Genomic DNA, 102373 nt, shown 5'->3' on the forward strand with positions numbered 1-102373 from the left:
GGGAGACCCAAAAGGACCCATGTCTGACACCTCTGACACCTCTATATTCTATCCTGACAGTGGCTTCCTGTCAACAATACAAGCTACACCTCAGAAAAATCAAGTGCATGATCTATGTAAAAGTTCATGGGGGAAAAAATATCTGCGGTTTCTGCATTTTTTATAAAAAGCATGTATTAATATTGATTACATAAATAAATGTTTAATTTTGCACAAAAAAAGAAAAAAGTTCTAGCCTTGAATCTGGCTTTAGCTAGCCTCAGTATCCTCACCTGGAAAATCTTATCATTCCATAATAAAGTGAGGGGAAGAGGCAAGATAGGAGGAAAGGACACTTCCGAAGGAAAAGGAGGGAAGATCTGATTGGAAATGGGCCCACAGCCTCCTCCTCTCACTCTGAATATGCAACCAAAGAACTTAAACAATGTTTGCAAAGGTTTTGTTTGATCAGTTAACCTAGGGCAGCCTTTCTGTAAAAAAAAGCAATACATCTTGTCCGCCAGATTAACTAAAAATATCTTCCCGAAAAAGCCACTAATTAGGTCAACAAACTTTGCCTCGTCCCTTTCCGTTTATGGGCATGGTTTCACAACAGCGCCTAGTTGAGCAACTTGCAATGGTGAGCTTCTTGGCCCTACGTGCCACGGTCCTGTACAGAGGGTGACTATTGAGCTGTTTCAGCCTTCCTGGAAGGGCGCCTGGTGCTGACCGAAGGAAGCAAATAAAAAGGATAGGCGTGTCGAGAGAGAGCGAGGGAACCGGAGAGCAAGAGGGGGTGTGGGGGCAAAGGGGGCGTGGAGTGACAAAGAAGGTCTCAGAATTGACTACGGGTGGCGGCCGCCAGGAATTTCTGTGAATGATCTCAGAATCTAGACGCGCTGAGCAACCCCTGGGCTGGGTGGGGACAGGGTGGGGGGCGGGAGGAAATGTGCTTACTTTTCGGAAAACATCGAACCGTACCGGGAAGAGAGGAAATGAGGCCAGCCCATGGCGCGAGCAGTTTGAGATGCTCTCCAACTCGCACTGCAACTTCTCAACAAAGGACTTACAAAGGACAGATGTTGCTTCACAAAGAACACGATTTTGTTATCTTAGAAACCGCACACTCCCACCTTTCCATCTTTCCTCTGCAGTCTCCAGGCGTACCCCCAAAACGAGAGGCGGGGACAACTTCTAAATCTGATTTAAGTCTTAAGAGCCAGCGCGAGAAACTACAAATCCCAGGATGCACTGCGGCCGCACCCAAACACCGACGGACTCGCCGGAGAAACTACGAATCCCAGGGTGCAGCGCGCGGGCTCGGACCACGTGCAGGCCTCTGAGAAGGCTTAATCCTGCGGAAAATGGATTAGGGTCGCCCGCTGCATGCTGGGAATCCGAAGCCCTGGTATTAAATGGGTTGAGATCTGCCGGCGCTTACTGTTTCCCCCCGTACACCAGCCTGGAGTACTGCGGTCCAGGGAGAAGGGAAGGGGCGCCGTGCATTTCCTGTTGACGGAACTAGGCCGCACACTCCCCGCCTCGCCGGATACCAATCTCCCGCGCGTCGTCCGGAGCGTCGGTGAGTCGACGGAAGTGATTCCCCGAACTGCCCCGGAACCCACGGCGGCGGGCTTGTGGGGGTGGGGGGGCGGCCCTGGAGTGGGGGCTGTGGCGGTCGGTGCGCGGGGACCTGGCGCGGCGGCTGCGGGGCTGACGAGTGAGTCGCGGGGCTGGGGCGGGAAGGGAGGTCCCGGTCCGCGTGGGGAACGGAGGAGGCTCGCACGGGGCGCGCTCGCTGCCCCGCTGCCCGCCTCTCCCCCTTTGGGCGGGGAAGGAACGGAAGCTGCCGACCTCCCGGGGCCTCCGCTGCCCCCGGTTTGGGGGAGGGGAGAGGAGGGCGGCGGGACCCCTGGCGGCGCCGCTCGGTGGGCTCGGGGAGGCGGCGGCGGCGGCCGGGGAGCCGGGGCCTTCGCGGGGCTGCGCGCGCGGAGGGTGGAACCCGGAGCACGGAGCTCCGCCGCTTTGTGTGTGTGCGCTCCCCGTGTGCACGGAGGCTCGTCCTGTGCTCGGAGGCAGGCGGTCCCTCCGCCCCGGGAAAGGGCTCCCTCGCTCTTCCCAGCTTCTGGGTGACTGGCTGCGGGATCGGGGCCGGACCCGGGGGGCGGGGGAGGGGGGGGGGGGTGAGACCGTGGAGCATCCACCGCCCAGGCTTGTCGGAAAGGAGGTGTCCAGTGTCAAGTACAGGGGCCATGAGTTTCTCCCACGAAACTAAAACCTCGTTAGTAACCCATAGCTGTGGAGTTGGTGTCACTCGTGCCGGTATTTCTATTCTGTATCGCCTTCAGAGTAGAAAACTACCGAAATAACTAGTTATTTTCAAACTGCCAAATTTGCTTTTTAATCCCCCAGTGTTTCCTATTCTGTTTAGTGGACTAAAACGATAAATCTCTAACCTCCTTTACATTTGTCTGATTCATGATCCTGAAACATCACAGTTTACACGTGAATTCATTCATTCTGGAGATAACAATGGCAAGGCATCAACTATGATCCAGCCATCGGGGATATTATCGTTTATTGCCAGTGATTTGGGGTTCATACCTAATTTTTAAGTGTATGCATGAGACTTAAATACCACTCCAAAAATGTGTATTGTGTATACATTTATCTCAGATTGAGTATGCCAGTTTCCTTACTTTATGGTAGTTCTGTAATATAATTAGGCAATAACTTGTGGCCACAAGTTAGAATCAGCCTTATATATCACGTTCTAAGGTAGTATTAGTTTTTCTTATAAAATGGTGTTTGGGGGTTTTTTGGTAGATTTTTCATTACTAAAAAGTAAACTGAAAGTCTTTGCAGTTACACTGATATGTTCTAATGAATTTTAGCTAACCTGTGCTAAATGTTTACTGTTCCTAAGATCAGAAAAAGCCCAGCCCAGTCCGCTGGACTTGCTCAGTGGTTGGATTTCCAGTCAGGGCACATGCCTTGCTTGTGGGCTTGGGGCCTGCAGGAAGCAGCTGATCCATGATCCTCTATCATCATTGTTTCTCTCTTGTCCTCTCCCTTCCTTTCTGAAGTCAAGAAAAAACAATTTTTTTTTTTAAGAAAGAGGATATACAATAAGTAAGCAAATACAGTTTCAGGTGGTGATAAATAAATGTGAAGAAAATATAGGAGGATCAGAGTTAGAACAAGATAACGAGTGTCTAGGGTAAGGGTGTCTGATTTTGACAGGCAAGTGAACAAAGATCTACCCCTGGGAGGAGTTGATGCTTTGCTTGAAGGACCTCAGTGATGAGGAGGATGTGAGAAAAGAAATTTAAGATAGCAGTAACTGCAAAAGCAAAGACCTTAAAGTAATGAACTTGACCTGTTATAATTCTAAGGATGCCAGTGTGGCTGGTATATAATGAAGGAAGAGTGATGGGAGATGAGATCAGAGTGACTAAAGATGAAACTTGATACACATTTTTTGTTTGTAATGAGAAGCAGTGAGAGGATTTTGTACAGGGAAGGAACATCTAAGGAGGCTTGTGGCAGTGTAATCGGACAGAGTGGGTCTGTGCTGCCTGTCACACTTGCGTCAATTAAGCAGAGGCAGAGTTGAATCACATATGAGTGTTGATTCCAGTACTGCCTGCAGTATGGGAGAGCAGCAGGCATTCACAAAAATCTGCTCTGCAGCCCGCCATAAGCCAGCTACTTATATAGGGTGGAACAAGGATTATGTGGGGAAGTAGACTATGCGGGCTGGGGTGGGACTCCTTGTTTGGGCAACAAGGTTAATTTTTCCTTGATAATAGGAAGTTCTTGAATGTGAATGGTTCCAAGGTTGGCTCCCAGGTCAGAATGTCCTTTCTCTAACCAACACAAGGCAGTCCTGGTTAACATGAGCATGATTAATAATTCCCATAACCTTAGCTAGTCCCCAATCTTCTATTTTTGCCCCTACAGTAGTTCAGTTGAGAAGTGATGGCTTGAACTAGAGATTGTAAGTTAATGAGAAGTAGTTTGATTTGAAATATAATTTTAAGATGGAGCCAAATGGGTCTTGCCTTTGTGTCTAGGAACTCCTATCTATTTATTTATTTATTTAGAAATCTGTTTTGCCCAAGGATCTGGCTGAACAGTAGTGCTATCAATATTTACTGAAATGAGGGTTGGGGTGTTTGCATGGTTTCTGAGGAATAAAGAGATCTGTAAAGGATGTACTGAGTTTGATAACCAGTAGACAGCTCAGAAAATGTGCCCTAGCCAAGTTGGATTTCCATAATTGTTTCTCTGGAAGGATGTCTGGCTAGGGAGATAATCTGGGAGTCAAATTTTATAGTCGATATTTAAATCTTTGGACTGACTAGAGGACAATGAGTAGAGAGTGAGTGGTGAAGAGGGCAGATGTGTGCGAGCACTCTAGTCAGAAGAGCCAACAGTGATGGAAACAGAAAAGAATGTGGCTTCTGTTATACTAAGGGAAGGAAATGTTTCAGGAAGGAGGGAGACTGTAAAATCCTGCTCCAGTAGGATAGGATTAGATATTGATCATGTGACCAAATAAAATACCGAAAGTCCTCAGGATACATTGGCGATCCGAGATCCGTTTGTTCCTATATTCCTAAGGCTCGATGGAATACCCACCCACATAAGCACCTACATCACTCACATGGAGCACACAGAGCAGTAATGCAGTGAAACAGTAAAAAAAAATTAAAGATAACAATTCCTGACTTTTTCTTATGGTAAATAAATAAAAAACATAAAGCACATATGAACATACGTCAAAATGACAGAACTTTTCTTTTTTTAAATAAATACTGTAAGTGGGAGATGACAACGTACTCATGAAACAACGTCAAGTGGGCCAAAGTGGTTAGGGTAGGTTAAGGAGAAGTGGATGGGAGTGATGATGTACAGCATTTTCATGTGTTGGTGGAAATAATGATAACCACAAGCCCTGGATAGATGTGCTCAAGTGGAAAGATTAATCTTGGATAGAAGGATGGTTTCTATTTAATTTTTTTAAACAGAAGAGTAGACAGACTATATAGTGTATACATACAGGTAGGATGAAGGGGGAAAGACCAGGCAATTGAAGTGATTGTTTCCGGTTTTTTTGTTTTGTTTTGTTTTTCCACAGAGGGAGAGAGAAGCATCAATGTTAGAGAGAAACATCGGTTGCCTCCTACACTCACCCCATTTGGGATTGAACATGCAACCTGGGTATGTGCCCTGACCAGGAATTGAACCCACCACCTTTCGGTGCACTGAATGACACTCCAACCTACTTAGCCACACAGACCAGGGCTAAAAGTTAAGACCAACCAAAATGGTTAAACCTTACAATCAAAGGAGGAGATGATAGGTTACATGACATCCATTGGTGATAGATTAGCGATGGGGAGAGAAGGGGAGGGAGGTCCTGTGGAACTGGATAAAGAAACCTACATAATAAAAGGCTAATATGCAGAGACCTGATGGTGGAATGACATCACTATGATGCACACTGACCAGCAGGGGACAGACACTCAACGGAGGAGCTGCCCCTGGTGATCAGTGCACTCCCACAGGGGGAGCACCTCTCAGCCAGAAGCAGGGCTCACAGTTGGTGAGCACAGCCGCAGTGGTGAGAGCCTCTCCCGCCTCCGTGGCGATGCTAAGGATGTCCTATCGACAGCTTAGGCCCAGGAAGCCCCAGGTAGGACATCCCCCCAGTTCCCGGACTGTGAGAGGGCACAGGCCAGGCTGAGGGCAGCCTCCCCAAGTGCACGAATTTTGTGCACCAGGCCTCTAGTAAAATGATAAACACTTTTACTTAGGTGGGTACAGGATAGTTAACAGACGACAATTAACATGATGACAATAACAGTGAAGGGACTTGTGGTATCCTCATGGGCCCAGGGCATTTGGTTGTGCCCTGAGGGGCTCAGGAAAAAAAGGAAGTTATCCTGACATTACCTTACCTTAGATGCTAAAAAACGGTAAGGTCTGTTAAGGCTAAGATTGACCTTGTCCAACCCTAGCGGGTTTGGCTCAATGGATGGAGTGTCCGCCTGCGAAATGAAGGGTCCCAGGTTCAATTCCAGTCAAGGGCACATGCCCAGTTGCAGGCTTGAGCCCCAGTAGGAGCCCTGTAGGAGGCAGCTGATCAATGATTCTCATTGATGCTTCTATCTCTCACCCTCCCTCCCTTGCTGAAATCAATAAAACATTTTAAAAATCATTTTATAATGCAAGATTCTATACTTAACCCTTTGCACTCCGCTGTCCCCTCTCAGTGGACATCGGAATTCTAGCATATCGCTCGGATGTCTCCTCTCAGGGGACATTGCAGTTTATTAGCGATTACGGGGAATTGAATTAATTCAACGCACATTTCCGCCGTTAGCTTCGAGTAGCTGGTAGCCAATGTCCAGAATGGTTCGGAGTGCAAAGGGTTAAGTATATACTATACAGTGTGAATACGTGCTCATACTTTTCAAATCAAAACAAAGGAATTTGGAGCTCATTCTGTCAGGAAGATCAGGTAGTTTCCAGGAGTGAAATAGGTCAATGGAAACACAAGGCTGGAGCCGGAGAGTTCTGTGCTGTGTGGGAGCCTCTCTGCTTAAGAAAGATGGGAAATTGGGAGTTCGGGCATTTGTGGTAGAGAGGATGAATTTCCGATGGGTTCAGTCATGAAATGGGAGAGCTGAAGGGGACTTAAAGACGAAATTTAGCCCCCCCCCCTTTCTTTTTTTCAATTACAAAGTGAAGAAACAGAAGTCTTATCACTTAACCTACTTACATCTCAAGATAGAAATGCGAAGATATTGAATTAGTTCTAGGAAACATGAAATTCCAGAAATCATATACTTATAGGAGGAATACATGTTTCATACACTTGCATTATAATTAACAATTTATGGTAGTGTGCAAAATGTGAGATTGATGTTTTGGTTATTGTAATTTAATGAAATGTGTCTGTACCCTAAAGACTTTAAAGTTAAATTGTTTTAAAAATTAGAATTCATGCGTGGCTCAGTGGTTGAGTGTTGATCTATGAACCAGGAGGTTGTGATTTGATTCCCTGTCTGGGCACCTGCCTGAAATCAATACAAATATATTTTTTAAAAGAATTAGAATTCATATTGACTTAATTCTATTGTGAAAGATAGAATACTGTCTCCTTCCTTAGTCACTTGCTTCCCTCAGCAAAAATCAAAATATTTCAGTAAACTTAAATAAATGTCCCCAGAAAGAACTATTTTTTTTGTGGTTGTCTGAAAGTTCCAAGTTTTTTAAGGCCAACTTCAAGGAAAAACATAAAAAGAATTTGGTCAAAAGCATAGTGCCATTGAATAACTATCTTGTTGGAACGCTCAGGATAATACTATCTATGTCTGGCAGGTACATTGTTGTATACGGCTTTACTCTCTTAACATGACCACATAATTACCATTGTGTGCTGGACATGTGGGTCAAATATATCTAAAAAGATACCAATAAAGGCAGCAGCCACGAAACATTCGTGTCTAATAGTGAAGAAAACTATTCATTCCCCCGTGTAGGAGAAGATGGGAAAGGGTACTGTTGGCTAAAGTATTAAGACTGTTTGCCCAAGATTTAAATATAGAAGCAGTGTCATAAGTTGAATGGCCAGAATGAAAATTTTAACTCGTCCTCAGAGACATGAATTCATTAACACCATAAGCTCATTCTAGGCAGGATATTCTGATGCCTTTTCAAGCCTCTTCAAATAGGCCTGAACATTAGGTAATTTTTGGTTAGTGTTATTTTGTTTTCCAAATTAATCATATTACACATAGTTAATAATCATCAAGTTGACTGACCATTGTTCCCTTCCTGCACTGCTTGGTTCTACACTATAATATTTAAATTACTACTTAAATAATCCAGGCAAATTAACTGAAAAACTATTAGAACTATTAGGACAGTTCTGCAAAGATGGATACAAGATCAACTGAATGAAATTAGAAACTTTTCTTTAAAACAGCAGCAATAGCCTTTCCTAAAGTATAATAGGGAAACAGACCCCATTCATAATAGAAACTGTACCAAAAAATAGACCTAACAATAAATGTGTAATAGCAAAAAGGGGTTTGCCCAACCATTGAGCAAAACATGTTTATCAGGCTATTATAATTTTAAACGGGGGTTATGGGTCAGGTACAAACAGGGTTGATGGAACAGATTATAACCCAGATGTCCAATCAGAAATAGGATGGGCTTTTCAGTGTTCAAGAGTACTAGATTTAAAACTAATTTTATTGTAGGCCCTAGGCTCACCTAGAATTTCTATTTGTTACCAAAATATTACAAAATTATAAAAGTAATGTTAAATGTAATACTCAGAGCACAATGATATCTCAGTCAGGCCTTTGTTCTCAAGCTGTCCGCTGCCTAGACACTCAGCCCACTGCTTCTTGACCACTTGCTTTTTGCCTTTTTCATATTTGCTGAACTAAGCTCAGTTATGGAATAGATGCTCAAATGTTCAAACAGATTTTTGCCACCCCAAACTTAGATCTCTATAGGTAATTTGTGGGCTAAGTCCAAATTTCCTCACACTTCAAATATTTTTAGCTCCTAGCTAAGAATTAAGATTTGCTCTTAATTCTTGTTGATATACTCCTTTATTTGATAGGAGCCTTCCTCCCTCTTTAACCCTTGTATAAATGCTGGAATTTATTTACTATATTAAGAAGTCTGGAGGAACTGTTGCTACCCAAAGGGCTTCTATGATGTCACTTTACATGGTTACCTAGCTACTGCTAGTTAAGTAAACATTCTAGATATTTTGCTCTGAAAATTTTCCAGATAGCAAAGTTAGCACTTGAAATTCTTGTTTTAGCTTCCCTAGCATTTTGTCTTTTTTAAAAATATATATTTTTTATTGATTTTTTTACAGAGAGGAAGGGAGAGAGAGAGAGAGCTAGAAACGTCGGTGAGAGAGAAACACCGATCAGCTGCCTCTTGCACACCCCCCACTGGGGATGTGCCCGCAACCAACGTACATGCCCCTGATCGGAATCGAACCTGGAACCTTTCAGTCCGCAGACTGACGCTCCACCACTGAGCCAAACCGGTTTCGGCGCATTTTGTCCTTTTTAAATATTTTTTGTTTGTTTGTTTGTTAAGAGAATGATTACAAAGCAGTATGAACAGAAGAAAATAATGACTGATTAATTTTTAATTGTCTACTATTATTATCATAAAATGACATAGTAATGTATTTTACTTTTAGAGAATGCAGCACAGCTCTCAGCAGTAGTGGCTGTTTTAACTGGAGCCAGCATGGCAGTATGGAGTAGTGGGAGTGTGAACTATTGAGCCTGCTTACCTAGGTTTAAATCCTGAGGCTGCAACTTAAGCTGTAGAATCCTTGAGTGTTTCCTCATTTTTAAAATTCTTCTGTGGAAATGTTGGTTTAAAATAAGACGATGTATATATGATGTTTAATGCAGTATTTACCACTTACCAGGCCCTCAAATTCTTAGTAGTATTGCTACCCTGCCTCCATTAGAAACGGTACTTTAAATATCTCTCTCCGTGCTTAGCCAGTGTTCTAACAGGTGATTTCTGCTTTATTCCATCATTACCCGGAACAAGCATTTATCTTCTCTATACAGCAGGGATGTTACCGTTTTTTTTAAGGTGCGGATGACATAAGTTATCTCCAAGTTTCTTTCTTGCCCTAAAATGTGACTTATTTTCTTCACCCTCCCCTAAAGTATTAGCCAGAAATTTCTTAGAGAAAAGGATAATCACTAAAAATAATAGTGATATTAATAAAATCCTTCTTTGAAGCAATGCTATTAAAATACAAATTACTAAAAACATGAGCCTTTTTTATTTAATAATCACCATTTGTAAAATTTAAGATTTCTCAAAAAAGTATAAATTTTTACCACTCTTCTGTTAAATTACAGATTTTTGGCAGCCTATATGCAGAAGGGATAAAACAGATATTGATGTGAACATTTACATAAGCGAGCAAGCTTTATCTTTTTCCATCTCATGAAAGCTACTTCATGTCCTTGGATTTATCGTGTTGTCATTCATTCAGCAAATATTTTAGTGTCTACCAGAATCAAGCAGATGTAGTATAAATATGAAGATGATTAAGGCCAAGGATCTCTTTCAAGATTAGTTTAGGTCCTAATGAACAGCATGTGTTTTTAAGACTTTCAGAATAGGTGCCTAAAAGGAAAAAAACAAGCCAAGACCGGTTTGGCTCAATGGATAGAGCATCGGCGTGGGGACTGAAGGGTCCCGGGTTCGATTCCGGTCAAGGGCATGTACCTTGGTTGCAGGCATATCCCCAGTAGGGGGTGTGCAAGAGGCAGCTGATTGATGACTCTCTCTCATCGATGTTTCTAACTCTATCACTCTCCCTTCCTCTCTGTACAAAATCAATAAAATATTTTTTTTTTAAAAAAAAAAAAGAAAGAAAAGAAACAAGTTCGTATTTTGACTTTATTGTCCCGGAGGTGATCATCTTTTGTCAGATGTTCAGAAACTTGATACTGTTCTACCGTGTGGGGACTAGGAAATTCCTGCTTAGCAGAGAGGCCTTAAACTTGTAACACCAAGGACATATTAAATAATGGTGGAAAACATGTCTTAATATGGCTTTGTTATATTTTCAGGAAACTACTAAACTTCCTGTGGAAGCGAAGTAGAATTTCATAAGAACAAAATGGGTAAGTTTCATAAGAAAATAACGAGTATTTCAACTGGTAGAAGCCGGTTTTCCCACTCCACTTCACTGTCAGTGAATGCAAATGCAAATTAGAAAGTGGTCAAAGTAGTTTAATTCAGCAACCTATGTTTACAGTATAATCTTGAAAGACAGATCAGTACCTTTATAAAATTTGTGATTCCTAGTGAGTAGTTTACCTTAAAATATTAGAAACTTTTCCAACAGACATATAAAATGGTTTAGCTTGCAAAAAAATACTAGAAGTATAAATTTAAATAATTGATAATTATTTTGTTTTTGTTCTCAGAAATTGGCAAAACTGCTGAGAACCTGTATGCTTGGATAGTCAATAACTTAGGAGTTATTGCATCTTTATGAGTCCCCCAGCCATATATATGTATATATAATCAAATATATATATATATATATATATATATTTTTTTTTTTTTTAAAGATAAGTATTTCAGGTGATGGAATTAAAGTCTTGCCCTTATTTATTTATTTATTTTATATTTCAATGGTTTTTTTTGTTTTGTTTTGTTTTGTTTTTTTACAGAGAGGAAGGAAGAGGGATAGAGTTAGAAACATTGATGAGAGAGAATCATGGATTAGCTGCCTCTTCCACACCCCCAACTGGGGATGTGCCCACAACAACGTTACATGCCCTTGACCAGAATCGAACCTGGGACCTTTCAGTCCGCAGGCCGATGCTCTATCCATTGAGCTAAACCGGTTTCGGCTAAAGTTTTGCCTTTTTTAAAATTGATTTTTAGGAATAGAGGAGGGGAGGTGGGAGAAAGAGAAACATCAATGTGAGAGCACATCTGTCGGCTGCCTCCTACTGGGGATATCCCCAGTGCATGGGACGACACACAACCAACTGAGCCACACCGGCCAGGACTAAATTTTACTATATGAATATTTTGTTTTAGTCTTCAAATTTGAATTTGCTGCTGTGTTCACAAAAATATTATTAATGCTTCCTTGTAAAATAGTGGTAAATTTTCACCCAAAGTAACATCCTAGAATGTATAGAGTTATTGTGACATTGGAAAATGTGTAGAGAATAATAAACAAGAAGCTTAAAATCTTTAAAATCTTGGTAGCTATTACCCACGAGAAATCTTTCTGGTCTGAGTTCCCCAAATATTAACTTGGTAAACCTTTTATTGTTCATAAATTTTGTGATTCAAAAGTCATTTTACTATTTCATTTAGATGGAGAAGAGAAAACCTATGGTGGCTGTGAAGGCCCTGATGCCATGTATGTCAAATTGATATCTTCAGATGGTCATGAATTTATTGTAAAAAGAGAACATGCATTAACATCAGGAACAATCAAAGCCATGTTGAGTGGCCCAGGTAGGAACATTTCCTTTATTTTCTCTTCACATATCTTCACTTCTAATGTTTGATGAATGTTTTAAGTTGAGTGAAATGACTCATAACACTTAAAAGAGACAGTAACTATTTGAACATCGAATAAGTATGTTGCATTGGGGAAAAGTTGGTTTCTGCCAGACCCTGTTTTTAATTAGTTACCCTAGTTTCAATAAGAGCCCGATGGTTACTTGGAAACAGGAAGGTTTGTTTTCCTATGTTAGTTTCCATGGTCAGCTTCTCTACACAGGCCTGGTGATTTGTGCTCCTGCTTCTATAGAAGTTATCTATAGAAGTTACCACCTCCAAATATCTATTCTTAACATTTTCTCTGCGGTAATTTTTCTTGGGGATTGTAATTTCTGGAACATATGGTGACTTCTATGTTTAACTTTTTGGAGGAAATGCCAAACTTTGCACAGTGGCTGAACCATTTTTACATTCCTACCAACATCTATGAGGGTTCCTTATGTGGTTTTATCCACATCCTCACTGACACTTCATTTGCAGTTTTTTATTCTAGCCATCCTAATGGGTACCAGTAGTGTGTCATTGTGGTTTTGATTAGCATTTCCCTAGTGACTAATGATGTTGACTATCTCTTCATGTGCTTGCTGGCTATTTGTGTATCCTCTGGAGAAATGTCTCTTCAAGTCTCTTGACGACTTTTTAATTGGGTTGTTTATCTTTTCTGTTGTTAAGTTGTAAGAGTTCTTTATAAATTTTGGACACTAGATTCTTATCAGATACATGATTTAATATTTTCTTCCATTCTTTTTCTTAGTAGTATCTTTTATTCTTTTCTTTAAAAAAAACAAAACATTTTCTTTGAAATACTTTTTTTTTTAATGTATTTTTTATTGATTTCAGAGGGAGGGAGGGAGGGAGGGGGAGAGAGAGAGAGAGAGAGAGAGAGAGAGAGAGAGAGAGAGAGAGACATTAATGATGAAAATCATTGATTGGCTGCCTCCTGCATGTGCACCACTACCAGGGAACAAGCCTGCAACCCGTACCCCCGACTGGAATCAAATCTAGCCCTGAAATCAGTCCACATGAAGCCAAACCAGCTAGGGCTTTAAGCATATTTTTGTTGATTTCATAGAGGGAGAGAGATAAAGGATCATCAATGATGATAGAGAATCATTGATTGGCTGCCTCCTGCACGCCCCACACTGGGGATCTAGCCTGCAACCCAGGCATGTGCCCTGACTGGGAATCAACTGTGACCTCCTGGTTCATAGATTGACACTCAGCCACTAAACCACGCTAGCCAGTCCTTAGTTGTATCTTTTGATCTATCTAGTTGTATCTATCTCTTATCCCGTTGCTGTTTTTGTTTCTTTTAATATATTTTATTACTTTTTACAAAGAGGAAGAGTGAGGGATAGAGAGTTAGAAACAGCCTCCTGCACACCCCCTTACTGGGGATCGAGCCTGCAACCCGGGCATATGTCCTAACCAAGAATCCATTGTGATCTCCTGGTTCATAGGTCAACGATCAACCTCTGAGCCACTCTGGCCGGGCCCTAATCCCCTCCTCTAAGGCTGCCAGTCACATGATTAGAGCCCATCCTAATAAATCCTACTTTCCTTTAATTACCTCTTTAAAGACCCTATCTCCATGCTCACTTTGGCAGTACGTGCACTAAAATTGGAATGATAGCATGGCTCCTGTGCAAGGATGACATGCTAATTTGTGAAGCATTCCATATTTAAAATGCTTTCTGAACAGGGCCGGGGGTGGAAGGGGGGAGAGAAAGACACCCGTCTCCAAATACATTTGAAGTGCTGGGCGTAAGGACTTCCACATAAGAATTTTGCAGGAACACACGTCAGCCCATAACACGCCTTTTTTTCTTTTATAGGTCAGTTTGCTGAGAACGAAACGAATGAAGTCAATTTTAGAGAGATCCCTTCACATGTGCTATCAAAAGTGTGCATGTATTTTACTTACAAGGTTCGCTACACTAACAGCTCCACAGAGATTCCTGAATTCCCAATTGCACCTGAAATTGCACTGGAACTGCTGATGGCTGCAAACTTCCTAGATTGTTAAATAAAGTAAATTATAATAAACTGTTAACTTTTTTCAGTATTTAATACCTGTAGTTCAGTTAGTAATTTTTTCATATATAGCATGTTGCCTGTGTGCGATTGAACTCTACAGTTCATTGCAAAGCAGACTATCGTCTCTTCTTTTGCATAGCACAGTTCAAATTTGTTTGCTACATCAACAGATTAAGGACATTTTCACAAATTGAGAAGTAAACAAATAGGCCAGTTGCTAGCTAGTTTTGCCTTACCCTTTGGGTGTGATTTTTAAAATTAGAGTGGTGGCAATACAGTAAATGCTGAACTTTAGTCACATGTGAACATATTCTACAGGTAAATATTGGCCTATGTATTTTTATGTTTTTAGGTATGGTTTTTTTTAACCTATTCTGATCTTATAGCCATCATTACTATTAGAATTATGCAAATAATTGCATTATAAACATGTTTATAACTTAGCCAAATGTTGATTTTTATAACTGTCAAAGACATGAGTTGAAATTTCTTATGTGTCTTTTGATAAAATGCAGTATTGTTTAAGTGTATGTTGTCTTTTTGTTCATTGCTACAATTTAAGAACTTTATTTAAAAGCAATTTGGAAGATTACTTGGTACGGCTGTTGGAACTGTAGCCACATGGTCAATAAGTAAAGTACATGACCTTGATTTCATGTTTTCTGTGCATTTTGGCCAATCCAAAGTACTGTATTTTCATTGACTATAAAGCTTCCTTTGCAATATTCATTCTTCTTACATAGTCCCTTGTTGTGATTATACTTCTTAAAAGACTCACTATGAACTTTACCCACATCTTAAAAGCTAGAATTTTCTGAACAATTCCAGTCTTCCTGCATCCAACTGAAATGTTATAAAATATGACAAACATGTGGACAGATTCAGTGCAAATCTCATAATGCACTTTGATACAGTATATGAATTATCTTCTAGTAATTAAAATGTGTCCCAATAAATATGCCCATCATTTGTGGGTCTTCTACTGATATCTAATTTATGAAGAGGTCATTCAACTTTTATACTAAGCAGACAAAAAGGTGTGACAGAGCATCTCTGCTGAGGCCTGGGAAAAGAGAACTGTGGTTTGGTTTATTATTTCTATCTTAGTAAATCAAGACTGTCATTAGGGTTTTTAAGTTTTCATCTTAGTTCTTCAAGACTTGTTTAATATGGACCAGTTTTTTATGGAAACTGCAAAAACCATAAATAACCACGATCTGTAAACAATTTTCCTCTTAAAAAACTTAGCATTATACTTTCCAGCATATGGAAAACAGCTAAATACATATGTTAATTCCATATACTTAGTAACTTCTTAAGATATTCTGGTACATATTTTAGTATAGAAGACTATCAAGTACAAGAATTATATTCTGCTACTTGAGACAATGTCAATTATAAACCTAAATAATTAAAGGTTAAGGTAATAGCTAGAATCAAGTTTTACTTTGACCAGTTTTAGTAGGTTACTTTTTATGTTAGATCCACAAGTAACCTTAAATTAAAATACTGAAAAAACTGAAAGATTGGGACAACATGTATATCTTGTGAGAAATGGTGCTTGCATGTAATAAAGGCTCTGTTGACTGAAAGGTTTAATGAACACTTGGTGTTTGATCTTTTTAGCCTTAATTTTGTCTTCCTGAGGATTCATGTAACTATTTGCTTCAGGACATCTTATTGAACAGCAGGGTTTTTATTTGGTTAAATTTAAGAAATTAATTTGATATAGCATGGAAACTATCAGCTTCCTGACACTTTGTAATTAGTTTACTTTTTAAATTATGTGCAAGTTTCCTTTATATCTTTTTTCTGCACATACAGTCCCACAAAATCCTGTTTATTCAGTTAACATTTAATTTTTGTAGATCATGCTTTCTAGATTGCTTATCTTTTAAGTAATTATTATTCACAGATAACAGTTACCTTTTGAAGAATCTTGTTGATATTGAGAAATACAATTTACTATAAGCAGCAAATTCAGCTCATGTTACAAGAGAGAAACAGATATTTTGCTATTCATGGACCTGTCATTTTTAAAAAATATATATATATTTTATTGAATTTTAGAGAGAGGAAGGGAAAGAGATAGAGAGCTAGAAAAGTCGGTGAGAGAGAAACATCGACCAGCTGCCTCTTGCACACCCCCTACCGGGGCTGTGCCTGCAACCAATGTACATGCCCCTGACCGGAATCAAACCTGGGACCTTTCAGTCCGCAGACCGACGCTCTACCACTGAGCCGGTTTCGGCAAGGACCTGTCATCTTAGTGAGTTTTATATTCCTGTTAGGCTCAACACTTAAATATTGTACCTAATGGTTTGTTGTTTTAAACAAATACTTTTGCCCTGAAGTATTTTGGTATATTGGAGCAACAACTGAGAGTAAGAAAGTCTGAAAGTTCTTTGGTAGAGGTGGTCTCAGATTTATTTATTGTAGCATCTTTAGGCAATGGGCTACCATTCTGATAATGGCTATTAGTGATTGTTTCATACACCTGCTAAGACACTTGATTAATGTGGCAAACAGTATAATCAAACACCAATATAATGAAGGAGTTATAATAGAGAACTAAGCCAGCTCCCTATTCCTGCAGGCAGCCAGCTAAATAAGTCTGTCCAATCCCTATATAGGGGCTAATGTTCTGTTCAAGGATTGTAATAGGGTGGAATCCTAAGGTTTTGTAGAACTATCTTAGGCAGTCAGTCAAGAGCAGTGGGAGTGCCGAAACTGGTTTGGCTCAGCGGTAGAGCGTCGGTCTGGACTGAAGGGTCCCAGGTTTGATTCCGGTCAGGGCATGTACATTGGTTGCGGGCACATCCCCGGTAGGGGGTGTGCAACAGGCAGCTGGATGATGTTTCTCTCTCATCAACGTTTCTAGCTCTCTATCTCTCTCCCTTCCTCTCTGTAAAATATCAATAAAATATATTTAAAAAAAAAAAAAAAAAGAGCAGTGATTGTCCTCCAAGAATAGATTGCTGATCTACCTTTCTAATTCAACTATATCATACCAAAGGAAAAAACTCTAGGGAAGGCATGCCCAAAACCTTGCTTATCTATTATGCAGTTTGGGGTAGAAAGGACCAAAAAGACAATATTCAAAATTCCAATTTGGTTTATTTTGGTCAAAATTTATAGACAAAAGAGCCTAGGTTAGGGACAATGGCAGAGGAAGAAGAGTTCCTCTACCTCATCATCAAAGTAACACGTTTGGGTCCCAAATAGGAAGAAAAACAGCTGAAACCGGTGTGGCTCAGTGGATAGAGCATCGGCCTGCAGACTGAAAGGTCCCAGGTTGGATCCCGGTCAAGGGCATGTACCTTGGTTGCAGGCACATCCCCAGTAGGGGGTGTGCAAGAGGCAGCTGATCCATGACTCTTTCATCGATGTTTCTAACTCTGTATCTCTCTCCCTTCCTCTCTGTGAAAAATCAATAAAATATATTTTTTAAAAAGAAGAAGAAAAAAAAAACAGCCCTGACTGGTTTGGCTCAGTGGATAGAGCATCGGCCTGCAGACTGAAGGCTCCCATGTTCTATTCGGGTCGGGGGCATGTACCTTGGTTGTGGGCATATCCCCAGTAGGGGTTGTGCAAGAGGCAACTGATTGATGTTTCTCATCCATGTTTCTAACTATTACTCTCCCTCTGTAAAAATAAAATGTAATTTTTTAAAAAGAAGAAAAACTCAGTGCCCTCAAATGAGAGCCTGTGATTAGGCCCTCAACCCAGACCCTGAGTACAGTAGTAAATTCTAATTATGAAGCAGGGACTTTATGTTCTCCAATTGTTGGTTGATCATAATAGTCATCAACATGGAAGACAAAGTCATAATTTATCATGAGTGATTAAAGGAGCACCAGAAGTTTTGATATGTATGTGTTTGGTTGTTTCAAGTTTTGGGCTGAGATTCTTTGAAATATTTTGCTTTCCACCAAATACCAGATTTTTTATCTAGACCCCAAACAGTATTTGAGAGCAGAAGGACACCCGCTTTCAGGATTAAGTGGTGTTATCCCCTCAATTTCCCCATATTAAAGAGACACTGTAAGAAGTAACATTATAGTTGCTTAAGACCCATCCAAGTGTGAACTTGTAATCTGAATCATACAAAAAAGTATAGTTACATGCCAGGGCTGACCAGCAGACCCTGAGCAACGGATGAACAGGTTGCTCTTACACAGTTTCTGTGGAAGAGGCTAAGGGACTGTTTTACTTTAGAAGTAAAAACAACCCTGTTCACCTGCCTCTTTGGCTTTTTATTGTAACAACAGCTTGAACTCAAATTAGCCTTTAGATACAGTTAGCAGGGTAACTATCCTTGAGAAAGCACATGCTTCTACAAGGTCAGGTCTTTAAACAGATTCCAGTAAAACTCTCCGGGAGATCAAACTTGTTTGGAAAAGTCAAGGTAGGGACTGCCACCTTGGCAAGGTCCCCTCAGAGGCCCCGACCTTTCGGAGAATTCTTACAGACCTTCCAACCAAGTCCCATGCTTTCCCACAGATACACATTTTTTATTATCAGTAAATGAAACAGATGGTCAAAGGGAAGACCAAATGTAAGGGTTGCTGAGTGGATTCATGTATTACTGGTCTGATGTGAGTCTTGAGAGAGCCATGCACATCAGATGCCATCTAATTTGATCCCAGAATGAGAATCCTAGTGGTGGTCTTGGGTTGTTCAGGGATTTTTAGCTTAAGGTCTCCAATAGGTTGAGATGATCACTCAGGTGTGGGTGTCCTTTTTATATGAGGAACATGAGTCCATGAGTCAATGCCCTTGTTTAGTTGCACAAGGGGTAGTAAGGAAGACCTCACGTGGCCCTTTCCGCTGGGCAGAAGGGCATCTATGGAGATTGCATTTCCAACAGACAGTCTCCTGGATGAAGACCATGATTAGATTTTCATGGGAGGGAGTGCCTATGGAATGATTGCTCTGTGAACTGTAACTTAGTCTTAAGGGCCCTTTTAAGTTATTTACATGAAATGAGGAGGGCTGCATTCACACTGCAGCTGTAAATTCCTTGATCTAATCTCATGGGCCTGTCAGTAACACTCTCAAAAGGAGAAAATCTGTTTGTGGGAGATCTTGGGTTGAGCTATATCAAAGCAAGAGCCTTAGGCCAAAGCAGAGTAATATTTAATTGCCCCATTAGTTCTACAAGACTGGAGGTCTGGACATGGTAAACATAATGGAAATGTTTCAAAATCAATCAGATTGTATAATTTGTCATGTGAAGTGAATTCCCCAGTCACTATGGAACTCTGAGGGGATTCCGCAAGTTGGGAAGGTCTTCCTAGGATTATATTACTGACGGCAGAGGCTGTGGCTCTGGTGAAGGGGAATGCCTCCACTAAATGAGGAAACATACAAATCACCAGCGCACAGGTATTTGTGTCCTTGGGAAGCGGACAACTGAATCAAATCCATTGGCCAAAACTCAAAGGTCCTAAAGTCCAGGGACAATGCCCCATGGAGGTCTGACTGGGCTTTTCAGAGTAGTGCTTTGGGCAGATTTGGCATAGAGGGGAAGCTCTCTTTAAGAGCTTGTTTGGAGGTTCTAGCAGGGGAGCCAGCTACTCATATACCCTTGACCAAAGACCCGTCCTCTCTGAGGATAAGGTCATTCTTTGGCAGGAATGCACAAGAATCGGTGAGGGAAGAGGGGACACCCGCCTCACCAGCCAGATCAGCTGAATCAACCCTGGCGATCCATTGGGGTGACAGATGTTGTAGCCAGATTGCCCTCCCATCCTGGGAAGCTATCTTGGAGATGGCTTCCAGTTGTATTGTCTTACTGATAAAAACCATTTTGTCACAGTTCAGGAGAATTAAGTCAGGTAAATAATGTAGCCGAAACCGATTTGGCTCAGTAGATATAGAGTGTCAGCCTACGGACTGAAAGGTTTGATTCCGGTCAAGGGCATGTACCTTGGTTGCGGGCACATCCCCCGTGGGGGATGTGCAGGAGGCTGCTGATCAATGTTTCTCATCAATGTTTCTAACTCTGTCCCTGTCCCTTTCTCTCTGTGAAAAATCAATCAATAAAAAATATATATATTGCCGGGACCTGTTTGGCTCAATGGATAGAGCGTTGGCTTGGGGACTGAGGGGTCCCTGGTTCGGTTCCGGTCAAGGGCATGTACCTTGGTTGCAGGCATATCCCCAGTAGGGGGTGTGCAAGAGGCAGCTGATCGATGACTCTCTCATCGATGTTTCTGACTATCTCTCTCCCTTCCTCTCTATATAAAATTAATAATAGAAATATATTTTAAAAAAATATATATATATTAATAATAAGGTAATATGCAATTTATGCAATCAGGGAAGGATGGACAGTCATTGGGATCTACTCATATTATTACTGATGGCAGAGGTTGTGGCTCTGGGGCATGGGAAAGCCTCCACTAAATGAGGAAACATACAAGTCACCAGCACATATTTGTGTCCTTGGGAAGGCGACAACTGAATCAAATACCACTGATGTTGTGTCGAACAGCTCAATGCTGTGCCTCCATAATGTTATCTTTTACATCCCCAAAAGCTTCAGACAGTAGCACAGATGCTTCCTTTAAGGGCTGAGATTGTTTTAGTTCATAGCAGTGTCAGCCAAGTCATTACCTCAATTTTCCTCTGTGTTTGCCATGGCATGTCCAGAATTTTATGATGGCTAAAAATCTAGGTAACAAGATGGCCTCTAAGAGTTTGAAAATGTAAAAACTGTGTGGTTTTTTTTTTTTTTTTAATCTTTTGTCCAGAAGTCAAGACTCTTCTCTGTTTCCAAAGCATACCATGTCATGGGGAAACCCAAGGCTATCAGTATGAATGTTAGCTGTCTGACCTGGGGCCAGATTGCAAGCTCTGGTTAATGCATAGAGCTCTGCTTGTCAGGGAGAAGTTTCCTGAGGCATTGGACTGGCCTCAGTGGTTTCATTTTTATTTTTTATTTTTGCAAGTATATATTTTATTGATTTTTTAAAGAGAGGAAGAAAGAGGGATAGAGAGTTTCTATCGATGTTTCTAACTATCCCTCTTTTTTTCTCTCTGTAAAAAATCAATAAAATATATTTTTAGCCGAAACCGGTTTGGCTCAGTGGATAGAGCATTGGCCTGCGGACTGAAAGGTCCCAGGTTCGATTCCGGTCAAGAGCATGTACTTTGGTTGCAGGCACATCCCCAGTAGGGGGCGTGCAAGAGGCAGCTGATCGATGACTCTCATCGATGTTTCTAACTCTCTACTCTGTATCTATCTCCCTTCCTCTCTGTAAAAAATCAATAAAATATATTTTTAAAAAATATATATTTTTTTAAATAAAAGAAATTGTTCCATTTAATCTTGGTTATAAAATTTGTGAGTATAGTGTTGTTCATAATATTCCCTTATCCCTTTAATGTCCATGGGATTTCTCCCTTTCATTTCTGGCATTAGTAATTAATTAACAATTAATTACTAATTAATTACTAATTACTTAAAATATTCAGTTTTTTAATCTACTTTCTTTTTCTCCTCCCTCCCTCCCTCCCTCCCTCCCTCCCTTCCTCTAAAAAAAAAAAAGAAGAGGAAGAAGAGCCAAAACCAGTTTGGCTCAGTGGATAGAGCATCCGGTCTGCAGATTGGAGGGTCCCGGGCTCAATTCTAGTCGGGGGCATGTGCATTGGTTGCAGGCACATCCCCAGTAGGGGATGTGCAGGAGACAGCTGGTTGATGTTTCTCTCTTATCGATGTTTCTGCCTCTCTATCCTTCTCCCTCTCGGTAAAAAATCAAAATATATTTTTAAAAAAGAAAAATTCAGGCCATTTAATGTTAAAATCAATCCCATACTACACCCAAATGAAAGCTTCTCCCCACCCTCTTTCCTTTTTCTCCTTATGTAGCCATTTATTGAAGAATCTGCATCATTGGTCTTGTTGAATTTCCTATCTGGCTTCAGCTGTTTGTAGCCTCATGATTCAGCTTCAAAAGTTTTCTGTTTTGCACCTCTCTCGCTCTTATTTCCTATAAACTGATCATGATATATAGTCTTGATTAGGCTTTTTGGCAAGAGCATTTCATGTTACTTCCTACTATGCCATTTCCAGGTTGGTTCAGGTGTGTCATCATGATCCATTCATGATAAAGTCCCCCTCAGCTTTTCATCTGATCACTTTAGCACCCATCAATGGGGGATGTTGGGCTCCATTACTTCACTAAAGTTTGCAAAATTCTTCTTATTTCTTCATAGCTTCTATGTGCAATAGCTGAAATTCTCCTTTAAGGAAGGACTCCCCTTTATCAACCATTTGGTTATCTTGAAATACAGTGCATAGAGGAAAGGTAGGAGGAGTTGGTGACCTAGCAAATTCAAAAGGTGATCAGTACGGGTTTGTTTTTTTGTTTCTTATATCATTATGAATTTACGGCATAATATGATTGTGTATGTGTGTACATAGATATGCATATATAAATCCATGTATTTCCATGTGGATGTGTTTCAGTTTTTGCAGTCCTTATTTGTTTTGTTGCTCAAACCATCTTGTCTTTGGCCAGAAGAGTCCCTTCAAAGTTGGGCTGTATAATAATTTTAAACTCTTCACTGCTTCTGCCGAAACTGGTTTGGCTCAGTGGTAGAGCGTCGGTCTGCAGACTGTAAGGTCCCAGGTTCGATTCCAGTCAAGGGCATGTACATTGGTTGCAGGCACATCCCCGGTAGGGGGTGTGCAAGAGGCAGCTGGTTGATGTTTCTCTCATAGATGTTTCTAGCTTTCTATCTCTCTCCCTTCCTCTCTGTAAAATATCAATAAAATATTTTTTAAAAATAAATAAAATAAAATAAACTCTTTGCTGCTTTTCATTGCAGTTGACAAAGCCAATAAGCAAAGACACAAGCAACAGGTTGAAATTTAATACTTACTTCAGCGATTCTTTAAGTTTCCACTTAAGTAACCCTAAGTGTGCCCTTGAATATCAAAGATTCTGAAGAATATTCTATTTTAAATAAGTTTCTAAACAGTAAAACTCATGCTCTAGGACCATGTACGGTGTTTATCCTGTGGTTTCATCTACCCTGCCATATCCTTGGATTCTATTTCCCCCAGTTCTATGATAGTATGATTTAAGAAGCTATTAGGAGACTTCCTCAACATCAAACTAAATATATATGATCCTCTCTCTTCAAACTTCTCTCTCTCTGGCGACTCCTTTTTGCATATGAAAATAGCTGAATATCCTTTAGAAAACAAACAAAACAAACAAAATTTCCCCCACCCTCAATCTGGTATTTGTCTCTAGTATAGTCTGATCTCCCTGTTTCTCCTCTCAGCTAAGCCTCTTGATGTCTCTATGGCTTCACTCGGCAGTTGACACCACAATTCAAAAAGTAATCTGATGCAGATCACTGATATACTCCACATTACCAGTTGTTTTTTTTATTTTTATTTTATTTATTTATTTATTTATTTACCAGTTGTTTTTTTAAAAACAAATCCTCTTAGATGAATTTGCATCACTGACAACTTACTCCCTCCTCCACTCCCTTTTGGCTGCAAGGTTGCTCCATTTATAATACCTTATAAATGTTGGTATTCCCCTAGCTTCTGACCTCAGGATCATACTCTTCTTTCTCCCAAAGTCTCTGTTGAAATGATCTCTCTATTGTCATGCAATCATTTTACTAAGTGAACTGGGCTCCTCCTGGGGCTGGCTCCGTTGGTTGGAGCATCCTCCAAACACCAGAGGTGGAAGGTTCAATTCCCAGTCAGGGTTCTTACCCAGGTTTTGGGTTTAATCCCCGTCAGGGTGTATGTAGGAGGCAACTGATAAATGTTTCATTCTCACTTTATCTTTCTCTCCTCCCTCCTTCTTAGAGGAAGAAAAAGAGGAGGAGGAGGAGGAGGAATAATAATAATAATAATAATAATAATAATTCAGGCCATCTAATGTTAAAATCAATCCCAAATGAAAGCTTCTCCCCACCCTCTCCAGCTTCAGGCCTGTGATGCAGAATTACCTGCTGAATATACTCCCTTCAGATGTAGTAGTGGACTATGCTTTTTGTCTCTCTGGCATCTCTCCTCTTGTCTCCCCTGACTGTAGAATAAGCAGTTCTTTCTTTACATGTGATTGGATTGGGGCTGACCCCTGGCCCACCCCTGCTGCAAGCCAGACCCTACCAATCAGAGTATCTCACCTCTTTCATCACTGATTGGTGGAGAGATGGAGTTGATTAAAACTAAGCCAATTAGAGCCCCTCCCAGATCTTTGCAGCTGGAACTATCCTGGGGTTACTGAACTGGGTGTGAGTCGGATGGATGACAGTCTGGGACTAGAGGCCACCCTGGTCTCCACAGAGAGGGACAGAAAGGATCCTGCATATCAGTTGAACCTCTGTCCCCAGGATTTCCTAGCAAATTCATTTGAGATAGATTTTACAACTTCCACTTGAAAAAGGTAGGATGTCCTATATGAAGCTTAAAATCTTCATACATGTCCAAAATAGAATTATATTTTCCACTTTACTATCATTCCTTTTATTTCTATCAACTCTTGTATTTTTTTTTCTTTTTATTATTTTTTATATTTTTATTGATTTCAAAGATGGAGAGGGAGAGATAGAAACATCAATGACCGGCTGCCTCCTGCACACTCACCCTCCCACCCGCACTGGGGATGGAACCCAGGCTAATGCTCTATCCACTGAGCCAAACCACCTAGGGCTTCTTTTTAAAAAATCCTTTATTGTTTAAATTATTACATGTCTCTTTCCTCCATTAACTTCTCCCCATCTGCTCCCATCCCCCAGCACACGCCCTCACCCCCCTACTATCTGTGTCCATTGTATATGCTTGCATGCATGCATGCAAGTCCTTTGGTTGATGTCTTACTCTTCCCCTCCTCTGCCTTCCCTCTGATATTTGTCAGTCTGTTCAATGCTTTTATGACTCTATTTTTGTTCATCAGTTTATTATCATTATATTCCACAAATGAGTGCAATCATGTGATATTTATCTTCCTCCTACTGGCTTATTTTACTTTACATAATGCTCTCCAGATCCATCCATGCTGTTGCAAATGGTGAAAGTTTTTTTTTATAGCAGCATAGTATTTCATTGTGTAGTTGTACCACAGGTTTTTAAACCACTCATCTGCTGATGGGCACTTAGGCTGTTTCCAAATCTTAGCTATTGTAAATTGTGCTGCTATGAATATAGGGGTGCATATATTTTGATTGGTGTTTCTGATTTCTTGGGATATATTCCTAGAAGTGGGATTACTGGGTTCATTGGGAGTTCAATATAAATTATTTTTTACAGAGAGGAAGGGAGAGGGATAGAACGCTAGAAACATTGATGATGAGAGAAACATCGACCAGCTGCCTCCTGCACAACCCCCACTGGGGATGTGCCCACAACCAAGGTACATGCCCTTGACCGGAATTGAACCTGGGACCCCCCCTCCCCAGTCCGCAGACCGACGCTCTATCCACGAACTCCGATTTTAGCGGGAGTTCCATTTTTAAAAAATATATATTTTTATTGATTTCAAAGAGGAAGGAAGAGGGAGAGAGAGATAGAAACATCCATGTTGAGAGAGAATCATGGATCAGCTGCCTCCTGCAAGTTCCTTACCACAGGAATCAAACCTCCAACCCGGGCATGTGCCTTTGACTGGAATCAAACATGGGAGCTTTCAGTTGGAGGCCGATGTTCTATCCACTGAGCCAAACTGGCTAGGGCTATTTTTAATTTTTTGAAGAAACTCCATACTGTTCTCCACAGTGGCTGCACCAGTTTGCATTCCCACCAGCAATGTACAAGGGTTCCTTTTTCTCCACATCCTTGCTAGCACTTGTAGTTTGTTGATTTGCTGAAGATAGCCATTCTGACAACTCCAGTATTTTCAAATCAGAAACCTGGTGCTCAGTTCTTTCCTTGTCCCTACATACTAACAATCCCAATCCTGAATGTCCCCTCCCTAAATATCTCTAGAGTCCTTCATTTCCTTCCTCAATATGCCCTTGACCAAGCCCTCGTCATCTGTCTCTGATTTTTGTTTGACTCTTACAATAGATTCCTTCTCTGGTTTTTGTTTGATCTTCTGTGATAAATCTGTTCAGCCACCAGAGCAGTCATTCCAAAACACAAATCTGGCCTCATCACTTTCCATTTGATAATACCTCAAATTTGCCAAATGGTTTCTAAGATAAAGTCCAACTTCCACATCAGCCAGCAAAGCCTTCCGTGACCAAGTCTTTCCTTCCTCTTGTCTCCCAGCTCCTCCCATCAGTTTCCATTGGACATACCCCGCAGACACCAATTACATGCATCTCCCACTCAGGAACGCCTCTCTCCTACCCCTTTTAACCTCTGCTCAGGCCTTGGCTCTTCCAGGAAGCCGTCTTCAGCTCCTAGGCAAGACCACGTGAGCCTCACTTAGCATCCCATCATAGGCAGCAAGTAGCTTTCCCCTATTCCATCTAAACCTTTCTTTCACCTGTTTTCCTGACCGTAAGCATTGTGACTATGGGAATTGTGTCTTATTCACCTTTATATCTGCAGTGCTTTTTGGTCAAAATTGCCACTTTTTAATTTTATTTTTTTACTTTGTCAAACTGGGTGAAAATCCACCAGTTAGATGTATTTGGGGGCATCAGATATTCTTGGTGAAATGTAAAATCCACCTAGTCTATTAAGTTCAAGTTTAAAATGACTCCATTTGATTATTAGTTACTTGGCATTGGAAGGACAACACTGCATGCATACCAGTCTAGTAATTCAGTCTGCAAGTCACGGAGTTAGTGTTCCCAAAGTAGAAGCCCGGCTCTGCTGTTCATAAGCTGTCTCTCTAAGCCTCTTCCTAACCTGGAAAGGGGAATTGGCTTCCGTGTCTCATAATGCTGTTTCAAACCTTAAATAATACAGGAAATGCAAGCGCCTCTCACAGTGCCTGGGTGGCACATGGAAATATTCAACCCAAGGTAGGTGTTCTCACTGCTGTCATTAATGAGGACAGGCGTGGGAGCGTGCCACGTTCGGGCAAGGACATCGGGTGGGGTAGGGCGAGGCATCATCTCACCCTCGAAAGTTTTCTATGAAGAGTTCAGGTCAGAGAGAGTGCCTGCCCAGACGTGCCTGTGTTCACGGTGATATGAAACCTGGGGATCTTGGCATGGGTATTTCTCCATCATGGCTGTGTACCTCACTTCTTATCTCTAGCCAGCATCTCACCTGCCGACTGGAGAGAGAACAGAGTGCTGTAGGAGAAACACCAGGTCTCTCACCCATGTGCTGCTACATCATCTCATCATCTCATCCAGACTCTACCGCAAACTGCATGCGGGCATTTTTTTTAAAAATATATTTTATTGATTTTTTACAGAGAGGAAGGGAGAGAGATAGAGAGCTAGAAACATCGATGAGAGAGAAACATCGACCAGCTGCCTCTTGCACACCCCCTACTGGGGATGCGCCCACAACCAATGTACATGCCCTTGACCGGAATTGAACCTGGGACCTTTCAGTCCGCAGACCGACGCTCTACCACTGAGCCAAACCGGCTTCGGCTGCATGCGGGCATTTTTACCCCCACTTTACAGAGGACAAAACTAAGTCCAGAGACATCTAAGTGACCAACTCCAGGTCACCGAGCTAAGAAGAAGCTGAGTTAAGATTCAAATCTAGTGCCTTTTGACTTCAAATCTATTGCCTTTCCTAACACATGTTAAGCAAAAATGCTCACAAAAAAAATGGATGGGAAAGTTAGGCAGGATACATCATAGGCTGAGAAAGAAGTGTCTGGCAGGGACAGAAACACTAGGGCAGCTGTCCTAAGCAACATGGCAAAGATGACTATGAGCCTGACGAGCAGGTGAAAGAGCAACAGGAATTGTGATGACACCATCATGGAATTTTTTTTCACAATGGAAATAACTTATGGGGAAAGCTTTGGAGGAGTGCAGGCCGAGGGAGACAGCTGATTGTACCGTTGTCTCATACCATTACGGGGAGAGCCAGTCTGAAGGCCATCTAGGCCTTACTAGTGTTGGCTGTGTTAACACATTGAAATGGCTTTCTCTTTTTTTGAACAGCTTTATTATGGTGTAACTTACATACCATAAACTTCACCCATGACAATAACTCAGTCATTCTGAGTGAATTTGTACAGTTGGGCAATCATCACCACAATCTACTTTTAGAACATTGCTGTTATCCCCAGAAGAAACACTGAAATACTTCCGTAGAGGTTATTAGGAAAGAGCCAGTGCCCTCAACACCTGCCCCTCCACACACAAAGGACCTCCCTTCGGTGGCTTCTGAATTCCCACAGAGCTCCCCCTGATCCGGCCCAGCAGGCAGGGAGCATCCAGATCCCCGCCCCAGCGGGAGCAGCTTCTGTGCTGCACGGTTGGTCCCTGTGCCACATGTGTTAGCTATGCTTGCCATCCCCCCTGGGAAGGGTCAAGGCAAGCGCTCAGCTCTCCTGGCTCCCAATCCAGGGCTTTCCACACTGCACCCTGCTTTTCAGGAGGACTGGAACATAAACCAATGAAAAGAAGTGCTTGCAACTATGTCTCTGTAAAAGGCGGGTTTCGAAGGACAAGAGAGTGAGTGACCTCCACTGCCACCTCTTTAGTAAAGGTGTTCCCATCTTGAGGCTTACACACCTCTGCTAACGGATGGACTTGTGGGGTCAGGTAACTCCCCGAAATACAAAATTCCATAAGCATGCGCGGTACTGACTTTTCCCTCCTATGAAGATCCTTTTTAAAAAAATATATATTTTTATTGATTTTTTGCAGAGAGGAAGGGAGAGGGATAGAGAGAAACATCAATGAAGAGAGAGACACTGATACAGCTGCCTCTTCCCACTGGGGATGTGCCTGCAACCAAGGTACATGACCTTGACCGGAATCGAACCTGGGACCTTTCAGTCCGCAGGCCAATACTCTATCAACTGAGCCAAACCAGTTAGGGCTGAAGATCCTTTTTTAAAAAGAATATATTTTATTGATTTTTTTACAGAAAGGATGAGAGAGGGACAGAGAGCTAGAAATGTCGATGAGAGAGGAACATCGACCAGCTGCCTCCTGCACACCCCCTACTGGGGATGTGCCCGCAACCAATGTACATGCCCTTGACCGGAATCAAACCTGGGACCCTTCAATCCGCAGACCGACGCTCTACCACTGAGCCAAACCGGTTTCCGCTGAAGATCCTTTTTAACATATAAAACACAAGGGACCAGATGCTGACTTCACTGTGAGGCCATGTCAAGTTTCCCATAACCCATTTTCTCGAATTTTGTCACAGCAGGTGGTTGTCTCTGATGATGTCATAATGCTTTGTTTGTGGGGTCATCTGGTGTCACACTTTAGGGAGAATCAGCTTTTAAACAAGGGAACCTTAGATGATAAAATGTGGTCCTCTGGAGCAATTTTCTGAGATGATGGGTTAAAAAAACCCTCCAAAATGAATCTGGAAAAGCTTTTCTCTTTCATTACTCGCAGGTGAGATGTTGACAACACACTGGGCTAACACCTGATATGCTTCTGGATTATTCTTGGTTGCCAAGAGCTTCCAAACATTCCTTAAGGACAAAGTCATTTTGCACCAAAAAGGGAAAACCAGCCCATTTCTGGCAATTAGGGTGGGAGTCTGAGAGAGGAAAAAAAAAAGTATACCAATATAGTAACTTCCTCTCTATATCATAGAATAATTGGTGTATTTTAAAGATCTCTTTCATTTTGAACACATTCTACATTAGGGAATTTCTCAGAGAACATGACTTAAGTGTGGAAATAATCTCCTACATTGCTCTTGTACTTAAATCTTACAGAAATTTCTAAAAAGTCTCCAAGTGAATGAAATGAGAGGTTTTAACCTTTCATTCTGGTTAAGTAAAACCCTTCAACTCAGTATATCACACCCCTTCCGTTTTTAGAGATAGAACACGAGGTGGAGGGCTTTGGTTTCCATTTTCCTCTTATAACCCAATGACATCTTCAGTTTTGGAATCGTTTTTTAAACGTGACTTCTGATACATTTTGGCAGAACTGGTGCATTCCCAGAATACATTTTGTATGCTCAGCTTTCCCCATTCAGATACATGCCTATGTCGAATGACCACATAACTGTCTACCACGAAACAGGTTGAAAGTATGGATGTGACGGAAGATACGTGTATGTTACAACGTGACACTGATACAATGAAACAAAGAAATTCATGTCTAGGGCCAAGTGTCTATCCAAATGTCAGTGCTGTAACAACCGTAACTCTTACTGATACACGTAAAGTTTTAAACTGAGGGGCTGGGATGAAGGTGTTATAATCACACACACAGAGGGGAAAAAATTTAAAGATTTCCCTTCCCCTTCGGGCAAGTTTCGGCTCTCCAAAAACCAACGCTTGCCTCTAAAGCAAAGCGCTGTTCTGCTTTCCATTCTCACACGGCGTTGCACAAGGAAACTCGTGTCTCTCTTCCCAAATTAGGGCTACGAGAAGACTTCCCTGTTCGAAAAGACCAGCACGCAGCCCCGCGGAAAGTTTTTTCCATCCCCAAGGGTGTGACAGTGGGCACCGAGGTGGGGAAAGCCATCCGAAGGGGAAATCTGTACACTCTAGCCCTGTGGTTGGAAAAACAAAACAAACCAGAAAAAAAAACAACAAAAAACCCCACGAGTCCGGACATCATCAGAATCTCGGAGAACGGACAGGAAAAAAAAAAAAAAAAGCAACCGTGTCCAGCTCAGACCCGGAGAAGCTTGTCCCAAGCGATCGGGGCGGCCGGCGGGCTCGCCGCGGACCGGACAGCGGGCTGGGACCGAGGCCCCTGACAGCACCGCTCCCCTCCGCCCCGCCCGCCCCGCCCCGCCCCTCCGCGGGCGCCCGGCACGCCAGCCAATCCCGTCGTGCCGTTCCCTTCCCTCGGAGGCCCCGCCCCCCGCGCCCGGGATGCTGGGCCCCCGCGGCGTGACGCAAGCACGGCGGCCCCGCCCCCTGCGTCTCTGGCCTCGCCGGCCTCGGAGGGGGGGAGGGGGCATGGTTCCATCATGGCGTCAATGCAGGTGAGAGGGGTTTGCAGCATCTGGGCGGGCGAGGGAGCCTCCGGGAGGATGCGAGCGTCTCGCCGGGGGCGGTGTCTGGGACTCGGGGGCGCCGCGCGGGCTCGGGAGCGGGCCTGGCGGCCAGGGCTCCCCAGGCTCCAGGCACCGGGGAGGAGTGAGAGGCGGCGGAAAGAAGGGCGGGGGGGAGGGTGGCGGGGAGGCGGCGGCGGCGGCGGCGGCGGGCTCGGTCGGTCGAAGCGGACACCAGCCGGCCGGAAAGTTGGGGGAGAAAGAAGGCGAAGGGCAGGGGCGGGCGAAGTTTGGCGGGGGCTCGGCGGCTGTCGCCTCGGAGTCGCCTCCCGCTCGCTCGCTCGCACGGTTGGCCGCTGCCGGCCTGCCCCTCGCCCGCCCGCCGCAGGGATGCCTTCGCCCCCGGCCCCGGCCCCGGCCCCCGGCCCCGGGCCCGGCGGAAACAGCTGCTCCGGCCGCCGTCGTCGCCGGGCAGGAGCGGCCCCGAGAGGGGCTGCGTGTGGGGGAGCTGGGAAGGCGTTCCCGGGGAGGGCGGCTGGCGGCCTCTCCGCCCGGGCCTCCCACGCCGGCCTCCGCGGCGGCTCTCCTTTGGCCCCTTACATGTTTATTTGTTTATATATATTTTTTGCCTCTTGTGGACCTTTCTCTGGGAGCCTCCGCTCTCAGCGCACAGCAGCCCGCCTTCTCCCTGTCCCCGAAAGCTGCCCCTCGTCCATCGACATCACTTGGCCGCCGACTATGCCATGTCCCCCGAGAGCCCAGCCAGGACCCCGGAGCCCTCCCGGGACCGCGGGGCGTCGGTTCCCCTCCCCGGCGGCGCCCCGCCCCGGTGGTGGCAGCGGTCGGTCGGGCTGCAGCCCTTTGCCCTTTCTCTTCCCCCCCCCCCGATCGTCAGGGGGGGACCTGAGTTTGGAAGGAGCTGTTGGTTTAACCCGGTGCCCCAGCTACTACCCGGCCGGGCAATGCGTGCTTTGCTGGCTTTCCAACTTCATAGAACCCGAATCCAAGGGGTTTGCATGTGTTTTTCTGGCAAAGATGGCATCCACTGGTGGAGTTTTTGTAGAGATTGTGACTGCACATGTATCTATAGCCCGCACTTCATTTACCAGCGAGGACGACTTGCATCAAAACACGTAGGAAGAGAAGGGAGAACTCCCTCGTGGGAGTGGCCGCCGAGCGCTTTTTTAGATTTTTAACAAGGAAACTCCTGGAGTAGAGAAAGAGACCACTTTTTTTTTTTTTTTTTTTTTTTTTTTTTTTTTTTTTTCCTTAGAAGGATTTTTGTGCTTTTGTTTCTTGAATAATAAGCAAGTCTTCCCTCTCTGGATTTCTCTCCTTTGTAGGCCAGAACAGTGGTTTTCTTCTATCTCTTCTCCTTTTTTTTTTTTTTTTTTCCATCATCTTCCTCTTTTGTGCACATATTTGGGTTCGCGTTGACTTCTGTGCTTTGGTGGTATTCCCTTTGAACCTGTTTTTCTTACAGTTTTGGTTGTGTGTGTGTGTGTTTTACCGTTGCTTCTCCCTTTGGACTGTCCTGCAGAATAGGAAAAAAATAAAGTATAGAACACCCCTAGCTGAAGAGATGTCATGAAATGGTGCAGGGGGAAAGAAGAACAATTTCAGGAAACATTATACTTTACACTAATCTCCCCAGAGATGTGAGAGAAGTTCCGTCATTTGAGGCCCCAAAAGGAACTGGAACACTAGTTGAACCGTAGCGAGGCTATATGACCAATTTAAGATTATTAAGATTAAAAGGGTTTGTTTTAAATGAGAAGTAAGATTAAAATCCACAATATTTGTGATGATTTTTCACAAGGGAAGTATGGGGATGACTAATTTGCAGGTTAGATTTAGGCTTCAAGTGTCTGAAAAGGGCAGGTTTGTTTTTAAGACAAAAATGAGACAGTAAAGAACTTAATATTGATAATTATGAATTTTACATGGCGACTTAAGCAATGGGGGAAAAAGAAACTTGCCAGTGTAATGCTTTTTGTGTTCCAAGTACTACATTTAACTGTCTTATCACCCTTTATTCCTTTGTGTTTTCTGATGAGAGAAATGGGAAACTGATGTTCCCTCATTTAACTAAAATAAAACTAAGTCTTTCCTTTTATTTATATTTTTAAAACATCTCAGATTTTCTGGTAGTATCTTTTTTTAAAATATATTTTATTGATTTTTTACAGAGAGGAAGAGAGAGGGATAGAGAGCTAGAAACATCTATGAGAGAGAAACATTGATGAGAGAGAAACATCGACCAGCTGCCGCAACCAAGGTACATGCCTTTGACCAGAATCTAACCTGGGACCTTTCAGTCCACAGACCGAAGCTCTATCCACTGAGTCAAACCGGTTCTGGCTCTGGTAGTATCTTGATAAATACTTTCATATACATAAATCAAGATTTTTTCAAACACAACACAACTTTCTGTTATTATTTTGTCTTTGGTGAACAATTTTTTACTTGACCATCTTAATAGAAAAGGTTAACTTTTTTCAAAACAAATTACACATAAAACTACAACCAAATTTATTCATTTACTCATTAATAATTTTGTGAGGGCCTACTCATCTTAGGTGAACAAAAAATAGACAAGATTTCTGCCTTTTTGGATATAAAAAGTCTAATTGGGAGAGACAGGAACAAAATATTTAAGTTAATTGCATATAGAAGGTGATCATGTTGTGGAGAAAAAGCATGGAAGGAAGTTAGGAAATGTATATTTGGAGGATTTCCATTAGAATGCTTAGGAAGTATAGAATGCATGAATTCTGTGTCTGACCAAGTCCTTACTTAAAAAGTTTTCAGATTTTTTAAAATATTGATTTTAGAGAGGAAAGAAGAGGGAGAGAGAAGCATCAATGATAAGAGCGAATCACTGATTTACTACCTCCTGTAGGCCCTCCACTGGGGATCAAGCCTGCAACCGGGAATCAAACCATGACCTCCTGGTTCATAGGTCGACGCTTAACCACTAAGCCACGCTGGCCAGGCCAGATTTCTTTATCTTAACCACAGCAGGATATTACTGCTGCTGAAGAGGTTACTTAAACCTTAAGAGGAGCTGTATTTTAGATATTATACAAATTAACATAGAATTTGATTACTCAAATTGATAAAAATTAAATATTCTTTATGATCCATAACTAAGGGTAGACTTTGCATTTCTCCTTGGAGAATATCTATTTTAAAGTTGACGTTTTAACTGCTTTAGTATCACCTTAAATCGTGCCTCCCAACATTTTTTCATGTTGTGGCACATGCAAAAAATTAAAAAAAGATATATTGATTAAGGTATTACATATGTGTCCTCATCCCTCCATTAATCCCGCAAACAACCCCTCCCCCCATGCACTCACCCCCCCTGGTGTCTGTGTCCATTGGTCAGGCTTATATGCAAGCATACAAATCCTTTGGTTGATTTCTCCTCCTTTCCCCTCCCCTCCCCTACCTTCCCTCTGAAGTTTGGCAGTCTGAGCCATGCTTCTCTGTCTCTGGATCTGTCCCTGTCCATCAGTTTATGTTGTTAATTATATTCCACAAATGAGTGAGATCATGTGGTATTTATCTTTCTCTGACTGGCTTATTTCACTTAGCATAATGCTCTCCAGGTCCATCCATGCTGTTGCAAATAGTAAGAACTTTTTTTTTTTTTTTTTTTTTTTTTTTTTTTAACCACAGTGTAGTATTTCATTGTCTAGATGTACCACAGTTTATTATTTATTTAGTTAGTTATTTAACATATTTTATTGATTTCTTTTTTACAGAGAGGAGGAGAGAAGGATAGAGAGCTAGAAACGTCAATGAGAGAGAAACATCGACCAGCTGCCTCTCACACACCCACTACCGGGGATGTGCCCGCAACCAGTGTACATGCCCTTGACCAGAATGGAACCTGGGACCTTTCAGTCCGCAGACCGACGCTCTACCATTGAGCCAAACCAGTTTTGGCTGTACCACAGTTTTTTAATCCACTCATCTGCTGATGGGCACTTAAGCTGTTTACAAATCTTAGCTATTGTAAATTGTTCTGCTATGAACCTAGGGGGTGCATATATCCTTTCTGATTTGTGTTTCTAGTTTCTTCTAGAAACTAGATATATTCCTAGAAGTGGGGTCACTGGTTCAAATGGGAGTTCCATTTTTAGTTTTTTGAGGAAACGCCATACTGTTCTCCACAGCAGAAAGTAATTTTTGAATAGCGCATCAAGATGGGTGAGGTAGTTGGAGGTTGAAAGCTAGGTGTGTGAAACGTTGAGGATGGGGATCAGTATTCTGACATACCTGTAGTGCGGGGGAAGCTCTGCTCTATCATATTGCTAGAGTTGTTCTTTACTCCTCAAGGTTATGGTTTCCTAGTTTTTTCTTTTTGGAGCAGTCACAAATCACTAAGGAGATAATGGCTCAGTTATGTTTTGTTTGTTTTTCTTTCCTTTTTCTTTTAGGGAGCGGGTGTGGGGAAGGGAGAAAGAGAAACAACCATTTGTTCCTCTTATTTATGTATTCATTGGTTGATTCTTGTATGTGCCCTGTCTGCAGATTGAACCCACAACTTTGAAGTATCGGGATGACATTCTAACCAACTGAGCTATTGGGAAATAGCCAGTTTATGTTTTAAGAAACCATTCGTAGAGCCCTAACCTATTTGGCTCAGTGGATAGAGGGTCAGCCTGTGGACTCAAGGGTCCCAGGTTCAATTCCTGTCAAGAGCATGTACCTCGGTTGTGGGAACATTCCCAGTAGGGGGTGTGCAGGAGGCAGCTGATTGATGTTTCTCTCTCATTGATGTTTTTAACTCTCCCTCTCTCTTCCTCTCTGTAAAAAAGCAATAAAAATATTTTTTTTAAAAAAAGAAACTATTCTTAGAGAATGGTGGGCTTGTGATGGTACTTTGAATTGGTAGGAGTTAGATTAAAGATATAGATTTACATTTAATATTGGTAATTCCAGAAATCTTAAAATACTAGCTGAAAGTTATTTGTAGCACATTATTAGACATTACATTTTAGGGATCTTGATTTTTTGCTACAAACTTTCTGTCTCCAAACTACAAAAGCACTATTAAAGAGAATTTTTATGTGATTTTATGTGGGGAGGCTGTTTCTCTGTTTTCCGAGACCCACACGAAAAACGACAGGTTCTTGAGAGGAGGAGCTGGGGATTAAGAAATTAAAGAAAAAAAGAGAGAACAAGACACAGAAAGAGATTCAAGCTGGGACCCGGTGGGGGGCTGCCACTCTGATGGAGAGACAGTCATACCCACCACAGACAACACATCGCACTTATTTATTTCCCAAAGAATAAAGGGAGGTTTCCCTGAAAAGCTTAGAATCAAAGGAGTTATGGGTGTGCCCAGGTCCTATTCATTCCCTCATTCCTGGGTTTAGCATATGTAGACCTGGATAAGTCAAGATCCTATTCATTCCTCATTCCAAGCACAGTACTGATGGACCGTCTCTGACATTTTGGGGAAACTTGTTCCCAGGGCGTGGTACTGCCTACGCCTTGAGTTCAGCTGATGGTAATTGAAGGTCATCCGTGTGCATTCCCAAGGGGCCCTCTACAATTCTAAACGTTCATAAGAGTATAGCAGTATGGGGATATTCTGTATTCAGCTAAACCATAAGATTGTATTTTGTGTGTTGTTTTATTTTTTTTTTTTTGTATTTAATCTCCCCCCCCCATCAGCTCATTTCATTCATAAATATGTATTATAAAGTATTTAACTAACTTAGCCTACTGAATATACACAGAGTGGCCAGATTATTATGATCTCTGAACGCATAATAATCTGGCCACTGTGTGTGTGTGTGTGTGTGTGTGTGTGTGTGTGTGTGTGTATTAGAGGCCCGGTGCATGAATTCGTGCATGGTGCGGGGCTGGCCAGCCTGGCCAGGGGAGGGGACCTGGGCAGTTGGCCATCCTGCCTGCTGGTCGAACTCCTGCTTGACGGGACAATTTGCATATTAGCTTTTTATTATACAGGATATACACTGCATTCAGAGATCATAATAATCTGGCCACTCAGTGTATTTTCTGATCTTAGAATACAACCGTTTCATTCAGACTTCTCTTACATTGGAAGTTTTAAGTATACTTGGTATACTTTTCTAATTTGACCATCCAGATTTATATATTAACTTTAGGTGTGGACTCCCCTTATGTTATGTCTAAGGTCTTAAAAAGGTCATGCATAATAGTTGATTTTTGTCAAATCTAAAAACAATGATATAATTGAGAGACATGATCCATTGAATTACTCTTGTGGATTTTCTATATTTTCTTCCTATCTTACCTAATTGGATTTTAGACTACTTTTTATTTAATCTTAAGACTATTGACTGTTGATTTGTCTAGATGGGAGGAGTTTGCAATTTAGTAACAAAAGATGGACTATAAATGTGTGCTAATTTTCAGGGGTCTTAGAGGTAAATTATTTTGGGTTATTCATAATTTAATTGCTCTTTACTCAAGTAATTGTATGTAGTGATTGAGACAGGTGGAATATGGGCGCTTACCAACATTACTATTGTAGTCATGCTGCCTTGTCAACTAAATTCCATATGACTATTTGTTGATCTCATGAAGGATTACAGGATAATCAAAAGTTAGAAAATTGACTGTCATCTTGAATACGGAGGCTTACTGAGCACTGGAAACTTGGGGAATATAGCTAGAGTTATGGTATTTGAGAAGCTTGGCTGGATGTTCTGGCAGGGAATAGGGCTGTTCAGGAGCTGTTGGACCAAGTGCCCAGAGAAAGCGGGAACAGTAGAATTAAAGGTGTTCCCATTTGAATGATAAACATCAGTGGATAGTAGAGTCAGTTTAAGTGAACAAAAGCATTAAGCTAGGGTAATCATCTTCGCAGACCTTGTACTACTCTGTTTTGCAATTAATGAGATGCCTTCTATTTTTTCCCCAAAGTGTGTTTGTGTCTTTTAAAAACAAAACAAAACATATTGTTACATTGTCTTTAGAGAGAGAAAGGGAGAGGGGGAGAGGGGAAACATCAATGATAGAAACATGGGTGTAGTCCAATCAACATACCCCCCCCCCCCCCATTTCGTTTTGTTAATCCTTACCTGAAGATATTTTTCCATTGATTTTTAGAGAGTGGAAAGGAGGAGGAGAGACACAGAAACATTGATGTGAAATAGATACATCGATGGGGGCTGGGGTTAAGTCTGCAATCGAAGTACATGCCCTTGACCAGAATTGAACTTGGGACTCTTCAGCCTGAGGGTCAATGCTCTATCCACTGAGCCAAACTGGCTAGGGCCATATCTTTTCTTTAAAATTATTGCTGCATTTTGTAATTAGAGGTGGTTGAAATACTAATTAAAATATAATTTGTTTACTTTTTTACTACAATAGATGAAAGGAAGCTATTTTGAGCAAATTTGATATATAGATTTTTTTAGTATGAAAATTTTGATATGAGAAAAATTATTACATTCTTAAGAAACTTAGTTTAAGGATCCCAGTAGAAAAAACTACATAGTGCATTATTGGTGCCATCTTTGCTCTTGATGTTGCTTAGTAGAAACCTTATAGAATTCATGTCTTTATGACAGTTAGTTTGAACTACCTTGATTTGATACTGCTATAGTCCATCCTTATTCATGGATTCTGTATTTTTTTAATCCTTCCATTCAGTAAAATTCATTTGTAACACTAAAACTGGATAAATATGGTGCTTTGGTGGTGATTTACACAACGATTGGCAAAAAGACCAAAAAGTTCTGTCTCTGGAAACTTATGTTCCCAGATGAGGTCAAACAAGGTGATGCTCTGCCTTGTTTCAGCTGTTGTACTGTAAACAAATGTCCTTTTTTCAGCCTATTTAATGCCATTTCCCCCCACATTTCTGTCTTTAAAATGGCTCCCAAGGGAGGGCTGAAGTGCAGCCTAGTGCTCCTAATTGCAAGAAGACTGTGCATGTTCGGTAACCTTTGTTCAGGCATGTGCTGTTGGCCTTGGGTTCATTGTTAAAGAACCAATGGTCTATATTAAGGTGCCTTTAAACAGAAACCATTATTATTTTTGGTTGAATGTGACCAAAGGATCGCAGGAACCTAACCCTGTATTTCCCCTGGGAACCCTGGTTCAATATTTGCTGTGACTTTATAGAACATAACTACTGTGAATTTAATGAGAATTGACTATTTTGATTTAAATTACCAGTTCACCTTTAATTTTAAATGTTTGAAGCCTGGTTAAAACTGGTGAAAAGTAACACTGTGCCATGGCAAATGTGGTTCAGTTGGAGTGATGTCCCGCACACCAAAAGGTTGAAGGTTTTTATTCCCGGTGTCAGAGCTCATACCAGGTTGTGGGTCCCATTCCTGGTCATGTGCACAGAAAGCAACAGATCCATGTTTCTCTCTCTCTCTCTCTCTCTCTCTCTCTCTCTCTCTCTCTCTCTCTCTCATCTCTCTCTCTCTCTCTCTCTCTCTCTGCATATGGATGTTTCTCTCTGTCTCCCATCCTCTCTCTAAAATCAGTTAAAAAACACACCATGTCAAAACCGGTTTGACTCTTTGGATAGAGCGTCAGCCTGCGGACTGAGGGGTCCCAGGTTCGATTCCGGTCAAGGGCATGTATCTTGGTTGTGGGCACATCCCCAGTGGAGGGTGTGCAAGCGGCAGCTGATCGATGTTTCTCTCTCATCGATGTACCTAACTCTCTCTCCCTCTCCCTTCCTCTCTGTAAAAAATATATATCAATAAATATATCAATAAAATATATATATATATATATATATATTTTTTAAATATATATTTTATTGATTTTGTACAGAGTAAGGGAAAGAGATAGAGAGTTAGAAACATCGATGAGAGAGAGTCATTGATCAGCTGCCTCTTGCACACCCCCTACTGGGGATATGCCCGCAACCAAGGTACATGCCCTTGACCGGAATCGAACCCGGGACCTTTCAGTCCCCAAGCCGACGCTCTATCCATTGAGCCAAACCGGTTTCGGCTAATAAAATATATTTTTAAAAATCACCATATTTTAAAAAATTGTAATGTTGCTACATTTTTTTGCCTTTTTTCCATTTTCTACTATAGATCAGTACTCAATACTTCCCCCTAGTTTTTTTCCTAGAGTTGCCAGCACAATTTGAGTTACTGGTTTTCAGTTTTGGCATTATATTTTAAGTTACCTGGGAAGCTTTAAACAAAACAAAACTATCCCCAGAGAGCAATCTGGCATGCATCTTGGGCATTTGATTTTTTTCTCAGCTAATGCACACCCAAGTTTAGAGTTTATCTTCACTACAATGCGGGGGGGGGAGGGGGGGGAGTGGGGGGAGGAGCAGATTTAGAGTTGTTTTTGTTTTGTTTTGTTTTCTTTTTCCCCCTCAGATTTAGAGTTTAGCAGATGATAGACATATAAAACTTGATACATTTGGGGAGAGCTTTAAGAATCAAATGTGAGCCTTAGCTAGTTTGGCTCAGTAGATAGAATATTGGCCTATGGACTGAAGGGTCCCGGATTTGATTTCGGGCAAGGGCACATGCCTGGGTTGCGGGTTCGATCCCCAATAGGGGGCATGCAGGAGGCAGCCAGTGAGTGATTCTCTCTGATCATTGATGTTTCTATCTCTCTTCCTCTCCCTTCCTCTCTGAAATCAATCCTGCCTAATAATAGAGTAATATGCAAATTAACCATCACTCTGCTACAAGCCATGCCCATCAGCCACACCCATCAGCCAATCAGAGCAAGCATGCAAATTAACCCCAATCAAGATGGCTGCAGCTACAGAGAGCAGTTGAGAGGCTTTTCCCCAGCAATAGAGGAAGCCAAGCTTTCCACACACCCTGGCCAGCCTAGGCCTCCACTCTAGGATACAAAGTTTCAATTATAGAAGGTAAACAAATTCAAACAGAAATGGCCACCAAGTGAGCAGGGGGCTTGGCTTCGCTGCATGCTACAAAGTTTCAATTGTAGAAGGTAAATTCCAGAATCCAGGGCCTCTGCTTGGGTCACCAGGGGCCATGGCCGGCCTGTAAACCACCACAGGCCCCTTGCCCAGGCCGCCTCACATCCCAAGGGAATCCCCACCCTGATCTGGGAGACACTTCAGGGCAAACCAGCTGGCCCCCACCCATGCACCAGGCCTCTATCCTATCTAATAAAAGAGTAATATGCAGATTGACTATCATTCCAACACACAAGATGGCTGTCCCCATGTGGTGAAAAATCCTGCCCCTATGTGGACACAAGATGGCCATCAGGGGAGGGCAGTTGGGAGGCACCTGGCCTACAATGGAAGGCAGTTGAGAGGGTCCAGGTCTGCAAGGGAGGGCAAGTTGGAGGCGATCAACCCTGCAGGGGAGGGCAGTTAGGGGTGACCAGGCAGGCAAAGGAGAGAAGTTGGGGGGCAAACAGGCTGGCAGGGGAGCAGTTAGACATCAATCAGGCTGGCAGGGGAGTGGTTAGGGGGTGATCAGGCTGGCAGGCAGAAGCAGTTAGGGGCAATCAGAAAGGCAGGCAGGCGAGCAGTTGGGAGCCAGCAGTCCTGGATTGTGAGAGGGATGTCCGACTGCCCGTTTAGATCCAAACATCCCTAGAGGAGTTCAGGTTGGAGAGGGTGCAGGCTGAGCTGAGGACACCCTCCACCCCATGCACGAATTTCATGCCTCAGGCCTCTAGTAAAAATATATTAAAAAAAGAAAAAATAATTAAATGTAAGGCTGTGAAAATGTTTTTATATGTTCCTGGATGTCCACATTATCACATTTCTATTAAAGGACATTAATTTCTTGAACTAAATATCAGAGCCATTATTTACTGCCTTATAATTTTAGTGAAGTCTCATTTGGTAGCTATTTTATTCAAAGAAACAAAGTAACTGCCCTGAGAGTTTCTTGTGGAGGAGGATTAGTGTACCAACTACGTTAAGATATGGCTGCTGGGTGGTCCTCTAGATTCGGTTATGAGCTAAGTAATTCTCCTATACCAGTTGTGTACCTAGATAAACCTACAAATTTTATGTCATGAATCTTTGGAGTTGGATAATTACAACCTCAAGTTTTTTTTTGCTGTTAAAAAAAATTTTTTTTTTAATCCTCACCCAAGGATATTTTTAACATTGATTTTTAGAGTGTGAAAGGGAAAGGGAGTTTTATTTAGATGTAATTTATCTATCAGAAAAATCACCCATATAAAGTGTACAATCAGGTGTGCAGCCATCTCCATAATTTAATATAAGAATATTTTCATAATTCCAAAAAGAAACCTTGTGTCCATAAGCATGTATTCTCCAACATCCCACTTGCTATTCTCCCCGTCCCTTGACAAATTCCAGTGTGCTTTCTGTATGTATAGATTTGTCTGTTTTGGACATTTCATATAAATGGTATCATTATATATGTGTGTTTTTTTTGTCACTGACTTTTTAAAAATATATATATTTTATTGATTTTTTTTTTTACAGAGAGGAAGGGAGAGAGATAGACAGCTAGAAACGTCGATGAGGGAGAAACATCGACCAGCTGCCTCCTGCACACCCCCCACCGGGGATGTGCCCGCAACTAACATACATGCCCCTGACCGGAATCGAACCCGGGACCTTTCAGTCCACAGACTGACGCTCTATCCATTGAGCCAAACCAGTCTCGGTTGTTATAATTATTTTTAAAATACATTTTCATTGATTTCAGAGAGGAAGGGAGAGGGGGAGAGAGTTAGACACATCAGTGATGAGAGAAAATCATTGATTGGCTGCTTCCTCCATGCCCCCTACTAGGGATTGAGCCTGCAACCCAGGCATGTGCCCTTGACCGGAATTGAACCTGAGTCCCTTCAGTCTGCAGGTCGATGCTTTATCCACTGAGCCAAACCAGCCAGGGCTGTTATAATTATTTCTTAATATATTGGGGGAGGGGATGAATAGTGGTTGTTATTGTCATGATATTAATGCGTACCAATAATTTTTTTTTCCTATCTTGCTCTCCTATTATTATCCTTTCATCTTTAGTTTGTTGTTAAATGAAATTGGAAAGAAAACTTTTGGCCATTGTATGTACTGCTGTATTAGCAACCATTGTCCTATATATAGCTACATTTTTATTATTTTCCCTACTCATTTCTATTCCTATGCTAAACAGGGATTTCTATCTTTTAAAATAGTTTCATAAACCTGTCACTTTGAGATAAAACTCCACAAGATGTGAGGTCCAACTCCCCATTCCCTTAAACTTGCTCCATTTCTCATCACATTTTAATGTACCATATACTTATTGGTTTTGTTATTCCATCTGTTCCCCCACTATCATCTAAGCTTTACAGGTCCAGGAATCTTGTCAGTTTGTCCCTTTATGTATTGCCATTGTTAGTACCTAAGAGGAATGTATTTTGTTCTGTTTTTTTTTTTTTTTTTTTTTAATATATATTTTATTGATTTTTTACAGAGAGGAAGGAAGGGAGAAGAATAGAGAGCTAGAAACATCGATGAGAGAGGAACATCGACTAGCTGCCTCCTGCACATCCCCTATTGGGGATGTGCCTGCAACCAATGTACATGCCCTTGACCGGAATCGAACCTGGGACCTCTCAGTCCCCAGGCCGACACTCTATCCACTGAGCCAAACCGGTTTCGGCTGTTCTGTTTTTTTAAAATATATTTTTATTGATTTCAGAGAGGAAGGGAGAGAGGAGAGAGAGAAACGTCAATGCTGAGAGAGAATCACAATTGGGGATAATACCTACAGAAATGCATTTGTTTATAAGCTGAACTGCTTTAATATTAGTGGCCTTTTTAGGTTGCTACTTAAAAATATTTTTAAAATTTATTTTGGAGTTAAGGGAAGTATCAGTTGGTTGCCTCCAACCGGGGATCAAACCTGTAATCTTTCGGAGCATGGAATGACATTGCAACCAAGTGAGCAACACTGGCCAGGGCACTTTTTTTTTTTACTAGGAGCATTTCGTTTGATATGGTATTCTTCAACTTAAACAGTAATGTACACTATAAAACAAACATCTTAGTACATATATATACTGTCATACTCATTATCTTCAGTGGTCTGAAAAAGGAAATGATCAGGAGCTGAGAGGCAAAAATAGCATTGGGATGAAATGCCATCATTTAGCATTGTGCTACACAATGTGGACCTGTTGCTGGGTCATGCTTATTTTATGAGGACTTGGAAAAGTTATTCCTAATTTCTCTAGTTAGTTTCTATGAGGTGGTACGTAATATAGTTAAGAGCACATGAAGTAGGTCCTGGCCAAGTAGAGCATAATCCCAATATGCCAAGATTGTAGGTTTTTTTGTTTGTTTGTTTGTTTAATATATTTTATTGATTTTTCACAGGAAGAAAGAGGGATAGATAGCTAGAAACATCGATGAGAGAGAATCATCGACCAGCTGCCTTCTGCACACCCCCTATGGGGGATGTGCCTGCAACCAAGGTACATGTCCTTGACCGGAATCGAACCTGGGACCTTTCAGTCCTCAGACCGACGCTCTATCTACCGAGCCAAACCGGTTTTGGCAAGGTTGCAGGTTTGATCTCCAGACAGGGCACATATAAGAATCATTCAATGAATACATCAATAAGTGGAACAGGAAATTGATATTTCTCCCTCTCCTCCATCTCTCTTCTAAAATCAATCAGTTCTATAAAATAAAATACTAATATGCAAAATGACCAAATGGTAGAGCGACTGGTTGCTATGATGTGGACTGACCACCAGGGAGCAGATGCTAAGCACAGGAGCTTCCCCCTGGTGGTCAGTGTGCCAGTAGCCAGGCTCACCGCTGGCAAGCGCAGCAGTGGTGGTGGGAAGCCTCAACTGCCTCTGTGGCAGTGCATGTCCCTCTGATGGCTTAAGCCTGGGATCGGGCCTAAGCCATCAGTCAGGCATCCCCCAAGAGCTCTCGGATTGGGAGAGGGTGCAGGCCGGGCCTCTAGTAATAATTAATAAATAACTTAAAAAGAGCACATGAAGCAGTAAATGTTAGTCAATGTAATATCAGTACTGAAGTCAAGTTTGCTACACCAAAATAATATGATGTAGGTGCCAAGACAAACCCTTTTGCTGGATAATGTAGGGTGGGGTCAGAATGGGATTGGGGGAATTATATGTAGTTGATACCTGATTTTCATCATTACTTTCAATTACGATATTGCAAGGTCTGAGGAAAACTTTTAATTCTTAAGCAACTAAGGAGCCATTTATAAGTTCTATTACAGTGCTTCTCAACAAAGAAAGGGAGTTGTTTTCTAAACTGTATTGGTGCTGAGTGATGTTAAGCTTATTTAAAAGTGTCATATATTACCCTAGTTGGTTTGGTTCAGAGGATGGAGCGTTGGCCTGCGGACTCAGGGATCCCAGGTTCGATTCTGGTCAAGGGCATATACCTTGGTTGTGGGCACATCCCCAGTAAGGAGTGTGCAGGAGGCAGCTGATTGAAGTTTCTCTCTCATCGATGTTTCTAGGCCTCTATCTTTCTCCCTGCCTCTTTGTAAACAATAAAATATATTTAAAAAAAATAAAAATAAATGTCATATATTGAAAAGATATAGAAATATTACTATATTGATAGTAATATTAGTCCAGAAAAAGCAGATTATAGCTTTTTTTTATACTAGCTTTTAAGCAGCAAATTCTTGAGTTCTGACAGATATTTATGTTTGACTTCTTTAATCCAAGAAAAGACATTTATTCATATTCTTTATAATGTTGCATACAATTCTAATAATTTGGGTTTTAAACCCATAAAACTATGAGCTTCTGTGAGTTTTTTGTTGTTATGTACTATAAGTCAATGTACATTAGTGATAATAACTGAAGAGTTGGACAGTAAAAACTGTACAAACAAGAAGGCAAAATACGTAGCCATTTGGGGGCATCTGTTATGTTGGAAAATAAGTTTACATATCTTGGGCCCTGATATGTTATATTCTGGTGTTGAAAGATTAAATTATGTGCAAATGGTCATATTTAAGAAAACAAAAACCTGGGTTGTAAATTATAAATGAAAACTATTTAAAACATTAATTTCTAAAATGACATATTCTTTAAGGATTATATTTATAGTTGTAAACAGTAAAAGAAGCACTACTGCCGAAACCGGTTTGGCTCAGTGGATAGAGTGTCGGCCTATGGAGTGAAAGGTCCCAGGTTCGATTCTGGTCAAGGGCATGTACCTTGGTTGCAGGCACATCCCCAATAGGGGGTGTGCAAGAGGCAGCTGATCGATGATTCTCTCTCAACGATGTTTCTAACTCTATCCCTCTCTCTTCCTCTCTGTAAAAAAAAAAAAAATCAATAAAATATATATATTTTTTAAAAAAGCACTACTAACTCTCAGCACTTATAACCTAGGCTGAAACCTTAAAAACCTCTATGGAGTAGTTATGAAGTTTTGTAGATAGCTGGCCTCTCTTCATAACCCTTCACAACATCAATTTTTAGACATATAACAAAAAGGTACAAATTATTATTGGTATTTTTTTTTTCTAGAAACGACTGCAGAAAGAACTGTTGGCTTTGCAAAATGACCCACCTCCTGGGATGACTTTAAATGAAAAGAGTGTTCAAAATTCAATTACACAGTAAGTATTTAATTTTTAAAGTACTTAGTTTGTTTCTTTATTATCAGTGTAATATATGAATGTATACTTATCTTATTAAATATATATTTGTTTTCATATTTCATCACATTGTCTTTCAGCAAGTGGTAAATACAGTTTACAGACTTATTCTCTGCATGAAATAGTGAAGGGTGGAAGGGAATACAAGTATTCTCTCTAACTCAGCTCCTTCCTTGGGAGTGAAGCAGAAGTATCTTCCCAGATATGATACCAAAAAGAGTAGAGAAGATGCGTCCCTTCTCTTAAAGATGAATTTGAATTAGTTTAGAATATTTTCATGAGTATCTTTTTTTTTTTTTTTTTTAATTATTTTATTGATTTTTTACAGAGAGGAAAGGAGAGAGATAGAGAGCTAGAAACGCCGATGAGAGAGAAACATCGACCAGCTGCCTCCTGCACACCCCCTACCGGGGATGTGCCCGCAACCAATGTACATGCCCTTAACTGGAACCGAACCTGGGACCTTTCAGTCCGCAGACCAATGCTCTACCATTGAGCCAAACCAGCTTCGGCCATGAGTATCTTTTTAAGATCTCATAACCTAGTATGGTCTATTCTTACTGTTCTAAGGGGCTTAATAATTCTGTTAGATAAGGGTGAATTTTCTAAAAGAGAGGAGAAATAAAAAATAATTGCTCCTTTCCTTTAAAAAAAAAGTCTCCAGAAAAACATAATAAGGATAGGAGCCTACAAGATAAAAGTTTATTATAGACCATCTTGTAAGACAAATAAGGACAATTCAAATATTGAATTGTGACTAGAGGCCCAGTGCACGAATTCATGCACCACTGGGGTCCCTCGGCCTAACCTGCAGGATGAGGCTGAAACCAGCTCTCCAACTTCCCCTGATGGCCCTGGATTGTGAGAGAGTGCAGGCAGGGCCGAGGGACCCCACTGGTGCACAATTGGGGCCTGGGAGATATGTGGGAGGGCGCCAGGGTGTGTCTGGCCCATCTAACTCAGTCCAGATCGGTTGGAACCCATCAGCAAGCTAATCTATTGGTTGGTTGTCTGTCCCCTATTGGTCAGTGCACATCATAGTAACTGGTCGACCAGTCACCTGTCTGCCCCCTGGTGGTCAGTGCATGTCCTGGCAGCTGTTCAACCGATCAACTCTCTACCCACTGGTGGTCAGTGCATGTCATAGCAAGCGGTTGAGTGGCCTTAGCATATTATGCTTTGATTGGTTGAATGGATGACCAGTCAACAGGACACTTAGTATATTAAGCTTTTATTATATAGGCTATGTTAGGTTCAGAGAGCAAAAGTAATCAAAATTCACACAATGGAGGGTAGGGGGACATACTCATCCTTCTAGAGGAAAAATTTTTGGTTACCTTTCACTTTGACATTTGAGTTAAGACAGGAGTCAAACATTAAGAACAGGAATATAGGAAATTAATATGTTGATATTTAAGTGGATAAATTGATGTTTGGAAATGCACTGTACATCTCTAGTTCTATAACAATATCTTTAAAAAAAAAATTTTTTTTTTATTGATTTCAGAGAGGCAGGGAGAGGGAGAAAGAGAGAGAAACATCAATGATGAGGGAGAATCCTTGATTGGCTGCCTCCTGCATGCCCCATACTGGGACCAAGCCCACAACCCAGGCATATGCTCTGTCTGGGAATGGAACTGTGATCTCCTGGTTCACAGGTTGATGCTCAACCACTAAGCCACACCAGCTGAGCCAGCATTACTTTTTTTAAAAATTTAATTTTATTGGGGTAACATTGGTTAATAACACTATATATGTTTCAGGGATACAACTTTATAATATAGCATCTTAATATAACATCTCTAAATTTCTTTGTGTACTTACCACCCAAAATCTAGTATTCTTCCCCCTTTACCTTCTTCAACCTCTCCTCCCCTTCCCTGCTGGTAACTGCCATGCTGTTGTCTGTGAGTTTGTTTTGTTTGTTCTTTTGTTGCTTTTTGTTTTACATCTCACATATGAATAAAATCATATCATCATGGCCTTTTCTATGTGACTTATTTCACTTAGCATGATGCTTTCAAGATCCATCCATGTTGTCTCCAATGGCAATATTCCATCTTCTTTTATGGCTGAGTATAGTAGTTACTTGTATATTCATAACACATCTTTATCCAATCATCAGTCAAAGGACTTTAAATTGTTCCCAGATCTTGGCCACTGAATAATGTTGCAGTGAACATAGAGATGCCTATATCTTTACAAATATTTTGGGTAGATACTCAAAGAGGGATTGCTGGGTCATATGGTAGCTCTATTCTTAGTTTTTTGAGGAATCTCCATACTGTTTTCCATAGAGGCTGCTCCAATTTACATTTCCGTCAGCAGTGTATAATGGATCCTTTTTCTCTATATCTTCTCTAAAACTTGTTATTTCTTCTTTTATTGATAATAGCCATTCTAACGTGAGGTGGTATATAATTGTCGTTTTGATTTGCCTTTTCCTTATAGCTAGTGAAGTTGAGCATCTTTTCGTATATCTGTTGGCCATTTGATTGTGTTCTTGGGAAGTGTTCAGGTCCTCTGCCTATTTTTAAAAAAATATATTTTACTTATTTTTACAGAGAGGAAAGGAGAGGGATAAAGAGCTAGAAACATCGATGAGAGAGAAACACAGACCAGCTGCCTCCTGCGCACCCCCTACTGGGGATGTGCCCGTAACCAATGTACATGCCCCTGATAGGAATTGAACCTGGGACCCCTCAGTCCACAGACTGACGCTCTATCCTCTGAGCCAAACCTGTTTCGGTTCTGCCTACTTTTTAATTGGATTGTTCTTTTGTTGAGTTGTATGAGTTCATTATATATTTTGTATATTAACCCCTTGTCAGAAGTATTGTTTGCAAATATCTTCTCCCATTTGACTAGTTGCCATTTTGTTTTTGAAAGCAGCATGCATTATCTTTGAATAATGCATTTAGAGGTTTTTGTCTGGCAGTAATTTTTCTTTTAAAATAACATTGTAAAGGAATCGTAAAAGTTTATTTAATGGGATTATATGGGATATGGATATGGATAAGGAAGTTGATGAAAGAACATTAAGCTTTGTAGAAGACATGATAGCATATATTAAGAACTTTAAAAACATGAGTATCATATCCTTTAACCTAATAAACCCCTATGCTATCTTAAGGAAGGAATAGAGATATAGAAAGAGTGAGTATAAAGAACATACATTTACAATACTGTACATGTTAATTAAAAAAATATTCACGTAGAAGTGGACTGCACAGTTCAAACCTATATTTAAACATTAGAATCTCAGCTACTCACAAGTTAAGAACTGAGATTGCTCCTATCTCATCCTTACTCTGGGGGGTGTGCTTGTGATTGAAGTCAAACATAGATGATTTGAATTTATGTAATTAAGTGTGCAAATAATGCAATTTCTAGTCTTCGATACCATCGATAAAGAAACTGCAACACAAAGTGACTAGAATGAGATGTACCCAAAAAACTTTTTAAAAAAATTTATTTATTTTTCAAAAAAACTTTTAATAGTAACTGCATGATTTTTGTTTTATTGATACTTTTTTATTTTTATTTTTATTTTTATTGATTTTACACAGAGAGGAATTGAGAGGGACAGAGAGTTAGAAACGTCGATAAGAGAGAAACATTGACCAGCCGCCTCTTGCACACCCCCCACAGGGGATGTGCCCGCAACCAAGGTACATGCCCTTGACCGGAATCGAACCCGGGACCTTTCAGTCCGCAGGCCGACGCTCTATCCACTGAGCCAAACCGGTCCCGGCGATACTTTTTTTTTTTTTTTTTTTTAATATATTTTATTGATTTTTTACACAGAGGTAGGGAGAGAGATAGAGAGCTAGAAACATCGATGAGAGAGAGTCATCGATCAGCTGCCTCCTGCACACCCCCCACTGGGGATGTGCCCGCAACCAAAGTACATGCCCTTGACCGGAATCGAACCCGGGACCTTTCAGTCCGCAGACCGATGCTCTACCGCTGAGCCAAACCAGTTTCAGCTGTTTTATTGATACTTTTTCTAAATTTTCTGTGGTGATCGTATTTTACTTTTTAATTAATAAATGTTATTTAAAAATACAGTATACTGCCGAGACCGGTTTGGCTCAATGGATAGAACCTCGGCTTGGGGACTGGAGGGTCCCGGGTTCGATTCGGGTCAAGGGCATGTACCTTGGTTGCGGGCATATCCCCAGTGGGGCGTGTGCAAGAGGCAGCTGATCGATGACTCTCTCTCATCGATGTTTCTAACTCTCTATCTCTCTCCCTTCCTCTCTGTACAAAATCAATAAAATATATTTTTTTAAAAATACAGTATACTGTACAATAGAAAATTATGCCCTTTTTGACCTGTCATCCAGTTATTGAAGGAATTACTGAGGTATTTACTTAGCTGTTTAAAAGCTGTAGCCCTGGCTGGGTATCTCAGTTGGAGCATTTTCCTGTACACCAAAAGGATGCAGGTTTGATTGATTCCTGGTCAGGGCACATACCTAGGTTAGGGTTCAATCCCCAGGCTTGGAGGTGTACAGGAGACAACCCATTGATGTTTCTCTGTCTGTTTATATCTCTTTCCCCCTCCCCCTCCCTCTTCCTTTTAAAAAAAACAACAACAAACATTAAAAACATCATTGGGCAAGGATTTAAAAATAAGCACAAAAGGCTGTGCTTGAGTAGATCACATAAATTTATGGTACATTGTCCTAAAAATTACCTTATAAAACAGAATGAAAGGCCACCAGGAAGTCCTGAGTTATCGCTTTGCAATGGGTGTCTGGATTAGGGAAGTGGGTAAAAGGGGATTTTGATGGCTAGGAAGGACCTATCTAGTTTGTAAAGAGAATAGTTTTAGATTTTGTTTTTAGTGCAGCTTTTGCATTGTATTTAATTTACTGTGTTCTGACTCGGATGCCAGGAACATGCGAAGGGGTTTCTTGCATATGTAATGTTATATATCCAACAACACTTTGAAGTGAAACCTTTTTTTAAAAAAAATCTGTTTACAATTGAAATAGTTAAAATGGAAGAGGTAAAATAGCTTACTCATGGCCACACAGCTAGCTAAGGGGCAGATCTATCTGATTTCACTGTAAAATATTGTCTCTTGAATCTGTGGTATATCTTTTTTACCACATAATGATATTCAGTGTGCTTTCTGAAAATGAATAGCTGTGCTCTTATGAGTCAGTTCACATTCGCTGGATAATAGGCACATTTCTATTTCACATACTCTTAAATCTATCATATATGATGTGATGAATAGAACCTCAAAACTATTCTCATTTTTTTTTCTTTTATTTCCCTGTATTTAAGATAATAAATTTTTATACCTGAAAAGCGTAAGATTGAAGATATTGGCCAGGTGTACTATAATTACTATAAGTAGCAGAGATATAAGTATATTCTAGTAGAGGCCCGGTGCATAAAAATTCATGCACTGGGGTGGGGGCCCTCACCTTGGCCTGCCCCCTCTCACAGTCCGGAAGCCCTTAGGGGCGGGAGGCGACCAGGTGATCAGGGGAAGGCAACGCCCCCATCACACCTCTGCTGCTGCCTGGGCTGCTGGGTGCCTTCATCTTGTGGCTGTGGGCGCCACCATCTTTGAAGGTGTGGCATCAATTAGCATATTCCCTCCTTATTGGCTGTGGGTGCCGCCATCTTTGCGACAGCATGAGGTTCAATTAGTATATTTCCTTTTTATTAGATAGGATATATTACCTCTTATTCTTTTCTTTTAAAATCAAATGGAGGCCGAAACCGGTTTGGCTCAGTGGATAGAGCGTCGGCCTGCGGATTGAGGGGTCCCAGGTTCGATTCCGGTCAAGGGCATGTACCTTGGTTACGGCACATTCCCAGTAGGAGGTGTGCAGGAGGCAGCAGATCGATGTTTCTCTCTCATCGATGTTTCTAGCTCTCTGTCCCTCTCCCTTCTTCTCTGTGATAAATCAATAAAAAATACATTTAAAAAAAATAAAATAAAATGGAGGAGGGGAAGTTAGAGAAATAGAGGAAGGGAAGTTAGAGAAATAGGATACATTACCTCTTTTCTTTCTTTTTTAAAAAAATATATTTTTATTGATTTTTTACAGAGAGGAAGGGAGAGAGATAGAGAGCTAGAAACGTCGATGAGAGAGAAACACCAACCAGCTGCCTCCTGCACACCCCCTACCGGGAATGTGCCCGCAACCAATGTACATGCCCCTGACCGGAATCGAACCCAGGACCTTTCAGTCCGCAGACCGACGCTCTACTACTGAGCCAAACCGGCTTCGGCTTATTCTTTTCTTTTAAATCAAACAGAGGAGGGGAAGTTAGAGAAATAGAGATTTTGATGAGAAAGATGATGGGCAGTATTTTAGAAGCAAAGTGGACCAAAGTCATAAGAATGAGTTACTAATTATGTCTCTATTTTATATTCATGGTTTTTATATGTGGAAGCAAAATAAGCTTGCAGAGATACTATAGAAATCTGTTCTGTGTTTTATTAAACAGTTGAGACATAATGAGAGACAAAGGAAAGGCCATATAGAACTTTGCCCATCAGAGTAAGTGGACTAATGTCCTTCCCCCATTGCTTCTAAAATAATTGATACCAGAATGGAAGTTAATTAGTTTGAAATTATTTATAAAATCTTTTTACTCATTGTATAAATAATCTTGAGATAATAAGATAGGATAAATTGAGTAGGAATAGCATAGGCTTTGCTGTTATCACCCTGAGTTTAGGTTTTTATTTTGTTTTTGATTTATTCATTCATTATTTACCCTTTGCACTCCGCTGTCCCCTCTCAGGGGACATCGGAATTCTAGCATATCATTCGGATGTCCCCTCTCAGGGGACATTGCAGTTTATTAGTGATTACGGGGAATTGAGTTAATTCAACGCACGTTTCACAAAGTAGCGTCGAGTAGCTGGTAGCCAATGTCCAGAATGGTTCAGAGTAGCTGGTAGCCAATGTCCAGAATGGTTTGGAGTGCAAAGGGTTTATTATGTTTGTTTTTTGAGACCTTCAATAAAATTTGTATTTTTCTTTTCTAGCTATCTGAATTTGATCTAGTTATTTAACCCTTGAATAGGCATTCCAGGAATGTGAGTGGCTGATTCTGTAATTATTGGGAGGATGAAGTATGCTATTATACACAAATGACTCCTATCCCAATACCTGGCATAGAAGAAGTTGTTGGTGTTATCTTTTCTCCTTCTTGCCTCAATCCCTTTTATCTGAAGTTTTTAATTTCTTTTTTTCTATTCTAGGTGGATTGTAGACATGGAAGGTGCACCAGGTACCTTATATGAAGGGGAAAAATTTCAACTTCTATTTAAGTTTAGTAGTCGATATCCTTTTGACTCTCCTCAGGTAACTGTCTTGCTTTTTAAAAATTCATTGTATTTTTTTATAGCAAAATGCTAAATTGGTGATTTTTGACCAAGGAAAACTTTATAAAATTTATTTTATTTATATAGATAGATTTCTTCCTTTATCTTACCATAATGTAAATCAGGATCTTTTGAACATTCTATATTATTGAGATTAGGGCTTTGCTGCTTTTGTACTTCCAAGAACTTAAAACTTTCTTAACCATAGATGTTAATAAAAAGGGGTGGAAATCTGACCTAGATCTATGGATTATTGGAGAGAGAACTTAATATTCTGGAATAGCTAGGCTTTTGTTCCTAAATAAGATGATAGAATGCTATTGTAAAGAGGCAAGTGATTTGTTCAAAGGAGTACTTCTTTGATTTTGCATTGACATGCTATCTTTGCAACATGTTAGCACTGCAAGCGCAGAATATATTATGAGATGTTAAACATCTAGACATGAGTCCCAAATCTTATTATAATTCGAGGTACTGTCAGTTAATGGCTTAATACTTGGATAGGGGAAAATAGTGGTGGAGGAACATTTTTGAGAGCTGTTTAACGGGGTGAATAATTAATTGGTGGAGGTTAGAGAAGGGGAAAGACTATAAGATGACTTCATATTTCTGGCTTGGTAAGGGTAAATGAGTTACTCATAGTGGCAAAGTGAAAAAACTTAATGCCAACTCTGTCTAGTGTTGCTAGGTAATGAGGTGTTCTGGATGATGAAATTTCCCAAATACCTGAAATTCAACCTATTTGGTACTAAAATATGCTATTTTTAAGGAAAGTCATACTGCATTGCTACTTTATTTTATTTTAAAATATATTTTATTAAAAGACAAAATAAAATAAGCCCTCAAAAAAATAAAATAAAATATATTTTATTGATTTTTTTTTTTCCATTATTTTAATTTTATTTTATTGTTTAAAGTATTACACATAGGCCGAAACCGGTTTGGCTCAATGGATAGAGCGTCGGCTTGGGGACTGAAAGGTCCCGGGTTCGATTCCGGTCAAGGGCATGTACCTTGGTTGCGGGCATATCCCCAGTAGGGGGTTATTTTATTGATTTTTAACAGAGAGGAAGGGAGAGGGATAGAGTTAGAAACATTGATCAGCTGCCTCCTGCACACACCCCACCACAACCAAGGCACATGCCCTTGACTGGAATCGAACCCAGGACCCATCAGTTCACCGGCCGACACTCTAGCCACTGATCCAAACTGGTCAAGGCGCATTGCTACTTTAGAGAGGATATACCATACTCTAATAGAAATAGACTATAATAAAATAAATAAATAAATAAATGCCTTTCTTCTCTCCAGAAAATGAGCTTCACTTTTTATTGTTGCCTTTGGTTTATTAGCATCATTGCTGACTATTAATGCTTGAAGGCAGCAGGGTCTTGAATATATGGAAGGAGAATTCAACTAACCAACTACTGGAAGCTTACTGTGGGATCTCACACATTTTTCATCAGGAAAATACTATTTTTGTAAATGCGAAACTAAGTAAAAAGTTTCCTCTATTTCTAAATCAGATATCAAACTTGAGCATCATTTGAATTTCATTTTTAACATATGGTTATTTGTAATAAAATCCCTTTATCATCTTATCTCATATTTTTAAAATTCTTTTTCTTCAGTTGTACTCTGCCCACCCTTCTGATTTTGGAGTTCTTTATTCAGCTCTCCCTTACTCTTCTCACTCTTCTCTGAGTTCAACCATACTAAGCAGCTGGTCCCAGGTCTACAGCTCTGTGTATAAGCTTTTCCTTCTGAGGTTTAATTTCACTCCCTTCTTGGACATCTCTACTTAACTCCAAACAACTCAAATGTAACACATCTAAACTCAGTCTTTTCCAATTACAAAATAAGGGGATATTTTCCCCCCTTGGGTTGCTGTCCACTTATCTGCTCGTGTTAAAGTTCTTCTGTTTCCCACACTCTAAATGCAGTTTTTCAGATCCTTTTGCAGTCATTCTGCTCTTACTTTACTGTCAGTGCTGCAATCCTAGTTCTTTTCATCCCTAGCCATCCTTTTACAGTGCCATTAGATTTCTTTGAAGCTGCAGTTATCTCATTGGATTTTACATGTACAAGTACACACAGAACCACCTTCCTCACCTTCCTCAATAAAACCTCTAATGGTTCATTATTTCCTGTCAGGTCTAAAAACTCTTTAACTTATGTCCCTTCATGGTCAAGTCTGAATTGAATCATTTTAGCTACACATTACCTTCATGCATCCTAATATATAGTAATATTTATATTATACTTTGTAATGAACATCCATCCTCATTTTGTATTGTAATAGCTCTTAATGAAGAGTTTAGGGGGAGATGCGTTCATCCTCATTTTATTGAAGAAATTGAAACTTATAGAGTAAAATGTCTTGTTCCTGGTTCAAAAGCTAGCTAGCTAGTAGAATAGTCACAACTTAAACCCAAGTTACTTCTCCCTTATACTGCCAATCAGGAGTGAGTACCAGCATGGGGGGAAAAGGCCTATTTATCCATTCAGTAATGTTATATCTGGAAGAGAAAGATCATTTGTAGAATGATACCTTTGTAAGCTCCTGGGCACTTGTTCCCAATCTTTTGGAATAATATGAGGATTCTGTTTTTAACATCAGTTCATCCTGTGGTCTCTTCCATGTCATAGAAGTTGCATATTCTATTATAATATCCAGGATTGAGAACATGACAGAGCTACTCTGAGTCCAGTAATAGTTTAAAATTATTTTTAATCACATTATATGTATGGTTATAATGTAATTATAATGGATCTAAACAATAAACACTTGATATACATATAGATTTAAAGATGCTTGCAATTAAAGATTTTGTAGAAGACCATTGCTTTGACGCAGTAAATTTCTCCAAAGCAAAGATTATATTTGATGAGACCTGGCAGCACTGGCACTGGTTGGCTAATCATTCACTCATTCTCCTGTGCAATGAACAACACTAAATTTACCACTATTTACAAGAGTAGAATTTGGGGAAATATCACTAGAATAGACCAATCTCATTGAGAAATTATTACTTTCGTATCTGTGAGTAAGATCTGTAAGACCATACATAAACATGACAGTTTGCTTTTTCCCCTACTAGTTATAATTTATCTCACATTATTTCACTTTATAGTGAAAAGGCTACCTATCTAAAATAATGCTGTTTGGCCCAGCCATTTGCTTTAAAGAAAATAATAACAGTGACAAAAAACCTTTTCAGTTAATGTGAGAGCCAAGATGAGCCATCTTTTCATAACTGGTTTCTACGAATGTGCATTTACAACCAGGCATACAGAAAATACAATATTTTTTAAAATACTTTTCTATATTAGCATGCAGGTAAATGGCTAATTTACCTTGTATTGAGCATGAATTGTACGCCAAATACTCTCCTGTGTATTTTAGATATAGGAGTACAGAAATTAAAAAGCATTGGCATTGGTTCTGCCTTATAATCTGTTAAATATTTGGACAGGTAGACATTTATTCATTAATTTTGTAAGTATTTATATAGCACATAGCATAGGACAGATCCTGGACTAGGTATTGGTGATTCAGTGGTAAACAAAACTACAGAAGAAAAAAATATCCTGCTTACATGTAGTTTGTATTTTTGTGGAAAGAGACAGACAGTAAATAAAACACATATACCAGTAGTATGGAAAATGATGGGGGGGAAACAGAAAAGAGGAATGAGGGTGTTATGGTTTTGGAAGGAGTTATTAAGGAAGATTTCACTGAAAAGGTGGCCTTGGAGCAGAGATCTGAAAGAAATGAGTGAGCGAACCCTGTGACAGAGGTGAGGGGAAGAGCAGGTGACTCCAGTGCGCCTGGAGTAGTCTCTAGAGTGCTATATAAACAAGGTGGGAAGTGTAGGGCATAGGGCAGAGGTAATTTGGGCTGATAGGACATTTAAAGCCCATGATAAGAATTTTAACTTTAACTCTGAATGAAATGGAAAACCTTTGAAGATTTTGAGTAGAGAAATGACGTGATCCTACTTAAAATTAAAAGGTAAAAGCTGGCTATTACATAGCAAATTGACTGGGGACATGGGTGCAGGGATATCAGATAAGCTTAAAAAAATGTGTGTGTGTGTGTGTGTGTGTGTGTGTGTGTGTGTGTGTGTATTATTGATTTCAGAGAGGAAGGGAGAGGGAGAGAGAGAAACATCAATGATGAGAGAGAATCATTGATCAGCTGCCTCCTGCACACCCCCTACTGGGGATGGAGCCTGCAACCCAGGTACATGCCCTTGACCAGAATCGAACCTGGGACCTTTCAGTCCACAGACTGACACTCTATCCACTGAGCCAAATTAGCTAGGGTCAGATAAGCTGTTGAAATAATTCAGGAAGGGTAGCAATGGAGGTCATGGAAGGTGCCATATTTTGTACTTATTTATTTTATTTTTTAAATATATTTTTTATTGATTTCAGAAAGGGAGAGAGAGGGAGGAAGGGAGGGAAGGAAAGAAGAAAGGAAGGAAGGAAGCAAGTAAGGAAGGAAGGAAAAAGAAAGGGAGAGAGAAACATACATCAGTGATGAGGGCAGATCACTGGTCGGCTGCCTCCTGCCCAGCCCCCACTGGGGATCAAGCCGGTAACCTGGGTATGTGCCCTGACTGGGAATCAAACCCTGATCTCTTGGTTCATGAGTTGATACTCAACCACTATGCCACGCCGGCTGGGCTGTACCTATTTTAAAAGTTGAGCTAACAGAATTTGCTGATGGATCAGTGTGGAATGTGAATGAAGGGAGTAAAGGAGAACTCCACAAGTTTTGGGCTCACAACTGGAAGTGTGATTGTATGCTTGGGAGCAAAGAGAAAGCAGTGCCTGGTTTAGAGTAGAATGTCTTTAAGCTTTCAACTAATTTTTGTTGAAAAACCTGTTTGCACTGGGACTTAAGAACAAGAAGAGTTTACAAAATGGGCAAGGCATGAGAAAATGTGGCCTCTTCTGAGTTCTGTGAGCTTATGTTGTTGTGGTTTTGTGTGTAGATCATGGAGGGCTACAAGAAGAGATTAAAGTGAATGGATATTTGGGAATCTGTCAAAACAAGAAAGTGAAGGAGTTTGAAGTTTTATCTCAAAGGTCTCGGGAAGTATGGTCAGTCTCCATCAAAACTATGAAGTCTTCAAGCTTATGTCTTTATTGTTTTGCTTCTTTTCTTTTCTACCTCCTCCTTCACGTTCACAACTCTTCCTTCCTGAAAATATCCACTATCTTAGACCCCATTCCCCTGTCTGAGCATCCTAGTTGATTTATGTTTGTTTGTTTATTGATTTCAGAGAGGAAGGGAGAGGGAGACAGAGATTGAAACATCAATGATGAGAGAGAATCATTGATGGGCTGCCTCCTGCATGCCCCTTACTGGGGATCAAGACTGCAACCCGGGTATGTGCCTTTTACCAGAATCGAACCTGGGACCCTTCAGTCCTCAGGCTGACACTCTGTCCACTGAGCCAAACCAGCTAAGACAAAGCATCCTATTTGAATAAAACAAATGTGAAGCACACCTATATTAGGTTATAAATGTCCCAGTTATAGATGTTAAGCTTTCAACCAGTATTTGTTAGAGAAATTTTAGGCATATTAGAAATAGGGGAAATATTTTTTTAGGAGAAAGAGGACACTGTTTTGTTTTGAAACCATATTGATGCTAAGAGCAGTGCTAAAAATATACTTGCCTTGGCTACAAAGCTTTTGAAACATTGGGGCAAAAGAGTAGTCATTTTCCCCTCACCCTTATTCCCCTCCTTTGCATGCCCCAAACATAGACCTTTCATTTGGTTGCTGAGAACTCCCTAACTGTGGAGATCACAAGTCTGTCTTCATAGTGTCCTCGTCCTGTTATCTGTGCTCTGATTTCCCTTGCTCTGTCATGTGATGGCAGGAAAGCTTCCCAAAGTCTTACCAACATTATCTATTGCCTTTGCCAAAACCGGTTTGGCTCAGTGGATAGAGCATCAGCCTATGGACTGAAGGGTCCCGGTTTCGATTCCCGTCGGGGGCATGTATCTTGGTTGTGGGCACATCTCCAGTAGGGGGTGTGCAGGAGGCAGCTGATCGATATTTCTCTCTCATCAATGTTTCTAACTCTCTATCCCTCTCTCTTCCTCTCTGTAAAAAATCAATTTAAAAAAATCTATTGCCTTAAATTGTCTACTACCTAGGATATCTGACAATGAACCCTGTTCATTGAAGCTTTGGAAGTAAAGCGGAGGGAAGGCATAGGAAAAGACTGGTAGGCCAGAAGATCACAGGGCATAAAAGAGAGAATGGTTACCATCCAAGGGAACCCAATCTTAGTTTAATTGTAGCCAGCAATTTTCTCTTTGCAATACAAGTGATAGCTGTATGGTCATGGTAATTCTGAAACACCGGGAAAACGGTTAATGCTGATGCTGCCAATTCATAGTAGATGACCAAAGGGAGGAATTGAGTTGAAAACTATGTTAAAATCTAATCCCCAGTCACTTTTGTCAAAGATTCACCATTTACACTATAATCATGTATTACTCATAATTCAATACTCAATTTAGTTTATTTATTTTTATTTATTTTTTTAAAATATATTTTATTGATTTTGTACAGAGAGGAAGGGAGAGAGATAGAGAGTTAGAAACATCGATGAGAGAGAGTCATCAATCAGCTGCCTCCTGCACACCCCCCACTGGGGATATGCCCGCAACCAAGGCACATGCCCTTGACCGGAATCAAACCCAGGACCCTTCAGTCCCCAAGCCGACACTCTATCCATTGAGCCAAACCGGTCCCGGCTCAATTTAGTTTATTACAGTAAATTCTCTGCTTGTTTGTTCAGTTTTATGGTTACACATTATTTCATCTATTTACAATTTTCATCAGGAAAGAAAGTATTCTCTTGCATTGTCCCTGAAGAAATCTTGGTATCCATATTATCAATTGGCTTTTATAATTATAGCCTGTTTTCTACTACTCATTCTGTGTAAGCTGTGTTTTGACGTAACCTAATGCCAGATTAGGTATCTGACTTTATAATTACTTCTAGCGCACTAGTCTGAACACAGTAGTATGCCTTCCTTGTGGTAAGACCTCAGCTTGATGCTTGAAAATCTTATATATGAGTACCATTAATTTCATATTAGGAACAGCTAAGCTCCAGCCTTTATTTTGTCACTATTGGTGGCTTTCAGTTTAAATTTTAGTAGTTTTTTTTGTTTTTAAAAAAATATATTTTATTGGTTTTGTACAGAGAGGAAGGGAGAGAGATACAGAGTCAGAAACATCGATGAGAGAGAGTCATCGATTAGCTGCCTCTTGCACACCCCCTACTGGGGATATGCCCGCAACCAAGGTACATGCCCTTGACCGGTATCCAACTCGGGACCCTTCAGTCCCCAAGCCGACGCTCTATCCATTGAGCCAAACCGGTCTTGGCAAATTTTAGTAGTTTTTTATGACCGTACATTAAGTACCCAGAGGTTGGCTTGTTTTAAATTTTAGGTTGGGTGTGTAATACGCACACTTATAAAATTATATGAACCCTGAGCACAGTTCTCTCTCAGATCTCACCGCTCTTGAAAATGAGCCACACTGATAGGGAGATGTTTGGAAGTTTAGAGACATTTGAGGACTGCTTCTAATGCATACTGAGAATTTCAGGTGTGGTTTACATGCATTGGTCTATATGTTTATATCTGAATAAATTATTACTTTTTAAAAAAATACCTTTTTAAAAATATATTTTATTGATTTTACAGAGAGGAAGGGAGAGGGATAGAGAGCTAGAAACATCAATGAGAGAGATACATCGACCAGCTGCCTCCTGCACACCCCCTACCGGGGATGTGCCCGCAACCCATGTACATGCCCTTGACCGGAATCGAACCTGGGACCTTTCAGTCCGCAGACTGACACTTTATCCACTGAGCTAAACCGGTTTTGGCTTAAAAAATATCGTAATTGATTTTTAGAGAGAGAAGAAGGGAAAGAGAGAGATAGAAGAATCATTGAGAGAGAAAGCCATCTTTTGGCTGCCTTATGCATGGTCCCTATTGGGGATCAAGCCTGCAACCTGGGCATGTGCCCTGACTGGGAATTGAACCAGCAATCTCCTGGTTCCTGGGTCAATGCTCAACTGTTGAGCCACACCAGACAGGCATGAATAAATTATTTTAAAAATAAATAAATTAGCAACATTCTTATTTATTTCCTTTGGTTTCAATTTCATGTGTATTCAGTTGTCTTGCCAGATTTGTTTTAGATAGTTTTATCAGCTACTTGGGACTTCAAATAAAAAGTTTTGAACTCTGAAAATAGCTTAATTATCTCTTAAGGTTTTAGAACTTACTTGGCTGCATTAAAATAACTGAAATATACATTTCCTCCTTTGGCTTCTACTGGTGTTAAGTAAATGAGGATGATTAAGAGAGTGATCTTGAAGAAATTCAGCCTTGGTTACTCTCCCAACCACATTCAGAGGACTAGAATAGTAAAGTTTACTTTCAAAAAGCAGCCTGTGGAAACCACTGACCAATTTTTTACATGATAAACTCTTCAAAAGTTTTTCCTTTTATTTTAGCAATTCATCTATGGCATGTAAACTCTTCCTTTCCATGATTAGACCTGGAACTTGTAAATTCTGTATCTGTTTCTCAGGTTAGGCCTCAGGGGTTCCTGGGCTATGTACAGCTGATTCATTCCCCTGTTTTTAGGTGGCTAAAAGTTTTGGACTGTCTGCATTTGCCCTGCATGCAGCATGTTAAAAAGCCCCGGTTTGTTTGTTTGATTTTTAAGGCTTACTGAGACTTGATTTTTATTTCAGTCCCCTCATGCTTCAGAGCTGATCTCTTGATTTCTGGTTCTACTCTGCTTACAGACTGTGCTGCAGGGTCCCTTTCCTCTCGCTTCTCCTTGTTTCCTTTTGGCCGTGCATATTTCTTGGCTCCCAGGCCAGATGATTTAGTATACCATCATTTCTACCCAAGAATGCTGCTTTCCTTCTGCCCTGTGAACTGGCTCGTCAGCATGCAGTGTTGACCTTTGTATTTGTCTGTGTATTTTCCTTTGATGGTTGCTGATACAGTGATTCTTTTTTTGCCAAAGAAGATAACTTGGTGGTTATTCATTTATTGGCACTTTCAAAGCACTGTTCTACTTGACTTCTTAAAAAAGACTTGTTACTGAAAAATATCCTGTAAAAAAATAATTGTTGTGGTCAGGGAATAAGCTCTTGGGCATTGCTTGCATTCTTTTTTTTTTTTTTTTTTTATTTATTTTTAAATCAATCTTTATTGTTCATATTATTACAAAGGTTCCTCATTTCTTCCCCCCTCCACCAGGTTCCCACCCCACCCTCCGCCCCCTCCCCATCCCCCATTGTCCTCATCCATAGGTGCACAGTTTATGTTCAGTCTCTTCCTCCCTCCCTTTCCCCGATAGTAAATCCCTTTTCAGATAGTAAATCTGTTACTTAGCATTTTCTCATCAATAATACCTCCACATGCCCAATGATACACTTCACACAAAAGACATTTCCAAATAGGTCAACCAGCCTCATCCAGGCCCCACCCAAGGCACTCACAGATCAACACCCCAGCGCAATACTAACTCAACACATCCAGATCTAAGCCTTCATCACTTGCTTCAGCAGACCCTCAAGTTCCCGCAAAAGTTTCCAGCCATGTCTGAGAGGCAGCCGTGGGCAGGGACAGGCGAGGAGCGAGCTGTTTCGGGCCTGGCTGCTCCGGGCCTGGCCTCTGTTGCTCTGGTTCGTTCCACAACCAGCTGCTCCGGGTCTGGTCACTGCCGCTCCTGACCTAGTTGCTCTGGACTTGGCTGTTGCTGCTACAGGCCTGGCCGCACCCGACCCGGCTGCTCTGGGCCCGGTTGCTCCGGTCCCGGCCGCTCCGGGCCTGGCCGCTCCCAGCCTGGCAGCTGCTGCTCCTGGCCTGGCCGCACCCGACCCGGCTGCTCCGGGCCTGGCCGCTCCCAGCCTGGCAGCCGCTGCTCCGGGCCTGGTCGCTCCCAGCCTGGCAGCCGCTGCTCCGGGCCTGGCCGCTCCCAGCCTGGCAGCCGCTGCTCCGGGCCTGGCCGCACCAGACCCGGCTGCTCCGGGCCTGGCCGCTCCCAGCCTGGCAGCTGTTGCTCTGGGCCTGGCCGCTCCCAGCCTGGCAGCCGCTGCTCCGGGCCTGGCCGCACCAGACCCGGCTGCTCCGGGCCTGGCCGCTCCCAGCCTGGCAGCTGTTGCTCTGGGCCTGGCCGCTCCCAGCCTGGCAGCCGCTGCTCCGGGCCTGGCCGCACCAGACCCGGTTGCTCCGGGCCTGGCCGCTCCCAGCCTGGCAGCCGCTGCTCCGGGCCTGGCCGCACCAGACCCGGCTGCTCCGGGCCTGGCCGCTCCCAGCCTGGCAGCCGCTGCTCCGGGCCTGGCCACACCAGACCCGGCTGCTCCGGGCCTGGCTGCTCCCAGCCTGGCAGCTGCTGCTCCGGGCCTGGCCGCTCCTAGCCTGGCAGCCGCTGCTCCGGGCCTGGCCGCACCAGACCCGGCTGCTCCGGGCCTGGCCGCTCCCAGCCTGGCAGCTGTTGCTCTGGGCCTGGCCGCTCCCAGCCTGGCAGCCGCTGCTCCGGGCCTGGCCGCACCAGACCCGGCTGCTCCGGGCCTGGCCGCTCCCAGCCTGGCAGCCACTGCTCCGGGCCAGGCCACACCAGACCCGGCTGCTCCGGGCCTGGCCGCTCCCAGCCTGGCAGCCGCTGCTCCGGGCCTGGCCACACCAGACCCGGCTGCTCCGGGCCTGGCTGCTCCCAGCCTGGCAACTGCTGCTCCGGGCCTGGCCGCTCCTAGCCTGGCAGCCGCTGCTCCGGGCCTGGCCGCACCGGACCCGGCTGCTCCGGGCCTGGCCGCTCCCAGCCTGGCAGCTGTTGCTCTGGGCCTGGCCGCTCCCAGCCTGGCAGCCGCTGCTCCGGGCCTGGCCGCACCAGACCCGGCTGCTCCGGGCCTGGCCGCTCCCAGCCTGGCAGCCACTGCTCCGGGCCAGGCCACACCAGACCCGGCTGCTCCGGGCCTGGCCGCTCCCAGCCTGGCAGCCGCTGCTCCGGGCCTGGCCACATCAGACCCGGCTGCTCCGGGCCTGGCTGCTCCCAGCCTGGATGCTCCGTGCTTGGCTACTGCTGTTCTGGGCCTGGCTGCTCCCAACCCGGCTGCTCTGGGCCGGGCTTCTCCGGGCCCGGCCACTCCGTGTCTGGGTGTTCCTGGACTGGCCACCCTGGGCTTGGCCGCCTCTGCCTCAGGCCTGGCTGCCACTGCCCCAGGTCTGGCTGCTCCAGTGCTGGCCGTTGATGCTCTTGTTCTGGCTGCTGCTGCTCTGGGGCCTGGCCACTGCTGCTCCGGGCCCAGCTGTCACTGCCTTGTGCCTGGCCACTCTAGGCCTGGTCGCCGCTGTTCCAACATTCTGTCCCTTTTTTCTTTTTTGTTTTTCTTTTTTTTAAAAAAAAAAAACAAAAAACGCATTTATGTTGCAATGTTGGCTGGTGCGTTGAGTTCTGACTTAGTCTTTGATTTTTCAAGATCTTCTTTGTATTCTTTCTTAAGTAATTTTACTATCATTTGCTCTCACTTGATTTCTTCACATTGAGAACTTCTTTGGTTTCTTCCTCCTTGTCCTGGGAGCTCAGCAGGTTGGCATGTGGCACCCCTTTGTTCTCCGCAGGCTCCTGTGCTGCTTCAGCCTGTTACTGGGGTCGGCGCCGCCCAGGAAGCAGCCCCCGTCCTTGGCTCCGTTGCCCGCGCTCAGCAGTCGAAGGCTCAGGGGCACCCCCCCCCCCTGGGGACCCTGTCGCCCAGCTCCTTGCTGGCGCCCGGCTGGCCGGTGTCCCGCAGGGGCTCCTGCTCCTCGTCGCGTTCCTCCAGTCTGTAGCTTTCTTTCTCCCTCCCACTAGGGGAGTCCAGGATCAGAGTCAACAGACTGTCCTCTGCGCAGTGTGCGCGACTCCGGGGGCTCGGCCTTTCGCCGCGCTCCCAGGACTCCATCTCACAGCCCCGTCTCCCCCTGCCCGTGCCTGGGTCCCCAGGGATTGGCCCAGACCTGGAGTTCGGGGCGGTCTGGACTGAGGCTTAGTGCCACCGCCGGAGGCTTTGTTTCTTCCGGCTAGGGTAATCCAGCATCAGAGTCAACATTCAGTCCTCTGCGCGCCATGTGCGCGGGACTCCGGGGGCCCCGCCTTTCGCCGGGATTCCGCCTCACAGCCCCCTCTCCCCCTGCCGGAGCCTGGGTCCCCAGGTTCTGGCCCATAACTTGGGGCTCAGCGCTGCCGGTTCGGGGGTTCAGCCCAGGCTGGGGGTTCTATTTCCTTCCTGCTAGGGAACGCCAGGCAGCACCCAGCCCTCTCCTCCTCTCCGGCTGCGACCTCTCCGCGCGCGTGCGTGCGAGCGCGCAGCATGTCTCCGTACCTTAGGCTTTTTTTCAGCTCCTCTGATTTTCCTTCTGGTTTTCTCCCTCCTTCCTATTGTAGAGTTTTCAGTCAGTCGACTACCTGTAGCTCTGGGCAATGTCCACTCTACATTTTAGTTGTATTCCATTGAAATTGTTGTGAGCTGCTGCGGCTAGGTGTCTACCCGAGCAGCCATCTTGGATCCTCCCCTTTGCTTGCATTCTTAATAAATATATCCTACTGGTCCAATGGTATTTTCTGGCAAAAGGGATAGTACCCCAAAGCAGATGCATATTCTGTGAGATTCATTAATACCCACTGTAGACATCTACAATAGGTTGTGGGAATATCAAATGCATGTGATAATAAACTATAATTTGTACTGGTAAAAAAGAAAATTTAATTTAAAAAATTTAAATTAAAATAGCCTTTGGAAACTAGGATTAACTTAAGAATTGCAAGACCATGTAAGCAGTCATTTCCTTTTACAGAGCAGTACTTTCTTTAAGCAAAAAAGTCATTAGCATAGGTAGATATAATTGAGGTAAATGGTATACTTCTAAACAGGCTGTGCCAGTCTTTCAGGGGTTTTCTGCAATTGGGCAGGGAAAGTAACTTGATGTCTCTTATTTTGAGACTTTACTTTTATTTTTCAGCTTTATTTTAGCTCTCTTTAGTGTGAATGGAGGGTGGATGGCCAGATTTTAAAGAGAGAAAAAAAAGAATAATGTTTGAAAAGTGATTCCTTTGAGAAAAAAATCCATTTGCTGTCTTATATTAGCTTTAGCCAAGGAAATGAGTCCCATATGTTAGTAGTATTTGAAATATTGGAGAGCTCCTACTTGTATGAAAGAGTGCGTTGTTAAATGTAAGTATTTGTGAGCTTGTTATAAAATTAGATTTGTAGCTAGCTGTGTAAAAATAAAAGAAAAAGCCTAGCTTATCATAATCTTCTACAACGTGTCCTATATTAAATAATGACATACATTACGCTGGCCACATTTATTTCACTGGCTCTCTTTTCTCTCTAAAGGGAAGGAAAGGTATGCCTAGAGCAATATATGTTTCATCATCAGTTTCTGTCATAAGTTAAGGTAAAGTTTCTCCATACTAAGATTCCGCTATATTCAAGTGTGAGGCAGTTTGCAGGACTGAAAAAAATACTGTAAATCTTGTTTGGAAACTACTGGTTTATATTTGATGAACTTTATAATAGTCTCATTATACCTACTGACTCAAAATCTGTGAAAGTGGGTCCTTGAATTTGTATTTTTAGCCACATCTTCAGGTAATTTTTTAAAGGCCAGTTCAGGAATTAGGAATGAATACTAAACAACAGAATAAAAATCAGTTAAAGATTGGTGAATTAACTTATATGTTAAAATAAATAATATAAAGTAATATATAAACATCTTCATTTAAAGATTGGTGAATTAACTTATATGTTAAAATAAATAAGTTAATATAAAGTAACATATAAAACATTCTTAAAAATAACTTTTATTGCTTTTGACCTCCTTTGGGCCATGCTTATAAATTCCTCAGGATACATGAATCTACTCTCCTTCCTTTTCAGATGCTTAGGTAGATATGTAAAAGAAACTCTACTGTTAGGATATTTATTTAATTATTAGGGCAAAGGAAGGAAATAATAGATTTATTACCTTTCAAAATAGTGGATAAGCAAAATGAAGAAAGGAAAAACTATTATAAGAATTGAGTAAAAGAAAAGGCGGAGAAAAACACCAAGTAATTGGGAGACTCATTCAACCCCCCAGTTTTGTGTTTTTTATTTTGGTCTAGGCACATAGTTATTTACTGATTAATAAGTAACAGTTTGTGCCCATCATGATGGATGTGTGAGTGTAGAGGAGGTGGAATACATTGCAGCCGTTTCCTTTTGCGCACCTGAGGTGGTAGCATTGTTACAGATGGAAGGGGTATTCCTCCCAACTATAACTCATGTGGTCTCAAAGCTAAGTACTTTCTGTTCGGAATTTTATTGTATTTGATTTCTATATGCGGAGAGCAATGAATAGATGAAAAACCATTCTTACAAATGGAGAGTTGACTTTTTCTAGTCTAAAAATACATGGTAGTTTGAAATTCTTATAGGGGATTTGAAAAATAGCTGAAATACAAAATAGATTATTTGGGGTTCCCTCTCCCAATGACATGGGCATTCATACAGTGAAACCAGTATTTACTGAATTCATGGGAATAAAAAAGTAGTTATTTATCTTATTCCTGGCACTGTTTTTGTTTTTAATTTGGTTTTAAAAATATTGTGCGGGGGAGTGGGAGGGAATTTTTTTTATTTTTTTATTTTTTTGGTCATATAGAATATTTGCATGTTAATGGAATTTTATTCTTTCTTAGGTCATGTTTACTGGTGAAAATATTCCCGTTCATCCTCATGTTTATAGCAATGGTCATATCTGTTTATCCATTCTAACAGAAGACTGGTCCCCAGCGCTCTCAGTCCAATCAGTTTGTCTTAGCATTATTAGCATGCTTTCCAGCTGCAAAGAAAAGGTAGGACTTTTCAGAATTATTCCCGGTAATTTCTCTCCTTTCAGTTTAGGTAGAGAAACTATTTTAATATACATCTTACTTGAAGGAAGGACTTAATGTTTTTTATTATAAAGTTAATAGGAAATGCATATTTTGATAATCTTTCATCCCAAATAGAAGTTAGATATTGTTTTTTATTTCTTAAACAGAAAATACCTGCAGATATTCTAAATAGCCTGCATTTTATTTCCATAAACATACACGGGCAAAAGTGTCCAAGAAGTTCTTGTTTCTAGATTCCAGAGTGAAAAGACCCAAGAACAAACATCATGAGGGAGTTCCCTATTCCCTGCTTTCTTCCCTGTGCTGGCTCTCACCAGATCAGCCTCTTTGAAGGCATTTCCCAAGCACCAGAGCTTTGCTATCATAATGATTAGGTTGAAGGTGACAGACTAGATACCAGGAGAATTTTTAGGACTTGTCCTTTTACTCTCCTCTACAAATCCACAGGTTCTTTGTCTGATGCTGAGGAGAATAAGACCAAAAACAAAAGTCACATGAGTTAATATTTAAGATATCCTTTTAAAGACCCTAAATCCTCTGCACTTCTGGTCCTTTTGTCATTCCTCCTTGAGGGTTAGTGCGGCACAATATTCATAAAGTGCTACGGTTTTGAAGCCTTACTTCCCGTGGGGCTTCCCTTTGTATTCTGTTTACAGAAGAAACAAGCTTCTCCTTGAGATTAGAGAGCTGAGAAGTTATTTATTTTTCTGTTTCCAAAATGAACTGTCGTTTTTATTAAATTTGTATTTAGAGAACTTTTAAGATAGTACTTGATTTAAATTTTTTTTATCCTCACCCAAGGATATTTGTCCATTGATTTTTAGAGAAAGAGTGGGAGAGGGAAAAACAGAGAGAAATATCGATGTGAGAGAAACACATCAATTGGTTGCCTCCTGCATGATCCCTGACAAGGCCCGAGCAAGGTCCGAGCCTGCAACCGAGGTACATGCTCTTGACCGGAATGGAACTCGGGACCCTTTGGTCCACTGAGGCCATCGCTTTATTCACTGAGCCAAACTGGCTAGCAGAGTACTTTGTTTTTAAACAGTAGGTTATCTAGACTAAAGCACTTTAAGTCACTGTTTACAAAGTAAGTTTCTTGGGATGTTAGTTCCATAACAAGTTTTTTGATGTTAGATTTAAAAAGGAAAAAAAGAAGGGTTTGTTCAACTGGGCATGGTTAAGTAATGGGTAAAATTGTGTTTTTTCAAATTATACCATTAAGAGCCCTTAAAATGCACTTTTAAATACCATATAAGAAAGGAAATTAGCCGAAACCGGTTTGGCTTAGTCGATAGAGCGTCGGTCTGTGGACTAAAGGGTCCCAGGTTCAATTCCGGTCAAGGGCATGTGCATTGGATGCGGGCACATCCCTGGTGGGGGGTGTGCAGAAGGCAGCTGGTCGATATTTCTCTCTCATCGACGTTTCTAGCTCTCTATCCCTCTCCCTTCCTCTCTGTAAAAAATCAATAAAATATATTTTAAAAAGAGAAAAAAGAAAATTAACTCGGGCAGTTAAACTTATGACACACCATTAGTTAAGAATATTAGCCCTGGCCGGTTTGGCTCAGTAGATGGAGCGTTGGCCTGCAGACTGAAGGGTCCCAGGTTCGATTCCGATCAAGGGCACATGACTGGTTGTGGATTCGATCCCCAGTGGGGTGTGCGCAGGAGGCAGCCAATCAATGATTCTCATCATTGATGTTTCTATCTCTTTCCCTCTTTCTTCTTCTCTGAAGATAATAATAATAATAATTTAAAAAAATATTAAACTGTAAGGGGAAAATTTACATCTTAGAAGAGATGAAGTAGGGTACATATGTTAGTATCACTTTTTAACTCTAGTTTCCTCTTTGCTGTTCGCTTTTCTAAGCTGCATTTTAACACTATATTTGAGCTTTAGTAAACTCCAAGGGCTTTGGAAATAAGTCTTACTCATTTATTCCATATTTTCTTCCCCAGGACACATACCAATTTTAAGCTTTTAGTACTATAGTACAGAGCAGTTTGCAATGACTAGGGTTTCTATTTCCTTGCTAATGTTTAATGTCTATAGAAAGGTGAGGCAGTAACAGGATTGAATAAGAAAAGCTAAGAGATGGGTACTAGTGATATCTGCACATAGCTTTTTTTTTTATTTTAAATAAATTATTTTATTGTATTTTTACAGAGAGGAAGGGTAAGGGAGAGAGAGCTAGAAACATCGCTGAGAGAAATATCGACCAGCTGCCTCCTGCACACCCCCTACCGGGGATGTGCCCGCAATCAATGTACCTGCCCTTGACCAGAATCGAATCCAGGACCCTTCAGTCCACAGACAGACACTCTATCCACTGAGCCAAACCGGTTTTGGCTGATATCTGCACATAGCTCTTGATATACCTGATGATTAACTTTTGTTTACATTTAAATTTATTGATTTACTTTTATAAACTAGAAAATTACTATATTCTTTACCTTCTTCATCTTTTCCTAAGCTTTACCATTCCCCTCATATTTAGTTGTTTGCTACCATATCTTTGATATTTCGTATATAAGACTAGCCACTCCATTTGAATTATTGGTAAGCTATATAATATTGTATAAACTATAATGTATTCAACAACAAAATGGTAATCTGGAAGTCAGCATTCTGGCAGCATTAACTCTGTAATGAAATTCAGCAAACATTTACTAGTTACCTACTTTATGCTATTTTTACTGTGCTAAGTAGTAGATTACAAAGAGAAAGCTTGCTTTGTCATTGAGGTGCTCTAGCTTCAAATAAGCTTTAAAATGTCTTTTAAATAACCACCGAAAACTCTTCTAGTAAAGCAGGTGAATTGTATTCTGTGGTGGACATGGTTGTCTAAGTTTCACTTTATTAGTTGATTCTTTTTTAATACAAATTTTAATTTTTACTATAGGCTTTTAAGAATTTAGATTTAGTCATAATTGTTTTGTTCCAGTTTCCCTTTTCATAGACAAGAATGGTTTCCTAAACTGAGGCATTTACTAGTAAATCTGTTATGTCAGGAGTTTTTAGTAGATTTGAGACCAAGGGTTTTTCAGTAGTCAACCCTTTTTTCTCACGGCCCTAATAATACTGTTAGTCCAAACTTCCCAGCCTATGTTCCATTTCTAAAACAATTTGGTAATCCATCTTTATAAATAGTTTATTTTTTCCAAGAACACAATCTCCTTGGTTACATACCAGTTAGGTTATATTCTTGACTTAAACAAATAGAGTGTTTTTTTAATTGGGTTCTAATAAATATACATAAAAGTAATTTGTGAAATTATTTGCCATAGTAGTAGCAATTTATTCCATGTAAGCACTGGTTATGACTTTGCAGGACAAGCAACAGCAGATCATCTAGTCTTTGAAGTAGTCAGGCATCTAATGTCATAATATTAATTTTTCAGGAATTTCCCCAGACTGTATTAACAGGGTAATCTTGGGATAGTTGTACGTCTTATACTCTACTCTTCCCTTTTGTTAAAGTAATATTAACTCGTAGGGGCATTATGAGGCTCGGCTAAGATTAGAGTCATATATGTGAGTTTTAGATATTTTCCTTCCTGCTATCTCTAGGTAGTCCTGCTCTCCATTGCATTTTGCTTGAGCCTATCCTATTAGCTACAAACCTATCCTCTGTGACTTTAGTACAGGTTTGCCCTGTTTCCAAATCTTTAGTGTCACATATTCCTTGTGTCTGATCAATATACAAAAGTTTTCAGGACAGCCCACTTCTATGATCTATCTTCATTGTTGACATCACTGTTTCTGATGTATATTCCTTGCAAAGCTGCCATATGTTTATACAATAGTATCGTTCTAGTAAGGCATGTATATGTACAGCAGAAATGCCAATATATCTTTTCCCCTTTTTTCTCATGTTATTTGGAAACTGAATCCTGTGGTCTCTCCTTGGTGATCTTACAGAAAAGTAAAATCCTTTGTGGAGGTGTATAAGTTGCGTTAGTTTTCTCAAACAAATCTAATTAGGTAGACTTTTGTTTTAATTAGCTCACAAAAGTAATTATTAACTTATTTCTAGAGAGATAAGGTAAATGAAATCAAAATTTTTTACAACCTAATGATGCCACTACTAGTTGGTATTCATTCTCTAGTAATCCCACAGGAGCCTAGCTCAAACTAAACCACACACCTTTAGATTTTTTAAAGCAATTTTAGTGTCAAATGTCTACATTCCCTAGGTTTTCTTTCATTTATGCCATCAGCAATTATATTGTTTTTTTATGCATTCTATAATAGTTTTGCTAAAGCTTTTATTAAATCTGTCTCTCCCTTATGCTTTTCTATTTTACAACTTTTTATCTATTTAAACTTTTTCGTTTCAGAGACGACCACCAGATAATTCTTTTTATGTTCGAACATGTAACAAGAATCCAAAGAAAACAAAATGGTGGTATCATGGTAAGCAGTTTTATTTTAGAATAATAACTTTTTGGCATTTTGATTTGAAAAATACCTCTTTGCTCGAGAAAAAGATGTTGAATTTTTCTAATATGGAGAAAAATTTTAAAAATACTTAAAGATATTTTATGGGTAAGTTAAATTAGCTTCTTAATGGGGCACGTAAAATCATGACCATTATACAAGTAAAATCTAAAATTGCTTTAACATTTTGAAAACTACCATTATATTACAAAAAGGAAGTCCTTAATAATGTTTAGATCAAATTAGAGCTAGTTACTGGGAAACCTGATGTTTGATGCCTGTGTACGCCTTCAGTTTTGGTGCTGTTCTCTGGGAGGGGGAACCGCGTTGTTAGAGCTGACCCATCAATTTATTTACTTTTATTTTTTATTTTTTAAAATATATTTTATTGATTTTACACAGAGAGGAATTGAGAGGGAGAGAGAGTTAGAAATGTCGATGAGAGAGAAACACCGACCAGCTGCCTCTTGCATACCCCCCACTGGGGATGTGCCCGCAACCAAGGTACATACCCTTGACCGGAATCGAACCCGGGACCTTTCAGTCCGCAGGCCGACGTTCTATCCACTGAGCCAAACCGGTCCCGGCTGACCCATCAATTTAAAGAAAATGCTTCCTCCTCTAATAGTTATTCAGGGATTCTTAGCTACAAAGGACAACGTTCCAGATAAGATGCATTAATAGCCGAAACCGGTTTGGCTCAGTGGTAGAGCGCCGGTCTGCGGACTGAAAGGTCCTAGGTTCCATTCCGGTCAAGGGCATGTACCTTGGTTGCGGGCACATCCCCAGTAGGGGGTGTGCAGGAGGCAGCTGGTCGATGTTTCTCTCTCATCACTGTTTCTAGCTCTCTATCTCTCTCCCTTCCTCTCTGTAAGAAAATCAATAAAATATATATTTAAAAAAAAAAAAAAAAAGATGCATTAATAGCCAGATTTCAGGAATTCTTTCTGAGCACTGAAGTTCCACTAAACTTTAACATAAAGACCCTACTTTGATTAAACGGCCCTTTACTTCAATTCACAGTGCTGACTATTCATTCTTTCACTTCCTCTTGCCTTGTTGCAACCAAACACTTTGCTGCTGCTTTCTTCTGTGCCTTTAAAGTGTCAAAGTTCCTGTGCTCGCTTCGGCAGCACATATACTAAAAGTGTCAAAGTTCCTAAGATAGTGGTCATTTTATTTCAGATTCAGCCTCACTAATAATAGGACAATTCCATTGTCTTTTATAATGTTTTTAACCAAGTATTAATTTGTGAGAGGAAATCGTCCTACAGTGGTGAATTTTAAAAATACATCTATTTTTATAGTATAACCCTCTTTTGCCTTGCTGGAGTGGCTCAGTCAGTTGAGCGTTGTGCTATGCATCTAGAGGTTGCTGGTTGTACATACCCTGGGCTTCATCCCCGTCAGGGTGCTAACATAAAGCAACTGATTAGTTTTTCTCACATTGATGTTTCTCTCCTTTTCTTTCTCTTTCTCCCTCCCCCTCTCCCTCCTTTCCTCTCTTCTCCCTCCTTGTCTTTTCTTCTCTCCCCTCCCCCGCTTCCTCTTTCTAAATATGTCCTTGGGTGAGGATTAATAAAAAGTATAACCCTCTCTACCACTTAATCATATTCAAGATTTCCAGTGCTGCCTTTATATAGTTGAAAGGACTTATGAGAAGCCTTTTATTTAAGAACTAGAGGCCTAGTGCATGAATTCATGCACAGGTGGGGTCCAGCAAGCCCACCCCAGTGGGGACCCATCGGGCTGGGCCGGTGGAGGAGTGGGGCTGATTAGGGCCCACATCAGGCTGGTTGGCTGCTGCAGTGCGTGTTATAGCCACCAGTCGTTCTGGCCATTCCACCATTCTGATTGTTGGGCTTTTATATATATAGATACTTCCAGAATTTCTTATTGCCTGTTTTTTAATAAGAAATGGAGAAAAGTCACACAGTGATACTAAAAATATAAAAATCAGTTCTTTAAAATAAAATACACTTATAAAAGAAGTTATTTCTATATAGTTTTTATCTATTACTTTCTGAGAAATCTGTACTTCCATAACTAAACTAGAAAAGTCTTTTAATATTTTGAGATGGATCATTTGTAAGTTGGCCAAAAAGTGCCAAGAAAAAACAGAATTGTTTGTTTTTTTTAAAATACATTTTTTATTGATTTCAGAAAGGAAGAGAGAGGGAGAGAGATATTAGAGAATTAGATAATCATCAATTGGCAACCTCCTGCATGCCCCCCTACTGGGGGTTCAGCCTGCAACCTGGGCATGTGCCCTGTCCGGGAATGGATCTATGAACTCCTGGTCCATAGATTGACGCTCAACCACTGAGCCATCTCAGTGAGGCCAAGCGAGACTTTTTAAGCAAAATTTACTTCTTAATGTAAAATAGTCCAGGGTTTGTATCAGAATTAATTTTCTCAATAAACAGATTAAAAGTATCTCCTCTTCCTATCCCTCCTCCTGAAATACAAATAATAAGCCATTTTTAAAAGGCATTGGGTTCTAATTCAACTAAATCATGACTACTCTAGTCCAGTTTCAGTCCTGGGATAGTATCCTAGCCCCAGAACACATGTTCTTTTTTTATTCACAGATATTTCAAACATCCTTAGTTTATTAACTTATATCGACCATTCTTACCTCAATGTGTTTTCTTGAACCCTGTAAGTTTAAATCATTCCCTTCCCACAGTTACTCTTAAATCAACAATTTTTCTCCAGGAGTGAGCCTGATGTGAAATCAGGGAAGAGTAATATTAGTATATATTTTGTGATGGTAGAGCAGCTGCTCTGTTATAAATGTGGGTGGATATGTGCAGAGAATCTTCTATGAACATTTCTTCATCTTTAAAAAGATAAAGTGTGTCAACTGGGTACCATGTAATGTCTTCTTTTTACACCTAAGAATAATTAACAGTTATGGACGATGTAAAAATAGCCTACCTTGACATTGTAGTTGAATTTGGAAAATCTTATAAAAAAGGTAATCATACTCACTTATAAAGCAGAATACATCAAGTTTTAGATGTTTGTTTTTGCTTAGCTGCTTTAGTTCCAAAAGATCTTCATTGACCATGTTTTCTTTATAACCAAGTTACCAAGACAGATGGTCTTTTGTTACTTCTTAGCAGCATCTATCGATAATTCTGAAAGGATTACAAAGTGTGCCAGCAAAGCTAAAGAAAAAGATCAGGCTAAACAAAGATTTGCTTGGAATTGGGTGAACTTTAACATTTCAGTTTCTAAAAACATGCAGAATGGTAGGCCTCAGGTATGGAGCTCTCCAGTCCTTGGATCAGCATGGGTCAGAATATGTGTCCAGTGTAGCCAAAGAGACAGGAGAGGTTTTGGGTTTAGACTGGTGATTTATGTGTACTTCAGAGGGGCTTCTGGATGCGGGATAAAGGCACTAATTAATGAAAAAAATCTGAAATTTAGTTTATCTCCTGGTTTTAGAAGAGGAGGACTCAGCTAACACCAAAATTGAGCTGCCAGATATTACCAGTGTTGGGTTCTTGAAAAAAACAAAAAAGCCTCTCAGCTTAAATTTGTCATCTTCTGCATTATTAGTTAGCATACCTTGAAAATTAACCTAGTCACTGCTACCCTACTATTAATTGTCTTTATATTCATTATATCTTATATAATCGGAACGATGTTTCTGTCCACAGTGTTTTCATAAAAATATAATCTCATAATCTTTAATACCATATTTTTACTATCCCTTTTCTACGTTGGTTTATTTATTTTTTAAATAAATTTTTATTGTTCATATTATTACAAATGTTTCCCCCCCCCCCATTGCTCTCCTCCACCAGGTTCCCACCCCACCCTCTGCCCTTTCCCCACCCCTCATTGTCCTCATCCATAGGTGCACAGTTTATGTTCAGTCTCTTCCCACATCCCCCTTTCCCCTTTTCCCCAAGAATCGTCAGTCCACTCCCCTTCCATACCTCTGAACAGTTAATATTGTTCATCAGATTTTTTTTTTTAATTTCCTTGGTTTTAGATTCACTTGTTGATGGTTATGTATTTGTTGTTCATAATTTTTATCTTTATTTACTTTCTCTTCCGAAAGAACCCCCTTCAGCAATTCATATAATTTTGGTTTGGTGGTGGTGGACTCCTTTAGCTTTATTTTTATTAGTGAAGCTCTTTATCTGGCCTTCGATTCTGAGTGATAGCTTTGCTGGGTAGATTATCTTTGGCTATAGGTTCTTACTATTCATCACCTTGAATATTTCTTGCCATTCCCATCTGGCCTGCATGGTTTCTGTTGAGAAATCAGCTGACAATCATATGGGTGCTCCTTTATAGGTAACTACCTGCTTTTCTCTTGCTGCTTTTAATATTCTCTCTTTGTCTTTTGCTCTTGGAATTTTAATTATGATTTGTCTTGGTGTGGTCTTCTTTGGATTCCTCTTGTTTGGGGTTCTGTGCGCTTCCTGGACTTGTAAGTCTATTTCTTTCCCCAGGTGGGGGAAGTTTTCTGTCACTATTTCTTTCAGTATGTTTTCAGTATCTTGCTCTCTCTCTCCTTCTGGGACCCCCATAATTCTGATGTTGGTTTGCTTGAAGTTGTCCCAGAGATTTCTTACATTATCTTCAACTTTCTGGATTCTCTTGTCTTCTTGCTTCTGCTCGAGGAGTGTCTTCTGGCTCTTTATGTTCCAAATCTTTGACTTGATTCTTGCGATCTTCCATTCTGTTTTTAGGACTCTGTATAATATATATTTTTTTTTTATTTCAGACAATGTATTCTTTATTTCTTGTTGATCCCTTATCATTTCTTGTTGATTCCTTATTCTAGTTGATCCCTTTTCATTTCCTCATAGGTCTTATCGACCTTTTCTAGGAAATTCTTGAAAAACCTTATAAGCGTAGATTTGAACTCTATATCCAGTCGCTTTTTGTCCTCCATTTCTTTCGTTTGTGATCTATTTCGTTGTCCTGGCATTTTCGCAGCTTCCCTGATGGGGCGGGGTTTCAGGGTGGAGCCTACAGGCTTGGCTTCTGTCAGCCCCGCCCTATGCGGCTCCTGAATCTTAGTAATCCCCAGGGTCCTTCAGTACTTGCTGCAAGCACCTCTGAGAGAAAGGTGCCCTCGATTTTCGCCTGCTACCAGTCTAGGCTCTCCCCCAATGAGCCCGAAACGGGTTCAGTTCACTGGAAGTGGAGTTGGAGGTGGCGTTCAGAGCAGACCGGAGCTTTTGTCTCCTTCCCGCCAGGGCAATCCCACAGCACAGTCAACCGTCCCTTCTCTGCGCACAATGTGCGCGCCCTCGGGACCTCCTTTTGCCGCTCCCCCAGGGTTCCGCCTTACAGCCCAGCTCCCTCTGAATGAGCCTGGGTCCCTGGGGTCTGGCCTAGAACTAGGGTACAGAGCAGTGGGAACTGGGGCCCAGCACAGTCAGAGCTTTTATCTCCTTCCCGCTAGGGAACGCCAGCCAGGCACTCAGCCACCCCTCCTCTCCGGCTCCGTCCTCTCCGCGCGCGCCGCATGTCTCCGTACCTTAGGCTTTTCCAGCTCCTCCGCTCTTCCTTCTGGTTTTCTCCTTGCTTCTCGTTGTAGAATTTCCAGTCAGTCGACTTTCCTGTAGTTCTGGGTAATGTCCATTTTATATTTTAGTTGTATTTTATTGAAATTGTTGTGTGCGGCTACGGCTAGGTGTTTACCTGTGCAGCCATCTTGGATTCTTCCCCCCCCCCCCCCCCCCCGTCCCTTTCTATGTTTAGATATGTTTAGATATTTACCACTGCATTACAGTTGCCTACAGTATTCAGTACAATAGCATGCTGTACTGGTTGGTAGCTGAGGCAGTAGGCTATACCAATGGCCTAGGTATATGTATTATAAAAGTCATTAATATGTGAATACATATCCTTTATTATTGCTTACTTGAAGTTGACTAAGGTCATATCTGCATTGGGATGCAAATATTCTGAGTTGCTAATTAAAGCCGGGATCCATATGCTTTGAAAAATCAATTGAGTTGAGAGAATAGGGTTAAAAAAAAGAAAAAAGGGACCTAACCAAAATATGTATTAGAATGGACAGTTTATCTTAGCATACTGAATCTCTGGGATTTACCTGTGGTTCAGAGCTAGAATCTTCTTAAATGACAAGTCTGTATCCAGTTCAGTGTACAAGTGAACGAATGATTGAGCCTCAACTTTTTATATTATTATATAAAGCAGACACAAATGTTCTTGAAAAAGATAAGAATATTTTTATGAGGTTATAAAAACTTTCAGTGAGCTAGCATTCAACTAGAATCCATTAATAATATACATTTGCTTTCTGGAATTAATATAAAACATTTACAACTTAGTTTCTTAAATTACTGCTTTCTATAGATAGCTGTACTGATGTGTGGTTACTGAAGCATTTTTGTTAAAGTTGTAGATTATTGAACAAAATAGCTTAAGACTGCTTTTGAATTGGCTCCAGAAAACTAGGCTTATAGGAAATAAATTGGCATAATGTTTATATGTTTTATTCAGTAAACTAATAAGGAACAGAAGAATGTCTTTTGCAAAACTATAGACTACATTCTGGTTCCATTCAGCTGAAACATTTCCTGCAGGATTATAAGGGAATAAGAACATAAAATTAATCTCAAACTAGTACTGTATTAGCAAACTCTTTTCCTTGCCTTATAACTTCATAGATTTATCTACATTAGTTGGGAAGCTTTTTATTTGTGCTACGTTTTTGAACTCTAAATTGATGAGTCTAAACTTTATACTAATTTTAACAGTCTTTTGCCCTTTATAACAGTTTTATTTACTAATCTGAAATCTTTCTTGAATTGGTTTATCAAAGGAAAACTTCATTTCCCTAAACTATTGAGAGTCTCTAACTGTAAAGATTGATTTTTGTCTTTCTTGGAGATAGCATACCACTTTATATCTACTGATCTTATCCTGTGTCCCCTTTCTTCTAATCTTATGTTCCTGGAAATATTCAGGGAGATGGTTTCCAGTATAATGTGATGGTAATTGTACTCTGGGGAAAACCAAATGACCTTCTTCTAATATAGTTCTCTCTCAATCATGTTTCCCAGAATCCAATGAAGTTAGCCATGGTAGGTGTACCCTGTTTGGAACTGGTAATTTGTATATTCAAAAAAAAAAATGAAATGGTTAAAAGATTTTTTTTTTTTTTTTAGGACATCATCTTGCCACCAATGCATTAGTCAGGAGGTTAAATACGTTATGTTCTTTCAGTACCTATATTTGTTTTGATCCAAGATGGGTTCACTATAACAACTATTTTTTGTAAGCCAGTTCTGGTGTCCCAGAACCCTTTCATTTAGTCAGGGTTCCTTATAACAATTTGTTTTTTGTTTCTTAGTGGCCAGCCTTCTTCTTCATCTTCTTCTTCTTCTTCTTCTTTTTTTTTTTTTTTTTTTTTAATATATTTTATTGATTTTTTACAGAGAGGAAGAGAGAGGGATTGAGAGTTAGAAACATCAATGAGAGAGAATCATCGATCAGCTGCCTCTTGCACACTGCCTACTGGGCATGTGCCCGCAACCAAGGTACATGCCCCTGACCTGAATTGAACCTGGGACCTTTCAGTCCGCAGGCTGATGCTCTATCTACTGAGCCAAAAACAGTTTCCGCCGGCCTTCTTTTTAAAAGAGAAGGTGGCCATGGCTTTGGCTTGTACCTGTCTCTATACTTCAGTGTTTGCTCACAGGCTCTTGATGCCATACAGTCATCGTGGAGTTGTAATGTTTAATCGACTCCATTTTCAGAACTTACTTAGGAAGTTTATTCCTCCAGGGATACAGTATTCAAGCAGATAACGTCGTATTAATTTTAAATTTCTTTTAACATCTGACCCAACATTGGAATCAAGATAGGAATAATAGCTTCACATGGTTCTCCCAGTCATTTTGGATGTTGGTAGTACATTCTACATCAGCCTGTTGTCCTGGAAAACTTCCAGAATGAACAACCTGATAAAGGTACATTTATGGTACCACCTATCCAAAGATGACATATCTTTGGAGATAAAAACTTATTGCTGGGTAACTTTGAGTTGATTTTGTCTGTCACTTAGTGCATACTTTGTCACATGACATGATGCTAAAGTTATATCCTCAGTAGTTTGACATATTAGAGTTTAGTGCTATCTCTTAGCTTAGAGATTTAAGTGTGATTAGTTTTAGTATTAATTTCTAGTATTATAAAATGCACTACTGGAGAAGTGATATTTTAAAGAACTTACTCATATTCTTAAGTTTGTACATTCATGACTAGTGTGTCCTCTTTTCCCCATTTCCACAGTAATTTAAGAAACGGATAGTTCCAAGTTGTGACACTTAGAGGCTATAAACTATCCACTTGTCATATATATATTGATTGATTTCTGAGAGGATGGAAGAGAGAGTGAGGTAGAAACATCAACAATGAGAGAGAATCATTGATTGGCTGCCTCGTGAACAACCCACATGATGAATTGGTCCCGCAACCCAGGCATGTGCCCTGATTGAGAATTGAACCTTGACCACCTGGTTCTTAGGTTGACACTCAACCATTGAGCCACACCAGCTTCTTAAAGATGTTATTTTTTTAAAGGATTCTAATAAATTAGATGTGATTTATTTTTTAAATCTAGTCTATTTCACCCTTTAGATTACCCTTAAGGTGTAGGAATACAGCCATAGCTGGTTTGGCTCAGTGGATAGAGTGTTGGCCTGCGGACGGACTGGTCCCAGGTTCAATTCCAGTCAAGGGTACATGCCTGAGGTGCAGGCTCAATCCCCGTTCGTGGGTGTGCAGGAAGCAGCCTATCAATGATTCTCATCATTGATATTTCTATTTTACTCTCCCTCTCCCTTCCTCTCTGAAATCAATAAAAATATTTTTCTAAAAGAAATTGTAGAATCACAGATTATTCCATTAGTTTGTCTAGGATAGAAGTCAGATTACTGGTTTTTAGTTCTCATTGAATCTTTTTTAAAAAAATATATATTTTATTGATTTTTTTACAGAGAGGAAGGGAGAGTGATAGAGAGTTAGAAACACCGATGAGAGAGAATCATAGATCAGCCGCCTCCTGCACACCCCCTACTGGGCATGTGCCCGCAGCCAAGGTACATGCCCCTGACCTGAATCGAACGTGGGACCCTTCAGTCCGCAGGCTGACGCTCTATCCACTGAGCCAAACCGGTTTCGGCTCTCATTGAATCTTTATGAATAAGAATGTTAATAACAATATATTGATCCGAATATGGAATGGTTTGTAAAATATTTTGGCCAATTTTTCAGGGTTTTCTGTTAGAAAGCTTTAACAACTTTAGTAGTTGCTACTAGTCTAGCTTCTTTCTGAAGAACAGTGGTGCCTCACACAACGAACTTAATTCGTTCCAGGAGCAAGCTTGTTATGCGAAAAGTTCGTTATGTGAAACGCGTTTTCCCATAACAATACATGTTAAAAAAAATAATTCGTTCTGTAGCATAAAATATGCTAAGATGACATAAAAAAAATATGCTAAGATGACATATTTTTATTTAGATACATCTAAAAACATAATTTTTTTTAAAAAAAAAACACACATTTTTTTAATTTTAAGAGACTAAGTAGAGTCTACCGAATCTTGCACATCTTCATCCATTTTCTGCTTTTTGGCCGATGGTTTCATGAAAAACCTGTCCAAAGTTCGCTGTGCGAGGCGTTCGTTATGCGAGGCACCACTGAATAACCAGTCCTCAAAATAAATTCTTCAGATATGTTTTGTGAAATAAATCTTGTAAAACAAGTTATGAACCGAGAATGCTACGTATTACAGAAATATGTGTTGAGGCTACGAGAAGGCATTACTAAATAATTCTGCGTGTTTTTTTAAATGACATAATTTGATTGATGTGGAGATTTGTGAAGTTATTTCCTTTAACAGACTGAAGACATGACTTGTTTGTTCTGTGTTAAATAGCATGGCAGTGTTGCTCAGGGGTGTACTTCTTAACTCGTTACCAATTTACGTTTTAAATTGTTACCATAAAGAAATTCTCTTAAGACTAATAAATTCTGAATATGTGCTAATATACATCCTTTTAAGATTTGTATGAACTAAAAAAAAAAAAAAAAAAAAAAAAATTTGTATGAACTACCATTTCCCTGAAAAAAATAGGACTTTGTCACTATATAAATGAACACAAATTGGACTTTTTTATTTGCAGGGATTGGGGGAAGCAAGTCAGACATGTAAACCTAAGTGTTCTTGGTACTTGAAATTATTTCTATGTTAGACTAACTTATAGATTTTACTAACACATGCTTGACTTTTTTAATTATATTTTTTCTCCTTTTCTTCAAGATGATACTTGTTGATGCCACTATTATCATCCTCCTAGCTGAAGATAGTCCTACTGAGAAAATGAGCACTTTGATCATTCAGTCTTTGAACTTTAACCTTTGACTGGAAGTGACCTATAGGCAATGAAGACTACTTCCTTTTACTGCATTTTTACTCGTGTGCATTCTGGGCGCATGTTGATCGCTGGTTCAGTCCAGGCAACTGACATGCTTTTATTAGTCATACAGTATTAATGCAGGTGTCAGGAAATGTCAAATATAATTCCATTTTTTATTTTTATTTTTTTAAGCTTTTGGAAAAGTTCCAGGTCCTCATGTATTGTGCAATAACAATGACTTCCTTGACGGTTTTGGGACGTTCATTGCCGGCAATGGACGTCATAACAGGAAAAATCTTCATTAGCTCCTGCCACCCAGTGATTAATGCATGATAGGGCCTATGAAATTAACGTTAACGGTTCTAAATAAAGTGAGGGATCCAACATTACTTTGAAAGTCACCCCAACTTGTTTCTGTTTGGATTCTATGCACTGTGATCCTAAGGTTAACAGCATGAATTAACATGCATCTTCAAAGGACTGTAATGAAAGATCATTGCGTATTTATTGAATTGTTTATATCTACTGTCAAGTTGTTTTGACATGGAAGGTTTCAAGTAACATTGGCAGAGAGGTACAATATGTTATCCCTATGGTGAAAATAAATTCATTTGTTGTATATAGTTCCTTATCTTTGAAGTAAAGGGTATGAGTAATAATAGGGTATGAATGGTTTAATCAAGGCTTTATTTTGGAAGATAAATGGCAGTGATGATTAAATTACTGCAGTCCGTAATGTGGGCTTGTTTGTACATTAATGATTTTTCCAAGTAGAGTACACTCTGTTACTTCCTGCTAGCCATCAGCATGAGCCCTACTGCCTAAACACTATTTCATTTATTTGTTTGGAAAACCCCAAAACATTTTTTGTTTGCCATTCTGTTTCTTTTGTTATGTTTCAAGTCAAGTTTGAATGTTACAATATTTTAATTGAAAAACTTTTGTCAATTTTTTTCTTGTAAATTTTCTTTACTTGTAACTATCATCTTGTCCTTCAATCCTGTACCCTAAAATAAGAAATACATTTTTGACAGAGGCTTAATGTTTTATCAAAAGAGTGTGGACATTTTTATTTTAAAATTTAGGCAGAAGTACACTATACAATGGTATGTTTACTTATTTTATTTATCTCACACAACCATACAGTAATTCCCAGAGAGATTTCTTTTGTTTTCTTTTTAAAAGACTTGCTTACAGTCTTTGCTTTACAGTAAAAAATTTTCTATAGGAAAAAAATTGTTGAAAGGTCCAATTCTCAGTAGTACTGTGTAAGTTAATGATACTACAGCTAGGTTCTCTTTTTAAAAAGTGATTAATGTATTTTATAAATTACCTTTTCACATATGCAAAATCTCTTTCTACTACAATGTTATTTTTTACTAATGCATATTGTTGCACTCTTTTAACATATCCTGCAGTGAATTTATGAATCAATTTGGGCTTAAAAATAAAAGCCAATTGGCTGAAAGATTTGAAATATATACCCCAGAAAAATTGTCCAATCAATAATTGGCAAATAATATTTTAAAATTTGTTTTTAATCTCTGTATAGACAACATTTTGTAGCTTTGTACATGTTGTTAATTAAGGGCATATAATTTTACACTCTAAAGTATAATTGCTGAACTCAGGGGTGGGTAGACTTAAAAAATACGTCTGCTTTAGAAATAACTTGAAAAAAAATTAAAACTATAGCCAGCCACCAAATTGTGGACACTGTTTATACTGCTAGTTAGCAACTACCACTTTCTAAAATTAAAAACATTTTTGTTCTCTCTTGACTAGGCATAAATAAGTTCCCACAGTAGTCTTTATCTATCTTACTAGATGGCCTATTTAACCAAGACAGAAATTGTTTTGGGGGATGCTTTGAACTACTTTTAGTTTTTAATTGCTTTTTAATATGAAAATCACAGCTGTAAATTATATATTTTTCATATTTTACATAACTGCTCTAAACTGATTAACCTGATCATTTTCGGGGGTAAGGATGGGGGAAATTCTCTTTATTCTGTGGTCCTCTTCCTAAAATCCCTTTATTAAAAAAAAATGACCTGTGACATTTATTTACCAAAAGAATTGATATACCAGGTCAAAGATTAACAATGCCATATTATATATATAACCTCAGTTCAGTTTTTAAAATATGAATAGTAGTGTTTTAACATACCTCTCTCTCTACATGGAGACACCATAAAAATTAAAGTGAAGCAGAGGAAAGTAAAGGGAAACCAAATAATTTCAGTACATTTTATGGCTTAAAGAGAAGAAATGAAGATGCAATATCCTTAAATATAGAAACAACAACCATTCAAAATTTGCAATCAGAAGACACTTTATTTCTCCCTTGAACTTAGGAATCATTGAAAAGTCCTTTGCACTTAGATTTAATGGGTTAATTTTAAGTGTAAGTTACATTATTGAAAGACATAAGATGTTTACCTGAGTCATTGCTCTGGAAAGGGCAATTAATGGCTTTGTAATAATTAAATGACTTTCTCTTTGATACGTTGTTGAAAGACAACCACAATGCCAAGAAAATGTACATAGGAACCTGCGCCTTCCTCCTCCCTGCTTCCCTCTGGGGCATTGTCTGCTGCGGAGGCCTGCAGATCCCACTCTCATATCCAGACAATGTGCACTTTCTTCTTCTTTATTTATTTATTTATTTATTTGAAGGCCATTCTTCTGGTTTGCCAAATTCTGTTAAGACAGTGATGCATTCAATTCCTATTTTGCATGCTTAGGTCAGGAACATGGCCTTTAAAAAAAAAAAAAATACTATTATTATAGGTATTTGCCGTAGACTTTAAAGAGAGAAATGGATTTCAGTTTTTTAAGATACATTTTTTAAAAGTAAATTTTATGGATGTTCTCTTAAGGAATTTGATACTCACCTCTATAAGGACTTTACTTATAATGTGTAAATTCTTCCTTTTAGCTAGCAGGGAAATAAAACTTTTTTTTAATCCCCAGGGGCAAATGCTAAAAATCGCTTTTCGAAACAGTTGACCTGGAGAAAGATCTTAATCTTCATTGTTTTGACGAGGTATACCCCTATTTGCTATAAAATTACTAGAATAGTTTATTATTTTATCCCTTATGAAATTTTAAATATTTGCAATATATCATTAGATTCCTGTGGTGAATAATAATTTTATCAGATTCTAAAACAGGTATCTAATGGCTACTTGATCATTCCCAGATTGCATCAAAGATGAGTTGACAGATAATGGAAATGAGTAGTGATGTGAAAATGGTATGTAACCACATATGACTTGTTTCTGCTAATCAAGTCCTATTTTTTTAAAAAAAAAAACCCATTGTTTTCGAGAATTGAGATATTTAAGCCTTGTTAAAGCTTCTCCCTAAAAATAGAAGAGGAGGTATTGTGTGTTAACTTTTTAAAATAAAGAATTCAGTGTCACTAGTTCTAAGGCTTTATGATTACTCCTGCTTATATTTCTCACTCTCACTTTTTTTTAGTTTTTTTGTGTGCATATTTTGCTGAGTGCTTTAGATTTATAATGGTGTGAGTTAATTTTTATAAATTACTCAGCCTTAACCATATGTTTCTCTTCTGAGGATTCCTTGTTACCAGAATCAGCTGCTCTGGTATTCTGTATTGGGCTAATCCCTGTGCATGAGTAAGATCTGTGAAGAGGTGTCTTTCCATCTGCACCAACTGGCCCCAGCCCTCTTCGCAGTTGGTTGTTTTTTGTTTTGTTTTGTTTTTTATTTCTCTTTTTTTTCCTCACTGTATCCTTGCAGATGTGTGTATAGTGTTTTGTTCTTCAGTTTCTCTTTCTGACTTAAATGTTTTCTCCCTCCTCCTTTCTTCCTCCTTTCCTTTTTTTCTTTACTTCCTTTTTCCTTTCCTTTAAATTACTTGTTTTGGTAAAAGTATATTTCTGTTTAAGTTTCTAAGTCAATTAGAGATTTGGAACTTTTTTTAAACAATAATTTGTGGGAGCCCTTTGCTTTCTCAGCATGAACTGTGCAGTTGTTTATCATCATTAGAGGCCCACAGAATTTAAACACGTTTTTCAAACTAAATCTCTTCCCCGAAGTCGGAAGTTCTGGTTCTATGGTACTGACTGTGATTTAATTCTAAAATGTTAGTATTGGAACATAGATTTGGGGATGAATCCTCAGAATGTTTACAAGAATATATTTTTCTATGAAAGGTACTTTGTTGGTTAAAAAATAATAACAACATCTGAAGTCATTTGAATGTGTGGAAGGAATGCCGGACTAGAAGCTGGCCTGTCTAACACACCAAAGGAACACCAGCTTTGTGAGCCAAGTGCAGGTAGTGAGAAAAGGAAACGGTTCTCGGTCTGAGTCTTGGCACAGACACTGGCAGGTTCTTGAGGAAACTGTTCCTACATTACTTCCAAGCTCAAAGGCAGAAGCATGGGCTTTGGCTTGTTCAACATGACATCACTTGTCACATTTCCTGGTAAAGGGAAAGATGAAATAATCCTGCCTCTTTAATTATAAAGCCTGAAGCAAGACTGCTGAGCAGTTCGGTATTGTGTCAGTTACCATGAAAATACAAACCTCTTCATAATTAGTCACAGATTGTTCACGTGAATGGAATGGATTGTCACACTTGAAGTAAAATAATTATTTGAATAGATTATTAAATTATCTAGAATTGATTGCATGTTTATAAGTCAAAATGGATTTTTTTGTTCTTATTTGGTATCATGTTCCTCTCAATATTCAGAAATACACATTGTGCATTTTATTAATAGGAATGGAAGCTTGTGCTTGAAGATTTGAAGAGGGTGAATGTGTATATTTTATAAATCCAAGTTGTAAAATATGTAAAGCTATTGCTTTTTAAATAGAATATAAATGTTAAAAGACAGATAAAGCCTATATATTATATATTTTTAAATACATGTATCAAACTTTTGTTAGTTGAATATAAGTTACATTGTGTGCTTCATGGAATTCAGTAACTTTTAATAATAAAGCAGTTGTCATTGTTATTTTCCTGTAGACTTGAATACTAAATTGCAGAGACATTAAAACTCTTTATAGATAATAATGTAAAAATTTATTTCTATGGTAGCTCTTCTTTACAAAGACTGATCTTTAAAAGATTATGGAAACAGTAATGTCCATTTCCAAATGAGGGCAACAGAGAAGACAGCCACTGAAGCGGCTTGTTTGTATCTGTCACAGGTCGCCTTTACCCGGCAGGGTAGCCTGGTGCCTCTTAGTGCTTCTTTGTGCTGTAAGTAAGTTCTGGTGAAAGGCTGGGCATTTTCAGAAAAGATGGAAATAGAGACCTGGGCACTTAAGAGTTAACAGGAGACTGGTGCTGTTGAACTTCAAGTTGAGTGATTAATAAGGGCATACTCTACAGAACTTCTGGATATTTTCCTGAGTATACAGACCCATCACCTAAGATAAATGAGGGACTCCTGAAGCTGAGAAGAGAGAAGGAAGCAAGCAGCAGAAGGCCGTCTCTGCACCTCAGCTCCTCCTCGCAGGAGGAAACTCCGTGTGCTCTGCTGGTGTCTGAGTGTTTTTCTTATCACCGGCATCTATGGCCTGAGGAGCACCTCACTCCTACCTGGGGCGGCCATCCTGTGGGATATCATCTCAGCAGGCAGTGTCTGCAGCCCTAACAGCTCGATGAGCAGCTCCTTAGATACCAAGATCCGTCTCCTCTGGACTCTGATGCCACTCTCTTCCTTTACTGTCATCTTCAGAATAATTTCCACCAGTGTAAGTTGCTATAAGCGAGTGTTTCTGTTGAAGCCCTTCCTGTATTCTTTAGTACTTTCACGCTCATATAGCAGAGCACAATCAGACGTGAGCTGAATTGAAGGGTCAGGTGACACAGCTAAGAACATGGCCCAAGGCCACAGTGGTTCTGTCCTTTTGGTAATCCCTGTCAACAAGTCTTTTAAATCGCATATGAGATTTCTTTTTAATGTTTGCTTGAGGCAGAGTGTACAAGTGGGAATACTTGTGTGCCCTTTCCAGTCCAGTGGGGTATTTTAATAGGAAAGTAAAATAAACTAAGGTAGAAAATATCTTTTATATGTGTTTGCCTTCAAGGACATAATGTGGGTAGATTCATATCGGGCGAGAACCTAATATGGATGTCTGTGTCCTGCAGAAAAGGTATTCAACTTGACATGAAAGTTTTTTCACCCTCGCACCCCACAACATTTATCTTTCCTGTCATAATAGCATTCTGTCCAACCTAGTTATCCAACCAGGGAGTTGAATGCTACTTGCTAGTTACCTCTGACATCAGTAAGCTCTGGTGAGCCTGTCTTTAAGACATCACTGACATTTCTCCCTTTTCGCAGTCCCCTTGGCCTTACACTACTGGTCCTGGTGTCCTAGGCTGCTCTGCAGCTGCCCACACACCTCGTTCCTTAGGAACAGCACGAGTGCCTGTCCTTTGCTGATGGTCTCTGCAGTCCCTGGCGTGTTCATCTGCTTTCCTACCTGAAAGCACCAGTTAAAACGTTCCCTCTGTCCTTCCCGCTCCACCTGCCGGTCTTCTGTCCCGAACTCTATAGGAACAATGTCCCAACTGGGTGTGTGTCCCCAGCACATATCCTATCATACAAGCTTTTAATAAACGTTTTTTGTATTCACTTGATTGTACTTGGTCTTTTATCATAGTTGTTTCCAGGAAACTTAGGCAAGCACCAGCAGTTTTGAAACATACATACATACATCTAAATCACTATCTATGAAATGTTACAGTGGAACATGCTACCTTTCCCATCCCAGAGTTAGAAAAAAAATTACTCTTCAGAAAATTATCATTCTTAAGTAAATAAACTGGGTTTGCTTTCTTTTATTTAAAAAAAAAAATGTTTCTCATATTGTTATATCTCTGAGATAAATTGGTTGTCTTTAATATATTCATAAGTTAAGAACTTGCAATAAACTGAGTACATCTGAGGAGCCCTGAGATCATAAAGGTAAACCTCACACTCAAGGTTAAAAATGGACATTAAATAGGTACAGACAGTTCCCAACTTACAATTTTTCAACTTAATGGTGTGGAAGTGATACACATTCAGTAAAAACCAACTTTGGGCTTTCAGTTTCCACTCAACAGATGAACTAGCAGAGTTCCTGTTGTCCTCAGACATTTATCAATAGGGAGGAAATTAGGAAGCTGAGCCACGGTGTGGGCAATAGCACAGGGAAGGTTGCCCATAAAAGCCCAGGATGTGCTTTGTGATACAAAAATAATTGCTGTCCTAGCCGGTTTGGCTCAGTGGATAGAGGGTTGGCTTGTGGACCGAAAGGTCCCGCATTTGATTCCGGTCAAGGGCATGTACCTTGGTTGCAGGCACATCCCAAGTAGGGGATGTGCAGGAGGCAGCTGATCAATGTTTCTAACTCTATCTTCCCTTTCTCTCTGTAAAAAATCAATAAAATATATTTTTTTAAAAATCAATTGCTGCCAGCACCGGTTTGGCTCAGTGGTAGAGCGTCGGTCTGCGGACTGAAAGGTCCCAGGTTCGATTCCGGTCAAGGGCATGTACCTTGGTTGCGGACACATCCCCAGTAGGGGGTGTGCAAGAGGCAGCTGGTCGATGATTCTCTCTCATCGACGTTTCTATCCCTCTCTCTCTTCCTCTCTGTGAAAAATCAATAAAATATATTAAAAAAAAATCAATTGCTAAATTGGCTCATCAAAATTTAAAACTTAGACTTTTCAAGAGTCTGAAAAGGCAAGGCAATATATTTGTAAAATATATCTAATAAAGGACTTATATTTAGGCTATATTTTAAAACAAAGCTTAATAACATGAAGAAAACCCAGTTTATGGGCAAATTTAATTAATATTTTGACTTGAACTGCTACTTAACTGAAAAAAAAACCACCACAGAGATGGCAAATAAGTACATGAAAAGCTACCCAACATCATTAGTCATTAGGGGAATACGTATTAATAGCATGAGAGACCCACCGCATTGACCATACCAAGTTTTGGCAAGGATGTGAAGCAATGGGAACTTGCCTACACTGCAATGGGAACATAGAATTGTACAACCAGTTGGGAGTACAGTTTGGCAGCTTCTCAAAAAGTAAAACATGTACCTACTATACAAATCAGCCATTTCACCCATGTACTTACCCAAGAGAAAAGAAAGCACATGTCCACACAAAGACTTAATTACAAATTTCAAGTTTATCCCAAATGTCAATCTCAATAGGTGATTGGATTGTGGCATCCTGATATATCTATACAATGGAGTACTGCTCAGAAATAAAATAAAAAGGAATCCTCCTCCTCCCCCCACCAAAAAAGGAACAAACTTGAAGCATGCAACATTGATAACTTTCTATTATTCTGAGTGAAAACACCCAGGTGAAAAGGGTACATATTATATGGTCTTATTTGCATTAAAATTCTAGAAAATGCGAAACTTAGACAAAAATTAGGTAAGAGTTTGTGTGAGGATAGGGGTGGTGGGAAGGGGCATGCATTAACTTGATGGACATATTCTTCGTCTTGATTATCTTGGTTTCACAGATACATATCAGAACTTATTAAATTGCATACTTTAAGTATTTGTAATTTATTGAACATTATGCTTAAATTGAGCAGAATTGGGCTTTCAGCAATAAAAACAGCAGACGATGATGATGATGATGATGATGATGACCTGAAGTGGAGAATGAGAAAATGAACAACTTGCTTGAAAGTGATGGTGCTGAAATTTCAGTCTGAGTCTGACTTACTCCAAAATCCATGCTCTAAGTCAATAGTTTTATACTTAGTAGGACGCTATACTTTTTAGTTGGACAACTGAGTAAGAAATGATGACTTCCACAAAAGGAGAAACCAATTCGGTCGAGGAGATACGTTGGTATTCCCCATAGCACCAAGTATAGTAGCTTATCTAGTCAGTCAGTGGAGATGTGAACTGAAGTTTTTAGGTGGCAGTGCCAATGAAACATGTAGTGTGCTGTAATTTTACTCAGTTCATGAGCTTATTGACTAACAGCTGGAAAGAAATTTAATATCTTCTAGTTCAGTAGCCTAACATTGAATTAGTCATTCTTCAACATCTTTGAAGGGTCACCGCTGACCACCTTCACTGATGAGAATTAACCTCAGAAAGTTATTACACTTCTGAATAAATCTTATTCCTAGAAAGTTACTTCTTCCAAACTGCAATCTGCCTCCCAACTATTACCATCTGTCGTGGGTTAACTTGTGTTTCTTACCGACGTCTGTTGAAGCCCTAACGCCCATTGCCTCAGAATGTATTTGGAAACGGGGTCATTGAAGATGTGGTTAGTGAAGGTGAGATCACAGTGGAATAGGGTGGACCTTAATCCAGTGTGAGTGGAGTCCTTTTAAGAACTGGAGAAGAGCCGAAACCAGTTTGGCTCAGTGGATAGAGCATTGGTCTGCGGACTGAAAGGTCCCAGGTTCGATTCTGGTCAAGGGCTTGTACCTTGGTTTCAGGCACATCCCCAGTAGGAGGTGTGCAGGAGGCAGCTAATCGATGTTTCTCTCTCATCGATGTTTCTAGCTTTCTATTCCTCCCTGAAAAAACTCAAATATATTTTTAAAATTTTTTAATAAAAGAACTGGAGAAGACACAGACACCTGAGGGGAGAACACCATGGAACAATGAGTGATGTATCATCTACAAGCGAAGGAACACCGAGGACTGTGGGAAAGTCAAGGAAGGATCCCTGCTCAGAGCCCTTGGAGAACACGGCTGTGCTAACACCTGAACGAGGACTTTCAGCTCCAGAACTCTGAGGATACATTTCTGATGTTCAGGCTTCCCAGTTTGTGAACATGTTTACTAGCAATCTAATGCAAAGGGTAACGGTTTCCCTTTTCCGCCAGTCGAGTGAGTCAGCCAGCATCACTGTCCGGGGCCTCTCATGGGAGTACCTGATCCGCAGGCATGGAGTCCCCACAACGTGCCGTCTGACCAGGAGCCTCACTTCACAGCAGAGGAGGTGCGGGAGTGGGCTCGTGGCCATGGGGTCAGCTGGCCTTACCATATATGCATCATCCGGAAGTGATTGGCCCGAGAGAGCTTTAGAATAGCCTGCTGAGGGACAATGGTGTGTCAGCTTGCAGGCAACCGTCTTCGAAGGTGCATGCCATCTTCCAGGTCACCGTACATGCACTGGAATCCGAGACCTCTCTATGGGGCTTCGTCTCCAGTAGGAAGACTAGATGGGTCCTGAACACTACATACCCCCTTCCTGCCAGGGGACATAGCACCAGTCCCACTGATTTATGTAAGTCCAAGTTATAGCTACTGTTTTAGCACTTTGGATTTCTTTTTCTTTTTAATATATTTTTATTGATTTCAGAGAGGAAAGGAGAGAGAGAAACATCATTGATGAGAGAGAATCATCGATTGGCTGCCTCCTGCATGCCCCACACTGGAGATGGAGCCCACAACCCAGCCATGTGCCCCGACTGGGCATCAAACCCGGACCTCCTGGTTCAGAGGTCCATACTCAACCTCTGAGCCACGCACGCTGGGCCACTTTGGATTTCTTGTGTCTGGGGGCAGGCAGCGATAAGGCCAGTTTGACACGGGTAATTGTCCCTGACGGCCAGCTCAGGAATCTGACTAGATGCAAGGCAATCTCTTACAGATTTAGACTGGGAGAAGACACTGTAACTTTGCTTGAGCATAATTTTTCCCAAGAAGTACTATTAAAGTTCTATAGTGACAGTTCATAGATCTTAATGTAGTTTCTATATCAGAAGAGAATTTTTGGAGAACATAGCCTTCTGTAGTACCTAAGAATTGAGTATCGATACATACAATTTAATAGGAATAAAAATAACAGTACCCCTGGAAATTTGACTTAAGTCATGGAAATTTATTTGACTTTGAACTTGACGTAAAAAATAATGAGTTTTTACTTCTTTTTTAAAAAAGATTTTATTGATTTTTAGAGAGAGAGAAAGGGGGAGAGAGAGAGAAGGATAATGAGAAAGAAACATGGGTCAGTTGCCTCCTGCACACATCTTACTGGGAATTGAACCCAAAACCTGGGCGTGTGCCCTGACTGGGAATCAAACCAGTGACCCCTTAGTGCAGGGAATGATGCTCAACCACTGAGCCACACCAGCCAGGGCTCTTTTTACTTCTTTTTCTTTTCTTTTCTTTTCTTTTCTTTTCTTTTCTTTTTTTTTTTTTTTTTAATATACTTTATTGATTTTCTACAGAGAGGAAGGGAGAGAGATAGAGAGCCAGAAACGTCGATGAGAGAGAAACGTCGATGAGAGAGAAACATCGACCAGTTGCCTCTTGCACACCCCCTACCGGGGATGTGCCCCCAACCAATGTACATGCCCTTGACCGGAATCGAACCTGGGACCCCTCAATCCTCAGACCGACGCTCTACCACTGAGCCAAACCGGTTTCGGCTCTTTTTACTTCTTTATCCCACTTGCTTGCATATTGCCTGCTGTAGATCAGAAATTCAACAAACGTTCATGATTAACAAAAGCCCTGCACTTTTCAGTCCAACGCTCTCCCAACTGAGCTATTTCGGCGGCTAGTCCTGCACTTTTCAAACAGAATTTCCCATCATTCTCATCTTGATGTTCTTAAAATCACATCTTAGAGCAAAAGTGGACCTGGCCAAAGTGTTCCTCTGTTCACAGAGCTGAAGAGACTCTCATGAGCTCATCCATGCCTGCCAGTGCCAGAGAGTGAAGAGAGAATGTTTTATATCCTGTCTTGTCAAGAAAAAAAAAAATAAAGAATGTAGCATTGCTGCGTGTTAAGTCAAGTCAACTCAGTCTCCTGGTGGCACAATTTGGAATGGAGCCAGAATTATTGTATATTTGGGGCGGAATAATGCTCCCCCAGATGATTCTGACACCGAGACAGCTTCCAGGATGACAGTTTTAACTCGCTTCCAGGTTCCTTAGGTCACAAGCAGTGTGACTTTCCTTTCACCGATCAGTCCAGGGTGGAAGACAAAGCAATTTTCAGCTTCAACTCAGCATCAGGAGTGAAAATACTCGGAGGGGAGAATGCAGCCAGGGAATGAGAGCAAAATGTACCAAAAAAATAAATAAATAAATTGTTTTTGTTGTTAATCCTCACCTGAGGATATTTTTCCATTGATTTTTAGAGAGAGGGGGAGAGACACAGAGAGAGAAACATCAATGTGAGAGAGACGCATGGATTGGCTGCCTCCCGCATACGCCCCAGTGGGAGCTGGGGATCAAGCCTATGACCAGGTATGTGCCCTTGACCGGAATCCAACCTGAGACCCTTCAGTGTGAGGGTTGATGTTCTATCCACTGAGCAAAACCAGCTTAGGACTCTACATTTTAATTCTCTTGCAAAAAAAAAAAAAGGAGAAATAATGTACACCACTAACTGAAAATTAAGAGGAAATACAATTTCTGTTTCAGTTTGATACAGGATTTTAATTGAGAGAACTGTTTTAAGACCAGTGTCAGCTCTCCCCAGATATCCACAAGGAGCTTCAGATTAGAGTATGCGTATTTTTCAGATTGGAGTACTTTTAATGTTTGTAGACACCCTCCCTTCTGCACATTGTACACTGGCCTTGGTCTTGCATTAGGGTTATGTTTGTTTGCACAAACTACCTGAAGTTGAAGGGGTGTTGTTTTATGGAACTGGAGAGTTAAGGTTGGCACTGGCTTCGGGTTAGCAGGAGGCAGGGTTCAAAGGGTAGTTGAGACCTTCCCCGCTCTGCTTGGCTTTATTTTACAAGCAGATTCTCTCCTAATGGTGGGCCTGGGAGGGTCCTGACAGCTCTGGCTTCCCAGCCCCACCAGTGCAGTGTCTGGCTGGCCTTCTCAGAGCAAACTCTGCTTGGTCCAGCATTGTCTCTCTCTTATCGCTATTTCCTTTTCCTTTCACTTTTGTCTTCTTGAAATTTACAGCATTTTTTGTCTCTGTCTTCCACCTCAGATGCTTTCTCCTCGCCTGGGGCACTGGGAGCTGACTGGTCTCCAGGCCTGGATGTGGCTTCTCCCCAAGGACATTCTGTAGCGTCATAGGGGAGCCTGATTATCGGTGCTGTTGTCTGGTGACTCCAACAGGGTCTGCATATTGTTTCTCTTGCAGGCGGTCAGGTTACCAGGTCCTCCCGAAAAATCTTTCGTTTCTTTCCTGGTTGTCAGGCAAGTATAATAATAATGATGATGATGAGCCCTGACCCGTTTGGCTCAGTGGATAGAGCGTCAGCCTGCAGACTGCAGGGTACCAGGTTGGATTCCAGTCAAAGGCATGTACCTTGGTTGTGGATGCATCCCTAGTAGGGAGTGTGCAGGAGGCAGCTGATGGATGTTTCTAACTCTCTATCCCTCTCCCTTCCTCTCTGTAAAAGGCCAATGAAAGATATATATATATATATATATATATATATATATATATATATATATATATGTGTGTGTGTGTGTGTGTGTGTGTGTGTGTGTGTGTGTGACCAATGAAATATATATATAAAATAATGATGATGAAAAAGTTTGACAAATCGCCAGGAACTTCCAAAATGTGACACAGAGACGCAAAGTGAACAAATTACGTTGGAAAAACGGCGCCAATAGACTTGCCCGATTGCAGGGTTCCCACAAACATTCAATCGTTTGAAAACACTGTGTCTGTGAAGTGAAATAAGGCAAAGTGCAATAGAAAAGGCATGCCTGTACACAGAGATGGTTAAAAGACACAAAATATAGCTAATTGCTTTGTTTCAAAAAGGTTAGCAAAATTCATTGAAATCTGACTTTGAAAAAGCCATGTACATATAGTATTTGAGTGCTGAGCTAACATGACCGTTCATTTCTCTTTTAACTAATGGCCACTGGCCAACTATTTCTATAAAAAGCCAGATTTGGGGGTTTGGGGAGGACCCTACAGTCTCAACTCAGCAGATGGGTAATAGAAGCAGCCGTGGACAATCCCTAATGAAAGGGCGTGGCTGCATTCACTATACTTATTTACAAAAACAGGCGGCAGGCCATTTTTGACCCCCAGGCTGTAGTTTGCTAATTCTTTAAAGCAGTGGTCGGCAAACTCATGAGTCAACAGAGCCAAATATCAACAGTACAGCGATTGAAATTTCTTTTGAGAGTCAAATATTTTAAACTTAAACTTCTAACACCACTTTTTTGAAATAGACTGGCCCAGGCTGTGGTATTTTGTGAAAGAGCCACACTCAAGGGGCCAAAGAGCCGCATGTGGCTCGTGAGCCGTAATTTGCCGATCACTGCTTTAAAGCATTGAAATCTATTCTTTTAGACATTGGGCCACCAGTGGTCCTTTCAAAATGACATTTTAGATCTTAGATTTAGGAAATTTAACTATTAGAGAATGAGATCAAGACCTATAAAAATGTGATCAGTTGGTGACAAATGCATGTCGACATACATTTGGCCTAACCCATCCAAAGTTCAACACAAACAGTGAGCCCTAAGGTGTCCCTTGTCAGGGTAGGTCTATCAGTTGTCACAAATGTGCCACTCTGTTGGGAGGAGGGAGGCTATGCTTGTGTGGGGGCAGAGGGTATATAAGAAATCTCTGTACTTTTAAAAAATATATATTTTTATTGATTTCAGAGAGGAAGGAAGAGGAAGAGAGAAACATCCATGATGAGAGAGAATCATGGATCGGCTGCCTCCTGCAAGTCCCCCATTGGGGATTGAGCCCACAACCCGGGCCTGTGCCCTTGACCTGAATCGAACCTGGGACCCTTCAGTTCGCAGGCGTACGCTCTATCCACTGAGCCAAACCAGCTAGGGCAGAAATCTCTGTACTTTTCATGCAATTTTGCTGTGAACCTAAAACTACTCTAAAAAATAGTTTATTAAAAGAAATGATCATGTGATGAGTAGTGATGGGGGAGGGAGGGAACCTTCTTTTCCAGCTTCCAGCTGGGCTCTAAGGGAGCCTTTAGCTCCATCTGCAGGCGGAGTCCCTCTGCGGGATCTCCCATCGTGCCTTACCGTTTCCCCAAATGTTCTCATGGACGTGCTCCCTGCCCAAAAGTTCCGGTGGCCAAATGAGTGTGGGAACCAGAGCATACCGGATCCCTTCTTGAAAACTCCATCTGTGGTGGCAGAGAAAGGGTCTGCGGAATTCGGTAGTAAAGAAAGTTGGTGGAACTCACAGCTTCTTAACCGTATCTGACAAAATAACCCATTCCTCACTTCACATCTATTAATGTCAGTTGAAATAACTCCATGGGGTTACAGCACAGGCTATTCTGAATCGGTTCTCTTTCTGGTCTGTAATTTGAGAATCCATCGGTCAAGGTTTCCATACCTGATAACTGGTAATCCTGTTTCTGATGGCTTCTGGCTTTGTGTTCTGAATTTAGGGGTCGTTCTGGCAGTATTTACTGGAATTGCCGCTAAAGGAAGCGTTGGGAAATTGCGACCTGTCAGGGTCTAGTGATGAGCGTGTGTGTTTGTTTTTTTAAGATATTTTTGTTGATATCAGAGAGGAAGGGGGAGGGAGAGAAAGATAGAAACATCAATGATAAGAAAGAATCATTGATTGGCTGCCTCCTTCATGCCCCTACTGGGGATGTGCCCTTGACTGAAATCGAACCTGGGACCCTTTGTCTATAGGTTGACGCTCTAGCCACTGAGCCAAACCAACCAGGGTTATTCTAAAATTTTTAAATATGTTTTTATTGATTTCAGAGTGGAAGGGAGAGGGAGAAAGAGAGAGATAGAAACATCAGTGATGAAAGGGAATCATTGATTGGCTGCCTCCTGCATGCTCCCTACTGGGGATTGAGCCCACAACATGGGCATGTGCCCTTGACTCGAACCGAACCTGGGACCCTTCAGTCCACAGGCCGACGCGCAATCCACTGAACCAAACCAGCTAGGGCTTTTGTTCTAACATTTACATGCGAGCTTCTAAGACCCTTAGAAACTCCAGAGCGATGAGTGTCTTTGGGGGGATGAGGAGATGGCTGGTCGCTGGGGTCCATAGATAGCTTCTGGTGGGGGCTGTTCACAGAAAAAGCCAAGACACCCCGCAGAGCGGACACCCCGGACTCCAAGATGGCGTCAGTGGTGCCATTGAAGGACAAGAGACTGATGGACGTCAAATTAGGGGAGCTGCCAACCTGGATTCGGATGCGGGATTTCTCCCCTAAAGGCATTGCTGGAGCATTTCAAAGAGGTTACTACAGGTATTACAACAAGTACATCGATGTGAAGAAAGGGGGCGTTGCTGGGGTTTCTATGGTGCTGGCAGCATATGTGCTTTTCAACTACATCCGTTCTTATCATGAGCTAAAACATGAGCGACGACGCAAGTACCACTGAAGAGGGCCCAGTGTGGACTCCACATTCCTGACCGTGACCTTTGCCCAGCACCTCTGAGTCCTTTCATATTGTAACACCTAATAAAAGGTGGCTGGTACTGGGCTGCTTCAAAAAAAAAAAAAAAGAAAGAAAGAAAAAGCCAAGACATGGCCTGAGGGTTGACACTCTCAGCCTCACACTGCCAGCCCCCACCTCTGGGGAAGGAGAGGGGCCAGAGGTTGGCTGACCCACCAGTGGCCACTCACGGCACCCTTGGCAGTGCCCCCAGCCTCCAGCTCACCCCTCATCTCTCTCTCACTACCCAAAGCCTCCCTTGGGGAAGAGTGTGGCCTGGAGAAGCAGGTTCTGTGGGTCTCTGGAACCTGGTCTCTGTAATCCCCATGGCTCAGGAGTGCAGCATATATATATATATATATATATATATATATATATATATATATTTTTTTTTTTTTAATTGATTTTTTACAGAGAGGAAGGGAAGGAGAGAGATAGTTAGAAACATCAATGAGAAAGAAACATTGATGAGAGGGAAACATCGATCAGTCGCCTCCTGCACACCCCCTACTGGGGATGTGCCCGCAACCAATGTACATACATGCCCTTGACTGGAATCGAACCTGGGACCCTTCAGTCCGCAGGCCGACGCTCTATCCACTGAGCCACACCGGCTTCGGCAGGAGTGCAGCTTCTTGCACGCAGCGAGGCGTTATTATTATAGATGCGCTGTCAGCTGCCATGTTTGTCTCCTGCCGTCCCAGGTATCCGAGGAAAGAAACGCTGTGTCACCTGCTCCTAACCAAGTAAGACAAGGGGTACATTTCAGAGAAGGTGTGGTGTCTTAAATGTGACCCCAAAATGCTTTCACAGGTCTCTCTGGACCCTGTGACTACCTGACCAAAATGGCACAATTCGCAGCTTATCGCTGCCAGCTTTTGGGCCCAAGCCTTCAAAAATGAGTGCCTTTGACTTTCTGTCTCTTGGAACCCAGCCACTGTTCCACACAGCTACTGGGAGGCCACAAGTAGGTGTTCTGGCTGACAGTCCCCTGAGGTCCCCATGGTCAGCCAGCCTCAGCCGCAGATATGAGTGCACCCTTAATGGTTTGCCCCCAGCCTGTGAGCTGGCCTCGCTGACATTGCACAAAGCAGAGACAAGCTACTGAGCCTAGCCTGCCTGAACTAAATACATTGCTGTTGTTTTAAACCACTTACTTATATTCCGGCCTGGCCGGTGTGGCCCAATGGTTAAGTGTCAATCTATGAACCACGAGGTCATGGTTTGATTCCTGGTTAGGGCATATGCCCGGATTACAGGCTGGATTCCTGGTGTGGGGTGTGCAAGCGACAGCTGGTCAATGATTCTGTTATTAGTGATATTTCTATCACTCTCTCCCTTCCCCTCTCCCTTTCTCTCTGACATCTATAAAAGGCTAATATGCTAAGTGTCTGACCATCTGACTGGTCGCTATGATGCACACTGACCAACAGGGGGCAGATGTCCAACGCAGGAGCTGCTGTGATGTATGCTGGCCTTTTACAGAGAAACAGCACCATGGACCAGACATCGACAAAGCAACATTTGGCTTCCTCCAACTGGGACACAGGCCCTGCCACCACCCTGGAGTGACAGTCCACCAAATCACAGCCGACGATGTCAAGACCCCAGGGAGTAAAATGCAGCCCACAGCCCAGCCCAGAAACAGTGGCTGTGGGCGCCAGGTAATGATGTCACGTAGTAACACCTGGCTTCTTCTCCCTAGCAACTAGCCTCCTTGGAGTTCTTCAACCCAGGAACACTACTTGCTTTATACAAACATTTTACACTTTAACCAAATGTCTGTTAAGCGTTTTCCCATGCCTCATCTCATTTGATCCTCACAGAAGTCCTGGAGTAGGTAGATAGGAGACTCAGTGGAATCCTATTTTCTTTTCATTAGCTGGAAAAAGGAGATTTAGAAAGTTTAGAAACTTGACCCGACTGGAAAGAAGTTAAGAAATGATGGCCGAACTTCAGGCCGAAACCGGT

The 102373-nt window shown here is 41.0% G+C and overlaps 3 protein-coding genes across 4 annotated transcripts; all 3 read left to right on the forward strand.

Annotated features, from left to right (window-relative positions):
- The first annotated feature begins 1279 nt into the window (after window positions 1-1279).
- Window positions 1280-14862, forward strand: ELOC (elongin C). 2 transcript variants are annotated; one of them, XM_084865022.1, is made up of 4 exons: window positions 1280-1561; window positions 10635-10688; window positions 11905-12048; window positions 13932-14862. In XM_084865022.1, the coding sequence occupies exons 2-4, from the start codon at window positions 10685-10687 to the stop codon at window positions 14120-14122; spliced, it is 339 nt and encodes a 112-aa protein (XP_084721148.1). In that variant the 5' UTR covers window positions 1280-1561; window positions 10635-10684; the 3' UTR covers window positions 14123-14862. The 2 variants fall into 2 exon arrangements, with proteins under 2 accessions (XP_084721148.1, XP_084721147.1); XM_084865021.1 differs by lacking the exon at window positions 1280-1561 and adding an exon at window positions 1564-1699.
- Window positions 14863-31089: 16227 nt separating this feature from the next.
- On the forward strand, window positions 31090-90663 carry UBE2W (ubiquitin conjugating enzyme E2 W). The gene is made up of 6 exons (XM_084865020.1): window positions 31090-31174; window positions 46670-46761; window positions 54044-54146; window positions 68960-69115; window positions 73502-73577; window positions 83930-90663. The coding sequence occupies exons 1-6, from the start codon at window positions 31160-31162 to the stop codon at window positions 83941-83943; spliced, it is 456 nt and encodes a 151-aa protein (XP_084721146.1). The 5' UTR covers window positions 31090-31159; the 3' UTR covers window positions 83944-90663.
- Window positions 90664-100057: 9394 nt separating this feature from the next.
- LOC311611799 (ATP synthase subunit f, mitochondrial) lies at window positions 100058-100445 on the forward strand. Its single transcript, XM_084864286.1, has one exon. It carries the CDS (start codon window positions 100082-100084, stop codon window positions 100346-100348), a length of 267 nt encoding a protein of 88 aa, XP_084720412.1. The 5' UTR covers window positions 100058-100081; the 3' UTR covers window positions 100349-100445.
- Window positions 100446-102373: the final 1928 nt, after the last annotated feature.

The sequence above is a fragment of the Pipistrellus hanaki genome (assembly GCF_964339955.1).
Source record: "Pipistrellus hanaki genome assembly, chromosome: 17".
Classification (NCBI taxonomy): domain Eukaryota; kingdom Metazoa; phylum Chordata; class Mammalia; order Chiroptera; family Vespertilionidae; genus Pipistrellus; species Pipistrellus hanaki.

Bases quoted from the DNA above. Each gene is read 5' to 3' on its own strand.
- UBE2W (XM_084865020.1), top strand. The intron at 54,147-68,959 runs GTAACTGTCTTG...ATTCTTTCTTAG, and splicing joins ATCCTTTTGACTCTCCTCAG to GTCATGTTTACTGGTGAAAA. The intron at 69,116-73,501 runs GTAGGACTTTTC...TTTTCGTTTCAG, and splicing joins TTTCCAGCTGCAAAGAAAAG to AGACGACCACCAGATAATTC.
- LOC311611799 (XM_084864286.1), top strand. From the start codon at position 100,082: ATGGCGTCAGTGGTGCCATTGAAGGACAAGAGACTGATGGACGTCAAA.
- ELOC (XM_084865022.1), top strand. The intron at 12,049-13,931 runs GTAGGAACATTT...TTTCTTTTATAG, and splicing joins AGCCATGTTGAGTGGCCCAG to GTCAGTTTGCTGAGAACGAA.